The sequence below is a fragment of the Podarcis cretensis genome (genome assembly GCF_951804945.1).
Source record: "Podarcis cretensis genome assembly, chromosome: Z".
Classification (NCBI taxonomy): Eukaryota; Metazoa; Chordata; class Lepidosauria; order Squamata; family Lacertidae; genus Podarcis; species Podarcis cretensis.
The window spans coordinates 29,497,756-29,623,045 of record NC_137184.1 but is presented as its reverse complement, the minus strand read 5'-3'; the positions used below and the strand labels follow the sequence as shown (position 1 = coordinate 29,623,045).

Here is a 125,290-nt window from a genome sequence, read left to right as displayed (position 1 = left end):
AATAATATGTTTAATACAAGAAGAAGATTTAAAGATGTTAATGTTTAATTTAAAGGGTATTAAAATTGGGATTTGGAAAACCGTTATAAGGATATGCAATGAAATTCAACTAAGGGGAAACGAGGAAGTCGTTTTACAAAGTAAATAACTGTTATTTTCAATAAGGTTATGATTTATGTCTGTTATGTTTTGTTTGTTTTATGTTTTTGTTTGTCATTGATATTGTAAAAACTAATAAAATTTTTGCAAAAAAACAACAACTCCTTATTGGATGAATATTTTTTGTAATGGTTTTCATTACAGTGTAGCGCAGTTCTTACTTCCCCTTCCTCACCACAGACTCTCCTAAATGTACCATTAAATTTCACACTGTGTTGAGGATTTGAACGCAAATCTCCCACGTCCATGCTGAGTTGTCATTTAAAAGACTGTAACGGCAAAAAGCCACAAACACCCACTCATTAGGTTCATCTGCACGGCAATTGCTATATAGGATTCAACGATAAGAGGCTTATTTCCCCACCTGTTGAACATTATGCTTTATTATCATTGCCCATTTATTTATTGAATGCTTCCCCAGTATACAGTGCTATTACTATTATCCATCCATCCATCATCTACCCCCACAGCTGCAGGTAATGAAAGGTAGCCAGGCCAGGAGCTGCACTTTACAGCAATACACTAAATGTGAAATTGCTTCTCTTTGCTCTGTAAGCTGGTACAAAAATCCTGGTTAAAGCAGTTTACTTCCAAATGTTTATATATGGGACAACTGATCTCAGTGATCACAGGTAGGAGGAGGAGTTATGCTAAGACCAGACCATGTCATTACCGAGGAGGCAGGTTTAGTCGTTATTTGAGGACTATCTCTGCCTCCAGGTCTGGTCTTGTCTGGATGGATACTGGAATTGGCAAGGGTAGCAATGAGACTAAGGAAGAGCAAGCTGAAAGGCAGTACCACCTTCTGGTCTAGCTCTAAGGAAGGTAGGGCAGTGCCCCATCTGCTCTAGTGATAAGCCTTCATTGGGGAGGCATGACTGCAACGTCCACCCCTGGTTGTGCATTCCTAGATGCTAGCAATCTACTGTCTCTACAAGTGGAGGTCACTATTATTATTATTAGCCACTGGTGCTATCAATTCATCTCTGCTTCACTGCTTTGTGTCTGACACTAGTTCTGGTGGAATGCTTCAAAACAACAATTTTTGAGGTGTTCTTCATACACACATGAAAGGTCATCTTAGATGTCTCTCAGCCTTGAGAAGAGTGTTTTTGTTGGTTCATTAAAATGGACATGGCCAATGCCTTCTCTTCTCAATGCTGGCTATCAGAATGGTGATTATTATACAGATGACAGCAGCATCTATGTGGTTAAATAAGGGTCTTGGATACAAATGTGGCTTGTCATGGGACGTAACCCAATTTCAGATAATGAGGCATTCTGAGTAACAAGCTGCCTAGCCCACAGATTTAATGAGTTATATTTATTGACAAAAAAAGAGATTACAAAAATGTAGCCATCTTTTGATGAGGTGAGGGGCGCCTGCCATGTATAAATAGAAACATTCCCTTACTTGTTTTTCCCATCCCTCAAAAGGGCTGTCCTGTGGTCACAAGAGAGAGAGAAAAGGGCCTGTTTCCTGGATTTTGGAGCACATTTTTAGTGCAGCGCTGTTACAGTTGAGGGCTGAGTCAAAATGTACCCCAAACTTTGTCATCCTGTTTGTTGGGTGCACAAAAGGATTGGGGGGGGGGAGACAAGTTCAGTGATGTTGGGGGAAATGTGTGAACAGAGGTAAAGTATGGGGTAAACTTATTAACAGTAGGCATTGCATACGTGGTTGGTGGTGAGCACAATGATTGTCTCCCACAAGGCTCTAGAGTGAGGTCAGGAAGCAGTAGTTTCCGATGCTTCATTATGAAGCCACAAGTCATCATGAAGCCAAATCCAAGTGAGTACAGTGGTTTTTTTGCAGCATTATTATTATTATTACTATTTCTTAAAGGCTCACTGGAAGGACAGATTGTGAAGCTGAGGCTCCAATACTTTGGCCACCTCATGAGAAGAGAAGACTCCCTGGAAAAGACCCTGATGTTGGGAAAGATGGAGGGCACAAGGAGAAGGGGACGACAGAGGACGAGATGGTTGGACGGTGTTCTCAAAGCTACCAGCATGAGTTTGACCAAACTGCAGGAGGCAGTGGAAGACAGGAGTGCCTGGCGTGCTCTGGTCCATGGGGTCATGAAGAGTCGGACATGACTGAACGACTAAATAACAACAATTTCTTATACATCACTTATCTGACTGGGTTGCCCCAGCCACTCTGGGCGGCTTCCAACAAAATAAAGAGGGGAAAAACAACAACACATCAAACATTATAAGCTTCCAGAAGCAGGAAGTCTTGATGGAAACGGGGGTGGGGGGAATGGCCAACAACAACAACAACAACAGAGAGTGCACTCACTTTCTCCTGGACCACAAAACAGGTAGTGGTATTCAGTGCTTTCCCCCCCTAAAAAAATATGTTTAGGAGTACTCTCATTTTGACTCAACAAAATCACAACTTTATAGTTCAAATTGGGAAAAATAAATACAGTAAATGGACAAAAGATTCACAAAATGTTTAGCGGTATGTGTACCCCTGCATCCCTCCAGGGGGGGAAAGCACTGGTGGTATTGAAAAACGTGAGTGGAGGGGAGGCAGTTTTGTGAAACTTTTGTCCCACTTTCAAGCAAAACAATTTCTGTTAAGATCTTCTGGCTCAGTTGTAGTTGCAATGTGTGTCTTGCTTGGCCTCTACAGTGAAGAAAGGAAGGCACCAATATAGCAAAAAGGAAAGGGGAGGTCACCATGAAGATGCAGAACAGACAAATTGTTAGATCTTGGATGAAGTGCCTTAGAAGATACTTTTATGGGACAATTTCTGCCACTTTCTTTTTCTCCCCCTGCCCCAATTCTCCAGTATTAAAAAAAAAAAAAAAAATTCATAGTGGCTGCCTTCTCCACTCCCCACATCATCCCTGCATCTTGGAATGACACCAGAGCAGTGGCACAACGGAGGAAGCAAAAACGACATCCAGGCTGCCAATACTGTTGCTGTTACAATCGCTTGCAGTGCCAAGGGGGCTGGGGGGTGGAACCTTAGAGGGAAAGTGAGAATCTGTACTACAGCCACTGCTGATAGGGAGAAGACCCCCAAGAAACTGCTAACAGGTTTCTCTGCCCCCCTGTGGATAAATTTAGTGAAATAGCCCGGCTCCCGATTTTTCTGCTCAGAAATAGAGTTGAGAATTTCAATGGGCACTGTTGTGCACATTGGGAAAGGGCTGTAGCTCATTGGCAGAGCATCTGCTATGCCCCAGGGACAATCCCTTGCATCTCCAGTAAGGGCTTGGGATGTCCTCTGTGTGAAATCCTAAACGGCCACTGCCAATCAGTGTAGACAATAATAAGCAGGATGGAACAGTGTCCTGACTCAGAATTAAGGCAGGTTCCTTCGTTTCTAGAATCATAGAATTGTAGAGTTGGAAGGGTTCTGGAAGGGATCATCTAGTGCAGGCATAGGCAAACTCCAGCCTTCCAGATGTTTGGGACTACAATTCCCACCATCCCTAGCTAACAAGACCAGTGGTCAGGGATGATGGGAATTGTAGTTCCAAACATCTGGACGACCAGAGTTTGCCTATGCCTGATCTAGTCCAACTTGCTGCAATGCAGGAATATGCCACTGTCCCATACAGGGATCGAACCTGTGACCTTGGCATTATAAGCAGCACACTCTAGTCAACTGAGTTATTCAGTGTTCTTATGTGTAGTTTATTGCCCAATGTGTTTTGAGCATTTAAACTCAAGGACAAGAAGTCTTGTGTACAAACCATCAACAATTAGTATTGAACCCTAATGTAAAAACTCATATTTATTTCCATGACGCATTTAAGTTTTTAAGATAAAATGTTTTTATTTTTTTTAAAAATGAACTCCATCAGGTATGACTCAGCTTCCTGTGGGCACTCTGTACTTTCTTCAAAAACTGGAGCTTGTACCATTTTTAATTATCCCCCCCCATAGCTTTGAGTCAAAGACAGCTTCAAAGGGAAGAATATTTTCTATCAAACATACATACTTTTTCCTAGATGTGCATAAACATGTAAGACGCAATGATGAGGAACATCAATTTTCAACCGTGGCCGGAAACTCACTGTAAATTTTGCACAGCCAGAATAGAATTGTTAGCTAATTATGCCCTCCTGCCACTTACACATCTCCCTAACTCTAGTTGTTTACTTCTCTTTGAAGGAAGGGGGTGATCCATAAAGCCCTTCGGAGAAGCAAAGAATGTTCTGCAGGAACTGAGATGCTAGGAAAACTGCCCAGCATTGATCCAAATCCCTGGGGGAGGGAGAACATAGTTGAGAACAGGACAGGTATCAGTAATGAGCTGCGCCAGGGCACTGGGTTCTGGAAGCTGCCTGAGAGTGCTCTGTTTGATGCCATGCATGAGCAGCAGATTGTGATACATGCGCTGGAGATTGATCCATTTGGGGAAATGAAGAACTGCCTCACCAACTTCAGTCTGCCCTCAGCTGCTTGCTTGCCTTCTTATTGACAACCAGACAGGGAACGCGCTGTCTGCTTCCTCCTCCTTAGTTTTACCCTTGTGGCAGTGGAGGACCTTGGGGTTTCAAATTTCAGATGTGCCCTATCCTATGTGACGCCAAAATTTGGTGCCCCTAGGGCTCTGCGCCCGCTGCGAGTGAGTCAGTCACCCTCCCTGAAATCCACCTCTGCTTGTGGACCTCAGGGAGGATGATGGGGACGGACAGACTAGAATTAGTCATCTCTGCCTATCACAGGCAGTTGACTTCTCTGTCTTCCACCCTACCAGTTCCAATAGGCACCAGCCACCACTGGGCACACAGCACTGTAGTGCTTGTCTGCATACCTGGAGGCTATGATAAGAACCAACAAACTGAAGCTGAATACTGGTGAGATGGTGGCTTTGTGGGTAGACAGTTCCCGTGTATGGGATTTAGGTAGATTGCCTATTCTGGGTGGGGTACCACTGCCCCTTAAATAACAGGTGGTTAGTCAGGGGGTGCTCCTAGAGTCTAAGGAGGCTTATGTAGCCTCTATGGCTAAGAGTGCCGATGCCCAACTGTGGCTGTTTTGCCAGTTACTGCGGTTGGTTCAGAATGCTGCTGCCCCGATGCTGTTGTGGGGTAATACAATGGGATCATATACACTTATCCTGAATGAGCTGCACTGGCTACCAGTGCCCGAGTTGTCAGTAATAGCACACAAAACTAGAAATGGCTTAGGACGCAAATACTTAAAGATTGGGCACATTATCCAGTCCCAACCAACTCATGTTTTGAGATCTGCAGATGAGATCTGGCTTGTGGTACACTTGGAGAACATAATCTGGGGGCACATGAGACAGGTCCTTCTTGGTGGTGGTGCCTTGGTTATTAAACTCCCTCCCTGTGGAAATCACTGTTCTCTACATTTATATGCTTTTATACCCATTTGATCCAACAAGCCTTTGGAGTATAATAAGACGGACATTACTTTTATTGGTCCTTGTGTGATTCAATGCTGACTTCTCTGCTGCACTTTGAGTTGCATGGCTGGACATTTCCATTGGCTCCCCTCTTGAGAGGAAGGGTGTAGTCAGTAGAGGTTGGCAGGATAGCATTTCCCTGCATTCCTGTGGCTTACTGGGATGGGGGGGGGAGGTTGCAATCTGTAAGATTTGGGTATGTGCCACTTATGCCTTCATCTAGTCAGGTGCCATGATGGGAAGTCCCAGGCAAAGTGATATATGATGCCTTGTGTATAATGAATGTATAAACATCTGCTTGGGTGTGGACAAGCCCTCTCCTTGCTGCGGTGTCCGTCCCACGTTTATAAAATCTGGCAGACCTGCCAAGCTGCTTTGCTGTAAGTCCACACCTTTCTTTAATAAAGCACTTGAACTGATCCCTCTGATGTTTTTGACATCCTTCTTTGATATCCCTGCACCCAACCACTCCCACAAGTCCTCCTTTGGGCCTGTGGATCAGGACATATTAGTCATGATGGGAGGAGGTTAAAGTTCCTTGCACTGCTGCCCACTACTGGTTTGGGTGTAATAAATAAATGCAAACACGAACCCATTCTAAGCAAATGCATGCACCTCTCACTTGGATAATTCACTTCTAGAGATTTGGGGAAGGGAAGGGGGCTGAATTCTGCAGAAGGATGACTTGCTAAATAAGGATATTTGTAGAACACACCCTCCCATTTTTGCAGTCCCAAACTGGCAGCAAAACCAGGCAGTCTTGCAATCTTCTGCTGGTCCAATATAACTGGTGGGTTATGACTAGCTTGGCAGGGTACAGGCTATGCATACTATGTGTAAACTATGGTTTCGAGTGCACAGACCAAAACAGGCTAAAGCCAATCATGAAACCATCTTTATTTCTGCTTTGACTTAAAACATGAATAAGGCTCTGCTTCCCTTTGAAAACTCTTTCCCCTCATTGTCTCACCAGAACAAGGAAGAATGTTCCTTTTAGCCATCTCTGGGTCTCTGCCAGGCATTGCTGTTTATGCCAGATGAAGATGAAAGTCCTGCATGGGGCTGCTTCCTTTGTAGCATCCCCTGCCACTCTCCCCCTCTGTTAATTAGCAGCATCAACAGTGGGGCGAATCAGAAAAGGCTGGATTGAAATCATTAATGAAGTGTGAGGTTTGCAATATTGATGGAGCTATTAGCAGTCCGCAAAAGCACATGAATACAAAAACTGAAATGAGCAGCTTTGTCTGGAGGGAGCAAACCAGATGTTTTCTATAAGAGACAGGGGGTGGGGTAGAGAACCGAGCCATGACAGCATCTTTCAGGTCCATGGGGACATTGGAAATGAGGAGGGTGGGGGGATGGGGGGCAGGTATAGGACCATGCTAGGTGAACAGTGAACCAACGCTTGGCTGGATCTAGATACATCAAATAAGCATTTCAGTTTTTGTTGTTTAGTCGTTTAGTCGTGTCCGACTCTTCATGACCCCATGGACCAGAGCACGCCAGGCACTCCTGTCTTCCACTGCCTCCTGCAGTTTGGTCAAACTCATGCTGGTAGCTTCAAGAACACTATCCAACCATCTCGTCCTCTGTCATCCCCTTCTCCTTGTGCCCTCCATCTTTCCCAACATCAGGGTCTTTTCCAGGGAGTCTTCTCTTCTCATGAGGTGGCCAAAGTATTGGAGCCTCAGCTTCAGGATCTGTCCTTCCAGTGAGCACTCAGGGCTGATTTCCTTCAGAATGGAGAGGTTTGATCTTCTTGCAGTCCATGGGACTCTCAAGAGTCTCCTCCAGCACCATAATTCAAAAGCATCAATTCTTCGGCGATCAGCCTTCTTTATGTTCCAGCTCTCACTTCCATACATCACTACTGGGAAAACCATAGCTTTAACTATACGGATCTTTGTTGGCAAGGTGATGTCTCTGCTTTTTAAGATGCTGTCTAGGTTTGTCATTGCTTTTCTCCCAAGAAGCAGGCGTCTTTAAATTTCGTGACTGCTGCCACCATCTGCAGTGATCATGGAACCCAAGAAAGTAAAATCTCTCACTGCCTCCATTTCTTCCCCTTCTATTTGGCAGGAGGTGATGGGACCAGTGGCCATGATCTTGGTTTTTTGGTGTTGAGCTTCAGACCATATTTTGCACTCTCCTCTTTCACCCTCATTAAAAGATTCTTTAATTCCTCCTCACTTTCTGCCGTCAAGGGTGTGTCATCTGCATATCTGAGGTTGTTGATACTTATTCCGGCAATCTTACAGGGAAAACAGGTAGAGAAAAACGGGACTCCACGTCGCCATCTGATGGCAGAATGTTATACCACATATACCACACATATAAATCTCTTTTTCTTACCAGTCTAGCTGAGTTCCCAGTCTCTCCTGCTGTGGGATTTATGCAGCATCCATCCAGCAGTAAATGGGGTGGTCTGTTAATACTTTGAGAGGTATCCTCTTAATCCTGAGTGCATCACTTAGGCGATTTAATGTGGATGGGTTGCCCCTTTTAACCCATGCTGAACATAGCCATACATAATGTAATCTCTACACCTTCCAAGAGCAGTTTGTCCATGAATGTTATAATTAAACCTGGAGATAAAAGACTGAGGGTGGTACCCAGCAAAGTAGTTTCATTACCTCAAGGACTTCTGGATGTGCAATGGGACTTCCATTCCATCTTCCCTCCTTGCATGTCCCCTAAATCTGGGTTTCCCGCACAACCCTCAGAGCAGATTTGGGGAGGGTGCATGGCAAACAGTGGGAGAGGAGAGGAGAAGGTAAGTCCAATAGCAGAAACATAATTTCTTGCACTGATGGAGCTACATTGTTGAATACCTCTATGTATTTTAAACGTGCGCTGCCATGAATTAAGGATGAAGGTTTTAAAGATCACCATTTTTAAAGAACCACCTTGAATTCAACATCAAATAAGTAAAAAAATGTTCAGATAAGTTCATATTTGTTTGTTTAGGCTGCATACACTGTTAAGAATCCTTGGAACTGTAGCCTACCTCTCACAGTGCTACAGCTCTTTCCAGGATTTCACAGAATCACAAAAGTGTAGAGTTGGAAGGGACACCAAGGGTCATCCAGTCCAACCCCTTGCAATGCAGGGATCTCAACGAAAGCATCCAGGACAGATGGCATCCAACCTCCAAGGAAGGAGAGTCTGTTCCACTGTCAAACAACTATTACCATCAGAAAGTTCTTCCTGATGTTTAATTGGAATCTCCTTTCTTATAACATGATTTCATTGGTTCAGGTCCTGCCCTCTGGAGCAGCAGAAAACAGACTTGCTCCTTCTTCCATGTGGAAGCCCTTTAGATATTTGAAGATTGCTATCTCTGACTCCTCTTTACCAGGCTAAACATACCCAGCTCCTTCAAGCACTCCTCCTAAAGTTTGGTTTCCAGACCCTTGATCATCTTGGTCACTCTCCTCTGAACACATTCCAGCTTGTCAATATCCTTCTTAAAATGTGGCTCCCAAAACTGGATGTGGTACTCCAGGTGTAGTCTGACCAAGGCAGAATAGAGCAGTACAATTATTAAATGTACTCTAAATGTATAATGTATATGCAACCCTAGAATACTTATATCCTGCTTTACAGCCCTTGAGGCTCTCAAGAGTGGCTTACAAAAGATCAACCCAGGCTGTTTGATGATGTCTTTCTTGTAATGAAAAGATGTGGTCTGGCCGTTGTTCATTGTTGATTTTAATAAGTATCTACTTTCCTTTTGATTTTGGTGGTTGTAGTTATTGATAGGCGGGCATGTAAATTTAATAAATCAATCCATTCTCACAATACAGTCCCCACAAATAGTTATGTTAGGAACAGAAACAGCATGATGTCTATATGGCGCCAAGCTGGCTTATTCAGGTAGAATTCCTGCCATCATATTTGGTCTTCCAAGCCCTGTGAGCCTCTCCAGATTGGGGTTTTCTGCAACATGTTATTGATGCAATAATGGCAGTGGAATTAGTGGTGGATTTATATTGGCTGTCCACACATCATTCAGCTTTGTTAGTTTTGAGATGCTTCTCCAGTGTTGTTGCATTATTGCCATATGGAGGGGCACTCCTGCACCATACCACAACAAAAGCAGGACAAAAAATTAAATCAGAATGTTTGCGGTATAAAAACCACTAGGATTTCAGACAGGCACTGCTTCGAAACAAAGCTGCAAGCCTGCCCCATAACTTTAGCAGGTGCAAACCGATGGGTTGCATATAGCTTCCCCAATACCATCATGAGTGCAAATCATCATGTGAGAGTGCACAGTAAATAGAGCACCTGGAGGGGCCATGAGAATCCCTGAAGCTGAGCAGCTGAGCCTATGATGCAGGTACACTTTCCTTTGCTTGGTTTACTTACAATCCCCCCCCCCCAAAAAAAAATATTTTGCAGTTATGTCTCATTCTCTGCAGAACTTGGAATTCTGGGAGTTGATGGGCTGAGTGTGATGGAACAATGTGGGGAAAATGTGGGGCAGGTGTGAAACATGAGTGACTATGAAGGAGCACAAGGGCATAGTATCCAAACTCTGCAGCATCTGTTACACAAATTCTCTGTGTGCATTTTGCAGGCTATCTCTGCTACGAATGTGAGAGGCAACATTTCTTTGTGAAAATTGTTTTCTCAAACCCAAACCATTACAGTGGTACCTTGGGTTACATACACTTCAGGTTACAAATGCTTCAGGTTACAGACTCTGCTAACCCAGAAATAGCACCTCGGGTTAAGAACTTTGCTTCAGGATGAGAACAGAAATCGTGCTCTGGTGGTGCGGCGGCAGCAGGAGGCCCCATTAGCTAAAGTGGTGCTTCAGGTTAAGAACAGTTTCAGGTTAAGTACGGACCTCCAGAACGAATTAAGTACTTAACCCAAGGTATCACTGTATTACTACTACTACTACTACTACTACTACTACTACTTTAGTGGAGCAAAGAAATCTGTTTGCTCTGGTTTTGTTTGTCCAGGAATGAAATTGAGATTTGTCCAATTCTGCCTGCCTTTACAAGAGGGATAGCCAGTGCAATGTTCTCTAGATGTTGGTCAGCTTCATCAGCTCTGGCTACCATGGCCAATAGTCAGGAATGATGAGGGGTTCTACCTGCATTTGGAGGGCACTATGTTAGCTGTTGCTGCTTTACAGGTTCTTATCCAGAACATTGAACTGGAGGTCTCTCTCACTCCTATCTGGAAACGCTGGGGGTTGAACCTGGGTGCAAAACAGACGCTGCCCAGGGTTGAACCTGGGTGCAAAACAGACGCTGGGGCTAAGGATGGAATTGTAGCATAATATGTTCCAACTGCTCTTGACTTGAAGGGGACACAAACTGTGGATTCATTCTCTGTGTAATATGCGCTACTGTACTGACACCCGGTGGTGAGGTTGTGTAAAGAATCAGCTGAACTGAAATGCTTTGTTGAAAATGTCCAATTTTCCTGCGCAGTGGTGGTCAGATTTCACCCTAGTTTTGGATTAGTTGTTTGCTCTGTAAGATACCTTAACACTGGGTTGTTTGGGGGAAATGCAAAGGAGGAGGATATATTGCCACCTTGAGTTGCTTGAGTGGAGAGTGTGGGGGTCAAAATTAAAGAAACAAAAAACAAAGAGGTGACTAAAACCAGGAGGAGACTAGCTGGCACTAACCCAGTATTGAAGATTCAGGTGGCGCTGTGGGTTAAACTACAGAGCCTAGGGCCTGCCGATCAGAAAGTCAGTGGTTTGAATCCCCGCGACGGGGTGAGCTCCGGTTGCTCGGTCCCTGCTCTTGACAACCTAGCAGTTCGAAAGCACGTCAAAGTGCAAGTAGATAAATAGGTACCGCTCCAGTGGGAAGGTAAACGGCATTTCCGTGCACTGCTCTGGTTCGCCAGAAGCAACTTAGTCATGCTGGCCACATGACTCGGAAGCTGTACGCCGGCTCCCTCGGCCAATAAAGCGAGATGAGCGCCACAACCCCAGAGTCGGCAATGATTAGACCTAATGGTCAGGGGTCCCTTTACCTTTACCTTTACAGATGGAAGAAACACAAGGGACACCAATGGGACACAGCAGACATACCCTCCACCACCCTGAGAAAACCCCTTAACCCAATTTTATTTTATCTTATTGTTTGGTAGATTTAAACAAATAAATTTTAGAAATGGGCAAGAATAGACATGGAGGCACAAAACATTTTTTTTAAAAAAAAAATTAAGATACCTTGGGCTCCTGCTTTGATTCCTGCCCAGGGTATCCCTGCCCTCTGCCTTCCCTTCAGAGCCAACACATCACATGGCGCAGGGCCACGGTGGTGGAAGCCCCTCTTCCTCACCCACTTTCCCAACAGCTGCTACGAGCTGCCCAGCAGAGGAGGAGGCCAGCAGCAGTGGCCATGGAGAAGACACAAAGAGGCAAAGGGATGCTCGCTGCCACCATTGTAATTGCTTGGGACAAGCATCCCTTGGGACAAATCATTCTTCTCCCTGAGCTTGACAGCGGTGCAGGTGGGGGAAATAGGGACATTCTGGGACCAAATCAGAAGCTGGGATGAGTTTCGTGATTCCAGGACTGTCCTTGGAAAACTGGGGCACTTGGAGGGAACACCATCTTTAGCTTCTTGGGGGAAGGGTGGGATATAAATATAATGAACAAGTTAAATAAATCAATAGCCTGGGTATTGACCATCTCAGAGAAATCTTGCCCTACATGACCCACCCCAGGATTTGTAAAGACATATGCTGTGCTACTGAGTTGTGGCCCTCTGTCGCCACACACAAAGAATGATGCTTCCAACAATGCATCATTAGCCGCTCTCAAACATTCCTCTTCTCCCCAGGCCTTTGGCTAATTAAACAACCTAAAGCCTTGTTGTTATTGGTTATTGTTTGTTATTATGTTATTTGTTTTTATACTGTATACTGCCCTGTGATCCTCGGATGAAGGGTGGCATATAAGTTAAATAAAAAACATACCGGTATGTAACAGAAAATAGTTCTATGAAAGTGCACTCACTGAAGAGGGGAAATTGCCCTGCAACAAAATATATACTATACTATACTATACTATACTATACTATACTATACTATACTATACTATACTATACGGGATGCGGTGGCACTGTGGGTAAAACCTCAGTGCCTAGGACTTGCTGATCGTAAGGTCGGCGGTTCGAATCCCTGCGATGGGGTGAGCTCCCGCTGTTCGGTCCCAGCTCCTGCCCACCTAGCAGTTCGAAAGCACCCCTAAGTGCAAGTAGATAAATAAGTACCGCTTTATAGCAGGAAGGTAAACGGCGTTTCCGTGTGCTGCGCTGGTGCCGGCTCGCCAGCTGCAGCTTCATCACGCTGGCCACGTGACCCGGAAGTGTCTTCGGACGGCGCTGGCTCCCGGCCTCTTGAGTGAGATGAGCACGCAACCCTAGAGTCGGTCACGATGAGGTGAGCTCCCATTGCTCGGTCCCAGCTCCTGCCAACCTAGCAGTTCAAAAGCACGTCAAAGTGCAAGTAGATAAATAGGTACCGCTCCAGCGGGAAGGTAAATGGTCAGGGGTCCCTTTATCTTTACCCATACTCTACTCTACTCTTCTCTCTCTCTCTCTCTCTCTCTCTCTCTCTCTCTCTTCAGGAAAATATGCACTGAAATGTAGATTAATTTGAGTAAGACTTCTTTTTAAAAAATACGAAGTGATATGGAAATATGGAGAACTGGATAAGAGTGGGAAAATGAGAAACAGAGAGAAACTGAAATTGACTGATTTGCCTATCCCCTTAATCTGAGTCCTCTAGGGTGCTCCCTCTTCTTCTTTCCTTTAATAGTACTGTGTTTTGTTTATTTAAACAATTCCATTACCTTTGGTTTTTAAAACTGCTTCTGTCATACCATTTTTGTCTTAATTTTTTAAATTATCTTGAAAACGTAAGTTGCAAGATGGAATGGAAATAGTCTAAATGAATAAATAAATACTAGGGTAAGATTCTGGGCAAGCTGATAATAGACTAATCCTCTTTATTGTGGCAATACTGCATTTATTCTCACCCATCTTCCTTTCTGTTTAAAAGCAGTTTTTCCTCTCTTCAGTGCACTAGCATAAAATAGCAATTCAGTCTGAATTATTGATGGTAGCCTTTGGAAAATTCCCATTTGATAGTGTGTGGAGTTATTTTTGGTTAAACTTTGGACTGATCCTCTTGACTATCATCAAGAGGCCATTTTCTCTGCATTTGTGGAAAACTTTCCACGCAGGATCCATGTAATTATCCAGATGCGTGCATACCCTTCACAAAGGTGCAATCCTGATTTTAGAGGCATATGATATTCACTGCATGATGGGTGTGAATCTGTTAACAGTAGCTCAATTCATGATAGATCCAGCAAACAGTTTGTTGAAGAAGCTGCATAAATCTGATAAGTTTCATTAATGTGGATAGTAGAGGGTCATCTGTCAGGAGCTGGAGTCAGGGCAGGTCAGCAATAGAACACCCGGTGTCAGTGGTTCAAAGGAACCAAAACAGTGCAGGCCTAGTGATCACAGCAGCTCTCCCCAGTAGGTCTTGCCCCACTGAGACACCTGCAAGGACTGAAGGTCCCCACCTTTCCACAGCTCCCCCCCCCAGGTCTTTCTCAAGCAATCTGAGACTATGCCTATGTGCCTGTCTCTGTTCCTCTTTCATACCTCTTCTGGTCTTCAGAGACCAAGGGAAAGGGGAAATTGGTTTCTTCACCAGACCAACTCATCTCTGCCTCATGGACTCCCTCCTCTTTTGCTTCTGGACTGCTCTCTGCCACTGCCTCTTCCTGCTCACTAAACCCTATTACCTCTTCTGCTTCTGACACTTCCTCCTCCCAATATGCTCCCTCTTCATCCTCTGAACACTTATCATCATCCCACCACCAATCTCTGTGGTCTGAGAGTTCTTCCCTTGTGGATTCCTTTGGGGATTCCCCAACTTGTGCCTTACACCACTCCTCTGCATCCAGCCAGTCCATTACATAATCATATGTTGGATAATTTAAGGTCTACTCCAGATGACCTGGTTATTGAACATTCATCTTGGTATTTTTTGTTCCTCTTTTTGTTTTGCAGAGGGTTTGTTCAGAAGTTATACAAATCAAATCAGTTTATTGTGAGGACCATGCCTGTGCACAAAAATCAACACTAAAATCAGTAGTTAAAAATATTAAAATTCATTACATACTATGCCAACAAAACCTTCTTCCCACAGAGTAGAAAAGGAGGGAAAACGAACAGCGAGTTAAACAGACGATGAAGGGGTCTTTACATTGTCGTTCATAAATCTTTCCCTGGCTTTCATGGCCTTCATCACAAAGACCGCTACCACATGGGTAATGCATGGGTTTGCATCAACTAACAAAAATTTTACTCTATCTTCAGGACTGGTTATAGAGATGGGTATAATTTGCAGCAATGCGTCTCTAAAGCCCGAGTAAATGGGGCAATAGAGAAAATAATGTGTAAGATCCTCTTTAATTTTCATTAGGCAAGGACATAAACGATGTTCAACTGGGGTTTTTGTGTATCTACCGGTCAGATAAGCAGTTGGCAATGTTTGAAACCGTGCCATGGTGAAAGCTCTCCGAAGGGTGGGATCAGTGATCTCCACCAAGTAGTTGGCACAGATTTTGACTGCTTTTACTCGTGGGAACCAGTAGGAAAACCCAGAGTTTTTTATCTTGGTAGAGTCCAAAGAGGTGTCTTTTTCAAAGATCCATTCCCAAACTTTATCAGGGCTCCACAGTTTGAGAGTATTAAACTCTGGTAAGTTGTATCTGGATAAAATGTCTAATAGACTTTTATGCCAAGTGGTATTATGTTGTAATGATACAAAAGCTTGTTTAGCCAATAGGGTGTTCGGGGCATCTATAAGGTTGATGAAAAAACTCAAGAATCAGACTTCCGGTTCAGCGCGACTCCGACTCAGGCGGGGATTTCTTCACTGTGGAGAATCCCGAGCTTTTCAGAGGAAAATAGGGGTTCCACAGGGCGCAGTGGTCCCCTGAAAAGTATCTGGAGGGCGTGCAGATACACTGGTTCCCGCGGAGCCAAATCGCGGACCTCCCGGCCGTCAGGTAACTCCATTTTCAGAGCGAAGAGTACGGCGGGGGGAGAAGCGGGCTGAGGGAAGCCATAGCTGCCTCCAAGAAAGCGAAGCCCCGAGCCTGAGGGAGAAGCGCTGAATTCTCAAAAAAAAGTAAATTCGAGCTCAAATAAGGATGGAATAATGCGGATTTGATTTAAAGACAATTCGAACAAAAAGGAAGTCAAAGAGAGCTCAACTTTCATCTGAAATCACTGAGGACGCAGAGATCTAGGCAAAGCGGTGAAAAACGTGAGTGTCGCTAGCGGTCAAACTTCTCTCCCCTTGGAAACTTTCCGGACTATTTGTATCTAAGTAACTGCTAAAAGAGGAAAGTAGAGGGGAGCAAAAAGATACTATATTGCTATTTTTCTTTGTTTTTTTTTCTTTTTTGATTTCTTCAGCCCCCATTATAACGGTGGGAAAAGAAGGGACGGTAGTTTCACTTTTGAAAGTTCTGCGCAACGGAAGATTCCATTGTGTTAGAGACTCCATTGTTTTTTTTTTTCTTTGCTTTTGTGTGCCTGGAAGAGGAAGGAGGAAAGAGGCTGTTTGTTTTGCACGGCGTTTTTATTTTATTTAAACCCAAATATACTTTAGATATTTAAAGCAACTGTATCACCGGTATCTTTGGGGAACTAAATCTGAAGCTGGGCAATTTTTGTTTTCCTTTTCTTTGGTATTTTCACTTCGCCTTTTTTTTTCCTATTTTTTTTTTACTTCTCTTTGCCGGACTGTGGTCTCCTGGTGGTTGGGAGAGAAATTTCAAGCTGTTTTTTTCTTTTGTTTCTCGGGCCTTGGCTGGACTCTTTGGGCTGACTTGTCGTTATTGAAGTGGGATCTCTGGCTGACAGGAAGGAACTTCAAAGAATCTTAATTTGTTTGAGTGCAGCTCCCGGAATATGCCCTCAGTTTGAGCCTTTATGGGAATTAGCCCAACTGAGGGCAAGAAGATTAAGAAGATCAAGAGTGTTGATGTATGCAATTTGATATGGAATAGCCTAAATGGTGGCAGGAAGATTTAAGATTAAGGTTCGATTGGATTTATATATTGGATCTGAAATTAAAGTACCTTACTTGGTGGATTAGCCTAATTGGTGGCAAGAAGAAGTGAAGACATTGAAAATTGAAACTGAACATTGGACATATATCTAAAAGGCCTGCTATAATCATATTAGGACTAAAAATATTTTGAAAGTGGATGTATGGAATGTTGTTGGATGGAATGCTGATGGAAGGTTGATGGATTATAGAATTTAATGATGCAGTTGTGATTGTGGTTTGGGAAACTAATCTGCTCTCCTTTTTTGGGGGGGATAAATAATTGGAATATCTGGAATAGCGAAAGCAGGCTTGATATTTTAATTAGTGGATTACTAACAAAATTGTGCGAAATGTCGCATGTACAGAAAAAAAGTGGGGAGGGGGGACTCCGGGAGAAAGAAAGGGGTCTAAGCAAGAATCAGATTTTAGATCTGAAATACTAAAAATGTTCGCAGAAATCAGGCAGAGTGAGAAGAACTTAGAAACAAAAATTGAACAGGTGGACTCAAAGATTGGGAAAATGGATAAGAAGATAGACGAAACAGTAAATGAACTGAAAGGACAAATCAAAGAAGTATCTAAAAGAACTCATGTGTTAGAAGAAGGAATGAAAAAGACAAAACTGGAAATGAGGGAACTGAAACGTGAAGAGGACAAAATTAGGGTTGGTCTTCTGGAAACTAATAAATCACAAGAAGAAATGTGGGACGCCATCTCCATGAATGAACTCCGACAACAGGAGGTTAACCTAAGGCTGAGAGGGATACCAGAAACTCAAAGTGAGAATATTAGACAAAAATTAATAACAGAACTGGCACAATGGTTGGAGCTTCAAGAAGGGGAGGGTGCAAATACAGTACAGAATGCTTTCAGAATGAAGGTAAGAACGACTAAAGCAGAGAAATTTCCAGGAGACTGCCTGATAACCTTCAAAGATAGAGATATGAGAAATTTGGTTCTTCAAAAAAATAGGGAAAAAAGACTGACTATAGATGGTTGCTACATAATTATTTTTAAAGACATACCAATCAGGCTGTTGAAGCGGAGAGACCCCTACAAATCACAGGTACAAATCCTCAAGAAGAATAATATAGAATTCAAATGGGAATTCCCGGAAGGGATCTCCTTTACTTATAAAAACAAGAGACATCGACTGACCAGCCCGGGGGAGATAGGCAAGTTCCAGAGAAAGTATAAAGAATTGACAGCAGAAGAAGAAGAAGAAGCCAAAGGAGCAACCGGAGGTGTGGATGTAAAGATGAAAAATGGAAGACAACTGGATGAAGAGGAGGAAGAAGAAGAAGAGGAAGAAGAAGAGGAAGAAAGATTATAATAACTTAGGCAAAAATTTTATATTTATTAATTGGAAACAACATGGCTCTAAAGATATGGAATTGGAATGTGAATGGTCTGAATGAAAAGAAAAAACGAAATAAGGTGGAGGGTTCTTTATACAACAGAATTCGATCAAAAAGAAAAATAGAGAGAAAGAAAAGAAAGAAATTTTAAAACAAATTATGGAAAATGAACAAAAATTAATCAAGAAACCAAATAACGTAAGAATTAAACAAAGTATTAAGGTTCTACAAACTCAATTTGCAATGATAATAAACAAGGAAGTGGAATGGAACATCAAAAAATTGAGACAAAAGAACTTTGAATTCGCAAATAAATCAGGAAAGTGGCTTGCTTGGCAGATCAAGAAAAGAAAGGAGCAAAACACAATAAATAAAATTGAAATGGGAGGAGAAGAGATAACTAATCCTAAAGATATCAGAAAAGGATTTTCTGATATATTTGTATCTGCTGTATTTTACTTTGTGTATTGCTTCAAAAAGTGTGATTAAGTAAGCTCACTTTTAAATGTGAACTTAATTGCATTTATCCCCCATCCCTAATTATAGATATGCATTTTTCAAACAGTAACTAAAATGTAGAGGTTGGGGGGATTTGATCACTTAGTATTCCCCCAGGGACCTCAGGCTGGTGTACCTACTGGGATAATAAACCTGTGTAGCAGGCTAGGCTGAAAAACAGTGATTTACCCAAGGCCACCCATCTGCTCTATTCCCTATTTTAAGATGACTTCCTGCTCATTTGGGGCATTAAGTTGTAGGGCTTTCAGAGCAAAGATGACCTATGATTGTAATATAATCATTTAAGCATGTATTAGGCAACTGCTATATTCAAAAGCTGCCTTTGAAGTCCTTTCCAGAATTGACAATGGACTTTTTTGGGGGTTGTTGTTCTAAAAAGGAGCAAGAGCTCTGCTCAGTGAGTGAATCATACGCACATTCCCATCTGTACTATAAACATGTTGGGATAATTCTGCCAAATATTTCTTATTGAATTGAATCTTCCTTCCTCTGCACACTTCCCTCTCCCCGTTGTTCTAATTCTGCCAAGTTTGATTCAGCAAGTCATCATCTCCCTCTTTCCACAACCTACATATCTCTGTGACCTTAATTTGTTCCACCCCATTTGATCAATCTGTAATATTGTTCCTTCATGGATCATGGACCCCAGTGTTCTGTATTTGGGAGTATCTCGTCCCCTTCTCCCACACACACAAACAACCATGTAAGGTAGGTTGTGTTAAGTATTCTGGGACAATTAAAAAAAATCCCTTGGAAGTCTATGGGCAAAAATTATAGGACATAACTGTGGAAACAATACGTCTTTCTGAGGAAAAGGTTGGCCTTCCCCTAGCAGTTGCTAAAGCTGCTTCCTATTTATTTATGTGGAATCATGCTGCAAGGTAGGTTAGGGAGAGAGAGAGAGAGAGAGAGAGAAGTCGAAGTTGATCCAGTGATCTTCAATAGGATTTGAACAGAGGTTTCACACATACAAATCAAACACAACAGCTCAGGCTTGGGCTAATCTCAGTCTTGAATGGTCTATTTATTTATTTACTTTATTTTTAAAAAAATGGAGATCCCATGGTTTCCTGATGCATATTCATATGCATTTTAAAAGCAAGCTAGCTTAACATAAATTAACAATGTGATGTAGCAGCAAAAAATATATACGCTAATGCTATTCTAAGCTGCACCAACAGAAGTCATGAAGGGAAGTCTTTCTGTTCTGCCTTGGTCAGACCACACCTGGAGTACTGTGACCATTTCTAGGTGCCACAATTTAAGAAGGATATTGTCAGGTTGGAACATGTGCAGAGATGGGAGACCAAGATGTTCAACGGTCTGGAAACCAAGCCTTATGAGGAGCGGTTGAAGGAGCTGGGTATGTTTAGCCTGGGAAAGAAGAGATTGAGAGGAGATAGGATAGCCATATTCAAATATCTAAAGAGCTGTGACATGGAAGATGGGGTAAGCTTGTTTTCTCTTGCTCTGGTGGGCAGGACCTGAATCAATGGATTCAAGTTTCAAGGAAGGAGATTCTGACTAAACATCAGGAAGAGCTATCTGGCAGCAAGAGCTGTTTGACAGTGGAATGGACTCCCTCAGAAGATGGTGGGCTCTCCTTCCTTGGAGGTTTAAAAGCAGAGATTGGATGGCCATCTGTTACAGATGCTTTTGTTGAGATTCCTGCATTGCAGGGGTTGGACTAGATGAGCCACACGGTCCCTTCAATCTCTGCAATTTTATGATTCTGTGATTCTATGCACATTTTATATATTGCAAGGCATAACTACACCGTCTTTACTGCTTTAAGTGCAAACTTTTGCTTGGTACCTTGCGAAGCAAGTCCATCTTGCACTGACTGAACATTCTTTGTTAAGAATCCCAGCAACCGGCAGATACATGATGATTCACCAGAAATGGTCTGCCCTTGGAGCACAGTATACATTATGTCTGCATCTGATATAGTTATGATACTGCACTGGTTATCAGGAGATAGTCTGGCAGCAGAAGGCTGTTTGCCCTGGCATGAGGCCTTTGCCAGCTCCCTCTGTTTCTTTTAGGACCCTTTTGATTACAGATGTTCCAAGTCCCCCTTAGCTTCTTGCGCAGTGGCGTAGCGTGGGGGGTGCAGGGGGGGGCCAGCCGCACCGGGCGCAACATTTGGGGGGGGCGCTCGCACTCGCAGCTCTCTGCACCTACCTGGCTCACTCACTCTCTCTCACTGCAGTGCTGGCTGTGCGAATCCGATCTGAGCTGCCGGGTCGCCGCCCACTGTGGAGGGGGAGGGTGCCAGGCGTGGAGCGGAGAGAGAGCAAGGGAGGGACTATCTGGGGGAGGGACAGTGCAGCGGCCGCCCAGCGCAGCGCTGAGCGCGGGAGAGAACCACACCTGACCAGCCCAGGCAGCGGCAAGAAGCAGCTGGCAGCAGCGGCAGGTTAGTAATAATAATAATAATAATAATTTATTATTTGTACCCCGCCCATCTGGCTGGGTCTCCCCAGCCACTCTGGGCGGCTTCCATAAAAACCAAAAATACACTAAAATATCACAGATTAAAAACTTCCCTGAACAGGGCTGCCTTAAGATGTCTTCTGAATGTCAGGTAGTTATTTATTGCTTTGACATCTGATGGGAGGGCGTTCCACAGGGCAGGCGCCACGACCGAGAAGGCCCTCTGCCTGGTTCCCTGTAGCTTTGCTTCTCGCAATGAGGGAACCGCCAGAAGGCCCTCGGCACTGGACCTCAGCGTCCGGGCAGAACGATGGAGGTGGAGACGCTCCTTCAGGTATACTGGGCCGAGGCCGTTTAGGGCTTTAAAGGTCAACACCAGCACTTTGAATTGTGCTCGGAAACGTACTGGGAGCCAATGTAGGTCTTTCAAGACCGGTGTTATGTGGTCTCGGCGGCCGCCCCCAGTCACCAGTCTAGCTGCCGCATTCTGGATTAGTTGTAGTTTCCGAGTCACCTTCAAAGGTAGCCCCACGTAGAGCGCATTGCAGTAGTCCAAGCGGGAGATAACTAGAGCATGCACCACTCTGGCGAGACAGTCCGCAGGCAGGTAGGGTCTCAGCCTGCGTACCAGGTGGAGTTGGTAGACAGCTGCCCTGGATACAGAATTGACCTGCGCCTCCATGGACAGCTGTGAGTCCAAAATGACTCCCAGGCTGCGCACCTGGTCCTTCAGGGGCACAGTTACCCCATTCAGGACCAGGGAGTCCTCCACACCAGCCCGCCCCCTGTCCCCCAAAAACAGTACTTCTGTCTTGTCAGGATTCAACCTCAATCCATTAGCCGCCATCCATCCTCCAACCGCCTCCAGGCACTCACACAGGACCTTCACCGCCTTCACTGGTTCTGATTTGAAAGAGAGGTAGAGCTGGGTATCATCTGCATATTGATGAACACCCAGTCCAAACCCCCTGATGATCTCTCCCAGCGGCTTCATATAGATGTTAAAAAGCATGGGGGAGAGGACGGAACCTTGAGGCAGGGGCACAAATTACTTGCCTTGCCCCGGGTTAGGGGGCGCAAATTACTTGCCTTGCCCTGGGTTAGGGGGCGCAAATTACTTGCCATGCCCCGGGTGCTGACAACCCACACTACGCCGCTGTTCTTGCGTGAGCACCAGCTCACCCTGTGCTTGTGACCTTTTCCTCTCCAAATAGTACTGCTGTTCTAGCTTTATTTTCCAGACTCTTGAGTCCCCATCCTCTGCTCTCTATATGTCACTAGCCTCCCTTGTTGGCCTGAAACCTCATCCCAAGCTCTGCTTTCCTGGCTGCTGCTTGAGTTTGCCTACTAACCTCAGTGTGCATTATGCTATGTTTCACCAACTGTTGCTATTAACTGCTTTGCCATTAAAGCACACAATTCGTTACCAAGAACAACCATCTCTTCTCTCTCTCCCCACCCCCACCCCCCAGCTTCTGCATATTCAAGCATGGTGTGAATCCATTATACTTCTCAGTTTAAGGCAAGAGTGTGCATTACATACTGAAACCAAAAGCCCAGTCTCTTTGCTCTGAGGCAGGGACAGTCTCACATCAACACCTCCACCCACTTCAACCTTTTCTGCCCTAGGCAGAAAAGCAAATCCTGCTGCAGAAAGACTGACAGTGGAATACATCATTTGCATGCATGACATTCTTGGGTGGAAGGCCCACGCCACATCTTGTTTGAGCTGCGGTGAGTTTTGCTGCAAAAGAAGGCTGTAGAGGATGCCATTTTGCCAACCATCCAGTGCTCAGCATGCTTTGCATTCAGTGAAATGATAATTCAGTCACCCTTGTGCTCAGATGTCTGTGAGAGAGAAGAGCTGGTATCCAAAAGATTGTTGATCTAAGGGGCAGTGGTGATGACACACTGGTAGATCTTTCTGTACATTTGAGGAAGACACCTTTCACCAGTCCCAGTGTTTCGTTCCTGTTGGAGCTGATAAACTGGTCTTACAGGGTACATGAACCTCCTTTGGAATATCAGCTTACCACAGCGGAAGTAAAGAAGTTCATTGCCGAACTCATGCAAGTTCCACTCTGGTCCTGTCATGCTCAGTCTATGGAAAGGTGTGTGCAACAAGTCACAGAGGCAGCAGGGCTACATCAGAGGCCAAGAAGCAAGTTGGCAGCTGATATCCAAGAACAAAGCAAAGCATGACCTGATGAAACTTGTTGTTTAAATTTCTTATAAACTTTCTGATTACTTTCTTATGTTGCTTTATGATTACAAGGTAATGTTTCTCTGCTTTATGCTTTTTAACCAAACATAGATGTACCAAGATAAATGTTCAGACACAAAAATAATAGCTGGTTTGAATTCCTCACAGCCAAAAACATATTTTTAAAATTAAGTATCACCCCCCCGCCGCCCAGTGACATAGGCCCATTCACCCTAATAGACCAACCACCTCTGCAAGCAAGCCAGAACAATTTTTTGCTGAATACTTAAGGTTATCTATACCACAAAGTGTACATCCTCCTATAGGTTCTACACAGTGCATTGAGCAATTGCAGGTGCACACATCATCTGACATTTGATGGACGGTGGACTTCATCTAGGGCTTTTTCCATGTTGTCCCCTTCTGTGGCTGGTTAGGCTAGCCTGCTCAGGACCCTCGTGAGAATGGAAATGATCTTCCATTTTTAAAAAAAGGCTTTAAAAAGAATAAATGTTATGAATAGTTATCGCTGTTGGTCTTCAAATTATTGTCATGGGTTTTTGGGGGTGTGTGTGTTAGGCTGCATATCTAAGACCCTTCTAATCCCTGGATCTAGCAAGTGTTGAAATCTAAGCAAAGATTCAAATGGTTGAAATGGCCATTAAGGTAACAAAGGAAGCAGTTCCATGCCAGATAACAAAAGGGTGGGACCCTCCTTCAAATTTCTGGTTCTTAGAAAGACAAAGACCAGAATTGGGAGGTGTGTGTGTGTGTAGAGAGAAGCTAGAAGCAAGGCTGCAGTCTGGGAAATGAGAGAGACAGAGCAATGTTTGATTTCTGTTTGAATTCAAGGCTGTGGTGATGAGGGAAGCAAGGCCCTCTTGGGGTGTTAATGCTGCAAACCCCTCCACCGTAGGCTCAGGTTGTATATATCCTTGCATATATCCTAAAGACATCACAGTCTTTGTTGTGCCTCATTTCCAAAAGGAAGCATGAACCCTGGCTAAGTGCCTGGAACCCCTGGAATCTCTCACCACTCAAAGATTGGGGTGGCGTGCAACCTTATTTATTATTGGATTATTTCTGTCCTCTGGCCTCCATTGTAGTGTCAGTTTAATTGTATATTATAGAATATTTTAAACTATTACTTAAATGTATTTTTAAAAGAAATGAAAAAAGTCACAGTGACATGATACTGATCAAGTGCTGGTTTTCAATAGAATTACAAGCAGAAACTGAACATGAATAATTTGGGGCTAATCTTCCCTCATACATTTCTTTCTTTTTAAAAAGATATTGTTGTGGTTTCTGTAAATATAGGTGTGTGTGTGTGTGTGTGTGTGTGTGTAACTGTTTAATATATGTTAGCATATTGTAAATCATTTTGTGATTTCTTATGAGAAGCGATTCATAAATGAAATTATACATGTGTCTGTCTAAAATGATGGTAGCCGCTTTGGGAACCATTTCTGGTTCAAGTGTGAAATAAAAATGCAAGGGTGAACAAATATGGGAAGAAGCCAGACCTTGTGCAACACTCTTTCCCAAGTCATGACATGTGAAATTAAATTATTTACTTTATTTATTTCAACCACTTAACCTCATGTCATAGTGTAGTGCATTTGCATGCTATCCAACATCCTATGGCTGTCCATACACTAAAATCTTTAACATCCAAGACGAGCCCCACTTCCCCTCAGGAAGGCTTGCATGGTCCCTGCTTTGGTGCCATTTCAACACCAAATAAAAACCTTTTTTATTTTTGCAGGTTTTAAACAAATTGTTTTAATCCAGTAGCTGTTTCTTCTGCTCTCCCAGAATTGGCTGGTTTTAGTTTGCTGTTTTGATTTCATTATTTTATCTTCTAGCTTTCACAAAGGCGAGATTTTAAAAATGTCCAGGATTGATAATATAAAACATGAACAGTAAAGCCTTGCCTTGGTTGCAGCAGAATTTTCAAGGTCCTCTGATAACAGTTTCTGAATGCCTTCTGTTTGTGAGGTTGATTGTGAAGTTGATCGAGGCAAGGGAGGTGTTTTTTTGTACGTTATCTTGCCCTGTAAGCATGCTGCAGAGATAGATCTTGAACCCTGGCTGTTTATCCCTAATGAAAAATTCAATGTAAGTCTTATTATATGCTCATGTTAACCTTTTTATATTCAGCCTTTGAAATCTCACATAGCTCAGAACAAGCTTCACTGGTGCCAGAAAAAAAATTAGCTGCTTATTGGATGCTTCGGTGAGCTTTTGTCTCAGCTTCTCTTGGAATGCTCTGGGATTAGGTACCTGATGACAGCGCTGGAAGTGACAGTACCCCTCTTTCTCAGCCTGATTGTTGCTGGCTCCTTCAAGGCCTCATGACAGAGTGCATGGTGACATCATCTGACTGTTCACTTCTCCCACGCTGAAGCAATTTGTTGACTCAATGTGGCACTGATCTATACATCTTGAAACGACAAACCTGGCTTTGGTTTTCAAGCTGCTGCATAAGTCAAATCATTCAAAAAACAGTAACCCTTGTCAAGATATTCCATATATTCATGCCTTTGCATCACACACACAAACACACACACACACACACACACACACACACACACACAGAGAGAGATTGTTTGTGCATAAGATGAATGTGTGGCAACGAAAGGTACTGCAATATGCATGGCACATAAAATAGCTATGCTGTTAGTGATTCAGTGAGTAGCTTTTAAGTCTGACTCACATCTGAATCAATGGCTGGCAACAGGTAAGCACACTAGCCTGACATCAAAATAATGCCAATTTCCAATAAAATACCAGGTTGGATCTGAACACAAACAATTTGGGGCTAAGATTCAACTTCACTCACGTACCTCAGAAAGGCGTTTCTTTTAGGCCATCCAAGTCTCATATCTGCTTTGCTAAATAACCTGTAGAACTGGCTCTTTCAGTCATCACTATATGCATTCTACACATTCATCACCACACTGCAGATTTTATCAGGCCTATCCATCGTACCTTACAAAGCATTCAACATCGTGAGTATATCATCTTAAAAAAAAGAAGGAAATCTAAGAGATTTAGTATATGAAACAAGAAATTAGTTCAAATGTTTAGGTTCAAAACATATACATTTTGCAATGGGTTAAATTGCTAAACCACTTCAGAGGAATAAAGCTCTGGGACATTTTCAGAGGAAAGGCAATGACATCTGCCAGAGGGTAACTGACAGACTGTCCTTGCTTTTACAAGTGAATGAGGTAATAATGAGTCTTTCAAGTTTGTGACAAATTAGCATAGAAGAAATCAGGTAATAAGGGACGTAATCTAGTAGAGGCTTGGCGCTTATTTTCTTTGATGGGGTTCTTATTCACACATGAAGTTGTAATGGTAACGGTTTTTATTTCTAATAACATGCAGTCCTGTGCCCATTTATATAGGAGTAAGCCTCATTAAAGGGACGCGGATGGCACTGCGGGTTAAACCACGGAGCCTAGGACTTGCCGATCAGAAGGTCGGCGGTTCGAATCCCCGTGATGGGGTGAGCTCCCATTGCTTGGTCCCTGCTCCTGCCAACCTAGCAGTTTGAAAGCACGTCAAAGTGCAAGTAGATAAATAGGTACCGCTCCTGCGGGAAGGTAAATGGCGTTTCCGTGCGCTGCTCTGGTTCGCCAGAAGCGGCTTAGTCATGCTGGCCACATGACCTGGAAGCTGTACACCGGCTCCCTCAGCCAATAAAGCGAGATGAGTGGTCAGGTGTCCCTATGCCTTTTTAAGCTTCATTAAACTCAATGGGATTGACTTACACATACAGGGTCAGGGTTAATCCTAAAGCTTCAGTTGCACAAAAGACCAAAGGAGCAGTGTGGTTGTAGATAAAATACAATGTGTTCTGCCAACAGAAAAGTCAGCAGATAACAGCTCACCGAAAAAGCCTTTTTTGGGAGTGGGGGGTGTTTCTTCTGCATTTTAGGAACATGGGAAAGATAGTTGGATTTAATTGTAAGATTTAGTTCTCCATTATATAAAATGTCCCACAAGACCACAGAAAGGTCACCTTTGTGAATCAGCAAACAGCCATTCCACAAAAGGTCTTTATTAGTAGTAATTTAAAATGCTATCTAACTGTGTTTCCAGGCTTTTGAGCAGAACAGACAATAGGAGATAGGAATCTTAGACTAGTCAAGACAATTGAAATGACCTACAAAGTTGGAGCTTTTAATTTGAAGCGGGGGGGGGGGGGGTGAATTAAAAGTGTGACGTGTATAGACGTTTATAAATTGTAAACTGTGTGGGTTGGGGAAATGGGGAAGCAGAAATTATTTTGTCCTTTTCTTTCTCTCTCTCACCCAAAAAAACATGATTATGCCACAGGATGTTGTGATAGCCACTAGCCTGAAATGTTTTTTTATATATATAAGGAGCAGGTCACCCTACTCCATTTCTCTGCTTCTGTGTCAGTCCTGTCTCCCTTGCACAAGAATATTGTGCTGTCCCTTGACGTAGGGGCGAGAGAGCAGCATCAGCTTCTGAGCCGTGTTAAATTTTCATCTCTTGGAAAGTTGGCATAAACCTGTGCTGGTCTCAGCTCACTGATCTTCAGAAAGCATGTTAGTCTGACTATTTATCCATCTGCTCACTAGTATCAACTGCTTTCCAAGGTATCTGGCAGATGTCTTTGCCATAACCCACCACCTTATTTTTATACCTGGAGCTGCCAGGGATTCAACCTGGGACATTTCTCATACAATATGTGTGCTTTACTGCCACAGAGCTATGGCTAGGGGAATAGGGGGTTTCTGAGGAGGGCTTTGCCTGACATATAGGGATGAATTTCTTCTAGGTTCCTCCATGCCCAGAAGTGAGTTAGGTGGTGACGGGGGCTTATCTGTGGTGGCATCTACGCTTGGATCTTCCTCTCAGTTTTGAGGACCAGGTTTAGAAAAGCATTCTGTTTGCACAAGCCTCTTAGAGCATGCTAGTTATTTAACTGTTTTTCTTTTGGTGATTGTGGTGTTTGCCTCCTAGGTGGGTCATAATGAAAGGGCTAAAATGAGTGTGATGTGATTGGCCAGTGGGAATGCAAGGGAGGAGTAAAAGTTAGAATGGGAGGTTTTGAAAGTCCATTGAGGTTTGGGAATTGAAGAAGGAAGTGGGAGGATTGGGTGTGGGTTGGTAGAGTTGTATTGTGAGAGAGTGAGAGGAATTGTTAGGTGGAGTCAGATAGATAGTTGGGGATAATCAGTTTGAAGTTGAAAGAAACTAAGATTAAGAAGCTGCCAAGAAAAATTAACTGAAACCATAAGCTTGTCCCTGCCTATAAAATAAACTTGATTATTTGTTAATGTTAACAACTGTCTGGGCTCTGTGTATACCCGAGATAAACGGGTTGGTGGCAGCGAAGAAAGCAATCACAGTGGTGGCACAGGGATCAATAGACCATCAAACGTCCGGGGTCCCTGTGTGATCGCCACAGTGATTTTTATTGTTTACTCCCTTTATTTTTTATATAGAATCATAGAGTTGGAAGAGACCACAAGGGCCATCGAGTCCAACCCCCTGCCAAGCAGGAAACACCATCAGAGCACTCCTGACATATGGTTGTCAAGCCTGTGCTTAAAGACCTCCAAAGAAGGAGACTCCACCACACTCCTTGGCAGCAAATTCCACTGTCGAACAGCTCTTACTGTCAGGAAGTTCTTCCTAATGTTTAGGTGGAATCTTTTTTCTTGTAGTTTGGAACCATTGCTCCGTGTCCGCTTCTCTGGAGCAGCAGAAAACAACCTTTCTCCCTCCTCTATGTGACATCCTTTTATATATTTGAACATGGCTATCATATCACCCCTTAACCTCCTCTTCTCCAGGCTAAACATGCCCAGCTCCCTTAGCCGTTCTTCATAAGGCATCGTTTCCAGGCCTTTGACCATTTTGGTTGCCCTCTTCTGGACACGTTCCAGTTTGTCAGTGCCCTTCTTGAACTGTGGTGCCCAGAACTGGACACAGTACTCCAGGTGAGGTCTGACCAGAGCAGAATACAGTGGCACTATTACTTCCCTTGATCTAGATGCAATACTCCTATTGATGCAGCCCAGAATTGCATTGGCTTTTTTAGCTGCCGCATCACACTGTTGGCTCATGTCAAGTTTGTGGTCAACCAAGACTCCTAGATATGTTGTTTTGAGAGCTTCAGATGAAGTGTGATCATAATCTATCAGTCAGTCATTCGGACACTATCACTACTTCTTGCACTGTTACTTCTTTGAATTGGTCCATAGGACTAGATTTAAGAAGACTGCTGCTATTTATACCCCACCTTTTCCCTGATGGAACTCAAGGCAGCTTACAGATATAAACAAGAACTGCTTAAAACATAGAAAAACCAATCATTAAAATACAATTAAACAGTGATAGAATGAAAACTATAGACATATATAAAATCTGTTTAAAATATACCAATACAGTGGTACCTCGGGTTAAGTACTTAATTCGTTCCGGAGGTCCGTACTTAACCTGAAACTGTTCTTAACCTGAAGCACCACTTTAGCTAATGGGGCTTCCTGCTGCTGCCGCACCGCCGGAGCACGATTTCTGTTCTCATCCTGAAGCAAAGTTCTTAACCTGAAGCACTATTTCTGGGTTAGCAGAGTCTGTAACCTGAAGTGTATGTAACCTGAAGCGTATGTAACCCGAGTACCACTGTAATAACAATAACCAGTGCTATTTTTTCCCCTAGAACTCGCCATGAATGCCTCCCTTGTTCTGTTATAATAGCAATGGTACCCACATGAGAGGTGCCAGAACTGAGTTCCAGCAAGTTCTGGCGGTAAAGAAGTCTTGACAATAACTCCTATTTTAAAGCCATCCAAGTTGGTGGCAATCACCAGATATTGTGGGAACAATTTCCATAGCTAACTATGCACTGTGTGAAGAAGCACTTCCTTTTTCTCTGTCCCAAACATTCAAACATTCACCTTTACTGGATGGCCGTGAGTTCTATGAGAGGAATGAAAACTCACTCCAACTTGCCACTCTTTCAGTGCCATGAAAATCTCTGCTTTTTATTATATTGTGTTTTGATTGTATGATTGTATTTTATTGTTTTTTGCTTTTTAAAAAAATTATTGGCTACCATGAGTGTTGCGTTAGCACCAGAAGAGCAGGATATGAATCTTTGTATAAAATAAAGTAATTCAAAAAGTGACAGAATATCCTGTGTGGGAGTGGAACTCTCCCCGCCCCCCATTCTTTCCCAGGTAGCTGGCCTCAATAATGCAAAACAAAACAAGTAACAAAGCAAAAATAGCACCTCCAAGGTCGCTTCATTCAGCCACACAAAATACAGCTGAAACTGGATATTCAAGAAAAGTCAGGGACATGTAGCAGCCTGCAGGACGGTTGTCTAGCACTTCCTATTAATTAGGAAGGGAGACCCTGAACTGTCAAAGACACATTTTCATGTTCTGTGCCGATCATGAATTCTTTCTCTTTTTTTTAAGTAATAAAAACTACTACAAATAACTAGGGATTGCCTGTTAGCCCTTTGACTTCCCTGGATTGTTATTCTTTCTTCCTTTCCTGGTTAAAAAAGAAGAAGTCACCAGTGGGAGGAAGACAATTACATGAGCTGTGATTCACATTACCATCCTTCTCTGTATCAAAGCTGTAATTTAAAAATACATAGCAAAAGTAATTGCTATTTCGGATGTGTCCTTTAAAAGCAAAACAAGAGGAAAATGAATGACACAGCTTTCATGGACAGTGCTTCAATACAAGACGAAACTATTTAGAACAGTCAGTCTCCACAGTTAATTTCAAAAAGGAGAGGTCCTCGAGCGTCACTCTGTTTTGAAGCTGCAAAGTCCAATTGGTAAGCCAATATGTGTATAAAAGTGACTGTGGTTATGGGTTGGGGTGAGGGAGGAATTCAATTCAGTTTTCATTTATAGGTGACATTACCTATTTCATAATTTATAAAACAATATGTGAACCAAAACATGCTCATCTTTCAAAATTCACATATCTCTGAATTTTGCAATGCAGTTCTTCAGCCAACTAATGTGTACAAAGATGCATGCACTGGTGTTAAAGTGTACATATAAATGCATATACAGTGGTACCTCAGGTTACATATGCTTCAGGTTACATACACTTCAGGCTCCACTAACCCAGAAATAGTACCTTGGGTTAAGAACTTTGCTTCAGATGAGAACAGAAATCTTGCGGTGGTGGCACAATGGCAGCAGGAGGCCCCATTAGCTAAAGTGGTACCTGAGGTTAAGAACAGTTTCAGGTTAAGAACGGACCTCCAGAACGAATTAAGTACATAACCAGAGGTACCACTGTATTGAGGGGGGGGACCATACACAAATGCATTGTACTGGGGAAAATTGCTTTCCAAAATGTGATATTAATACAAAATTGCATACAAAAATGTGCATGTCATGAGAAACTCAAACTAAAATGCTGGTGAATAATTTTTTAAGAAAATAAATGCAAAGAGATGTGGAAATGTGGAAAACTGAACTTAAGATAAGAAAAATGAGAAACTGAGGGAAGCCAAGAGTTGCAAGTTCACCTATCCCAAGTTATAAGAAAGGTGGTCTTCACAGGCTGAGTCTCCCTTCTTCACGACTGGTTCATGTTTCCTAGGGATGAAACCATGGCACTGGCTCTGAAGCTAGCTCCTACTTAATTCTAAGGTGGCCTGAAGCATCACTATTTGTGAGAGGACTTCAGTCACATACTTGAGATTTAGGTTTGTGCAGGGGGGAACATGGACCTTTTGACTTTAGGAAAGTGGCAGAGAAGCGCAGGAAGAAAGGGTGGGATGAACGACTGATTGATGAGAAGACATATAACTGCTGCACAAACAAATCAGGATGAACAATTGTTGTTATATACTGTAACCTCCTTGCAAACAAATCAGAATGAATGTGCAGTGGAGACCAGGTACTGTCTGACCCCTCCACGTAAGCATTGTGCAAGCAAATCAGGACAAGTCCATTGTCTGAGGTTGAACCTGGGACTTTCTACATGCAAAACATCTGCACTATTGCAGAACTATGGCCCTACCTCTAAATGAGGGAGCTTGAGTAGCTGCTGAGTTACGGTAGTGCTGGAGTAGTTTGGATTCTGTGTCAGTGTCAGTCACTACCGTCTACTTAGGACTGAGCATGGAACGTCATGTTTTTGGCTTATTTTCACTTGGACTGATCTGTAGCTTGGAGTGGCGTTCTCCAAGCCTCACTGGCAGCTGACCTCTTGCCATTTAGAGTTGCTTTCTGAAATCAGGACAATGCTAAACCAGCCTGTAGTTTGAATAACATTCTTCCATATTTCCCTCTTGATTAATATTTATTATTATTTTTAAGAAGGTTTATAGACCACTCACATTTTAAAAGTTCACAGTAGTGCACAGAAAACCAAAAGGCAGCATAAAATATTCATGAAAAAAATAAGGCAGTTAAAATAATAGCAAAACACAAGAAGATGATCAGGTGACTTTTTTTTTTTTAAAAAAAAAAAGAATAATAATTCAGACAAATTATTTTTAAAATTGGGTAAATTATTTGGGTAAGGAAAAAAAATGTTTTCAGCATAGAAAAGATTTTGGAGCATGCCTTATCTTAAGTGTTTATGAATTCCACACTAAAGGGGCCACCACACAGAAAGCCCAACTTTAGGTGGACACAAGGCAAAGAGTAGGAGCTGTCCACAGTAACAGGAGGTCTTCTACCATTGAATGTAATGGATAGATAGGGGTGTAAGGAGAGAGGCAGTTTCTCAAGAAGCCTGGTCCCAAGTTGCTTAGGGATTTGTAAACAAGTAGCAATACCGTGAACCTATCCTGGCAGCATATAGGTAGCCAATGCAGCTGATTCAGCAAAGAGCAAAGATGTCATGTGTTGACGATGGTTTGCTTTGGACAGCAACATTGCAGCAGCAGCATTTTGTTCTAACTGCAGTTGCTAGATCATCCACAAGGGCAGCCCAGGGAAGGCTTGTAGCTTACTGATACAGCACCTGCTTTTTATGGAAAACATCCCAGGATCAATCGCTGGCATCTCCAGGTAGAGCTGGGGAAAGATTCCACTCTGGAGAACCACTGCCAGTCAGTGTGGATAATACCACTAGATGGACCAGTGATTTGACTCAGTATAAGGCAGCTTCTTCTCTTCCTTTTGGTAAAGGTAAAGGTACCCCTGACCATTAGGTCCTTTCGTGGCCAACTCTGGGGTTGCGGCGCTCATGTGGTTTTATTGGCCGAGGGAGCCGGAGTACAGCTTCTGGGTCATGTGGCCAGCATGACTAAGCCGCTTCTGGAGAACCAGAGCAGCGCACGGAAACGCCATTTACCGTATTTTTCCTTCTATAACATGCAGATTTTTTCTCCTAAAAAGGAAGGAGAAATGTCTGTGCATGTTATTGAACGAATGTGTGGTCCCTGGAGCCAAATAGTGCAAGGGGAGGCAAAAGAAAGCAGGCAAAATTCAAATCGCGCGTCTCCTAGAAGGGAAACATGAAAAGAGGAAGCGGCTGCTTTCCGGCATTCTGCCTCAGGGTCTTACTGCCCACCCACTTCTGTTTCCTTGCTGTGTTTGCTCAAACGGAACAAAGAGCAGGGAAAGCCCCTCCCCTCCAGGCAAGCAGAGGGGAAAGCTGAAAACATGCAGGAGGGAGAGAGAGAGAGAGAGAGAGAGAGAGAGAGGGAGCTGGCTGGCTTGGGTGGGTAGGTGAGGGAAAACTTTTGCCTTCCTTTCCTCCCTATACCCCTCTCCTGCATTCTTAGCCAGCTGCTTCTCTGCACACCCCTCTCCTGCTCCTTGTCCCTTCTGTGTTTTTCCTTCCCTCCCCACTTAAAATGTGGTTAAAAAGCATGGATCCACATGGATCCTCAGGATCTTTGCATTGGGTCAGCCCAAATTCACCATCAGATCACATAGCATGTCCATGGCTACAGCCTGCCCCCCCAAAATCACGCATCCACTGTTGCCTGGGGCTGCAATGGTGCAAAAATGTGGTTTAAAAGCATGGATCCACATGGATCCTCAGGATCTTTGCATTGGGTCAGCCCAAATTCACCATCAGATCACATAGCATGTCCATGGCTACAGCCTGCCCCCCCAAAATCACGCACCCACTGTTGCCTGGGGCTGCAATGGTGCAAAAACGTGGTTAAAAAGCATGGATCTACATGGATCCTCAGGATCTTTGCATTGGGTCAGCCCAAATTCACCATCAGATCACATAGCATGTCCATGGCTACAGCCTGCCCCCCCAAAACCACGCACCCACTGTTGCCTGGGGCTGCAATGGTGCAAAAACGTGGTTAAAAAGCATGAATCTACATGGATCCTCAGGATCTTTGCATTGGGTCAGCCCAAATTCACCATCAGAGCACATAGCATGTCCATGGCTACAGCCTGCCCCCCAAAAATCACGCACCCACTGTTGCCTGGGGCTGCAATGGTGCAAAAACGTGGTTACAAAGCATGGATCCACAGGGATTCTCAGGATTTTTGCATTGGGTCAGCCCAAATTCACCATCAGATCACATGTCTGTGGCCACAGCATGAAGCACAAAAATGATACATCCACTGTTTCATTCAGAATGTTTTTTCCCTTGTTTTCCTCCTCTAAAAACGATGTGCGTGTTATGGTCAGGTGCGTGTTATAGAGCGAAAAATACGGTACCTTCCCGCTGGAGCGGTACCTATTTATCTACTTGCACTTTGATGTGCTTTCGAACTGCTAGGTTGGCAGGAGCAGGGACCGAGCAACGGGAGCTCACCCCGTCGCGGGGATTCGAACTGCCAACCTTCTGATCAGCAAGTCCTAGGCTCTGTGGTTTAACCCACAGTGCCACCCGCATCCCTTTCCTTTTGGTACATTGCAGTAATCTTTTATGAATCCATGGACCACTGCCCAGGAATAGCTGAAACTGGTAAAAGGCACTCCTAGGTATTGAAGTCCCTTGAGTCCCAAGCGACAGAGATGTATAATGAGTACCCCTAACTGTGAACTCACACCTTTCGACAAATTGTGATTGGAACTCTACATATACTCTTACTAAAGGCTCTTAGGAACAGTATTAGAATAGCTGCATTCAAGGACTTGGTCCTTAAGCAAGCTATACATACGCAGCAATAGAGAGTCTCAAAGCACTGCTGTGAATGTGAGAACATACATGTCACCCTAACCTTCCTGAGAACAATATTTAAAAAGTATGTTCAATGCCATATACATATCTTTTCCTGAAAAGATTGTTCTCATGGCATCTAGTTATTTTTGATATTAAAAGCACTTTTCAGGAAGAGGAAGAAAAGAATGGAAAGGAGCTGAGGTTAGCTTGTTATCAAGGTATGACTAAGATGCAAAGATTGATAGAAATTGCCAGGCTATTGTTCTTGAAATAGAAATCTTGCAAGCAAAAAGAAAAAAGTCAGTCAGATAAAGTTTAAGTATAATCTTGACAACGGTTGCTTGTTCTGGCAACCACTGGTTAGGAGTGAGCGGTGTTCATATCACAGCAGCCATACAAATATGTATCAGGGACTTGTATAGTCAATAATAATAATAATAATAATAATAATATTTTATTTATACCCCACCCTTCCCGGTTTAAAAACCAGGCTCAGGGCGGCTAACAGCAAATATAAAACATTGATTAAAATGTGACTTAAAAACAGCATAAAACAGCATAGAATACAACATAAAATGCAGCATCAATATCAATAAAATTCAAAAATTCAGGGGTCATTTTTTGGGGGGAGGGGAACCCCAGTCAGTAGATATCGAATGATCACCAGGGCTAACTGGCCAAGTTGGTCCTACTAGAGCCAGCAAGGAGGTGTGTGAATAAGAATTTAAACGTGGTGTCCCAGAACGGGTTGCTTCAAAGAAGAGGAAAGGGAAAAGGGAATAGAGGATCAGGCTAATTCAAATTGAAGGCCAGGCGGAATAGCTCTGTCTTACAGGCCCTGCTGAAGGAGATCAAGTCCTGCAGGGCCCTAGGCTTGTGGGACAGAGCATTCTACCAGGTCATAGCCAACACTGAAAAAGCCCTGGCCCTGGTGGAGGATAGTCTGGCTTCCTTAGGGCCTGGGACCTTTAAGCAATTATTATTTGTGGACCTTAGGGTCCTCTGCAGGACATACCGGGAGATACTGTATCTCCAACAGTGAATGATACTTAATACTCAAGGTGAGGTGCTTAACAGGGCAAGGTATCCTGGTGATTCCGATATTCTCATTAAGATTGCAGTTTAGTTTAGGACATGATCCATTAGTTGAGATTCCTGCATTTCAGGGAATTGAACAAGATGACCCTTGGAGTCCCCTCCAACTCTGCAATCCTATGATTCTATGATCTGCCATTGGGAAACCTTTTCTACATTGTCTTTTTCTGAACAACTGCCAAGGAACCTCTCTGTGTTGCAGAAGATTTGGGGGGGGGGTGTTGGTGTACGAACTCCTTACACAGGTCATTGTCCAAGCCTGCTGGGCCTCATCCACATCTCCAAATGGATGGAAACATTGTCTAGAACACACCCAATGCAGCCTCATTTGGCTACACACTATAGGGAAAGTTTAGTAGGCAACCAGGAAGCTTGTCCCTCATTTTCATATCTTGACACTGAGAAACACTAGGGTCCCCCTAGTTGGAAAGCCATAGTTTGGGTCAGGGTTGGGCCTCTCTGTCTGATCCTTGGGACTCTCCCCAGGTAAGACCCTCTCCCTGGTCACACCCTCTTTACCCAGACTGCTTTGCACTGTCTTTGAGTATTTTTGCCAGGTGGAACGTGCCTTTGAACTCTAATACGCCACTTGCTTGACTGGCTGGAGGATGGAGAGGGGACTGTGAGTGTGTGCAGAAACTAGCCTACTATACAAAGGTAAAATTTACATTAATTGCTCCACTGCCTTTTGCCTCTGGCCCTGCCTACCTCTGAAGGGGCTGCAGCCCTCAGGATGAAAAGAGTTCTTCACCCCTAGCTTAGATAAACAACAAGCCTGAAGGTAACTTCATTGGTCATCCTTGCTAATAGTCAGGATCTTTTCTATGCTTTGTTAACTTGATGTTTTACGGCAGGAACTGAGAATTTCAGTAATGAGGCCCTCCAGACCTCTCTGTTCAGGCCTTGGGATTCTCCCCAGATCACACCCCTCACTGGCCCTGCACCTTGTCTTCCTCTTCAAATGCTTCTGCCTGACTGGAATTTGTCAACAACAGGTTCTCCACACCTGTTTTACAGCAAGAATAGCAGTACGAAGTATCTGCTATCAAGATTTTAGTTAAACTGGATTTTTCTTTTCTTTTGATTCTGATTGCAAGATTTCTATTTCAGGAACAATAGTTTGCTGGTATCTACCACCCTTTTTGTCTTAGTCACACGCTGATAACAAAAATCTGCATTACTTTCCCACAGTGCTTAGAGTAAAAAAATTATGAACTACACCTGAAAGTAGAGTGGAATCTACACACATATATAAAAAAACATTCTGAAAATGCTTTTTAAAAAATATGTTGAGTTTTCCATAAGGCTCACCATTGCCATCTAATGCATATTGTATATTGCACTTAAAGCACACTTAAAGGTTTTCTTTGCAGCTGTATAGCTGAGTCCTAGTTCTCATAATTGCCAGATGAACTAAAGATTAATTAAATTCATTTTACAGTAAAACAGTTAACAATTTCTAGTTTGTATTCATGTTCATTCCCTTCACGCCCGCATCATGCAGCAGGAGGCCCAGACTCTTAGCTTTCATTAAATAAATAAAAACAGTTGTGTCAACTGGATGTCCATGAAAACATGGAGGCAAAGCTCTAAGGCTTATTATGCAGCTATGGAGGCAGTGCTGCTCCTAAGATCACTTAGCCATGTAATCACTGTCGCTGAGCAATCAGAAGGAAGAAAGGAATGTGAGGCATTTCCTATCTCTTCCCTGCTGAAAAAATTCATTCTCTTTCAACAGGAGCAGCAAATGGTACCTTGTGCTTTTAACATCTGTGTATAGTGGGAGAAGATTTTATTCATCTGAACAATACTTTGAAGACTCTAACCTCGTACAGTGGTACCAGTTAATGGGGCTAATGGGGCTTCCCGCTGTCACCACACCGCTTTGCGATTTCTGTTCTCATCCTGAAGCAAAGTTCTTAACCAGAGGTGCTATTTCTGGGTTAGCGGAGTCTGTAACCTGAAGTGTCTGTAACCTGAAGTGTCTGTAACCTGAAGTGTCTGTAACCTGAGGTACCACTGTACACACACACACACACTGCTCTTCAGCCAAAAGATGATCCTAGAATGGCTTACTAATTACAGTCACTGCCCTCAGAACACAAAAGGGAAAAGGATGGGAGGGAGAAGGAAACAAACCAATTCAAGTTCAAGTTATTCAGAGGATTTTCCTCAGGATCACAGTAGGGGAAGAAAGGATTAAATTCCTTCTCCATGCCTGCTGTGATACTGTGGATTATCAATTCCTCCAGCTAATTCAATTTCTACTTTAGAAACCTTGCACATTAGATGCAAATATGGCATTTATCGTCTCATGTAGCTTGGCCTTGAAACCCAGAAGAGCTGCCGCTAGTCTGTGACAATACTGAGCTAGATGGACCAAATGGTCAGAGGCCCTTTCATTTTATTGTGAATACACATCATGCTGATGCTTCATTTCTGCCCCGAGCCTGCACTGCCAGGAAATAAACCTTGTTCTGGCCTGCATTGCATATGAATGCAGGATCCTGGTTTGTTTAGAAACAAAACATGAGTCCAGGTTTAAACATAATGCTAAGCACATTGTGGCTTGTTTCCTAGAAGTGCAGCAGCAGCAACAACAGATAAGCAAAGCACATGTGATTTCAGCAGCATGTAGCAGCCTGCAGTAGTAGTCACATTAAACCAGGTTGTTGTTTTTTTTCAGTATAAAGCATGGGTAGGCAAACTAAGGCCCAGGGGCCGGATCCGGCCCAATCGCCTTCTCAATCTGGCCCACGGTCCAGGAATCAGTGTGTTTTTACACGAGTAGAATATGTCCTTTTATTTAAAATGCATCTCTGGGTTATTTGTGGGGGCATAGGAATTTGTTCATTTATTTTTTTCTCCAAAATATAGTCCGGCTCCCCACAAGGTCTGAGGGACAGTGGACCAGCCCCCTGCTGAAATAGTTTGCTGACCCCTGCTATAAAGTGATCATGGATCATAGAACACACATAGCTGATCATAGAAGGGACCACAAGAGTAATCTAGTCCAATCCCCTACAATGCAGGAATCTTTTGCCCAGTGTGGGATTTGAACCCACATCACTGATATTACCGTATTTTTTGCCCCATAGAGCACACTGCCCCATAGGACGCACCTAGGTTTTTTTTTTGGGGGGGGGGAAACAAAGAAAAAAAATTTATTCCCCCCCCCCCAGGCACTGGGCTGGCGCGGGGGAAGCCCGAGCTTCCCCCGACCCCAGCCCCCAGAACAGCCTGCTATCCGCAAGCCTAGGGAGCCGCGCTGGTCTCCTCAGGCTTGCAGAGAGCTTTGCGAAGTACGGGCACGCTCTTCAGTGCACCCCAGGCTTCAGAATGCAGGCAGCTCTGTGCAACCTTTGGGAGCCCGGCGCGGCTTCGCGCCAGGCTCACTAGGGTTGCGCAGAGCTGCGCGAAGCCCAGGAGCGCAGGCAGCTCTGCGCAACCCTTGGGAGCCAGCTGCGCCAGTCTCCCAAGGGTTGCGCAGAGCTGCCTGAAGCCTGCATTTGCCCCATAGAACGCACACACGTTTCCCCTTCATTTTTGGAGGGGGAAAAGTATGTCCTATCCGGCGAAAAATACAGTAAGTGTCCCATGCTCTACCAGCTGAGCTATTCATCCAGCTTAATGTGTGAATCAAGATGATATAAGGCAACACTAATAATAATAATAATAATAATAATAATAATAATAATAATAATATATTTATACCCCACCCATCTGGTTGGGCTTCCCCAGCCACTCTGGGCGGCTTCCAGCAGAATACTAAAATACAATGATATATTAAAATACAATGATCTATGTTTCTGGGTCAGTTTTTCCAAAGTGTGTGGGGTGTCATTTCCTTTACAGGTCGTGTGTGTGTTACATAGAAGACAGGTACTATACATTCTGATATATCTTCATGTCATATTCACTGAGAACCTGTGAGGTGTAGAGGATGTCTTTTCAGTGACGGCATCCTTGATGTGGAATGCCCTCTGCAAGTACTGTATACTAGACTGGTGCTGACTGTTGTATTTTCAGCAGGAGGAGATCCACATGTGAAAACCCACTGCTCTCGAAACCTCTCCTAAACCAACTTGTACTATGTAAACTGCTTTAAGAACTTCTTGTTGTTGATGAAAATCAGCACGTAGAGTATAATAAATAAATAACTCTCTCTTTTTCCTAGTGCCTAACATACCTCAGAGGTTCATTAAAAAGTTCCATGTCATCACTTGTGCATTAAATTTGACTCATCAGATTTATTTATTTATTTATTTGGTCACGCTACAGGTTTTAATTAACTTACCAGTGCCAGGGGATCTGCTGTTTTTTTTGTTTTGCTTTGGTTGTTGTTGTTTTTCCTTCCAGCTGCACTATAGGTGGTAACACAACCATCTCAGCAATGCAAAGTAGAATCACAGAACTGTATAGTTGGAAGGAAACCCAAGGGACATCGAGCCCAAACCCGTGCAATGCAGGAATCTCAATTAAAAAATCCATGACAGATGGACATCCAACTTTTGCTTAAAAACATCAAAGGAAATACACTCCACCACCTCTTGTGGAAGTCTATTCCACAGTTGAACATCTCTTACTGTCAGAAAGTTCTTCCTGATGTTTAGTTGGAATCTCTTGTCACTATAATCCATGCACAAATCTGCTGCTGTAGAAAAGTAAATGTTTGCCTATTTAACATACATGTAAGTAACTCACTGTAATTGCCATTCAGCTCCCACCTTACTATTTTCTCCTTTATATACCTGCTAACTAAGATTCCACTGCATTCAGCTGATGAAGGGAGCCTGAGCCCATGGAGCCTCTGTCACAATAAATGTATTAGTGTTTAAGGCCGTGGCGTAGCATAGATTGTCAGCACCCGGGGCAAGGCAAGTAATTTGCGCCCCCTAACCCGTGGATTTGCGCCCCCTAACCCGTGGATTTGCCCTAACCCCAGATGTTGCGTCCGGTGCGTCCGGCCCCCCCTGCACCCCCCACGCTACACCACTGGTTTAAGGTGCTACTCTTTGTTGTTTCTACCTGAGGGGGGTCATTATGGGGACAAACAGAGTGACCCTATGGATGCAACCCCAATCCCTTTGAAGGAAGGGGAGAAAATCAATGTAATACATGTCTGTTATCTCTCTCCTATTAGAATCTGTTTTGTATGCAAGAGAACCCTGAGATTTTTCTCGCAATAATTTTAAATGATGACTAGGATCTAGGAAAACTCTTGTGAACAAATTTAGCCTTATATGTATCTTTAAGATGCATTCCGTTTCGTATCATGTATAACCACAGGCATAAAAGTGTCCTAAATGCTTTCTTGGAAAAGAATGCATTCCTGAAATGGAGCGTTAATGAGAATTCTGGGTACTGGGTACTATGACAGTAAATCAAGACTAGGAGCTGGAATGTGAAGGAAAGATTAAATGTCCATTAGTGGGTGACATCACCGAGAGTAAAGTTGATGCAGTTAAGCAATGTGGGCCAAAGAATAACAATGAGGATATAACCCACCGGTGAATCTGAAGGCAAGGGAGTGTGATTAAAGCCTTCATTATGAAAAAAGAGAGAAAGCAATTTAGGTAAATTATGCAGATGTATGGAACTTTATGTCATAACAGCAGCTTGCGTGTCGAGGTCCCCAGGGCCACCCCAAATAACTCACACATCACACAGAAATTTTGTTTAAGGTTTTTGGCATATTTTTTGGCCACAACTTTATTAAAATACAAAAATGTGAGTGGTTGCTTAGGCAATGGTTGCGACTATCTGCCCCCCATGGGGGACAGACTGACATTCTGCACGCCTGCGAAAGTCAGAAAAGGGGAATACACTTGGGGGTAGCGACGGAGCAGGGAACCTGCCCTCAGCCCTCCCCAAATGCAACCAGGGGCTCTTGCATGGCCCTAGCCCCTTGACAGGGTTGGACAAAAGCAATAGTGAGCCCCTGTATTCCTTTAACGGAATCCCTTGCAGCAGCAGCATTAGAGGGGCAGGCACAGCTAATCCATGTCCCTCAACCAACCAAACCATAAACCAATGCAGTAGGCAAAAACCAAATGGCCCCAGCCAATCAGCCAGATGGACAAAATTCCTACCAGGCCCCTGCCCCAAGAGCAGACGACCCCATGACAGGCATAGCAAGGTCAATGCGAACAACCCTAATTCTAGGGGGGGGGGGGGGACGGACGGGCAATCTGATGCATGGGGCGAAAAGAGGAAGCTCTACGCCTCCTGCAGGGAGTTTTAGCATTTCTGGCCATCAATCAACAAATGGCAACATTAACTTCATCCCAACAACAAGGGAAGCCCAATCACAACAGTGGCCAACGATCAATTAGCCCACCCCACAACTTTGAAGTGTCCTTTCGGCCCCCACAGCAACACGTGCTCTCCGTGAAAGAGAACACGCTTTGTAAAACCTGTATATTTTCTAGGCACCTGCAATGAAAGCTTCTTCTAGCTAATTCAAAACAATTCCCACCCCACTAATTTTCATTTATACATTGGGCCACCTGGCTGCAAATTTCCCATTTTTAGACCCCCTTGTCTCTAACCTTTCTGAGTACACACACACACACACACACACACGTGTGCGCGCCCCTTTCTTTGGTTGATCTTTCCATTACTCCCATTTGTTTATTTATTTGAAACATCAGTAGACTGCATTTCATTACCTCCAGTTTATTTTTCTTCATTCACAACACTACATCCAGGTGACAGCCCAGGCACTGCACAGCCTCTTCTGATTTAGTTGTTGGGAAGGAACAGAGCTGAGTATCACCAGCATAATGATGGCACCTTACCCCAGACCTTCTAATGACCCCTCCCAACAGCTTCATTTAAATGTTTAATTCCCATAGAGATAAAATAGCAACCCCTGGCATGGCTTTCCCCTGCTGATCTTCTCTCTGGTCCCTAATTAGCCAGCTGCCTAATCTTTTCACTTCCTACTAGGACCCTGTCTTCTCTAGGTCTCAGTCTATTCAGAAAATCTTAAGGTTGGCCCTTGCTCTTAAAAGTGGCACCAGAGGCAGAGTGCTGTGACAAATTATTAACTCTGTGGTGCCTATTATCAGTAAGGACTGCTGAATTTTGTTTCTCATCCCAATCTCCTCTCATTTAGCTTTCCATGCCCTCCTGTCAACCACCAGTAATAGCATGCAATCAGAACTCATTGTTAAGTTACACAAAGAAAGTCAGTAACAAGTCTAACAATTCATAGCAATATCATGACATTGCAAAGAGAACATTTTCTACCATGTTGTTTTGAGAGAGAGAGAGGTTCTCATTTAAAACTCAACAAGCACACTGCTAATAAACCAAGGTTGTTGAGAAACAAAGCAATCAGTCTAAAATGAGTGGTCTCTCTAAAATGATTTTTCTCTCCACTTTCTCTGATAGGAAACCAGTTAACAGAACAATAACATTTGAGCTGGGGAGTAGTATGGATTAGCTGTTATAATGAAGGTGATACAGCAAAAGTGCACTTACAATTATTTCGCCTCATAATGTAGCATCAAGTGAGAGGGCAAATAGCTCTGAAGGCTTGTCTCATAATGGATAATTTAAAAATGGAATGAAAAACGGCACACAAATTGGCTGTTGTTCATGCATTCCAGCCCCTGTCTACGTACAGCCTGGATTTGGAACAAGCAAAGGAAAACCAGGATGCATAACTGCATAGTAAAGTCCCTTCCATACGCTATCCTACTTCTCTTCCCTTTGTAGTTTACTGCTGATTTTAATTATTTTTAAAATATTTTTAATTACTTGATTTTACTGTTTTTATTTATAGTTTCAATATATCCTCCAAACCACTTAGTGGTTTTGTTGCAGTCAAGCAGTTTATAAATTTTGTTAAATGGATAAATAAATCTAAGGTAGGGGCTGATCCCTATATTATTTGTAGATGCTTCATCATACCCTCCAACATTTATCCAATGAAAATAGGGGTGTCCTATTCCATAATGGAATAATATTTATTTATATATACCCAGCCCATCTGACTGGATTGCCCCAGCCACTCTGGGCAGCTTCAAACATGTAGTAAAAGGTAAAGGGACCCCTGACCATTAGGTCCAGTCGTGGCCGACTCTGGGGTTGCGGCGCTCATCTCGCTTTACTGGCCGAGGGAGCCGGCGTACAGTTTCTGGGTCATGCGGCCAGCATGACTAAGCCACTTCTGGCGAACCAGAGCAGCGCATGGAAATGCCGTTTACTTTCCCGCCAGAACGGTACCTATTTATCTATAATAATATAATAATAATAATTTATTATTTGTACCCCGCCCATCTGGCTGGGTTTCCCCAGCCACTCTGGGCGGCTTCCATAAAAACCAAAAATACACTAAAATATCACAGATTAAAAACTTCCCTGAATAGGGCTGCCTTAAGATGTCTTCTGAATGTCAGGTAGTTATTTACAGATAGGTAGCCGTGTTGGTCTGCCATAGTCAAAACAAAATAAGGAAAAAAAATTTAGGTAGTTATTTATCGCTTTGACATCTGATGGGAGGGCGTTCCACAGGGCAGGCGCCACTACCAAGAAGGTCCTCTGCCTGGTTCCCTGTAGCTTTGCTTCTCGCAATGAGGGAACCGCCAGAAGGCCCTCGGCGCTGGACCTCAGCGTCCAGGCAGAACGATGGGGGTGGAGACGCTCTTTCAGGTATACTGGGCTGAGGCCGTTTAGGGCTTTAAAGGTCAACACCAGCACTTTGAATTGTGCTCTGAAACGTACTGGGAGCCAATGTAAGTCTTTCAAGACCGGTGTTATGTGGTCTCGACGGCCGCCCCCAGTCACCAGTCTAGCTGCCGCATTCTGGATTAGTTGTAGTTTCCGAGTCACCTTCAAAGGTAGCCCCACATAGAGCGCATTGCAGTAGTCCAAGCGGGAGATAACTAGAGCATGCACCACTCTGGCGAGAAAGTCCGTGGGCAGGTAGGGTCTCAGCCTGCGTACCAGGTGGAGTTGGTAGACAGCTGCCCTAGATACAGAATTGACCTGCGCCTCCATGGACAGCTGTGAGTCCAAAATGACTCCCAGGCTGCGCACTGGTACTTCAGGGGCACAGTTACCCTATTCAGGACCAGGGAGTCCTCCACACCAGCCCGCCCCCTGCCCCCCAAAACAATACTTCTGTCTTGTCAGGATTCAACCTCAATCCATTAGCCGCCATCCATCCTCCAACCGCCTCCAGGCACTCACACAGGACCATCACCGCCTTCACTGGTTCTGATTTGAAAGAGAGGTAGAGCTGGGTATCATCTGCATATTGATGGACACCCAGTCCAAACCCCCTGATGATCTCTCCCAGCGGCTTCATATAGATGTTAAAGCATGGGGGAGAGGACGGAACCCTGAGGCACCCCACAAGTGAGGGCCCAGGGGTCTGAACACTCATCCCCCCCCCCCCACTTTCTGAACATGGCCCAGGAGGAAGGAGCGAAACCACTGTATAACAGTGCCCCCAGCTCCCAGCCCCTCTAGACAGTCCAGAAGGATGTTATGGTCGATTGTATCAAAGCCCACTGAGAGATCCAGCAGAACTAGGAAACAACTCTCACCTTTGTCCCTAGCTTGCCGGAGATCATCAACCAGCGCGACCAAGGCAGTTTCAGTCCCATGATGAGGCCTGAATCCCAATTGGAAGGGATCCAAATGGTCCGCATCCTCCAGGCGTGCCTGGAGTTGTTCAGCAACCACGCGCTCAATCACCTTGCCCAAGAAAGGAAGATTTGAGACTGGGCAATAGTTGGCCATACTGGCCGGGTCTAAAGATGGTTTTTTAAGAAGCAGTTTAATGACCGCCTCTTTCAGCGGATCTGGGAATGTTCCCTCACAGACTGAAGCATTCACCACCTCGCAGAGCCCATCGCCCAGCCCTTCCCGGCTTGCTTTTATTAGCCAGGATGGGCAAGGATCCAGGAGACAGGTGGTTGGTTTCACGCGTCCAAGCAGCCTGTCCACATCCTCGGGGGTAACGGATTGAAATTGATTCCATGCAACTTGACCAGACAGAGCTCTAGCACTCTCCCGCCCCAGCCCTGCTCCCACGGTGGTGTCTAGCTCCTTCCGAATATGAGTGATTTTATCTGCACTTTGACTTGCACTTTGACGTGCTTTTGAACTGCTAGATTGGCAGGAGCAGGGACCGAGCAACAGGAACTCTCCCCGTCGCAGGGATTCGAACCACTGACCTGATCGGCAAGTCCTAGGCTCTGTGGTTTAAACCACAGCATAATAGAACATTAAACATTAAAATCTTCTCTTCACAGGACTGTCTTCATATGTCTTCTAAAGGTTGTATAGTTACTTATTTCCTTTGCTCGGGAGCGGGGCACATGACTCCATAGCCTCCAACATTTCTCCAATGAAAATAGGGACATCCTTAAAAAAGCAGGACATTCCGGGATCAAATCAGAAACCAAGACAGCTTCTGTAAATCCAGGACTGTCCCTGGAAAATAGGGACACTTCGAGGATATGTTTCATTGTTTGCTTTTATTTCTTTTCATACCACAGCTGTTCTGTGACTGGGTTGGGCCGGGAAGAGGTGGAAAGGGAATTACTGGCAGACAGTCTGAATGGATTGACCCTCTTGATCATATCTCTGGAGACCTTTGATTAGCAATTTGTATGATGGAAGGAGTTAGCTCAATCTATGCCAAGAGTGGGAAGGAGAGGAAGAAAGGACCTTTTGCAGAACTGCCAGTAGATTTAAGGATACCCATGATCTGGACATACTGGACATATTGAAATTTGTCAGCAGGACAAGGCAGGAGAGTCTGATAAAGGACAACATCCAGATGGACAACAATTTAACCTTTAATGTGATTGTAGATGAATTAACAGTGGTGAAAAAATTAGTGGGAAAGTGCTTTGTTTGGCCACAAGAGAGATTAGTTACTTGAATACAGACCAATATATGTGCCAATGGACAGTAATTCATCATGGAAAATATGGGGAAATGTTGTTGCTTTAGGATTAACTGCTTTTGAGGTCTTCCCTGTAACATAAGGGTGGGAAATATTTAGAGAATGAGCAGTGGGGTGTGTGTGTGCGTGCTGCTTATGACTAGTGCCAGGTTCACTTCCTCCCAGGGGTGCCAACTTGAATAAAATATTGTGGGGGCCCAGATAAGCCCCACCCTGCATAACTGATCACATGGCACAGTGCACACACACCATTCGAATGGGAATGCCCATCAACTGTGTGGGGGCCCAGCCTCAAATACTTTATTGTGGGGGCCAAAGCTGGCTCCTATGCTTCTCCCCAGATTCTGACACAGTGAAAGCTAGTGTGGTGTAGTGGTTAGAATGCTAGACCATGACTTGGGAGACCAGGGTTAAAATCCCTACTCAGCCATAAAGCTCATTGGGTGACGTGCCAGTCACTGTCTCTCAGCCTAACAGGGTTGTTGTGAAGCTTAAATGAGGAGAAGGAGAACCATGTATACCCCCTTGAGCTCCTTGGAGAAAAAGGTAGGACAAACAACTCATAGGCTTGCTTACCATTATATCTGAACCAGTGCTTATGGTTTGTTTCTCACCAAACAATGAGCAGAAACCAAGGTTTATTTTGGGCTTGCTGCTCATGGTTTACTTTGCTTGCTGGTTATCTTCACCTGTGATACTTGTGTCCCAAAGTCCCATGACCTACATCCATGATTGTTTTGAATTCTAGGTTGAGTTTTCTTGCAACCTGCCAAATGCTGCTGCAAATTCCCTTTAAAAACAAACAAACAACATTCAGTCCAAATTTCTAAACTTCAGAAGTAGTCACCATATATATTTTGCTAAAAGAACTCATATTGTCATTTGTGATATGACTACATGAAGGCAGATATATCAGCACCCATGAACTGCAATTCTCTTTTAGAATCACATAGCTGTGTTACAGTGTATTATTATGGTTAGTTGAATAAAACATGTAGTTCTTCCCAACATTTTCAGATAAACAACGCTACAACAGCCTGGAGCCTGTACCCAGATTTACAAATGTGAACACTGCCTTTGAACAAGAGAGAGAAAATCTTCTCCTGAACCATGTGGTGGACCAGATTGTTCCATCATTCTTGCCAATGTTACAAAAAAATAGGGAGGGGGGAATGACAGACCCAAGTGCCTTGTTTTCACTTGCTAGCTTTTTCTGTGATGCTCTAAAGTTGCAAGTGATGCCGTATGAAAGCAAAACTATCAAGACACTCAAATGTGCGTTGGAAGAGCCAATCTTAAAGGGCAACATTTCCATGAAATTTTAAGGTCTGTCTGTAAACAGGTGTTGCCAGGTATTGCCCTGCTACCTTGGCTCATACAGTTTCCATTTTGTTTTGCCTGTAAACAAGCATAGCATTTATGCAGAGACTTGACATCAGAGGACAAAATCCAATGGGAGAACACTACCCACCACAATCTCTTCATTGTCATGAACAAGGGAGTGGCTCACCACACCTGCTGTTCAGAAACCTGGGACCTCTGGAATGTGCAGATGTCTTGCCTTCACCTATTTCTATTATATATACAGAGAGAGAGAGAGAGAGAGAGAGAGAGAGAGAGAGAGAGAGTCTTATAGAACATCTTTTGATTGGTTTCCAAAAAACCACACACAGCTGAAAATCCAAGGAAAGCTACTCACCTTCAAACCCCTCCTCTCTTGTTGAAATCAACTAGGTTTCTTGTTTTTGTGCTTGGAAAACCTCCCAGGATCATCTGTGTGTCCCCCCGCTTTATCCTCCAGCACTCATTTGCACCTCTAGTTCCCTTTCCAACTCAGCAGCAGTGATCCTCCTGGCAGCAGCTAGGTAGAATGAGATCCCCAGAAGCTGGTGATGCCTCTCCACTGGAAGTGGGGTACCCAGGTAAGGACAACACAATGGCAGCAAAATATACAGTAAATACAACAGGTAGAGAACATTAAAGACATTTAATCATTTGATTGTATGAACTGTAGTCAATTAAACTTGCATAAGGAAACAAAAGCGAAAGGCTAGGCTGGATGAATCCCAAGCCGGAATTAAGATTGCTGGAAGAAATATCAACAACCTCAGATATGCAGATGACACAACCTTGGTGGCAGAAAGTGAGGAGGAATTAAAGAACCTTTTAATGAGGGTGAAAGAGGAGAGCGCAAAATGTGGTCTGAAGCTCAACATCAAAAAAATGAAGATCATGGCCACTGGTCTCATCATCTCCTGGCAAATAGAAGGTGAAGAAATGGAGGCAACGAGAGATTTTACTTTCTTGGGCTCCATGATCACTGCAGATGGTGACAGCAGCCATGAAATTAAAGGACGCCTGCTTCTTGGGAGAAAAGCAATGGCAAACCTAGACAGCATCTTAAAAAGCAGAGACATCACCTTACCAACAAAGGTCCGTGTAGTTAAAGCTATGGTTTTCCCAGTAGTGATGTATGGAAGTGAAAGCTGTACCATAAAGAAAGCTGATCACCGAAGAATTGATGCTTTTGAATTATGGTGCTGGAGGAGACTCTTGAGAGTCCCATGGACTGCAAGAAGATCAAACCTCTCCATTCTTAAGGAAATCAGCCCTGAGAGCTCACTGGAAGGGCAGATCGTGAAGCTGAGGCTCCAATACTTTGGCCACTTCATTAGAAGAGAAGACTCCCTGGAAAAGACCCTGATGTTGGGAAAGATTGAGGGCACAAGGAGAAGGGGATGACAGAGGATGAGATGGTTGGACAGTGTTCTTGAAGCTACAAGCATGAGTTTGACCAAACTGCGGGAGGCAGTGGAAGATAGGAGTGCCTGGCGTGCTCTGGTCCATGGGGTCATGAAGAGTCGGACACGACTAAACGACTAAGCAACAACAACAAGAAACAAATATATGTATGATGCCAAAAACATGCATTCTTTGTTTTAAAATGATGCATGCGTGAGTTATAGCAGGCATAATCTCAGAAGGCACATTCCTTCCTATATAAGACAAAAGTGAAAGATGATGCTTATTATCTTCAGTTTTCCTAGCTAGCTAGCTTATATCCAATGTTAGTCCTCCTCAGAATTTACCCATTGAAATTAATGAACATGAGTAATTTAGTTCCACTAATTTCAGTGGATCTACTTTGAGTAACATTTAGTTGGCTAAAACTCCCTCCCTCCCTCCCTCCCTCCCTCCCTCTCTCTCTCTCTCTCTCTCTCTCTCTCTCTCTCTCTCTCTCTCTCTCTCTGTGTGTGTGTGTGTGTGTGATGATTTGAAAACCTTGATTCATAATATATTTAATTCTGGATTGTTGGTAATCCTCTGGAATTTCTGTGGTAGTTTATTAGGTTTTCATAACACACACACACACATAAGCGCGCGCGCTGAATCAGGGCAATTTTTACTTGATTAATTGAGGAAAGATGCTTTTAGTCTAACAAATTACAGTAATATACTAAGCGCTGTAGCCCTAAAAATAAAGTGCCTTGATGGGGTTGAAGGGGGATAGGGGAAAATATTATGTGTTAGGTAAAGCACAGAGATGTATCCTTGTTTGTAGCTGGGAAACAGTGGAGAGCAGAAATAAATGTTTTACATATGACTCTCATTATTATTATTAGATTCAAATGCTTACTGGAAATTTAAGCTTGTACAATTAAACTGGATTCAATGCTCTGCATTCCTAATGCAACAAAACCATTTCTTAATATTCTTATTCTTATTTATTAAATTTCTATGCTGCCTTTTCATTCAAAGATTTGTTACAATAAAAAAAACACAAAATACATACCATAATAACAAACAAAAATAACGTCCTCTCATAGTGTAAAAGGTCATAGATTGTTTAATTAGCCAAAGACCTGGGAGGAGAGGAATGTTTTTGCATGGTGCCTAAAGGTGAACCCCCCTGGGGAGAACATTCCACAAACAGGGTGCCATTACAGAAAATGCCCATTCTCTTATTGCCATCCTCTAGATCTCTCTCAGAGGAGGCACATGAAGGAAGGCCTCAGATGATGACTTTTAATGACTTTTGCTATTAGGAAAATAATGTGCAAATACTGAAAAGTGTGGGGAAAACATAATCAATGGGAACATGTGTAAACACCTGCAAGCAATCCAGGATGAATATTCATTGTCGTGTAACTACTACCTACAAAATTAGAATGAATGCTCAATAAAGACTGGACATAGTCTAATCACTGTGTAAGCGAATCAGAATGAATGGTCATCTGGACTGGAGGAGCCCTGTTTGTGTAGTGTGTACCATCACAAATGTGGTACAAACATAGTATTTGTGCAAATCTGCCCAAAACAGTCCCTGCCTTGCATTAGGTATTTCTAGTTAATCACCCAAGCATGAGTTTTTAAGGTCACTGGGCACAGATTGTTTCAAGGAAATGACATGGGCAGGAGGAATAAATATTGCTTCTCCTACACCTTTTAGCTCCTACAAAGAAGCCAAGCCAGATGCCCAAACAAGTGGCTGCAGTGATTGTTTCCTCTGCTATGTCACAGGAAATGGTGGGAGAGAGAATTAATCATAGGAATGGTGCTAAAATTTTTGCTGAAGCCTAGCCATGCCTCAATTGAAAACTGGGGATTTGCATCTTTGGGCCCTTATCATATTACTTTGTGAGGCCATGGTTGGCTGCACACATCTACAGATACAAATGCAAATGTTGGAAGCCTAACAAGAGACCACAATATTCAGAGAAAGGGAATGCACAGTCAGAAGTGTGAAAATCTGCAGAATGCACATCTCTGGAAAACATACACCTCTCTACATTGCTTGCATTTTCACACATCCAAAGGCAAACTTGGGCTTGATTGCAGGGCATCTCAGCTCAGGAAGAGTCATTACAAAGGATTGAGAACAGGCTTTATAAGGTTTATTATAAAGCATCCAGAGTAGTAAACACCAGCCTTTTAAAGATTTCATCTTAATGTTGATAAGAACATAAGAAGAGCCTGCTGGATCAGGCCAATGGCCCATCTGTTTTCACAGTGGCTGATCAGATGCCTGTGGAAAACCCACAAGCAGGATTCAAGCACAAGAGCACTCTCCCTTCCTGCTACTCTTAAAAAAACAAACAGAAATCTAGCACAACAGATGAGACCCACCATAAATCAGACCATGTGTGGGTCCTAATCTACTTGTTGGACCAATACTCTAGAGCCAAATAACGTGGGAAATGATGTAGGCATTGAGTAATTATAGCTAAACAGTTATTTATTAATTATTTAAAATATTTATAGATAGCCACTGCATATAAATCAATGTGGTGCAAAACATAAAGTCAGTAGAACATGAGGCTCATAATCTCAAGGTCGTAGGTTTGAGCCCCATGTTGAGTAGAAGATTCCTGCATTGCAGGGGGTGGACTAGACGATCCATGTGGGCTCTTCGAACTCTACAATTCAATGATTCTCATTTTAATTTATTGGCTCTCAGCCAGTCCTTCACTGCATTCAGGCATTGGTCCAGGGCTCGCACAGCCAGTCCTGATTAAGATGTTATGGAGAAATAGAGCTGTGTGTCATCAGAGTACTGATGACACTGTGCTCCAAAACTCTGAATGACTGCTCCTGACTCAATTATTTAGATGCTAAATAGCATTGGGGACAAAATAGTGCCCTGCAGAACCCCATAGCACAATGACAGCCACCAAGGAGCATTCTGCCAATGCTCTTTGGACTCAGCAACACAGGCAGGAATTGAAGTAATACAGCGATTCTGATAGGCATCCTGAACAACTGGTCCAGGATACAATGGTTAATGGTATCAAACACCACTTAAAGATTGAGTAACACAGGGTTGCTTTTCATAAAGGACATCTATCAGGGAGATCAAGGCTGGTTCAGTCCCAAAACGTGGGCTAAACCCAGATAATTAGTACTGCCTAAGCAGTTGCTCTGCCGCAACCACTGCCTTTCACCCAAAAGCAAATATATTATAAGCAAGGGGTAGAGACAAGCAGGATGAACGCGATGGCAAAAGGTTGGAAGGCTGAAGAAAAGGGAAAAATGCCAGGGAGAGGTGTGTGGGAAGTTGACAGCCTACAAACATCTCAAAGGATTTCAGAACTGTTGTCTGGATTAGGTAAAGGGCTGGATAAGGGCCAAGAAACTGATGCTGAATCCTGACAAGATTAAGGTGCTATGGGTAGGTGGTTCTCAGGTCTGGGAGCTTGCTGTTTTTCCTGTTCTGAATGTTTTGGCACTCCCTCTGAAAGAGCAGGTGCACAGTCTGGGAATACTCCTTGATCCAGCTCTGTTAATGAAACCTGGAGTGGTACTAAGTCCCTTTTACCAACTTAGGTTAATTTGCCAAGTTGTAGCCATTCCTGGTTAGGGATAGCCTAGCTATGGTGAGTCTTCCAGCCCTGTTAGTCTTCCAGTTGTACTGCTGTGGTAAATTATATGTGGGGCTGCCCTTGAAGATGACTTAGAAACTTCAGAATTCTTGAAGCTGAATTCTGCCTGGTGTGGATAGCAGGATGCATATTACTAGATCAATTCATAAAGAATTACATTGTACGCTTATTCAGTTTCAGGCACAATTCAAGGTACTGGTTCTTAACTTTTAAGTTCTAAATAGCTTTGAATCTACTTTACGAAAGAAGAATGAGTTAGTTGTATGCCTGCTGTCACTAAACCTTTCCCACCCCCGACTTCCGGGTTGGCGCCATCGCCGAATGGCGGACTCCCTCCGAGCTCTGGAGGGAGCCTGCTCGGCAGGGGCTGGGTTCTACCGCATCGGCGTCGCGGGGACCCTCAAAAACCATGGGCGCTGAAACCCATGGGCATGGTGACTCGGCGGGCACCGTTTGCGCCCCCCGACTCACGAAGGAGCCTTTTTAAAGGCTGCGGAGTGGGTGCCAGGGGTGTGTGTGGTGCTATGAGTCCTCCGCTTCCCCTGCCGAGCGAAGCTGCATGCCATTTGGCGGAGAGCGCTGACTTCTTCTATTGAAAATTCGGATTAAAAGAACAACCCGTGAGTAATTGGAAACTGGACTTAAAAAGGGAAAAGATTTTAAATTTTAAATTCGGAGCGAGCGGGGGAGGTGCAAAAAGGAAGTCAGCCTCCCCCCTGTCGTAGAGGAGTTAAAGCAAAGGATTTAACAACTAAGATCGAGTGCTACCTAAGTTTGATAAAGTTATTAATTTCACGATGGAAAATTATAAGACTGGGCTGGAGGAGAAAAGTAGAACCTGAGCTAAAATGCAACCCCCCCCCCCCGGGAACCGGGAGCGGACCGTGAGAGTGCCGGGAGAGGAGAAACAGAGGCTTTGACAGCTGTCAAAGGAGCTGTCAAAGCTGAAGAATAAAAAAAAAGAGAACTTTGTTACGAGGACTTTGCCGGTTACATTTGTTACAAATTAGATATAAATTGTTTAAAACAAGGAATAACAAGCTATTTTGACTGTTGGGTGTGATCTGGAAGGAAACTGAGTTATTATAATCCCTCTAGAGGGGCTGTGGGACATTACAAGCATTGCTGGTATGGAATTTGAATTGGACTTTTTATCTCCTGGGAAACTGCAGAAATGGAACACTATTTTGTCTACAGAGGTCTCTACACTAAAGGAGACAATAGACTTATCTATTGAAGAATGGAAGGGACTTGACGTAAAGTTTTGTTCCTGAATAACAAAGCCTCTGTAGGGGATTTAGAAGCTTTTGGAATTGGAACATTTTTGCAGGAGAGCAGGAAAAGAAATTGGAGAAAAGTGAGGAGAGAGAATAATAAGAATAATATGAACAACAAGAATTGGATAAAGCTGGAAGTGGGAACATTTGGGACATCCAGATTTGAAAGGTCTAAAGAAACAAAATTGGAGTTTTTACTCTTAAATATAGAGATCTGGATGGAAGAAATGGTCCTTTTTTGAGATAAAGTCTTTCCAAGATTGGACGTTCGAAACTAAAGATGATCTAAAAGACGGCAAAGACTATTAAAAAGACGGCAAAGTGGACTTGGCAAGGATCTCGGCCTAGATGTGGGATCTCCAGGACGACAACAGGCATTGATGGACATTGGGGAACGCAATCGGAAAAGGGGGGAGGGAAATTTGGAATCCAAAGGGTGTTAAATTATACTTTATTCTTTTTTCTATTTTCTTTTAATTTAATTTGTTCTGCATATTTAAAAGGGGAACTCGTGGAAGGGAGCGAGGTCGATTTTTAGGGGAGGGAAAAACATTTTTAACATTGGGTTAATTGTAATAAGTTTAAAATTTGGGGTAAGAACTTGTTGAATTTATTTGAAGGAATTGGAATACAAGAGGGGGTGGGGAGGGGAAGTCCTGGAAGGATGTTAATGAAAATAAGGATATAAAACTTCTTTCTTTTTTCTTTTTTTTCATTTTTCTGTTATATTTGAAAATGTTCAATAAATATTATTTTAAAAAAATAATAATAAACCTTTCCCACCCCCAATATGGCAAAGATAATAATAGTAACTCACATTGCAGGGATGTTCTAACAATAACTATCAGAATTCATGTGACACTCTTTGAGCATTTGGGGGTAAGTATTATATAAATATTATTCCGCCAACTTTCAGCCAACCAGTGCGTATCTTCAACCAGTGCATACAGAATTTGTCTTGTGATACATCACATTTCCCATCAAGAGCTTATGGAGATAGGGATAATACGGTGTGGCAAAAACTGAACTTTGCATGTGGCACTAAGCCCAGTGTCTTACTGGTTACCCACCTTGCAATCAGCAGTAAAGTACACAGGCCTTAGTGTTGGAGAAAGGCACTCTGAACATTCTTAGAAGCAGGTCCTTGAAACCTGGTGTGGAAGAAAGGTCCCAGTTTGCATATATCTTTTCACCCATCACTTTTTACTTCAGAGAGGTAGTTGTCTTAAGACTACAAAATCGTCAAAGACTCTTGCTGCAACTTAATTTTACAGGATCTGCTTCCTGTGTTCATTGGGACTTGGTAAGCACATTCTCTAGTAAGTGCATTCATTCAATATAATTTAGGCCACTTTTTGGAGCGAGCATCTGAACAGGGAGAAGCCATGCAGTACCTAGACCAGTGCTTGGAGACAGTGATGAGATGGATGAGGAAAAACAAGCTGAACTTGAATCCTGGCAAGACAGAGGCACTGTGGGTGAGTGGTTCCCATGTCTGAGAAATTGGTCAATTGCCTTTTCTGGATAGGGTTGCACTTCCCTTGAAGGAGCAGGTTGACAGTCTGGGGGTTTGCCTGGATTTGTCACTGGAGTTTTGTCACTGGAGACCAAGGCAGCCTCAGAGGCTAGAAGCACCTTGGACTGGGAAAGCTTGGCCACAGTAGTTCATGCATTGCTTACATCCAAGATTGGATTACAACAATGTGCTCCATATGGGGCTTCCTTTGCACTTGATGCAGAAGGCTGTGGCACAACTGCTGGCAGGAGTGAGACCTTGTCAGCATATAATGCCTGTGCTCAGAGACCTATACTGGTTGTTGACTTGCTACTGGGCCAAGTTCAAGTATGTAAAACCTTTAACAACTTGGGAGCAGTTTACGTGTGAGATTGCCTTACGCCATATACCTGACTTGCTTTGATCTGTGGATGCCCAATTTAGTGACCATCTTCCCCTGACAACCAAGTTATGTGTTGACTGGCAGTTGCTCGACCGCTCCCACCCAATCCTGGTGACTGTGGAGTCCTCCAGTAAAATAAAGGGGACTAGATGGTCCCCTGCCCTTGCTCATAGATATATGGATTTTATCAGAGAAAAGTTTCCTGGTGACCAGCCGGATGTAGGAATAGTCCCGTGTGATCCTATTACCTGTATGAATTTTTTTTCTTGTCTGATAGAAGTTTTAACTCGCTTTTTTACTTCTCCAACCCATGGAGTTAAAAACGATTATTTTAAATTTGGCGCCCCTTGGTTCAACTCTGCTTGCAAGCTAGCCAGACTCCATCTACATACAATATATAATGACTATAAACATTCCGGTGCTCCGGCCTTACCTCCATCTTATTCCCTGGCTAAAAAAGCATACAAACAGGCCCAGAAATCGGCCAAACGGGAATGGCATTTAAATCGTTGGCAGACTATAATTTCTGCCTCAAAATCTCATAACTCCCGGAAATTTTGGTCCTTAATAAAGGGAAGAAACACAAAATATCCCTTAACGGTGATCCCGGCCCCTACATGGGAGCAGTTCCTGAGAAAATATTTCTCAGTGGTAGAAGCTCCGGCCACTCATTGGAGACCTTCTAATCCCCTTCCCGTCTGGCCTAATACCGACCCTGCTGAAATCCTAGAATTGATAGCTGAGCTGAAAACTGGTAAGGCCCCTGCGCCAGATTTGGTCCCTGTTGAGGCTATAAAGCTTCATTCGGCATGGTGGGCAGGGATTTTAGCTAAAACGTTCGACGCAATAAATGCCACGGGCTTAATTCCAGGAATGTGGAAGGAGGCCATTATAATTCCTATCTACAAAAAAGGCCCTCCCGGTGACCCAGGGAATTATCGGAACATCAGTCTGCTATCGTCCATTGGGAAAATATATGCCCGTTTTTTGCTGGCAAGGTTGATGAAGTGGTCAGTTGAGGCTGACCTGATTGGACATGAGCAAGCTGGATTTAGATTAAACCGATCCACAACAGACCAGGCAATTATTCTTTATCACCTAGCCCGGAAATACTCAACACCTAGACGGGGCCAACTTTGCGCAGCTTTCATAGATTTGAAAGCTGCGTTTGATAGTATCCCGAGGAAATTACTATGGGATAAACTTGCCAGTTGGGGAATAGATAGAAGGATCCTGTGGCTTATTTCCCAACTTCACGCCGGGTCCGTGGCCAGGGTGAGATTATCTCCTGCTGGAGACCTGACTAACCCAGTGCCAGTAAATAAGGGTGTACGCCAGGGTTGTATTTTAGCGCCGCTTCTTTTTAACTTATTTATCAGTGATATGAGGAACCCATTAGCCGTCTCACATAAATTTATCCACTCCCCTCGTATAGCAGATTACCGTTGTCCTTTACTTCTTTATGCAGATGATGCTGTACTACTCTCTTACTCCAGAGTGGGTTTAAGGAGGGCACTAAAGATTTTTGCGACATATTGCCATTCTAATCATCTGTCTATTAACCACACCAAGTCCAAAGTACTGATATTTTCAAGGAGTCGAAAACTTTATTCATGGAAACTGGAGGGCACGAAAATTGAACAAGTACACAAATTTAAATATTTGGGAATTTATTTTCAATATAATTTAGGGTGGAAAGCACATGTTGAATATCTTCAAAACAAGACAAAAGCCCTTTCACACTCCCTCCTTCATTTTTTCTACTCTGAGGGGGCCTTATTCATCCCTGCGGCCCTAAAAGTGTATAGCATCAAAGTGACGGCCACAATGGCCTATGCTGCACCTTTATGGGCTGCCTTTGCAAACCTCTCACCATTAGAGTCACTTCAAAGCCAATTCTTACGCCGACTTTTAAAATTACCAACATGCGTAAGTAACGCGGCTATTCGTTTAGAAATGAAGATCCCGTCAGTGGAGTTAGTTATATGGAGGAGAGTTTTGATCTATTGGATATCCCTATGGCATAAACTCCCGAACCACTATCTCATTCAATGCATGTGGCGAGATGACTTCACAAATTTGTGGTCAGGAAAAATCCTTGCCAAATTGCAGTACTATGAGATCTCACCCACTGAATTGCTCAAACTGGATCTAAATGTGGCAAAAAGGTGTATAAAGCAAAGGCTGGATGATGCGGAGCTATACCAAAATTTTGTAGCTGGTGGTGGAGCCTGTTCGCCATTAAATTTCGGCATAACCCCTATCTACCGCACTCCGTCCTACTTAACATCGCTTATGGCCGCGTCTCACCGATATGCCTTCATTAGAGCTAGGTTTAATGTCTTTCCAACAAACGTGCTGAGACATAGATTCACTAAGGGCCAAGTCCTTTCAACGTGTGCTTGTGAAATGAAAACATCTGAATCTCTATATCATGTTATGTTTATTTGCCCTTTGTACAGTTCAGCCCGTGCTAGCATACTAAACTCCATAATCCAGCCAATGGCTGACAAACCAGTAGACCTACAGCTTGCCTGGGTTCCTCAAGATGTGGATCCTTATATTACCCTACAGGTTGCTAAATTCCTAACAGCCGTCCTCTCATACAAGAGACGGAATGGAATGTTAGCTGATTATTGATAGTTATAAGAATTTTTTATAACGACATCAGATACTGATTTTAGTGTAGTGCAAAATTTTTTTAATTTTAATTTTAATCTTAAACTTTTCCTATGAATGGCTGATATTTGTCTTTGTGAGTTGTAAACTGTGCTATACTACTTGTGGCTTGTACGAATCCGCTGTTTTATTTGATTTGTTTTGTTGTGTTGTGTTTCATGATGGGCGTAAAGCCGAATAAACATTTTGAATTTGAATTTGATCTGTGGAACTGGCACTGCTACAGGTGCCACATAATACCCATTCTCCACTTGTAAGAAATCCACCTTACGTGTGGCAGCACTTATTGACGTCAGACAGGTGCCTTCACTGTACTCTTTTTGAAGCCTGCGTTTTTAAAACAACAACACAAAACCCAACATTCTTGTTTAGGCAAGCCTGCCCAAATATGTAGCACGTTGGTGTGTTTTAACTTGGTTGGTCCTTAGCTTATAGCTATTTTTTAATCACTCTTTTAATATGTCGCAGCTGTTTTATTGATGTTATTGTTTTATTCTTTTTGTAAACGGCTTTGAGGTTTCTTCTTCTTAGTCAAGAGGTAGGCAAATTCCACGAAATAACTAAATGGAACATTGAAGGGGGTGGGGGTGGGAAGCAAACGTTTGGAGCTGCAGCCCTAACCGGTTTACTGTGCGGCACCAGCCTTTCAGGGTGCTTCAGTTGCAACAGCAGCACGACTGTCTCAACAGCATCTGGATTTATTTATTTATTTATTTATTTTTTTAAAAAGGAAATTAGTTCTTCCACTGCTTGCCTGTCGCCTCCGCCCCCCCCCCCTCCGCTACCCCTTTCACCCAACCCAAAACTCATCTCGAGTATAAAATAGCCTTTATTATTTAAAACAGTAAAATCTCCCTCCTCCTCTGATCCGAGCAGCGTTGCACATTTCGGTGATGGTGCGGTGGTGGTGGTGGGGGGGGGGGGAAGAGAGAGGAAGACGAGATGGGTGGCGGTGGAAAAGCGGCGGGTGCCGACGTCATCGCCACCGACGTCACCTTTCCCCGAGCCCACGCAATCGCTGACGCCACACCTCCCCCTCCCTCCCCAACTCTACCTTCTCACCCCCTCCCACCACCCTACGCGTGATGCTCGCAACTCCCCCCTCCCGCAGGGGGAATTCTCCTCTACCCGGGCCTGACATCACTCCTCCCTCACCCAACAGCCCACCAAAGCAGAGACGCCGGTTTAGCGACGGCCTTCTCCTCCCGCCATGTTAGGAGGAGGAGGGGAGGTCGGCGTAACACGGAGCCGCCCCCGCCTGCCCGGGTAGCAGCAGCAGCAGCAGCAGCTCCTCCTCCTCGACGGGCCACTGCATGGAAAGGCTGGGAGCGATGAGCGAAACCGCAACAGCCTTGGAGGCTTCGGCTGACTAGGGGAAAGGCGAGCGAGCGAGGGAGGGCGAAGCTCCCTCCTTTCTCCCTCCCCCTCCTCCTCCTTCCCGTCCCCTCAGCACGAGGGGAGGGGAAGAGCATGAACGGCTGCCCCGTCCCTGCCCGCCGCGGCGCCGCTTGGGCGAGAACGAGGAGGAGAGGCGGAGGAGGCGGAGGTGGAGGAGGAGCGCGGCGGCCGCCACCAGGACGACGACGACGACAGCCGCCGCCGCCGCCGCCGCCGCCACACAGTCATGGTGCCCTTCGCGCCGCCGGAGGGCGCGGAGGAGCCTCAGCCTGAGCCCGAAGCGGAGCCCTCCTCCTGCCCTCCTCCGCCCCCGCCTCCTGCCGCCGCCGCCGCCGGCCTCATGGAGATCTCCGGCGGCGGAGGAGGAGGCGACGGCAGCAGCAGCAGCCCAGGCGGAGAGGTGAGGGAGTCCCGGGCTGGGTTTTCTGAGGGAACTTGAGGTAAAAGGTTCTGAGGGGGGATCGGGCGGGCGGCAGGCAGAGGCAGCGCCGGCTTAAGAGGAGGGGGCGTGCGTGGCGCTGCCGGTGGTGGGCAGTGAGGGAGGCGGAGGGGAAAGTACCGGCTTGCCGCTGTTCTCCCATCCCTCGGTGCTTCGTCTCCTCCTCTCCCCGCAGGGATGCGGGATGCGGGAACCGGTTCCGGAGGGGTCTGAGGGAGAAGGGGCCGGCGGGGGGCGGCCGGGTCGTGAGAGGAGTTTCGTGACACCGACTCGACACCCCCCATCCCGTTTTCATGCGTTCCCTACGGTATCTTTCATGCGAAACCCCCCCCCCCCCATCTCCCTTGACTCCACCTGGTCCTTCAACCTGTCTTTTGCTTGCTTACCTGCCGCCTCCTTATTTAGTTATTTTTAATACCCTCGTTATTCTGACCTGTCCCTCTCCATCATGCCTCCCTGTCAATCCTCTATAGATTCCTCCATCCATCAACAGCTGAACTTGCGCTGTCATTCTCTTATCTCTTCTTTGCGCGCATCCTCCGCTCGCCGTTTTCCTGCCCTCTTGGCTGGCACCTTCTATCACTAACTCCTGCCTTGCTAATTGCCCTTGCCCCCCTGAGAGGACTAAGAACCTCGACTTACTCAAAAGTCGATTTAGCAGCCCCATCAGAGAACGGGAATTTTAGAGCTAACTCACTTTTTGCACTGGAATGTGAGGGAATCCTGAAACGGAAAGCTGTTCCCTTTTGTTTCTCTTTTCGATCTTCTCTAGCTCCGAATTCCAGGTCTCTGTTCTTTTACTGCACGGGATCCAGTGACACCCAAAAGTCTCTGAAAACTGTCCCCCCCTTTCTACAACCACTTGGTTTTCAAACAAGTATTGCCTTATCATTTTCTTCTTATCCATCTACCTATTGCTGCCTCAGGTTTCACTTTTTTTTCCACTGAAGTACTTTTACCAGATAGATTCCTCTCCAAGGCAGATCCTGTCCACATCTGTTTGTCTTTCATCCTTACCTTGACAAATTAACCTCTGCGTCCTAAAGATGCTTGGTTCTAAACAGTTGCCAGATGCCTCCATTCTACACTTCTATATCCATCTCCATCTATTTTTATTGACAACCACTTCCTACTTTGTTCACCTTAGTTCTCCTGGTAGTTAGTCCCAGACATCAAGGTCTGATGCATCCTTCCTCTATCCTGCTAGCTGTCTCCCCTTCACAACAAGGCACTGACTCTTGAGTTCGTTCTTACTTAACTAATACTTCACTCTCACAAAAATTACCTCTTTTACTTCAGCATTAAAACATATTTGGCACCATGGTGCAGTAGTGAGTTACTCCTCTTTGCTTCAGTGTTTGTTGACTTAAGAAGATGAACTATTTTGAATTTGTTGCTGAAATATCTTGCTATGGTTTGCATCTAATATCCTAATTCTGAAAGGCTCCAAATTGCCCTTTCCATTCCACAAATTTTGTTTGAACTTCTCAAAAGAGGCTGCTCTTTGCCCTTGAGGTGTCTCCTCTAAGTAGCCCTAATGACCTATAGATTCCTGCCATATTTCCTGTATCAGTCCTACTGGAGTGATGCTAACATTCCATTTTAAAAACAAGAGGTGTGGTGACATCTGTCAACTACATAAATTGGGAACAGACATAAGGAATGTTCTGCAAAACTTAGCAATAAAAATAAGGAATTACTAATGACCCTTTCTGGATGCATCTGCTTTGGAAGATGTTATGCTGTTTTTGTCTTAGCTGATTTTGCTTTACTACTTTCAAGCACCTCAAATAAAATTCACTATATTTTTTACTGTGTTAATAGAGCTCTGGGTGTCCCAGATGGCCTCGCAGTGAGGCAGTGCATTAGACTTAGACCTGCATAGCTTCAGCAAGGGTGCTGCATCATGTGTTCTTAAACATTGTCTTGACCCCCCACCCCAAGCTTCACTCAAAACAAGCCCCCACTCCTTAAACATCTCTTTAAGACTGGTTCAGCTTAAAAGTCATTCAATTGTCCCATCTTTCAGATTCTTCTTTATCCTTATAAACCACCTGCACTTTGAGCCTTATTTGTCCTTAGAGGATCTAAGAACCTATGTAGTAACTTTCTAAGCCAAGGAGAAGCTGGTAAACCTTTTATTCTCTCAAGAGCTCATTTATTATGGAAAACAGCTTGTACAGTGCTACCTCGGGTTACAGACGCTTCAGGTTACAGAAGCTTCAGGTTACAGACTCCGCTAACCCAGAAATAGTACCTTGAGTTAAGAACTTTGCTTCAGGATGAGAACAGAAATTGTGGTGCGGTGGCAGTGGGAGGCCCCATTAGCTAAAGTGCTTCAGGTTTCAAGAACAGTTTCAGGTTAAGAACGGACCTCCAGAATGAATTAAGTTCTTAACCGTGGTACCACTGTACAAGGTTAGAGTCTTCAAAGTATTGTTCAGATGAATAAAATCTTCTCTGTAAAGTGGTATGCCCAACTTCTGTATCATATACTACCATTGCCAGGGTGTTATCAAATACTGTTTGATGTCAGGATCTTTTACATTCTACTAGTTGTAACAGCTTTTGTCAGAATGGCTTTTGTTTGGCTTTCAGTGGCTTAATTTTAGCAGTCTGACTGACTTTTCCCTTTGTCCCAGGCACCATCAGAAGTGTCATTAAACAAACATTCTAGATGCATTAAAATTGATAGTTTCAACAATGTCGGAACACTTTTTTTGAAAAAAAAAGATACTCAGCAGTTTCATGGTAAAAAAATAAGCAGCAACTTGGAATCTCCTTAGTCCTAATGTAGCTATTGCTGGAAATTGATTGCATAGTGTGAGTTAAAAAAAATTCACATTGTGCAAGTAATAATATTCTAGTACAGAATACCACTGAATATAGAAACTTTGTGCTAGACCTCATGTTCCTGAGATTGGTAGAAGGGAGTAGAATATATGTGTTTGGGGGGGGTTTAATGTTTTGTTTTTGTTTTAACTATTTATTTTGTTCTTTTATCCTGTATTTTTATCTTGTGAACAGCCCTGAGATCGGATGCAGAGCAATATATAAATTTAATAAATAAAAAATAGGCCTTAAATGCAAATTTATATGCTATGTTAATGAATATTCTTATCTAAATACTGTTTCAAAAACTGGTCGGACTAGTCTCTGGTTGTTCTTCAAGTGTTTTTATTGGTCCACTTCTATTAGAAGAACTCATTCATTGCTCAAGATGATATTTTTTTTTATGTTGTAAATGTATGAGACTATAAATTGAAAGTTTATTACTCTGTGAGGTAGGAAGTTTTAAATAACACCAGATTCTATACATGGAAGTAAGTCATACAGATTATGGGGCTGAACTCTAGAGTAAGTGTGCATAGGATTGAAATCAGTGGGATTTAAGCAGCATGACAGTGCAGGATTGTATCCTTAGTGTTTTATACCTTCACTGTTTATGTGTTCATAGTGCTCTTCCTGAGCACTGAATTACTGTGCAATTCTGTATTATAGCAGTATACACTTTGAAATATTTGTGTGATTGAATCCTTAATCATGGTCTGTAAAAAAAGGTAAAGATCAAGGACCCCAGGATGGTCAAGTCCAGCCAAAGGCAACTATGGGGTTGTGGCACTCATCTCACTTTTTAGGCTGAGGGAGCTGGCATTCGTCCACAGACAGCTTTCCGAGTCATGTGGCCAGCATAACTAAACCTCTTCTCGCACAACAGGACACCATGAAGAGTGCCAGAGCATGCGGAAACACCGTTTACCTTCCAGCCTCAGTGATACCTATTTATCTGCTTGCACTGGTGTGCTTTCGAACTGCTAGGTTAGCAGAAGCTAGGACAAAGCAACAGGAGATCACCCCATCATGCGGATTCAAACCACCGACCTTCCGATCAGCAAGCCCAAGAGGCTCAGTGGTTTAGATCACAGCGCCACCCACTCCCCTCATGGTGTATGTTCCTTAGTAATTTAGGAAAATACTATAATAAAATTTATTATTGAGTATCTAAATAAAAACAAGATTAGTGTTTACACTCAAAATTATTAAAATACAACATAGCAGCATTTGTTTAAAAACAACTTTAGCCTTCTTTTAAAGAACCTGTGTGCAAAGTAGCATATTGTTAGGTGCCAGTGTGGTGTAGTGGTTAAGAGCAGTAGACTCGTAATCTGGTGAACTGGGTTTGCGTCCCTGCTCTTCCACATGCAGCTGCTGGGTGACCTTGGGCTAGTCGCACTTCTCTGAAGTCTCTCAGCCTCACTCACTTCGCAGAGTGTTTGTTGTGGGGGTGGAAGGGAAAGGAGACTGTAGTGATAAAGTGGGAGGCCTCATTAGGGAAAGTGTGCCTCGGTTTAAGAATGGTTTCGGTTTAAGAACGGACTTCCGGAATGGATCAAGTTTGTAATCCGAGGTACCACTGTATTCCCCTACCCAGAAATCTAGTAGAATGTTCATGCATAAACAGGTGCTGTTTCCGCGATACCTCCTGTTCCCCCCCCCCACTCCAACTTCACTATCCTTCTTACTATTTGAAAGGTACCAACTGGTACCTGCTAGAAGATCGCTTATAATGGATCATTTTTCAGTGAAGTACTAGGAGTATGGGGCTACTACTATGTACAAATCTGGGAGTTTTAGATTAAATGTTAAAAAATACTTGTAAATATTCCAAAATTGTTAGTTGCTTTAAAATCAAGGATTTAAATGTAAATCAAATTAATCTTATGGATCTTTAGCTATTGTTGTACAGGTTCTGCATACTATCAAAACAACCAGAAATGTTTTGAAATTAACATTGGTTTAAAGTCGTAACTCTAGAAATAATTTATTAGTCTGATTCCTAATTTTATGTTGAGCAGATACATGTATGATACAAAAAGAAACAGATGACATCTCTGTTGAATCTGTGCTAAAATTGTGAAATGTCTGAAATCAGTTACAGTATATTTGTTAACAGAGCACAGATTAAGATTCACTTGGAACATTTTCAGTATCCATTCTCAGATGCTATCACACAAGTAATGGAGTTTTGCAGGTAGCATCACTGTAGATAGTTATGGAAAATTTGTAAACTTGGTACACATGCAACATTTTCAGTGTCCATTCTCAGACATCACTGTTGGACAATTAATGGAGCTTTACAAGTAGTTGCACATTTGGTATGTGGGTGCTGTTACAGGAACTGCTCCTCCTGTAATATTCTGGAGGTGTATGTGTGTGTGTGTGGGGGGGTTTAGACAGGATTATGCATTTAAAATGTAAAATTGATGTGTGTGTGCATGAGAGAGAGGGAGCGCTTTTTGGTTTAGTTTGGTTTAGTAGATTATTAAGGCAAAACTTAAATTTCAGTTTATTTTATTTTATTCTTTCTAAAAATTAGAATTGTACGTGGGAAATGTTTTCTTCACTCTTTGAAGTTTATGAGGAAGCCAAATGCCAGATTAACATTGTAGCCTGAAATGAAATTATTCGGCCATAACAAAAAGGATGTTTACTTAGGACAATGCTGTTGGATTTGGAACAGCAAATATTGTCATGAATATGAATTGAACCTTGCATTTTCTGTTGCTTTGCCAGCTCAATGCCTCTTTTGTGTGTGTTCTTATTGTTGAATTGGTGAGAAAGAAGAGTGCATCTTTGGATTATCAACTTTGTCCCTATATTCATTATGTGATAGAAATAAATTCTTCTAGTAGCCTTTTTACAATGGTCTTTGCTTAGATTAATTTTATGAAACTGTTCTCATTTATCTTGGTTCACAGTTCACCAAAACAGAACACAGTTATGGTGAACATCCCTGGCAAAGTTGTATGTTCCAAAAAGTACTATGTGTGTGCAAGAGAACTTTTAGGAATTTATATCTCTTACAATCATAGGTAGTGTCAAATGGTGTCAAATGTCTAATAGTAATAACTCTACATTTGGAAATTTACTTAGGTGCTGTAATTTTAGAGTTCATTTGCTCTCTTTTGAAATTAAGGGCTGAATTAAAAATAAGGGCTGAATTAAAGAATTCTGGATAAATGAAGAAATATTTTTAAAGGGAAATAAATATTTTTTCATATTTATTTACCTTCTGCTTTTAAACAGTGACAGTAAGGACACTGGTAAGGTACTGTGCATCTTTTACACTTCTATTATGGTTATAGGCTGATGTCTCACATGTGCATGAACATTTACTTGATAGCTCAAGATGAGGACTTGCAGCTGAATGTGTGAAATAAATCCACTGAAAAGCATAGTGTTTAAAGGGATTTGAAAGGTGGTATTTGATCTTTGAAACCTATCATTTCACGGTTCAGACTTCTATATATCTTATTTACTAGATTTGTAATTTGTTATTTACAGATCGTTTTCCAAAATATTATGACATTTATATTTACAATAAGTTCCAGAGGAAGAAGGGGGGAAAGGGCAGCTACTTCTTCTATTGCCAACTTTTAAATTCATTAAATGCTGAAAAAATTAATTTGACTAAAGTTAGACTAGATTGGAGCATTATAGTGAATATTAGAGCAAGCATTAGTTGCCCCTATACAAGCAGCAAGAGGCAAACTACCTCACTTATTCTCTCTGGCTAGGAGCCACAGTGCTATCCCAGGTATTGGTCTATTAAAGCCAGAGGATGCACCTTTGAAAACCTCAATGATCCAACCAGGGAAGGGGTACAATACTTGCATTACTTATTCTCTTCTCCCCCGGTCCAAAATATTGGTGGACAATATTTGGTGGTTATGCTTTGCCCCTTCCAATAAAATTCTAGAGTGGTGGGAATTTTGTGGAGCTAGGTTAAAAAGTGCAACAACCATAGTTTTCTAAAGCTTTTGAAGAAAGGTTTTCTCAAGCTTTTGAAAAAAACTTTGATGAAGCCATAGTGACACTCAAGCTCACACTGAAGTCCATGTGTTATACCTATTTTCAGGCAGTGTAGTTCTGAGTTTTGGGTCTTGTCTAAATCTTACCTGTTGTTACTTACCCCATTGATTCCCACTTTGTGTTAGCAACAACACAATCCGGTCCAGTGCAGGATTTGTAAAAGAAAGTATACAGAGTGTCAGCAGGCATATAGATATAGGTCATCCTGTTGACATTGTGTACCTAGAACAGGTGTGGGGAAACTTAGTTGCTGAACTACAGCTCCCATCATCCTAGTCCATTGACCATGCTTGCTGGGGCTGTTGGGAGTTGTAGTTCAGCAACATCTGGAGGGTCAAAGATTCTCCATACCTCACTTAAACTTTTAAAAATCTATTATCTTCTTCAGTGGGGTTGTTCTATGATAGATCACAACTCCTTCAAAACATCTGTGCTATTGACTCTCAAACCTTGAGATTGTTGAAATATATACATTAAAAAAATCAATCTGAGTCGTGCAGCAAAAATTGGGTCTACTAGGCCATTTTTTAAAAACAATGTGGACTAAAGTTGTTTCAGGGGCCCTTCTGAGATTAGGGGCCCTGAAGCTTAAGCTTGATTAGTTTCATAGTACGCCCCCCCCCCCGGTACAGGATATGTATTTTAGAGGCCTAGAAGTGAGGGAGTACCCCCAGACTGTGCACCTGCTTCACCAGAGGGAGTTGAACCAATTCAATACAGCAACTGACTATTTCTCAGATCGAGGAGCCACTCACCATGCCTCCGTCATTCCAGAATTCAAACTCAGTTTATGGACCTGCATATGAGGAGGGGGGATGTTCAATTAATGTTGCAGAACTCTCTCTTCCATATGAGTATTTGTTTTCACTAGCCCCTTGTTTGCCTCTGCATTGAAAAACAATTGCCCTAACTTTTCAGTTTGCTGGAAATGTGTCTTTATTGGGGAGCTAATGTATCAATGGATTTAGGGTTTCAAAACAAGAAATGATTTTTTGTTGTGCCAGAAGAAATTTAATGTATATAAAATAGATTATTTAAAACATATTTAGTAAGAATAATCAAAATTTATATAAGCTGCTACTACTTACAGGGTAGATTGGGCTGGCATCTGCAGAAAGGTATTTTATTTTAGGTAAATGCTTAATTGCTTTATGTGTGAACATAAACAGAAGAGGCTTTTGAGACTTGCTGTTTTATTGATAGCAAGCATTTAATTTGTTCTTTGCGGTGATTGAATGGTGCTTTGAATATTAAGCTTTTGTTGAAAATAATAATCAAATAGTGGACTTGGTTTACATGATAACTCTGTTATGTCTGTGTTGATAATGAAGTTAGTTGTTTGAGATTGAAAAGTCATATTCGAGCAACCAAATCCAGATATTAGAATGCAGTGAATGTATTATACTTCTTTCAGTAGAAATTAACTGCTGATGCTTTTGAAGCCGTTCAGATCAGTTGGTGGTGGGCAGACCTCCTAAGGCAGGGGTGAAGAACCTCTGGTCTATGAACCAGTCTTGACCTGAAAGACCATTTCCCTTAACCATGCCCATCCACTGATGTGACTGATGATGTTAGCTGATGGGTGGGAGGTCAGGGTTTAATTTTGCCTTGGCTGCATGCCCTGCTCCCAGCAGGGAACAAGATTGCATGGGCAAGGCAGAAGGATTTACTCCCCACTGATTTGCTGAAGGGTGGGGATTAAAATGCTTTTCAAAAGCACTGTTTGAAGCAGTTCCTACACTTCTCCAGCAGTTGGCTGAGCAGCAGTGGTAACTGTGCTGCTGTCCATGTATGGTCTTGCCGGAGAAGTGCACAAACTGCACTTTTGAGAAGTGTTTTAAGGCAGTCTCTATACTCCTGTTTCATCTGAAGTGGGACTGCAGGAGTTGCCTTAACGTGTTTCTCAAAAGCACTGTTTGAAGTATTCTCCCCTTCTTTAAATTAAGTCAAAGTTTAGGGCCAACTAGATGTTACAAGAAAAACGTTTGGTTCTCAACACAGTCTTTCTGTTTTAATGCTGGAATGCATTTGCAAGGAAGACTTTGCAGGTGCAGGAGAAACTAAGTGCCCTTCTTACTCACCAGTATACTTTGGGAAGTCTATATGATTCCTGTATTTGCTTTTACCTTATTGAAAGTGTGGCATGGCCATGTATTTTCCAAGTTTGCCTTTGGGCACTTTTAAAACTAGATCTAAGATTAACAGTGCTACCTGGGAGACAATGCTCAATGTGTGAACTGAAGAAAGTTATCTTTGCTATAGCATAACACATTCTACACTTTACTAAACTGAAAGTGTGAGAAGGATTCAATGAAGTAAACTTAGAGTCTAAATAGACTTACAGCGTTTTTTGAGAAGGAGGCAGGCAAGATCCTTACAAATCCTGCCGAGGATTTGTGCAACAGATTGCAATCTCCTGTTCCCAGCAACACTCAAACTCAATATCTTAGTACAGAAAGCCACACAGAGCTTCAGATATGGTCTGAGCACAGGCGCCAGGAATGCCTTGTAGTGGGAAATTGTCTGTGTATTATTGCTGCTCAACTGGGAATTCAGCCTGGCCACAGCTTCCACAGAGAGCGGTAGCTGACTGACTCAGCAGTGGGCTTCTGCAGGTGCCCTCTGTGTTGACTGCTGATGCTGGGACTGAATCCAGATTGGCTGAATGAGAAGAGTCTCCCCTTTTTTCTTGCAGTGGAAATAATTTTCCAAGTAATATATATCTTCTCTTTTGTAAGTGTATTAAATTCTATAATTTTCTATTGGAAAAACATTTGACTAAAGAGTTCAAATAGCCATTCAGTCCCATAGGCAAATTGCTATCTGTTATCCTATGCTGCCTCTCAGGGTTGTTATGAGGATAAAATGGGAAAGAACTTCTCAGGAAATTTTGTAGTTTTGTTGTAATGATATATATGTATGCACACCATAGGAGGGTGACTTGTTTGGTAATTAATATAGCAAAATGAATAACTGTCTTTAGCAGGTTTTTCCAGTTTTTAATTATTACTATTCTACATGTCGGAGCAAGTGCATATCCTTGTTTGTATGATTCAGCTGTTTAAACAAATTTAGCAACTCGTATCTTAGCACAGTTACAGCTCTTATTAAATGGAGGCAATTGTAATAAAATTAGATTTAGTAGAGAACTGCTGTAGATCTGCTTTGCGTGCAGAAGATCCCTGGTTCAGCTCCTTGTGTCTCCAGGTGAGGCTGGGAGAAACTCAATCAAAAGCTTTGGAAATCCTCTGCCAGTCAGTGTGGACAATACTGAACTAGATAAACCAATGATCTAACTCTGTATAGGGCAGTTTCCTTCGTAGAGGCAGACCCTCTGAGCCATCTTGCTAATTATCTTGCTTTCAAACAGGCGATTCTGTTACAAAACATGCATACATGATTACTCATTGAAAGCCATATTCTTCCTTAGATGTTGAACTTTTAAAATTTTTTCTAATGCTTCTTAATAAATTTCCTTCTTCTAGTTTGAACCATAGAAGCCATATGGACAGACAGTTATTTCCCCTTTTTATGACCTTTACCTATTTGAAAACTGTCAATTGGGTGATTTGACTTTTAAATCAAGGCAATTTAAGTAATTGATTAAAAAGAAAAACAAAACAAAAAAACAAATCAGGTTCCAACTATAATTCCAGAACAGGAATCCGTACTAATTGGTGTTTTAATTTTAAAAATACCCATTTGACATTATCTATTTATACTACCCAGAGGTATAAATAATCTGAAACTTCTGGTCGTTCAGCTTTATGTCTTTTTCTCTGCAGAAAACATGCATTTTTTAAGAGGAGCGTTAGGCAATTGTACATTATTGAAATTAATGGGGGAAGTTAAGATTTCTGCCCTTCTGAGCAGTGTTCTGGAAAGGTTATTAAATAAGATATTTAATTAGGGATTATGTAATGACCAGTACACTTGTATTGGATATATTATGCAAATCTATTCAAGTTTTCTGTTTAACCACATTTTTCATTTATTTCCGCAGCTGAATGGCATTAGAGTGGTGGATGAACCTATGGAGGAAGGAGAACCATATTCCTATGAAGTAAGTTCATGCATAAGTTCTTAAGGGTGGGAACTGCCATCAAAATATTTTGAGTTTCGTATTTTCTTTTGCATGCTTTATTTAGGAACCAAACTAGGAGAAAACTTGGAGGACAAAATGAGAGGTAAAAGAGAAGTAATAGAAATTTACCCTGCTTCTTCAGTAGAAAAGTTCAGGATTTTTTTCCTATGTGCCCGAGTGTATGACATAGGTGATGCACATAGGTGATGTGTAACCTTGCTTGAAATTGTTTGACTTTCAAGATTTGCAGTATTGATGCAAATCAAGTAGTATTTTTAATGAATTTTTGTTCCATATGTGTTGGATACATATCTGATGCTTGTTTGGGTGAGGAAAGCCGTATACTGGCAGGAGGCAGCCTGAATGACATTTTGTTTCAGAAGGAAGAAGTAACTACAAATTATTATAATTTTTAGCATCTATTTTTATTGTTACTGAAAGCAGTCTTGGAAATAAATGCTTAATACTTAATAGTTCACAGAACTATTTTTTGCCTGCCTGCTTACATGTGCTGGTTAGTCATTTATAGCCTTAACAAATGGAGAGGGCCTGTTATGCAAAGCTCTTCCTGATCACTTGGAATGGAACCATGCTTATTTGCCATAGGCAATTTAGATGGTGCTAGTTACAAGCCTGGTTGAAAGAAAAAAATAATTCTTAAAATGTTTTATCATAAGACACTATGTTTTTAGTGGCGTTTGCTTTTATCTGTAAGCTGCCTTGAGTCCCACCAGGGAAAAAGGTGAGGTATAAATAAATAAATCACCACCATCATCATCACCACCACTTTGGAATGCTACAACATTTTCTGATATTTAAATTACTTTTGAGCAGTACCAGCCAGCCTGAAATAGACTCAAGTGTGTTTATGGCAAATATGTTAATTTTATAGGCATTCTGTCCAGTAAAGGTATACAGACAGTGTTCTGGATTGTATTTAATTTCCTTAGACTTTCTGTGTGGTGTTACTTTGCTCTGATTTTCATTTGACTGATAATCATATAGTAAAGTTCTGATGCCTTAAATAATTTCCAAATTCTTTCTCAGGGGATCCAGTGAAAGTATTTTATTTTAAATACTGTTTTTTGTTTTCTAATGCTTGACCTGTAAGCAAAACTTCTAGGTCTCTAACATTAGTACTGGCATCTGAGTGATGTGCTATTGGGTCTAATTCTTTTTTATTAATTAGCTTCTTCTTTGGTTTATATATTAGTGCTATATATAGTGACTACATAAGCAATCTATGGAATGCATAGCCTAGGTGTTATCTTGGATATTAGGCAATGAGTGCTATCTTGGAAATTAGGCACACATGATTCTGAGTATTGCATACATTAAGAGCAGGATTCCTCAACCTGGTGTCTTTCCATCAGCCTGGCTAGCTTTTTCAATGGTCAGGGATGATGGTAGTTATAGTCCAGCAACATCTGAAGGGGACCAGGTTAGGGAAGACTGTTGTAGGGGATGTTTCATATTCCCAATTCCTCTAATGTCTGGCAGTATACCTTATTTGAACTTGGTGGCGATACACAGATTGGCTCAGATGATGTGATGGCATGAAATATCATTTACAAACATTATTATTGCAGAGGCAACACAGAATCCTTACAGTGCATATTTTGTGAAGGGAAGGGAAGTTGTTAGTTTGGAAGGCATTGAAACATGGACAAAGGCAGAAAAAGATTTCTGTGTCTGACTGGAGATAGAGAATATTTGAGACATGTCCCCAGTCCAGTTTTCAATATTAATAAAATGTAATTAATACGTTAAAAGCCACACAAGCTTAAAATAAGAGCAGCCCAGCCCTGGAGCTGGTCTTTGCCTGCCTTCCCCTATCTCTGGAATCATTCCAACAGGGTATTTGGTGGGTGAGGGGCCATTCCAGTAGGTGCCTAGTGTTGTGAAGTGCTTTATAAATAACTGTCAGTACTTCGTTGCTTCTGGAAGCACTCCCCTTATCCTGGCATATGTTATCCATTAGGTTGGCTAGGGCAGTTTCTGTGCCAAGAACAAGCCTAGAACTAGACTGACATGAAACGAGACAATCAGTTTCATCCTCTTGCTCAAGTAGCTTGCCTAAGAAGGTGATTTGTGGGTATTTTTGACCAGCTGATGATTGGTTAAAATCTTCAAGGTTTGAAGAGAGTTTCTTCATTAGAGGTTTTACAACAGTCTTAATCAAATATGCTGACATCCAGCTCTAAATTTAAGTTACTAAGTTTCCAAATGCTGTTATCTTTGTCCTAAATCAGTGTCCAGAAGCTATGGTCAAGTGGAAGAGGGATAACAGATTGAAGTTGAATTCAGCCAAGTAAGAAGTGATGATAGATCTTCCTATAATTTATGGGGCTGTAATCTCCCCACTGGAACAGCTTTGGAACCTGGGAGTTATTTCTGATTCAGTCCTGCTTTTTGATAAGCAGCTTGCTGTTGTAGCCAAGAGTGCTTTGTTACAAAGTGCAAAAGAGATAGCTAAATTTAGGTGAAAGGTAACTCTGAAGAAGTTTAGAATTGAGGAATAGTTATATGCTGGGGATGGAGAGGAACAGGAGTCAAGAATAGAGTAACTAAAGGAAGTGGAGTCGACTTGGCAGCAGGCTGTATAGGAGCTGATGTAAAGCCTGGGTAATATAAAAGGCTGTATGAACAGGAAAGAAGTGGGAAAGTAAGAGCTTTGAAGGACAGGGCCAGGTGCCAAATAGTCCTAGGATTGTGGACTCTAGATCTGACGGAACTATTGTCTCACCTTTGTTAGAAAGTGGCTTCTGCTAGTTGTGGCTTCTTTTGTTACTGAAGCAGTGTGATAGAGGCAGCAAGCATTTTAGGTGTGTCCAATTGATGCGCGACTGCCAATGCACAGGTCCTTTTGGACCTGGAAGAAGGCAAAATGAGGGCTGAATTGGGGCAGGAGGTGCTTATCCATGTTCTGCTGATACATGTGGGGGCCAGGAATGGAACCTCCGTGCAAAATTGTTGCCGCCTATATTAAGCTGCGGACTCCTGCTTATTAGTAGTGTGCTTCATTTTAAAATGGAAAAAAGTCTTAGTTTAGGCAAGGAGAGTATCTGCATTAAAAACACACACACCATAATATTCATACCTGATACTTTATTTTACAAGCAATAAAATACCACATGCAGTTCTAAATTACATAACAATGTATTCAAGGAAACAATGAGTGAGGTTGGTGTTTATAGATCATAGGGCAGACAGAGCAAGTACTTCAAATCAGGACCTGAAAAGGTTGGATGACTTGTTCATAGGTTGGTTGCTCAACTTTGGCTGTGATGGTGGTTGTGTGATCTGATTTTTTTGGCTTTAAAGTCAGGGTGGGGGAAGAAGAGGAAGTAATAGTACTGTGGGACCAGCTTGATAACCTGCAGCAGAATTGGTACAACATTCTGGACTACCCCCCTGGACCTTCATTTATGTTGTAGATGTTCTGGATTGTGACATCTTAATTAAGGGGCTGGAGTAGAGAAACTAAAGGAAGTTGGCTTTAGCAGATCAAACTTGTAGGTAGATGAAGATAGGACTACAATAGCAGGAAGAAAGTAGAAGACAACAGAGGTTTAAAGAGCTGTAGTCCAAGGAACAAAATGTGCAGAAGGCTAAATCTGAAACAAAAGTAAAGTGATTGAGAGCACTATACTGTTGATAAAACCTGGTTTCTCTCCCTGATACTTATGCTCTGCTTCTTTTGTTGCTGCCCACACTGAACAGCTGTTGAGTGACCAAGTTCTTTTCTTTTGTTACGTTACGTGGTTGCTACTCAATTCTTAGGATACACTGAATGTACTTTTTTCAAATTAATGAATATAACTGAATAGCACATGGGATCTAAAATTACTCAGCCAGGACCTCGGATTTATATTACAGGAGACTATTCCATGGACAATTGTGTGATTGCTTTTTCCTGTTGAATTCTTATTTAATGACTGTTGCCAAGTTCCACAGAAACAAATTGTGATGTCATAGGATAGTAACTTAAGGTGGAAGAATAAAATAGAAACAGATGAATGACTAAAATGGTTTTTCATGCAAATGTTCCAGTTTATTGAAATATGAAAACAGCATTGTTGAATGTCTTGTGTGTGGCATCAGTAGCTATTAAAGATTTTATTATAGCTTATTGATATGACTTCTGTTTTTTCTGTCACTAGGCAACATGAATACTAGCATTTTAATTGTTTTTTCCTTAAGAAAAGGAGGGATGAATTTTTAATATGTGTCAGGACAGTACTTAGATGCCTTCTAATCTTATGTGAGGGAAAGATGGAGGCTCTGATGTCAGCATTTATATACATTTGAAGTTCTTAGTGGTGTTTATATCTTCAGTGCATTGTTGGAAGAAACTGAGTTCTTTAAATACAAAGCAGATTTGTTGTTACACATCTTAAATATTCAGTTTTGAAAATGTAAGCCTTTTATTTTCTATATTTCTCATCACTGTGAGGAACTGGAACAGTTATTCAGATACTGAGGTATCTAAGGTGTTTTATGCATATTGAGGTAATAACTTGCTTTGTTGATTAGTACCATCTTTTGAAATTCAAGCAGTAAATGTCTGAGAACATTGTATATATTCATTATCTACTATATATTGTGGAAAGTGGTTTGTTTATTCTCCATGCAGATGCCTCTTGAACTATTATTTGCTAAACCATGAAGGCTTCTGAGGTGAGGGTGGTGGTTTTTGTTGATGTTGGAACACTGGATGCCATTTTGAATCAAGATGGCAGCTTGAAACATGACTTTGGTGTAACTTCACTGGATTTTCAGTACAGTGGGTGCAAACTGCACCAATTTCATTCTTGGCACAGTTGTTCCTGACGTGGGAGCAGCTATTTTTTTTTATCAACCTTGGAACACTGGATGCACTTTCAAATTAGGATGATAGTCCAAAACGTGACTTGGGCACGACTTTGTCTGATTTTTCGCATGACTGGTACAAACTGCACTGATTCAAACTTGGCATGAAGGTTCCTGAGGTTGGGACAGCAATTTTTGTTAACGTGGAGCTTCTGGCTGTCATTCTGAATCAAGATGCTGGACAGAAACATGACTGGTGTGATTTTGCCCAATTTAGTGTTAAGCATCCATTTGTATGCCTCTGAAGATATTGTTACCCAGTTTACCATGACTTTGCCAAATTTGAACCAATAGTTCCAGCCAGTACTAATTTGGATGGCTCTGAAGATAGCATTGCCAAATTTGGCAGGACAGTTGCAACCTATGCAGTTTTGGATGCCTCTGAAAATATTTTCACTGAACTTGGCATGAGGATTCCCAAGATGGAAAAGGCACACTTCCTATGTTTAGACACCAAGTGCCATGTTGAATCAAGATGGCAGACCAAATAAACCATAACTAAATACTAGCATTCTGCACCAGCTGGAGCTGCTGAATCAGACCCAAGGGCAGCCCCATATAGAACCTATTAAAGTAATCTAGCCTTGAAGTTGCCAATGTGTGGACGACAGTGGTTAAGCTATCCTTGTCCAGGAACAGCTGTAGTTGGCAAACCAGAGGAAAGTGGTGAAAGGCATTCCTAGCCTTCTCCTTCCCCCATGACTATGAGACTGTCATCTCTGTTTTATTCACCTCGTTTCACGCCTAACTTCTAACCACTTAGCCTACTTAAACTGAACATTTTACCCATTTAAGGAACATTTTACCCATAGTCCCAAACTTACACTACCTTGCACAGTGATTTGTAATTTTATGTTGATAAAAAAGCAACATGCTTCATATCCTAAGCATTTATTTTCTGTTTGTAGACAATGAATTAATCTCAAGGTCTGATATTCTCGTTGCTTCCTCACAACCAATATAAGGATCTACTAGAGACTATGTCTCTGAGAGGACTTGGACAATGTTGTAACTATTGCCTGCAGTATCCTCCCCATTCAGTGGCTCCCTAAAAACAGGAGCTTTTCAATAGAAAAAGAAACAGTCTACTATGAAAGGATCATAGAGGCCTGAATTGTCCTTCCCATTATTATTATTATTTAAATATTATTTATCACTGCTCTTCACCAGCAAGTCTCAGGGTGTGTTACAACACTTTGAAATTCAGAATTAAAAACAATTAAAACATTCTACATTCTCCAGAATAGGTGGGTTTCTGTAAACATGAATCTCAGGTGCCAAAGGCCAGGTTAAAGAGGTGTGTCATCAGTATTCCTGAACAGTTGTATAGTGAAGAGGCCAGACATACCTCCATGGGGAGGGATTCTACCACTAAGTGGATGCCACAGGGAATGAATGCCCTCTCCTAGGCCATTGGCAACCAAACTTTTGCAGGAAGTGTAACTACCAAGGGGCCCCCCTCTGCTGATCTTAACAACCAAGCGGGTTTGTAAGGAAGGAAGCGGTCTTTCAGATATTTGGAGCCCATGTTTTGTTGGGCGTAAATACTAAAATGAGCACCTTGAGCCTGGTAATGAACTGGTGGCCCAGGCAGCTATTTTAAAACAAGGGGTTGTATAGATCATATGTGCTCTAAAAGCAACCCCAGCACTGCATTTTGGACTAGTTGAAGTTTACTTCAGCAGCCTCATGTAGAGCACATTGGAATTTCCCAGAGCATGGAGTACAGTGACCAAATAATCTCTGTCCAAAAGAGGCTGTAGCTGGCAAATCAGTTGTAGCTGAAAATAGGCAAACCCAGCCACCAAGGGCCTCAAGTGACAATGCTGGATCTAGGAATAGTCCTAGGCTACGAACATGCTCCTTCCAGGGGAGTGCAACTCATCCAGAACAGGCTGTTTTCTCTCCTTCTCGACTTCAGAAATTTGAACATATAACACTCCTGTCTTTTCAGGATTCAGCTTCAGTTTGTTGGCTAACATCCAGCCCATCACCCATCCTCACTTTTTGGATAATTTGTAGTAGCGCTTCTGATAGGTGGTAGTGGTATATTGTTTATGATTATACATCTGTGGGCAGAGCAGCTTATTTTTAGAGCACTAGCTGTAGATTGTATGAATAATAAATTATAAATAATGTCCCCTTCACAAACAGTAAAGTAGACAGATGGGGGCAGTAAAGATTATTATTTCAGTGGTCGTTATTATTCATTTTTATTTGAATAGGATGAAGGAGTTGTGAAAGAGATACCTATTACTCACCATGTGAAAGAAGGATGTGAAAAAGCAGATCCTGCACAATTTGAATTACTTAAAGTCCTTGGTCAAGGATCATTTGGAAAGGTAAGACAAAACTAGAACTGTTTATTCTAAATAATGCAATTTCATGTCATATTTGATTTCTAGTCCTGTTCATTCATCTAAAGACATACTTGATTTGTATTTAATGACTTTATAGTGAGCTATTCATGTTGGGGAGTTATTATAGTAAATTTACAAAGAACATATACTAATACCTTCTCCACTGCTTTCACAATGCGTTTTACTTTTCGAGAGTATTTTAGTCATTTTTATGATGAAACAGTACATAATTGTTTTTGGTGGAAGATGGAAAAGGCATATATGATTTACTGAGAGTACGGTAAATGATTAGCCAACACAATTGATGTTTACTGTGGTTTTATAATTTGTTGGAAGACGCCCAGAGTGACTGGCCCAGCCCAGTCAGATGGGTGGCATATAACTAATAATTGGAAAGCTATGAAAGTGACCCTTAAACGGATGTGTATTCATCTCCACTACTATTAAAACACTAAAATGTGTGTGTTTGTGGAATGAGTTGCTAGATTCAACACAACTTAAGGTTGAGGTGCCTTGAATGATGGTCAGGGGTGCCGTGGGCAACACTGGCCTCTGTCCCACTTTCCTTCCTTCCCTCTTCTGATGCCCTCTTGCATCTTCCTCCCAAAGGCTTGCACAGCTGTTTGTTGCAGCAGTCCTGACTGCAAGCTCTCCAGGTGAATGGTGCCTCTGGGGTTGGCCAGGGGGTGCTTCCTAGGCCCCTCTGGGGCAGTGTGAGGAGGCACGTCACTTTGGGCCAGGGGGGCAACTCAGAGACCGGGGGGGGGGGGGGACAGCTGTAGCTGCCCAGAGGACTTCCAAGGAGAGGAGAGAAGGAGGCTGAGGGGTGAGGGGCTGCTGGCTCTGTAGGCAAGGGGTGACATAACTGGGCTTTTGAGCCCCACTGTGGTGCTGCAGAAAGAATGTAGTTTGTCAAAAGAGCCATGGACCCAAAAAGTTTGAAAACATCTGCACTAAAGGATTACAAGTTCACATTAGCTTTTCAAAAGCAATCATTGTGCATAATTCAGTAAGCATTTGTAAAATATTTAATCTCTGTTCTCTGGTTAGGTTTTCCTCGTGAGGAAAATTTTTGGTCCTGATGCTGGACAGCTGTATGCAATGAAAGTTCTGAAGAAAGCTTCTTTAAAAGGTTTGCTTGCATTTTTTAAAAAAAATAATACAGTACATTGGCTAGAGCCCCTTCTTCATGTGCCCCTTACACCAGTGGCCCAGAGGGTGGCAACAGGAGAATGGGCCTTCTCTGCTGTGGCTCCCATTTGTGGAATGCTCCCTGTAGGGAGGCTTGTCTGACTCCTTCATTACTTATCTTTAGGTGCCAGGTGAAAACATTTTTCTATAACCATGCCTTGTTTTATAGTTTAATAATCATTCCTATATTAAAGTTAATTACAGGTTCAATTGAAGGTACTTATTAAGTAAATATGTTGTAGGACTGAAGTGTTCGGCTGCAGTCCTCAAGGGCATACATCTGAAATAGTTCAATGGGTTTTGCTTATTGAGTATTTCAAAGTGTGTGGCGTAATGATGGCAGACTTCTGTTTAAACCAGTTGTTTCCTTCATCTTAAATCAATGCTTGATTTCCTGACTAAAAAGTGCCTGGGCTTATCCTGCCTGGCAGTTGCTCATTTTGATGTAAAATATAGTGACAGAATATCCCTGTGAAGTGAAAAGGACTCTGCACATGTTGAGGGACATTTGTTCCAGTATTTATCCTGAACACTGAAAACAAGGTTGAAGACTACACTCTCTTCAAAAGCATTTCTTTATTCCCTAGCTTTAAATGACATATTTTTAGGGCTTGTTTTAATAAAGGTTTAAACAGATATGGCAGTGATTTATGGATTTTAAAATATGGCCTCCCCATATATATCGTGTTATACCTGTAAATCATACTACTGCAGTGAATTTCTCTTGACTTTTTTGTTGCAGTGTGTGTGAATCTGGTTGGTGACCCAGTGCAATCATAAATTGTAGAGTTGGAACGGACCCCAAGGGTTATCTAGTCCAATTCTCCGAAATGCAGGAATCACAGTTAAAGAATCCCTGACAGATGGCCATCCAACCTTCTCCAGTGAAGGAGAGTCATTTTGTAGAATAAACATTAGTGGTTTGTGTACAGAAACTCCTTGGTGAATTCTGCCTGTTGTATATATTTTCCCTCAAATTCTTAGTCAAAATAGCCATTTAACTAAACTGTGGTTGTTTATAAAGTTTTCTGTGGCTGATTTAATTCAGGTAGCTTGCTTAATATAGATAACAGCCATTTCTGTTTGCAGTTCGAGATAGAGTTCGTACAAAGATGGAGAGAGATATATTAGTAGAAGTAAATCATCCGTTTATTGTCAAACTGCACTATGGTGAGTATTTTTGTGTCCATTGAAATGCATATTTAAATGAAAATTCTAATAAGCATTTTCTTACAGATTTTTGGGGGAAATTTGCTGACTGATGGGAAAGCAAAATAGAACTTAATTATGAATGAATGCATGATAAACTGATAGTGAACATGCATGAAACTAACAATGATCAATCCCTAAACTGAATGAGCTCTTCAATGCACTATTTGGTCTGTCCTAAAATTGTTCTTGGCCAATCTGGAAATAGCCATAGTTTTATAAGAAGCTATTTTTAAAAGGACCCTTCACACCACTGATAATGTATGACATCTTGGTAACCTGTGACCACATTGCTAAATATGGAATTTTTGCCTGAACACGACCAAATTGTAGTGCTAATTCTACTCCCTCATGAAGCCTATTTGTTACATGTTTGCTTTCCTGTCTCAATAAAGTTCACTTGAATTTAGATTGAGGTTTCTACTTATGCAAATAAGAATGCAAGCATGTGATGAATTTAACTTTCATGGCTTTTGTCTGCTGTCTTTAAAGGTTTAATTGTAAAATTGGATACAAAATTAGATCTTTGCTGTAGAAAAACTCTTGAGTACTTTTAATTTGTAAATAGTATTAAAATATTTAGAGTTCTAGATAAGCATGTGGGTATTAATTTAGTATTTTGATGAAGTATTCTTATGATTATTCAAATCAGCTTTTCAGACTGAAGGGAAGCTATATTTAATATTGGATTTTCTCAGGGGAGGAGATGTGTTCACAAGATTATCCAAAGAGGTACGTATTTCTATAATTTTGAAAACAAAATTAATATTTACATTAGGCAAAATGGACTATCTTGTAATTTTAAATTTTTACCCTGTCCTTCCACATTTGTGCATTGCATGATATATATTGAATATACATTAGTACATATATCATAAAGACATACTGTAAGTAGCTGGGCCTATTTAATTGAATGAGCAGAGTTTCCAGTAATGGGTGTGTTTTGGGTAAGGCTCCTGAACCCGCGATTGGGAAGAACATTCACCAGGACCAAACAAAATGTCACAGAAGTGTGGCAAGCTTTTGAGTTATCCAGGACTGTTCACCAAGCAAGATGTTGCACAAAGTAGGGAGTGACAAGAGTGAAGAAAAACAAAAGAGTACAAAACTAAGGCTAATGTAGTAACCGTGAGGTCAGCTTCTGGATTCTGTTCCATGATCTTGAATTCTGGAGAACTCAGAACCGTGCCACATCTCTGTGACATCTTGATTTGTGCCAATAAAAGTTTTTTTCCTTCTAAACCTAAATTACTTTGTTTGGTTTTTATGAGCTGAAGGCTATAATCCTATGCACACTCAATCTGTGGGATGTTTCTGAGCAGTACAGGCACCCCACCACTTACATGCATCCCATTAATGCACGGCCACGTTTATGTGGATAGCCAACAAACAAACAAACAAATAGATAGACAGACAGACAGACAGACCTTCCCTTGCTCGAGGCTTCTGCCCTGAAGTCTCTCTGGGCTTTTGCTGAATAAGGGAAGGCAGCCTTCAATTGACGTGGGGTTGGGAGATACCTTCTCCCTGCCACTCGGCTGCGTGTCCGCGTCCCCATTCTTGTGATAGTTCTGCTGGGTGCTCTTATTGGTAGTTGCTCTCTGTGGCCAGCTGCCAGCACTGTTCACACTGGTTCCCCTCGGGCACAAAGACAGACTTGAGAGAGGCTTGGCAGCAGCCTTGGGCAAATTCTGGGGTTAGTCTCTCTCTCTCTCTCCTCCCCACACACCGTCCCTAATAAAGTGGGGCGCTCCTCATTTTACGCAATTTCACTTACGTGTGCGGGGCCCCCAGAACGTAACCCCCGCGTAAGTGGGGGGACGCCTGTATACATAGGATTGTCCTGTAATTTGTTCAGTATACAGTATGGACTGAGAAATATGCCTCCCATTTACAACTGCTCATTCCTAAAATGGGAATGTGTGTTTAAGTATTTACTTTTCCTTGGAACAAGAGAAAATGAAAATCTTGACTCTGCTTTGAATCTCTTCCACCTGTTATAAATATTCTTCTATAAATATTTTTATACTTCATATATACTACTTTGGCATTTACATTTCTACCAACTTCATTCCAAGTTGCAGAATATTTTTATAAAATGGCTGTTTTCTGAAATCAGTTATCAGCATTTTTATACCAAGGAGTATCTGGACTGCATTCAGATCTTTATTTCATGTGGAGGGAGTGGGTGTGCAAGTAGAGCACATGATGATCTGTTAGGGAGTTTAGCATCATTCTACTTCCCTTCTGTACATCCCAGTCATCTTTTAGCAGGGGTGAGGGGAAGAAGGAGGAATGATCTGAATATCTGTTTCGTTGGGAGCTAGCAGGATTTATGCTAGCCCTCTCTAGCTTGTCTTTTCTGATGGCCTATATACAGCCTGAGCTCCCATCATCCTGGATTATGGGGGATACATGCATCACAGCTTTTTAGATCTTACGGGAGTTTATAGTCATCTTAGATATGCAGAAATTTAACAAGATCAGAATGTAAATCTATATAGTTCTTATTAGGTTATGTTTACAGAGGAAGATGTGAAATTCTACCTCGCAGAACTGGCCCTTGCTTTGGATCATCTGCACAGCTTGGGAATTGTGTACAGGGACCTGAAGCCAGAAAAGTAAAGTAAAATGTATTTTATCCGTTACTACAGTACTCTTGTTCGAAGATTTATTTGCCTTTTTTGTAATCAGAATATAGAATCACATGGAAGTTTAGATATTTTATTCTTCTAATATATATTGAAAATAGAGTATTGCATATTTGTTAATATAATACAGGCACCCCCCCACTTACGCGCATTCCACTCACGTGTGACCATGTTTAGACGCATCACCGTGAAATAAATAAATGATTTAAACCAGGAAATGGTGCCAAAACACTGCGAAAAGAGCAAGAGAGACCTGGAGAGTGGGGAAAAACAGCTTGCACGGCCGCTTCGATTGTCTTGCCGCCTCCACTAACGCACCCTCCTTGTCTTTCTTCTTCCTCAGCAGCAGAGCCATTGTGGGGTGGGGGTGCTCCATGCCTCTGCCCACCTGCCCGTCCCTCGCTCACTCGCTTGTGTCAGTTTTGTTTCCTGGACAGGATCTGAGAGTCCCTCTGCCCTCTGATCACCCTCTCCCTTGCCGCCCAACAAATAGGCAGCAACATTATTTCTTGAGGGGTGGGGGAGAAATTAGATAAAAAATAAACGGTCTACAGCAACTTCCAAGACTACTAGAGAGAGTGCTGAGAAGCCCAGCAGCAGTGTTGGGCACCTGCAACCAAACAGCTACCAACCCACAGCTCAACTTTCTGGTCACTGGAGGCAGGCAGGGCATGCATGTCCAAGGGTACATAGCTGCCCAGGGAAAACTGATGGGATGGATGGGATCTGTTGAGAGAGAGCTGTTTTCCAGTGTCTCTCAATCGCGCCCCCCATTTTTCACATATATGTGCGGAGTCTGGGAACATAACCTCCACATAAGGTTGGGGGGGGGAAGTGCCTGTATATAAATAATATTGGTTTAATTATTATTTCATTTGCTAAATTAAATGTATTATAAATTTTCCTGTTATGTGTATTGGTGAATGTGGATTTTAATTTTCAGCATTTTGCTTGATGAAGCAGGACATATCAAGTTAACAGGTAGGTGGAACTTACCAACATAACTTTTAAAAAAATATATAAGTATCTTGAAAAGTTATAGCAGGAGATACTGCATTGAATTTTTCATAGCTGTTGTTATGTGCATTTTTTCTTGTGCTTTTTCAATCATTTTAGACTTAGAGGTTATTGCATGCCAGAATCTTGTGCACATAGCCAGAAATGACTTTCTTCTAGCCAGGTTGTAAGCTGTTGTGACTTCCTCCAGTGTCCTAGCCAGCAAGCTCACATATTCTCATGCACCATCCTGTTGACTGTTAAGCACTTCTTGGAGATTTTTAATTAAATCAGGGAAAAAGAAGAAGATGAAGAAGAATTCCATTCATTCATTCATTCATTTGTTCATTCCTGTACACTGCCCAAGAATATAAAAGAACACAACAAAACATCAAACATTACAAGCTTCCCAATACAGGGCTGCCTTCTGATGTCTACGGAAAGTTATATAATTGTTTATCTCTGGACTCAGCTACACAGCTGCAAATAAAACGTTTTAAATGTGTTGTAAAGTGAAATATACAAATGTGACACTAGATAGTAATACGTAGTGAGCTATGCAAAATTCAATGCCTTTTTCAAAACATTTTTTTAAAAAAAAACATTCTTACAGTGTTTTTATGTGTGTAGATTCCCCCTCTTTAACACCTGATGGGAGGGCTTTGTACAGGGCAGGTGAGAAGGTAATCTACCTGGTTCCCTTCTCACGATGTGGGAACTGCTAGAAGGCCCTCTGAGTGATACATCATTGTTGGGGCTGGATGATGGGGATGGGGATGGTCATTCAGGTATATAGGGCCAAAGCACTTATTCTGCAACAATATGTTTTAATATATTGGCTTAGCTTCTGAATTGAATATAATTGTTCACCACCAATGCCTTGCTTCTGCGAAATCATCTGATTATTGTAAGGAGTCACTGAAACAGAATGGCATTTGAGCTCGGAGGCTGCATCAAGAAGAGGGGTCTCTGAAATTGAGACCTCAGCTGCCCAAAGGAAATGCCTTCTATTTTTGCAATAGTACCCTTGGATCCTAGTTGAAAGGATTTTCAACAGTGAAGTGGAAGCAGTTCTTCTCTGCATTTTTTTGAGTGGGTTAGAACCCCAAAGTATAATTTAATATCCTCATGATTCTTTTAATCTACTTCTGCTTTTCTGCAGAGGATGTCAGCTGTTAGATCCATTTCTTGGTCCAAAATTATGATGGAAGCAGATATTATGTTCCAGTTTGATGGCCCAGTTTGTCAGGCATGGTTTCTACTTGTTGTAGCTCATTTGCTATTGAGATTGCCCTCATATATATTTATTCAGCTTATAAATGTATTAGACACGTTTCTTCACAATGGTTTCATAAAAAGAGACACATAAAGTAAAAATAACAAAAAACCCAAGCAGTTAAACATAGTAACTGTAAAGTTTAGGTGAAATGTATAAATCAGGTGGAAATATTTCAGATAGAAGCTCAGCAGTTTGACCATTTAGTTATTTAAGAACTCATTGGTGGATACCTTCTGACATCTTGCTGAAATTTACAGAATAATCCCCCTTCTTCCTTGAGATATGTGCATTCCTTCATCCAAATAGTTTCTTTTGAAGTTCTTGCAGCTAGTGGCGCGGATCAGGGACGGCGTCCAGCAGCACCGGAATCCCACAGGAGGGCTTTGTGCCTAGTGCCCCCATCCCCACAAATTTGGGGGTGGTATAGGGCACAGCAGGCAAGGCAGTCCCCCCCACCATCCGGGGGGGGGGGTAGGGAGGCTAATTACTCCCATCATAGCCTCCAAATTACCTCGTGTGGGTCGGAGAGACGTTATTGTCAGCCATCTTCCGATGTGCCCCCTAGTGCCCCCTGCTAACAGAAGAGATCTCTGATAAAATAAAATGAGTCGGAGGAACAAGAGAAATCATGAGAAGATACGCCAAGGCTCGGTATGGCAAATGACTGATGGGGGAGGGGAAAAAAACTTTCCTTTCTTTTCTTATATGATTAAACAAGAATCCCCTCCCCTCACGAGTCAGAAATGTCGTTTTAAGGACTTAAGCTGTGGATTTAAGGCTGTGTGGAGATAAACTTTCAAACCAAAGCATGTTTTAAGAAGAGCGTGGAATGTATAAGAGCTTTGGAATGACGCAGTTAAAAATGCCATCACCATATTGGGAAGTTCTGTCGGAGGACTTAAGTCTGAGAGGAGAAATAGAGAAATAGAGCTGTTTTTATATTGTGGGTGAAACTCCTCAGTGGGACTTAAGAGCGACAGTTTTGCGAGATTAATGATGGAAAGAGCGATGTTATCTATGAAGGCGATGATATATGGAAACCATCTCGATTTGAGGATTGGAAGAACGGAAAAATTCACACAGGATTATTATTGGTGTTTATCGGCTTAAGGAGACTAAGAGATCATAAAGAAAAAAGAGAAAATATATGAACAAGATGTGATGTGGAAACAGCAAGATAAGACTGGATAGAGTTATGAACTCTGTTTGGATTGATTTGGACTGATTTGGACATTAACGCAGTAGCAAGAAGATGATCAGAATCCCCCTTCGGATCTTGAAATATGGGTCCCCCCAACAAAATTTAAAATTCGGCTTTGTAATTCGGAATTTATGTGATGTGATTTAATTTGATTTGATTGGCCGGATAATAAAAATTATTTTAAAAAAAGAAATTTACAGAATAATCCACTGCATGTGTACTCAGAAGTAAGACTCTCTTTAGTGGTGTTTTCCCCCAAGTAAGCACACAAAGGATTGTAGCCTCAAAAGTATTAATGTCTTAGTTTTGTATCAGGATCTGTGTGTCACAGTTGTTTGATGAGAGAGATGAAGGATTATGTCAGAATGATAGCAGACACAGAATATTTGCTTCTAGTATCTCCAAAGTATATAAAAGGTCATCAAAGACAAGCAGGAAGAAGACCTAGTACACTTCTCTCATGTAGATGGAATGTTGTATAAGTGCAGAAATGCACCTTGGATTTAAATGTTGTATACGTCTATAGAAGTACTATTTACGCAGATTCAGCTTTACACACTTGTGGGAGGGACTAAAAAAGGGAGCAGGGTTTCAGGAAGAAATACTTTGGCAATCCCACCTGTCATTGAACCCAATGAGTTTTGGCTATACATGCTTTTGGCTTTACATGTGACCCCCAGAACATAACCCCTGCATAAGTAGAGGTAGAGGTATTATCATTGTAGATTGTCTTAAGTACCTTCATACTAAACAATCTGAGTTTAGTCTTTCAGTCATTCCAAAAGAGAGAAAATTCATCTGAGTCCTTCAAAATTTTCATTTTTTACTCTTGATAAAACAGGAAAAATAGTATGCAGGGAGGAGCTGGTTCGCCCCAAATTTAGGATGAGTGAGGATTGGTAAAATCCCTGTTTGGGTTCCATGTGAATGGTTTACATTTACCTTATTTTTGTCACGTTTTGTAGAAAATGGTTTTCTCCCAAAGTGTCTCACCTCAGTTAAAAAGAAAATAAGAAAAAAAAGCAAGAGAATGGCTTTAGGAGAAAAGGGACAAGGGTAGGCGAAAGATCAGTACCTCTGGTCAGCTGAACAAAGTACCGGTCTCTAAGCATGTCTTTACATCCAGTTTGGGCATTGGGCCTGGTTGATCTTCACTTGCTGGCATTCTTTCTTGAATAGCAGTTAGTGGGTCTTGTTCTTTGGATAGGTCTGGAATGTCCCTTTGCCTTGCTTCTGCAGTCGTAGGGGAACTGGAATTTGGAACAGAATGTTCTTTCTGTCATGGAGGGGAATATTGCATTATTTTGCAGGCTGCGATTTTAATAGAAAGAAAAATGCTAAAATATAGTTGAAAATTGCTTGTTATCAAGCACACTTTAAATTCTCTTCAGCTTTATTATAAGGGACAAAAAAGCAAAGTAGGCATTTATGAGTGAATTTTGGCAGTATTTCACATAGCCACAGCAAAAGAAATGAGAAAACATGTTATTTGGTCAAGCTTACTCAGCTTTTGGTGTGGCATTGTTAGCAAAGTCAATGAATCTTTGTAGAAGACAACATTAAGTTGTGAAATGCATTGTTCTAAAGGGGCACAAGGAGCTAAAACAAATTATACAATCATAATATAATGCCCTGCAATCATAATATCAAACATATCATATAATAGTATATAATCATGATATCGTACTATCATAATAGCAAAATCATACAGTCATAATATCATATGGTCACACAACTATACAGTCAATATAACAATATCATACCATCACAATATCACACTATCATATTGTACAATCATTAAATCATATCATATGATCATTAATGAAGGAAATTAACCTATATCCAGCTCCACCAACACATGTTGCTGATGACCAGTGTAAAATGGGAGAGGCTTAATTTCCCTCTCCTTGAAATTCATTTTGCATTGGCCAGCCGGGGTGGGGTATGTGGGCTGGGGAGGTGAGGGCTATGATATTTGGTGATGGCATTGTTATGATATTGTGATTGGGAAATATTATGATTATATGATATTGATCTGATTGTGTGGTTGTATGGTGTTGTGTGTTTATGATTATGTAATTGTGATATTATAATTGTATTGCATTGTATTGTATTGCAATGTTATTATAATTATGAATGATTCTATGATTGAATGAGATGGCTGGTTGATTTAATAATATGATTGTATGATATTATGTTTGAATGTTATTATAATGTGAACTTGTAAACGGGCATTTGCTGCCTCATAGCAGTTGGCAAGAATATGTTTGCTAAGAGTGTCGTGAACCTGATCAGGAGAGCTTTAAACTATATCCTGAGGGGGAGGGAGATAGTATTACAGATGACAGTTAAACATGCATGCACATACTTTTTCTTGGCTGGATTTGCCTTTGTACCATTGGATTAACTTGCAGACTGTGCTTCTGGACACTGGTGGAAGCCATGTAAAGATTAAAAAAATGGTCTGAGAAAGCTTTACAGAAAATTGGACATGATCGATTCTTGTAACCTGTTCTTTCCTTGAAACTTCAAACACAGCAGCTGGAGGCAAACTGATTTTAAACCAAGCAGCAGCTTTGTTAATATGAGCTGCTACTGGCATGTTTCTACATGGCTTTAAAAATACAGCCATAATTCCTTATGTTAGGTAAAAATGAGACTTTCCAGTAATAGTTTTGCCATTGATGAACATTTTCATGTTATATTGTACGGCAAGAATTTGGCAAGAGGTTTGTACATGCAGATCCCACTTACAGTTCCCAGGGAATCATTTGTTGGGTGAGCATTCACACAATGAGCTAATGATTTCCATTTTTTTCGTATGAGAACATTTATAATCCATGATCTTTTTCTGCCGTGTCCCACCGTGGTTTCTTCCTAAAATGGCTGCAACCAACCAGCAAAAGAATTACAAAGGAAAAACTGATTTGTCCAACTTCTCCTGCTCTCTGAGTTGTCTTATCTCACTCTCCCCTCCCTCTGTCCATGATTTCTGCCCCAAAATGGCTGCCGCTGATGAGCAAAGCACAAACAAATAAGTAAATGAGCAAACTCTGGCTGTTGGGATTTCTGAGTCAGCTGTGCACATAACAAGATTTGGGCATAACTCCTTGTGTTCAGATAAGTGAATTTGCGGGTAACAAGTGGGCAGATAGTGGGACCTGCGTGTATATAGAATGGCTTGTTAGGAGGCCAATTTATTTAATAAACTGTGCTGTCCTTGTATTCACTGCTGAGCAGCACTGAAAGCATACCTGAAAATAAATGTTATATTGTATGTACAGATTATGTTCAGTCTTCCAGCATAGTGCTTTTTTTTTAGATCCACTTTAAAAAAAAACCTATTTAATTTTGTTTGAAGTATAATAAGCCAAGGGTGACTTATTAATATTCACATGAGTCATTGAAGCTCATATATTTGTGGAACAGTATGGCAACCACTTTGTTTGTATCTTCCATCATTTTGCCTTTAGGCTAATAATATCATATTAATTAACCCTGAGCACATGAAGCCATTAAAGTACAGGAAATAACACAGTAAAAGAATACCGTGTTATCATGCAGTTTGCAAATGTTTCAGTCATTTTTTCTGTTTAATTTGAGAGTTCCTTGATCAGCTGTTTTGCATCCCATTTTTTCTGTCCTATGGGCTATAGGATAGTATATGTACTCCTAAAAAATACACAGTTCAAGTTTGTAATGTTTTGCAACCCCTATGGCACAAAGTTTCTTTATGTGAACTATTTTATAATACTATTTTAGACTTCGGCCTTAGCAAAGAATCTGTGGATCAAGAAAAGAAAGCCTATTCTTTCTGTGGTACTGTAGAGTACATGGCTCCCGAAGTTGTAAACAGACGAGGCCACAACCAGAGTGCTGACTGGTGGTCATTTGGTGTTCTTATGGTACTGTATATTTCATTACCTAATTTTACATGACAATCAGATGTGCTGCATGTTGTTGCCATTGTCCACATGTTTAAAATCTGAGAAAGTTTTTGTTTTAAAATATACTTAACTTCTGTGTGAGATTTGTAGTTATTTTCTGTGCTGAATAACTGAAGTATGGCAACTGAAAACATTTCACCACACAATATTTTGACAATGAAAACCTTAATACATTTTAGCATAACCATTTGATTGAAGAATCTTATATTCCTTTTTGCTTTTTTATTGTGGCAATGAACTACTACAACAAACTCATGGACTGAATTTTAGCCAAGAGCATTTTGTTTGTTGTTGTCTGTATGTGCTATGGCTGAACAAACTATCAATTGCCAATAGTATTGCTGCATTTTAACTAATGGCCCTCCAAACCTCATGGGGCAATGTATCATAAATTCCACGTCTAGTTATTTTATTATTTTCTTGCTGCTTTCCTATCCCCAGTTCAAAATTCCTCCAAATTAAAATTAGATTTTCTAAAAGTTTGATCTGGGCTTGTTTCTTTCCCAGTTTGAAATGCTTACTGGTACACTACCATTTCAAGGTAAAGATCGAAATGAAACTATGAATATGATACTCAAGTAAGTATTTTTCTGTTCTCTATCTCAAAATATTTCTATTTCTAAGTATTTCCAACTTAGAAAGTATAATACAAATTATATTTGACTAATATCATATAACAATCTTTAACTTGAATGAAAGAATATATAGAGTAAAAATACAGTTTTCTTTATGACCTAAATGATTAGAAAACGTATTCTACAAATGAACAAATTACATTTTGGAGATGGCATTTTCTTTAAATTTTAATGTCTTCTATGCTTTAGAGCAGGGGTTGTCAACCTGGTCCCTACGGCCCACTAGTTGGCGTTTCAGGATTCTAGGTGGGCGGTAGGGGGTTCTACGGCACAAGCTGAATCCACCTTCCATCGAGCACGGGTGGATGGGAAGAAAATTTTACCATCAAGAAAGATGCATTAGTGGGCAGTAGGTATAAAAAGGTTGACTACCACTGCTTTAGAGGGTCTTTGCTTATTAAACTTACAGTCAAACGGTTTAATCTTTAGAATTGGGTTAGTTTGGGGCTTGCCAGCAGCAGAGACACAATGTTGCAAACCCTAGCTTTTGGTTAGTGTTGCAAGAAACTTGCTCTAGCGATGCTGGCAGGTTTTTGTGCAAAGGTTAAGATCACTGTGTTCACCCCCCCCCCTTTTTAAAAAAGCTTCTGTATAGTATCAGATACAGTGGTGCCTCGCAAGACGAAATTAATCCGTTCCGCGAGTCTCTTCGTCTAGCGGTTTCTTCGTCTTGCGAAGCAAGCCCATTGACGGCTTAGCGGATTAGCGCTATTAGCGGCTTAGCGGCTTTTAGCGGCTTTTAGCGGCTTAGCAGATCAGCTGATAAGCGGCTTAGTGGCTTAGAAAAAGGGGGGGGGGGAGAGGAAAAAAACCCCGTAGGTACTCACAAGACATTTTCGTCTTGCGAAGCAAGCCCATAGGGAAATTCATTTTGCGAAGCGCCTCCAAAACAGAAAACCCTTTCGTCTAGCGGGTTTTCCGTCTTGCGAGGCGTTCGTCTTGCGGGGCACCACTGTATATTTCTTGGAAAAGTGATGAACACTTTTACTTGCCAGATTGTATACTAGATTCTTGCCCCTCTCCAGCCACAATGAGTTCTTTTGGGACTTGATTCTACATAAGGAATGAGCATCTGTTCTGGTGACTTGCTCAGTGATTTTGGACTATGGAATGGGGAGAAAAGCTTTGCAAAGAACTCTGATTAAATAGTCAGCTCATGAAAGCATAATGGAGTATTGTATTCCCAGAAAATTGTTTGTTTATCTGGAATAGATGAACAAGAATATGCAATTTTGTGTAAGATGCAATATAGAAAGTGGATGACATGAATAGTTAAACCCCTTTTAAATGTGCTCTTTAGGGTAATTGAATTGAACTGCATACTTCCTTGTTGCATTGAAGTGTATTGCACAGATTATACTCTATGTTTTATTTAATTAGTGAGTTCTCTCTTTTTCTAGAGCAAAACTAGGCATGCCACAGTTTCTTAGTACTGAAGCTCAAAGTCTTCTCCGGATGTTGTTTAAAAGGAATCCTTCAAATAGGTTAGGTAAGTTTGTATCGCCTAGATTAGTGTTGGTGAACCTATGGCATGCATGCCAGAGGGGTCACTCAGAGCCCTCTCTGTGGGCACGCGCGCTGTAGCCCCAGCACAGAGCTGGCAGAAGGAAAGGGTAGCGTGTCGAGTCCTCAGCTCAACTTGTGTCCGAGTAGAAGCGCCTCAGATGGGGCATCGGGGTGTGTGTATGTGCATGCAAAATGTAGCCACAATCTCTGGGGGGCACATTTTCCCTTGGGGAACCTCCGCTGTGGGTGGGGAGGGCACAACACAATGAACATGCTCAAAAGTGTGCTGCTGCGTTGGTGGGTCACCAAGAGTTCCAAGCAGCCACCTTCCTCCTGATGCTGCGAGATTGAGGCTTCGCATACCCTCTGGCCAGGGCCAATGGGAACGGAGTCAGAAGTGGAGTGGAGGCTTCACGCTCCCCAGCTGAGCTGCCCGATCCCACTCCTACTTGCGAGCAAGCAGGAGCAGGATCGGGCAGCTCAGCTGGGGAGCGTGAAGCCTCCACCCGACTCCACTTCTGAGAGATCCCTGCACGCAAATAGAAGTGGGATTGGGCAGCTCAGCTGAGGAGCACCTGGCTGCCTTCAGGTGGTACAGGGGCTCTCAGATGCAGCTTCTGGGCTGCCTCCACCTCCCCCAACCTCAGCAACTATTCAGCCTGGCTGCCTTCATGGGGTTGCAGGGGATCTGATGCGGAGCTGGGGGATCCTTTAAACTTCTCCCTTGAGGGGAGTGCAGCTGCAAACCTCTCAATGGAAAGTGTGATGGAGCCTGCACCTCCCCAGCTGAGCAGCCCCAATCCAGCTCCTGTTCCTGTGCAAGCAGCAATGCTGCCTAGCAGAGCAGTCCGATTGCACTCCTACTTGGCTGCAAGCTGGAGCAGGCTGAGGGGTGTGGGTGGCGATGATATCCCTTGCCTGCTTGCTTGCTGCCCCAGCTCAGCCTTCCCTCCCTCAGCGCCTCCAGAGCTGGAGGAGGGGGTGGTTGCTGTTGTGGCTGTGGCGGCAGAGGGATCCAGCGCTAGAGGGCGGCAGTTGCCTGCTCACTTGCCACCCAACCTGCCTTCCCTCACTCTGAAAATGGAAGTGTGGCACTCAAAATAGAAGTTATACTCAGAACAGAGCACATTCCACTTCCGAAAAGAGTTTGAAAACCAGAACACTTAATTTCCGGGTTTGAAGTGTTTGGGTTCCAAGCAGTTCAAGAACTAAGCTGTTCGAAAACTGAGGTACCACTGTTTTGCTCCATTCTCTCTCCACGTGGATGCACCAACTTCCCCTTCTAAACTAAAACCTCAGTATTCAGGTTAAATTGCCGCGTTGGTACTCTGTGATAAATAAATGGGTTTTGGGTTGCAGTTTGGGCACTCAGTCTCTAAATGATTCGCCATCACTGGCCTATATTGTAAGCAACTAAGGCTTGCTTATTTAGTTACTTATCAAAGATTCATTCTGTTGAATCTTAGCAAAACCACAGAAGGATATGTCTTAAAGATGCTTTCGAACCAAGCATTTCCTTGACTGTTAAATATTAAGTTCCTATTCAGTTGTCTCACTAGCTTTGCATTTATGGTCTGTCCTGGCTTATGCAAAGGTTATACTATTTCCCCTGGAAAATAGATTTGGAAAAAGGAGGAAATAAGAAAATTGGGTTCAAGTTGTTGTAATGAACTGTTTGAGTGGAACACTTCAGTAGCATTGCTGGTCTTTCAGTGGAGTCAATGGTGTGTCCTCTTCATTTCTTCTTGTTCTTTCTTTGCTGCAGCCTGATGTAATGACTGCTACCAGATGACAGGACAGATGGTGGCCTCACATCCCTTCTTTTCTGTCTTCTGATACAGCCTGACTATAATTTCTGCTTGTGTTCAAGTTATAATGAATCATACTCTGCTTCATCAAAATGAGCCGTCATTCAAAATAATGTAGTTTGGGTGGCGAACCTGTGGCCCCGGAGATGTTGCTGAACTAAAACGCCTCATCTTTGACCATTGAACTTGCAGGCTCTGGCTGAAGGGAGTTGGTCTGCAGTAACTTACAGAGGGATAGAGGTTCCTCACCTTGATGTAGTTTATGCAGCTCCTTTGGGGTGTATTCTGTTGTGAACTTGTTGTATAATGCACTAATAAAATACTGTGTTCCCAAAGATAAAATTATAGTAGTCGGCTAATAACTGTGACAGGGGCTTGTTTGTTTTGGGTAGTGATGTATGTGTGGGTACAGTACCTGATATAAACAATCTTGTTTCTTTTTTCATTTTCATGGTACACCTGAAGGTGAAAAAACTGCATGTGGTCAATCCTGGAATTTTTATTTCACTTCAAATGCTATAAGTAGATGTGTTCCATATCCTCAGACTTTCTCTTAAATCTGGTTACTAAATATAGGCTGGAATTCAAAGAGTGCCCAAGGTTTGAGGCATGTCAACTAAGAGACAACAGTCTGTTATTCAAAACTATCACTCAAAACCCTTAGTTTTGAAACGATATTCCAATATATTTTAGGTAAGGTAGAGAGGTGCTATTTGAGAAACTAAAAGTCAAAGCCTCTTTGGATGCCCCACAATATTTTTCTTTACGCTGTTTGATTTAGTACCTTTCATTTCCTGCAATGACAGGAGCTGGTCCTGATGGGGTTGAAGAAATCAAGAGACATCCTTTCTTTTCAACCATTGATTGGAATGTGAGTACATAAAAGAAGGCTGAAATTTAATACTCCATTTTTTGTAATGTTGCCTTTCAAAAAATAAATAAATGTGGGATATATCAAATTGTTCAAGCAGCCAAACATTGTGTACTTCTAGCATCTATTTAGAAAACCTATTTTCTAAAAAGAAAAGAAGAAAAAAAACATTAAGGGAGACTGAGATGAAATCACATATGAACCAACCCAGACCCTACAGTCATCATCTGAGGCCCTTCTTCATGTATCTCCTCCAGGAAAGTGAGTGTTTTCTGTGGGAACTCCCCAGTTGTGGAATGCTTGAGGAGCCTTTCTTCTGTATCTTTAGGCACCAGGCAAAAACACTCCTCTTCTTACAGGCCTTTGGCTAATTAAACAATCTATGGCCTTTTAAACTGGACAGAGACCCATTTAGTCCCTGTTAATGGGATATCCTTAGATCACACCTGATTGAGGTAGAGGTGATGCACCACTTCATCTCAACTCAATGCCTTTTTGCTATGAGGAAGCCAAAACCTCCAATAGGGCCCAATCTATTTGCAGGAAAATTCCTTCCTGGCTCCAGATACAGCAATTATTAAACCATAGTGGTCCTGAACTCAGGTACAACCAGTCTAAATATTCAGGTGTCAGACCAGAGTGAAGACATCCACTCTGGTCACTGCCCAATCCCAGCCTCCAGCATGCCCTTGATTTGGCAATTTGGAGGATGATGTGCTCTCCTGTGGATCCCCAATCAATCAGCCACTATGAGGTGGCGTCTTGTCCCATAGGGAGTAGAGGGGCAGCTGCGACACACCACAACTGCCACCCACCCTGGCACCAGGTAAGCGGCCATTTCCAACCTTCAGTCCTAAATGTCTAAAATTTGTTCATTTTCCCGTTTCATACTCTAATTTTTATCTAATTATTATTAATAATAAAAGACAGCAATGGCTTTTCTTGGATCAAACATATCAACTTTGCCCCCAATAAGTTCAACAATCATGCCTCCATATTTAACAATAACAATAAAAATTCTGTCACTGTCCACATAAGTCTCTCTGCTGTTATATTGAGATATTATCCATAGTTCTTTTTTTGTTATGTAACCATTAATTCATACCCAGTTCAGTGTCTTCATTTCCAATTTCCTGTTGGGTTTGATGTGGTTTTGCATCCTTATCTAAAAAACATTTCCAAGAAAAGGGCCAGAGGTTTGATATCTTTTTCTTCTGAGTTCACTCAAAATTGTACACTGAGAGAGCATTTCTTTCTCAGCTCTGTTGATTACAGATCCCATCTCTCTCCATCCATGACTTCATTCCATTCCTGCAGAATCGAACTCCACCATTTGGCTGTTTCTTTCCTCCAAACACCCTTGTGAAGGACTTTTCTATTTCACTATCTGTTCCCTCCAACTCTACCATTTCACCCTCTGGTTCTGCCAATCCTTTACCCATATGCTTCTCCAAATTCTCTGTATCATCTTTGATTCCACTTTTCATTTCATTTGTCTCTGGCTTGCTTTCATTTACCATTAGATCAACCTTTGATCTAATCAATTTTATTTGCTTACCAAACATGTGCTGATGGATGCCAGCAGTCAGTGGAATGTCCAAAATATACTTGCCGTACTAAATATTTTTGATCTTATTAACAGTTCAGTATCATTACATTTCCTGTCTCCATTTAAGATCTTCATAGCCTTATATCTTATTAGAATAAAACCATTCTCTGTGGAAGTCCTTTTTCCAAATTTACAGGAAGAGAAGAGGAAGTGAGAGTAGAAAACCAATGTTTCACTGGGGCTCACTACAACTCATGCATGTACTGTTAAGCCATGGCTTAGCTTAGCGTTAATGTGCAACTTCAGCCATTATGTGCAAGAAGTGAGTCGGGAGAAAGATATTTTTCTTGTCTTTTCCCCCCACTCAAGCATGAAGAGAATTGTTTTTTGTAGCCTTTTGGAAGTTTTTCAGATTCACTCTAGAGAATCAGGTGAACCCAACTTAAAGAGATGTACTTACTTTACATTTTGATGCTTCAATTTTGCATGTGATGTGTTTGCGTTCATGAGGAAATAATATATTGCAATTCCATTTTCAGAAACTATACAGGAGAGAGATTCTGCCTCCATTTAAACCTGCTTCCGGGAGGCCAGAAGACACATTTTGTTTTGATCCAGAATTCACAGCAAAAACACCAAAAGGTAATACGGTAAAACAAACAAACAAAAAACAATATAAACTCTTTTCTCTACCATGCCCATTTACAGTGTAAATTTCACTTAAAATCCAAGCAGTGTTGGAACGGATCTAATCTGCTTAAAAACAATAAAATAAAATATGCTTTTTGATCTCTTTGGAAATTAAATCATCAAGTTAATTGTTTGAAAAACAAATCTCAGAAAGAAGATGAAGTAGCTCTTTATTCCTTCTGCCTTTGTCAGTTTCTTCCTCTTATAGATCCGTTAAATTCTTATAAATGTAAATGAGCTTACTATTTATACTTGTCATTATTTTTCAAAAAGTGAAATAAAAATCCATAACTGCAGTGGAAAAAATGTATTATGGGCTGTCTAACGTATTGTAAATTTAATCATTAGATTCTCCAGGAGTTCCACCTAGTGCTAATGCACACCAGCTCTTCAAAGGCTTTAGCTTTGTCGCAACTACGGCCATAGAAGACCACAAAATCTCCCCTCTCAACAACATATTGCCAATAGTACAGGTATAAGGTTTCGTTTTCTCACCCTGGGTCGCGTATACACATATAACTATTGAAATAGCTACTTCCAGTGGTGTAGTGATAAGATTTGCAGTAATTGCTTATTAAGCAAATATTGCTTATACAAGATGCATATTTTCTATTTTCTGAATATTAATCCTCCAGCACAGCCGTGGAAGACCTCTGTCTCACAGATCCAATTGGCCCGCGAGGCAGTTTTATCCAAGCCACACCCATCTGTATTGCACCGAACATCATATGTAGCATCGTATGAGATGTCATATGCATAGCTGTCGTTTCCCTTTTTTTAAGGGAAATTCCCTTATTCTGAATAGGATTCCTCGCAAGAAAAGGGAAAAGTTGACAGCTATGGATATGTAACATCAGAAGTGGGGCAGGCAAATACAGGGCTGGAATACATGACTGGAATCAGCTGCACTGGGAACTTGCTAGTAAGCTGGTAGGGCTCTTCTCTGAGCCAATCAGCTAACGTGTGCTGAAATCTAGTGCCTTTTGAAGTTGTGCTGAGTGCAAGCTTTTAAAAGAACTTCTTTTCAATTTTATCAGCCAATGGGTGCTGAAAGGGAACTCCTCTGAGGTCCATTTACAAGCATAGTAGGAATTCAAATTCTGCCTGAAAACAGTGTTTTTGCCTCTGCCAATCTGCAGAGCAAAAACGTCATTTTTTTAATGTGAAGAGCGGCAGAGGAAAAACATCCACCTGCTGGCATGGTTTGAATCCATATCATACTTGCAAACAGACTTTAAAGGTGTTTCCTAATTTAGCACTGAGAGAGAACTCACTTGAAGTCATCATCTGATGTCAGGTGATTGACAAGTGGGCAGCTCCACCCGTCTTCCAAAGTTGGCCCACAGGGAAGGTGGAGGGATTTTAGAATCCAGCCTGCCAACTGGATCTGGTTGCCCACCCTTATTGTAGCAGGTTCACAAATAAACATAGAGGATGAAACTTGTCAGTCTCAAAATTCTAGCTAGTACACACATTTTCCCAGCTGAGGATTGTTTTTTCTGGAGGTTCAGGGGGCGGGGAGCATGTCTTATGTAGGATATCTTATTCACATCTTACATAAGGCAATTAACATTTAGGTGCAGATCATCAGGCTTCCAATGCCCAATCCAATCCAAATATCTTTATTGTACTAGCTACTGGCCATGACAAATCTGAATCAAAAATAAATATAAACAAAAGGGGTGTCACACCACAAATAATGGTCTCTATTTAGATCTCGGCATCTCCCTTACAGTTCATGGCTATATTTTCTTGTCCTTAGGGTCCTACTTGAGGCAGACAAAACTATCAGTAGTTAAGTTAGGCCAATAAATTGTGATCTTGTTTTGCAGCTCTGTGCCCTTATGGTTCTCATTTATGCCCTATTATACCACTCTGGGGCACACTGCAGAAGCATCTAATAAAAGTATATTTGCCATATGTTTGGGAACTGAATCGTTTACTGAAGTTTATGAAATGATTGTTAAGAATTGTGTATAGCTTTAAACAACAGTTTGTTTGCTTTTAGCAACTTCATGGGAACAGTGCACTATTCACAGATGCTTATGAACTTAAGGAGGACATTGGTGTTGGCTCATATTCAGTGTGTAAGCGCTGCATCCACATGGCTTCAAGCATGGAGTTTGCTGTGAAGGTATATATGGAGTTCCTTTCTCCATAGTTGGTACTGGCAAATCTATTAATAGATCTTAGATCTCTTTCCTCTAACCATACTTAACTATTTCTGCTGAATACAAAAATGTACGTTTTTAAAACAAAGACCTTTCACTCTAATGTTTATAAAGCAGCCTGTTATTAAAACATTATTCAACTGTAAGCTTTACAATAAATACTCAGTATTCTTGCTTACATATAGTTACCTTCATGTACCCAAGGGAGTATCCTGCAATTTAGGAATATCTTTGTAATGTCCTGTTGCAGTTGCTTAGGACACTTAAATAGATTTAGTCTCTTTGATGCCACAGTACTCTTTATCTTCTATAAATAAATGGTCTATACAGCCCTTAACGGCTTGTGTCCAGGTTCCTTGGAGGATTGCCTTCCTCCATATGTACTTTCTGGACAGCTTCTGTCTGCAGAACTTGCGCTATTTACAGGTGCTATATAATGTTCCACAGTAGCTATGTGTCAATCTTCTAGTGCGGTCACATCTGTGTTTCGAAACACCTTGCCTATTGATGCTAGGCAAGTGGCCTTACTGTATTGTTTTAGACACCTGCTGAAAATCTTTTTCTTTCAGCATGCCAACCCAGACATATAATTTAGTGTTGTACATTCTGTTTTTATGCTTTGCTGATCTCATCTGTGCTTATTAATACTAAAATAATAATGTACACTGCTTAGATTTTTATGATTAAGCATTCTATACATATTTCAAAATAAAGCAGAAGTCAAATAAAAATATTTTTGAAACTGATAATCAACAGAGCACTTGGGGATAAAGCTGATAATAAACTGAAACAAGTAATTATTTCAGTCATTAGTGGTCCTCCAGTCAGAAGACCTACATTGGCCAAATGGTGATCAGATCCTCACTTCTATTGCTGTCCTTGTTTCTCAGAGCATCATAACATGTAGGCTAAAGAGAAACCTTGAGTGCATGAGTTGTGAACACCAACTGATGTGCAGTGGCACCTCGGGTTGCATAAGCTTCAGGTTACAGGTGCTTCAGGTTACAGACTCTGCTAACCCAGAAATAGTGCTTCAGGTTAAGAACTTTGCTTCAGGATGAGAACAGAAATCGTGCTCTGGCGGGCGGCGGCAGCAAGAGGCCCCATTAGCTAAAGTGGTGCTTCAGGTTAAGTACAGTTTCAGGTTAAGAACTGACCTCCGGAATGAATTAAGTACTTAACCCGAGGTACCACTGTATTCAGTTGATGGTCAATAGTAGATAAGGTGGTAGTGTGCAGTGCTACACGCCTCCTCATGCTTATAATTCCTAAGAGGCTAGAAAGTGAACATATCATCCTCTTCTTTTAAGAAATGACAACACATGAATAATCTCTTCCTATCCTCTTTGATTGAATTTTGGTATACAGTGGTACCTCAGGTTAAAAACTTAATTCATTCTGGAGGTCCGTTCTTATCCTGAAACTGTTCTTAACCTGAGGTACCACTTTAGCAAATGGGGCCTCCCACTGCTGCCGCACCACCACCGCACGATTTCTTTTCTCATCCTGAAGTAAAATTCTTAACCCGAGGTACTATTTCTGGGTTAGCGGAGTTTGTAACCTGAAGCGTCTATAACCCGAGGTATCACTATAAATGGCAGAAGTTGTCACTGTGTCCTTCCCATTTAACACAATTGCTCTGTCAAGAAAAAATAACTTCCTTCAAGGCATTTCAAAGAAAATGCCTTTATAGATTCATATGTTCTTATATTAATAGTAGCCCACTGTCAGAAAAGCAACTAAAAAACCAACTGCAAGGTACCCTGATGGGTTTGTTAATTCTCCAGCAAGTTCATTACTTTTATCTCCAGTTCCTTTATTTTAAAACAGGTGATTCATCCTCTCACATTTTTTGAACATCTTTGAAAGATCTGCTGTCAAAGATTTATGCAATTTTAAAAAATACTACTTATCTTTCCTTCTTGGGATTGAAAGTTGTGTGGGGAAAAGACCTTGCAGAGGAATTAAAAACAAACCAATTGAATAAAATATGGGCATCCAAGCTTTTAATATATGTTTCAGTCGGCATGGTGCAGGGGGGACTCTCAAGCTAGCTCCCAGGTCACCTGTAAAATTGGTTCACAATAAAAATGGGGTGGGGAGATACAGTGTGTGCTGGAGGAATTGTCATGGAAGATTCCCATATTGACACCTCATATGTAACCGCCCAGCAGTGAAAACATTATGTAACATAGTCTTTAAAGAAATAATATTATCACTGAACAAAAAATTGAGAGGAATCATTTTCTCTGTGTTTCTGTGATATTCTGAAACCCTCTAAAATTGGGATTATTTAATGCTGGTTGCAGAGCTCTAAAAACTGGAAAGATTTTACTGATCTTAGTAGCTGTTACATGAGCAGAGAGTAGTACAGAGAATATCCAACCTGGATTCCTTCTCTTTTAGTGTGGCAAGAACTCATTTTGTCATATAAACAAGCCAGTAATTTGTATTCCAACTCAATATCATTTTATTTGAAAAAGCATACTATTTACATGTTCTTAACTGGACTGCACTCCTTGAAATGACCTCTCTTAGAGGTAAAGCACTTGCTCAGATGTATGCCTACAAACACTATGTTTATTGTGGTTTACAGGTTTTTAAAGTTGTTTACATTTTATTGTTACTATAAAACTGTTTTCATTTTAAAAAACTAATGTGTAACTTTTGCATGCTGTTTAATTTTTCCAGATAATTGACAAAAGTAAAAGAGATCCCTCTGAAGAAATCGAGATTCTGATGCGCTATGGACAACATCCTAACATTATTACTTTAAAAGATGTATGTATTCTTCTTGGTTTCTGAAAAAGCATACTGTCTGTAAACATGGATTTAGTAAAACATGTTCTTGCTATTCTTCACTAGAATATAGAAAGTTCAACCTCTTTAATAATTTTCAGGAAAATATTTCACTGTGCCTCATTAAAAGCCCATTACCATAATTGAATGTACAGTGGAACCTAGACTTACATATGCCTTGTCTCACGGACGTTCCAAGTTGCATCTGCGGCAAACCCGGAAGTAAACACTGGGTTTGCCGCAATTCACGCATGTGCGGAAGTGGCTTCTGCCATCTGCTCATGTGCAGAAGCGGCGGCCGCCGCCTGCACACGCATGAAAGTGCACTGCCGCCAAATGCGCACACGCACAAGACGCCTCTTCTAGCATCCCATTTTGACCAGTGGACGGACCTCCCGGATGGATTATGTCTCTAAGTGGAGGTTCTACTGTAATGCTTTTTTTATATATATAAGATATTTATTGAAATTTTCCAGAATAATACATTGTAAAACAACAAAAAAGAAACAAAAAAAATGCAAAAATACAAAAAAAGAAAAGATACAAAAACAACTAAAAACACATAAAATTTCCCTTTACCTATTTTCTTTTAACTTATTTTCCGGACCTCCTCATACCTCCCTTTCTTATATTCCAATTCAAATTGTAAATTCAGCAAATCCTCACCATTAGTTTTTGCTTATTTCAAAACCTTATTTTCCATATCTCTTAAAGCATTACAGCTGGAAGCCACTTAATTTTCTGTCCAACATCATTCTAACATTCATTAATTTTACAATATTTCTGCAAATAGTCTTTAAACTTCTTCCAATCTTCTTCCGCCGACTCATTTCCCTCGGATTCTGCCGGTCATATCTGCCAATCCCATATAGTCTATCATCTTCATCTGCCATTCTTCCAGAGTGGGTAGGTCTTGTGTCTTCCAATATTTTGCGATGAGTATTCTTGCTGCTGTTGTCGCATACATAAAAAAAGTTCTGTCCTTCTTTGGCACCAATTGGCCGACCATGCCTAGGAGAAAGGCCTCTGGTTTCTTCAAAAAGGTATATTTAAATACCTTTTTCATTTCATTATAAATCATTTCCCAGAAAGCCTTAATCCTTGGGCACATCCACCAAAGGTGAAAGAATGTACCTTCAGTCTCTTTACACTTCCAACATTTATTATCGGGCAAATGATAAATTTTTGCAAGCTTGACTGGGGTCATGTACCACCTGTAAATCATTTTCATAATATTCTCTCTTAAGGCATTACATGCCGTAAATTTCATGCCGGTGGTCCATAACTGTTCTCAGTCAGCAAACATAATATTATGTCCAACATCCTGTGCCCATTTAATCATAGCAGACTTCACCATCTCATCCTGAGTGTTCCATTTCAGCAGCAAGTTATACATCTTTGACAAAACCTTAGTTTTGGGTTCTAACAATTCTGTTTTAATTTCGATTTTTCCACCTGGAATCCAATTTTCTTGTCCAGTTTGTAAGCCTCCATTATCTGATAATAATGAAGCCAGTCTCACACTTTGTTTTTTAATTTCTCAAAACTCTGCAATTTCAATTTATCTCCCTCTTGTTCCAAAATTTCCCAATATTTTGGCCATTTGGACTCCATATTAAGTCTTTTAAAAGCTTTCGCTTCCATTGGCGACAACCACCTTGGAGTTTTACTTTCCAATAGATCTTTGTATCTTATCCAAACATTAAACAATGCTTTCCTGACAATATGGTTTTTAAATACTCTATGTACTTCAACCTTGTCGTACCACAAATATGCATGCCACCCAAAAGCATTATTAAATCCTTCTAAGTCCAAAATGTCTGTGTTCTCAAGAAGCAGCCAGTCTTTCAACCAGCAGAATGCTGCTGATTCATAATAAAGTTTGAAGTCTGGCAGGGCAAATCCACCCCTTTCCTTTGCATCAGTTAATACCTTAAATTTTATTCTGGGCTTCTTGCCCTGCCAGACAAATCTAGAAATATCTTTCTGCCACTTCATGAAACAGTCCATCTTGTGGTTCCACTGTAATGCTATGCCATGTGTTCAGTTGTCCATGTGACTATTGCTGTAGGGGAGACTGTGCCTTTTTGCTAAACCCCACAGACATACATAGAGGTCCGCACATATATCTGTGCACCTTCCTGCATAAGAAATGATGTAATCTGTGTGGGAATTGGTAGTATGTTAGCATTGCCTGGAATTCATTTGCACGTGGTTTCATTTGGTTTATGGACTCACACAGATAGTGAAATGAAACACCAATGTGGCCTTAGTAAATGTGCATTTGAATCTGCTAGAACTAGGGATGGATAATATTTTTAGTTCTAGAAGAGAGATTCTTACCAGGCCGCTCAGGGCCTTATTTGACAGGTGAGCACCTGCCAATCACCTGGTTTCTTAGAAAATCTGATTTTCTAGATCCATTTCAGTCGGAATTGTGGCACAGAAATTGCTTGGGTCACCTTGCATGATGACATCTTTCAGGAGAGAGACAGGGGAAATTTGTCCTTGTTAATTCTTCTCAGCCTCTTAGTGGCTTTAGATATCATCGACCATGATACCCTTTTGGAGCTGCTGTCGAAATTACGGCTGGGTAGCTCCACTTTGCAGTGGTTTTGGTCCTACTTGGATGGTCATTTCCAGAGGAGATGCTTGGGGAGTGCTCTTCACTCCTCTGGAGCCTGGAATGTGGGGTTCCTCAGGGTTCAATCCCCCTCAATGCTTTTTAACATCCACATGAAACTGCTGAGTAGGGTCATTCAGAATTTTGGAGTACATTGTCAGCAATATGCTCATTGGGCAAGGCAGTTTGAGCATATAACATCCATCTTGGACCAACTAAACTGGCTACCATTTAGTTTCCAGGCCCAATTCTAAGTGCTGGTTTTGACCTATAAAGCATCAGGACTGCAATAACTCAAAGACCACCTCTCTACATAGGAACCAACCCAGACCCTGCAATCATCATATCAGGCCCTAATTCCTGTGCTGCCTCTGAAAGAGGTCCGGAGGGCAGCAACATGAGAAGGGGGCCTTTTGTGCGGTGGCTTCCTGCTTCTGGAGTGCTCTCCCCAGGAAGGCTTGCCTGGTGCCTTCGTTGCATATCTTTAGGTGCCAGGCAAAAATATTTCTCTGTTCCTATGCCTTTGCCTAATTAAACCACCTATGGCCTTTTAAACAGGGTATGAGGAATTCGTTTGTTATTATGTTATGATTTTTAGTGGTTTTTGTAAACCACGTTCTGATCTTCAGATGATGGGTGGTATATAAATTGGATAAATAATAATAATGAAAGGTGGACAGAAATACCCACCTGTCAAAATCTCTTGTGCAGCTTTGCACGTTGCCTTTCACTTCTCCTTCAAGCCGCTGTTGAAGTTTTAAAAGAAAAATGCACAAAGACTTGCAAAGGTAAACACTCTAGCATTCTATCTTAAAGCTGCAAAGCACCCTTTGAAGTAGTGACCACCTCCTTTAAAGGATGGGGTGGGTGCTCCAAAGTGTGCTTTAAGACAGGATCCACTGTCTATGTGCCTTCCTTTTTCTCTTTCACATCAATAAACTGGGAGGGGAGAAAGAAAGGTGCATTTTGCATGCAAATGCAATGGAGAGGAGTTCTCTTGTACCCTGCCTTTGCTTGCAAAATGCTGCCTGAAAGTTTGGCACACGATTTGGTATTTGGAAGCAGAGGAGCCTTGCAAAAGCCTTTGCAAGTCTCCCCTTTCCCTTTAAAATCATCTAGTCTTGGGCTGATCTTCTATCTCTGCTCATCTGGTGCTGAGTGGAGATTAAATCCTGCTGCCTGGGCTGCATGATCTTGTTTCCTGCCAGGGAAGGGATGCCCTTCCTATACTGGAATTTGACTTTGTAATTCAGATTTTTTTGAGTCATTTTACTCAGAGTAGATACATTGAAATTAATAAGCATGACTCTGTTAGGGATATGAACTTTAGTAGGTCTATGCTGAGTTAAACTTAGTTGAATATATTATATGACTCTGATTCACTTTTCTCAAGTAATCAGGTGCCTGGGAATATTTACATTACTCATATGCATTTAATTTCCGCAGGTGTATGATGATGGTAAATATATCTACCTTGTCACAGAATTAATGAAGGGAGGTGAACTACTGGATCGTATACTCAGACAAAAGTATTTCTCAGAACGGGAAGCAAGTGCTGTATTGTTTACGATCACTAAAACAGTTGACTACCTTCATTGTCAAGGAGTAAGTTATGTCCATTTTGATTATTGTATAGTAATTACATTTGTATACATTCTAATATGTTGTTAATATTTTTTTTTAATAAAATTTTTATTAATTTTCCAATTTTTAACAAACACAACAAAAACAACATATAAACAAACACAAAAATCATGATTTCTTAACCTTATTTCCATAAGCCTCTTTTCTCGGACTTCCCCATACCTTCCCCTTTTTGCATCCTTTTATTCTTAACAATTATTCAACAACCCTTTTAGCCAATTAAATATAAATTCATTCTCTTTTTCAATTTCACCCTGAATCAAACAAAATTTACCGCTGTAATTCTACGTCTTCCTCTCCCTTAGCATTTTAGCACTCCTCAATTTAATATGTTGTTAATATTGTGGAGTAACTTTAAACTAGGCAGTACCCTACATAGTAAACAGGACTGTAGGATATTGTGATCAAGAGTTTGATTAGGTAAGCAATAACGTAAAAGTAAATTTACAGTAGTAATTTATTCTGAAATCTGTAGGCAAAAGAAAAATGTGTAGTTTTTCTTTTTTTCACTAGTGACTAAAATCTGGATCTGCTTTCATGATGGAAAAGCAAGCATCAGTTCTTTAAAAATTAATGAAAGCATGCTTACTCAAAAATAAATTTCATCAATCTCAATAGGGTTTATTCCTTATCCCGTGTTCTTAAGATTGCAGTCTAAATCAGCAGCCTGGTTAAGTTGCATTTATGCTATGTAAAGGTAAAGGTACCCCTGCCCGTACGGGCCAGTCTTGCCAGACTCTGGGGTTGTGCGCCCATCTCACTTAAGAGGCCAGGGGCCAGCGCAGTCCGGAGACACTTCCGGGTCACGTGGCCAGCGCGACATCGCTGCTCTGGCGAGCCAGAGCCGCACACGGAAACGCCGTTTACCTTCCCGCTAGTAAGCGGTCCCTATTTATCTACTTGCACCCGGGGGTGCTTTCGAACTGCTAGGTTGGCAGGCGCTGGGACCAAACGACGGGAGCGCACCCCGCCGCAGGGATTCGAACCACCGACCTTTCGATCAGCAAGCCCTAGGCACTGAGGCTTTTACCCACAGCGCCACCTGCGTCCCTATGCTATGAATAGTATCTAATTAAATTACCCATATTGGACCCACATGCGTGTTGTATTGATTCTGCATCTGAAGTATTTGTCTCTTTCTTTAAAAAAAATTGAAAAAGCTCCAAATGATCATTTCCTGCTTTTTTTCAGTTTTCAGTTTAACATTTGTGTATTTTTAAGGTGGTGCATCGAGACCTTAAACCCAGTAACATTTTATATATGGATGACTCAAATAATGCTGATTCCATCAGGATCTGTGATTTTGGTTTTGCAAAACAACTTCGGGGGGAGAATGGGCTTCTTTTAACCCCCTGTTACACTGCCAACTTTGTAGCGCCAGAGGTATGCTGAATTTCTTGTATATTATTTGCACATGCTCTTGTGACATCTCAAGAAAGTAGTTACATTATATTATCTATTTCCCTTGTATCTTCTAATTGCAAAAGGTTAATTGTTTTGTTACTTTTTTATCAAATTGCTTACTTATTACATTTATAGAGAGCTGTTCTCATAGCTCAAGGCAGTTAACAAAGCTTTGCAAAATAAATAGGTTAAGAATACGTTTTGTTCTTTTAACAGTGTTAAAGCAGATGCATAGAAACCAATTTTCAATATTAACTGTTGTCATCTTTAACCGGAACATTTCTTAAATCATAGCTACTGTAACTAGCATGTTTTTGAGATTTTCTTTTAAGCTGTTACTTGGGACTTTCAAATTATAGTCTTTTCATGACAGAAAAATTGAACTGTTTATTCTTCTCTATTTCATTAGGTTCTCATGAGACAAGGATATGATGCTGCTTGTGATATCTGGAGCTTGGGTGTCCTTCTTTATACAATGTTGGCTGGGTAAGAAATGTTTTTCATTTAATCATTGCACTGAATGTTTTATTATTATTATTATTTTATTACATTTATATCCCACCTTTTCTCCTAGGAGCTCAAGGTGTTGTACTGTCATGGACTGGCTGGATGCAGGAAGAGTGGTGGGAGGCACAAGCTGGGGGTCCCCCAGGGGAAGAAGGCTCAGAGCCATGGGATGGGTGGCAGGACAATGATAAGTAGTAGAAGAGGGAGCAGATTGGGAAGATGAGGTTTCAGAAGCTGAAGAGCTAATAGGGTTTAGTGAGCAGGAAGAGGCTGTGGCAGAGAGCAGTCCAGAAGCAGAAGCGTAGGCTGGTGAGGAAGGGGACCAAGAGGCAGAGTGGAAACAGGCTGCTGAAGAAGCCAATATGTTTCCTCCTACTGCTGTGACCAGCTCCCCTCCTCCCTGGGCTCTCAGAACATGAAGAGGGATGAATAGGGCAGAGCAAAGAGAGACAAAATGAAGGAGCTTCAGGTTCCTGGGGAAGGATCCAAGGGAGGAGGAACCTTTAGAGAGCAGTGGAAGGTGGGGACCTTCAGTCCTCGTAACGGCCTAATTGGGGCAAGACCTACTGGGAAGAGTTGCTATGATCGCTAGGCCTGCCCTGTTTTGTTTCTTTGAATAAAGAGTTAACTTCACAGACACCTTGTAAGTTTTTGCGGACTTGCTCCCAACTCCTACCTTGAAACCTACACACTTCTCCCTCTCTCTGTTTTACCATCACAACAAGCCTGTGAGGTAGGTTAGGTTGAGAGATAGTGACTGGCCAAGATCATGCAGTGAGCTTTATCTCTGAGTGGTCTCCCTGGTCCTAGTCAGCACACTAACCACTATATCACACAGGTTTTTTTAATGTGGCTGTAGCTGTTTCTCTATAGTCTAGCACAGGTGAAGTAAGTGCCATCCTACATGAAATTTGACACCTCATAGTCAATAGGCTTCAGTGATGTCTGTTAAAATTATTGTATTATTCTAATCTTGTTCTTTTGTATTGGAACCCAGGTATACTCCTTTTGCCAATGGTCCCAATGATACTCCTGAGGAAATCCTGTTACGAATAGGCAGTGGGAATTTTTCTTTAAGTGGAGGCAACTGGGACACTGTTTCAGACGCAGCAAAGGTGTAAATGTATTTTATCTTATAATTTATAAAATACAGGTAACTGTGTGAAACATCAGAATAACATTTTTGGCTAGGATCAGTAATTCAAACTATGACATCAACAGCAAACTTATCTTTAAGGCCTTTCTCTGTAAGCATTTGAAAGGTAATTTTGTATTGAAGCAGAACTGAAAGCATCACTTTGGTCTCTGTCACTTTTGGCTCCTAAGGTATTTATCGGAGGTAGAAAAAGCAACCTGTTTTGTTATTTACGAAACTCAGACCCAAGCTGCTGTTGTAGAATTTGTGTTGCATGAGCTTTAATTATTTTAAAACTCATTAAATTTCTATATATATGAATAGATGGTATGTAAATTATGAGCCCATTTATTTTGACATTCAATTATCCTGTTTTCCTATGGCATTTGATGTCTGAGACTTTTACTGTACCTTATCTCTGAAATCAGAAGTTCTTGTTTAGCTTAGATTCATAGGTAAGCAGTGGAATTTTAAAACTGTATGAAAGGTCACATTTAAAAGCATAGGGTGACATTAAACTAAATCAAACTTTGAATAGACCTATTAAAATAAATGGACGTAAGTCAATTGACGTCAGTGGTTCCACTCAGTGTATGACTAACAGTTGATGTCACCCATAGGATAGAATAAATGCAAACAGTATATATATTCATCACATATAGCACCTTTGATCAATAATTATTTAAAAGTCGATAACATGTATAATTTAGTACTTCGGAAACTATTCTACTGAATTTATGAAATGCAATTGAGACTTTTAATAGTTCACATAGAATGTTCTCTGTAAGAGATGGAAATATTACATCTGCAGCATGCCTAAGTGGGTTATGAGTGTTGGCCAAAAGCAGCATAAAGCAACATGAGACTGTTTTATACAAAATTAAAATTTAGAACATGCTCTATTGCTTTTTTGGAATTTACTATATGTTTAAATCTCTGAGGAAAATTCAGAGACTCATGTGGGCTCTGATGCACACATGGTGCTCTTTTTCATTTGGTCTTCTCTCTTTGTATGAGTGTTAACTGCTTCAGAAGAAAGATCACTTGAATGTCATTATATGATTGATAAGACCAAAAGGGTCCAATTTCTCACTGCTTAGATTTGGTTGTAACAGTTGTATCTGTCCAATTTGCTTTAGGATTTGCTATCTCATATGCTGCATGTAGATCCACATCAGCGATATACTGCAGAGCAAGTTCTTAAGCATTCGTGGATAGCATGTAGGGACCAGTTGCCACATTACCAGCTAAACAGGCAAGATGCACCTCATCTAGTAAAGGTAAAACTGGAACTAATTAATCTGTTGTTGCCTGTGGGAGATTGGGGTTTTGGTTTTGTTATTTTTCATGAGGGTATCATGATCTATTTTAATTTCATTATCTTTTAGGGTGCCATGGCTGCCACCTATTCTGCACTGAATAACAAGACATTTCAGCCTGTGTTGGAGCCTGTTGCAGCTTCAAGCTTAGCTCAACGACGGAGCATGAAAAAGCTAACATCAACCGACTTATAGTTCCACCGGGGCACTTAACCAAAGTGGAGCAAGAGAAAAAATTCAATAAGTGGCTCTGTATCTGCCTGGCCTGTGATTTAAAAGGCATATACAAGTTCTTCCTACACTACTTGAATTCTGTTGAAGAAAGAGAAGATATCCACAGGTTCAGTGGGATTCATCACACATTTTGCAGGAAGTGTCAGTGATTCATTGAAACAAAGCATCAGGGTACATCATAATGATCATGAAGAGTTTTCTGTACACGGTCCTTTTCAAAGATCTGTTGCATTATGTTAATACTTTTAAATACTGTATAGTTTTTCCCAGTTTATAAATAAATGGTTTAGGGGACCATCAACACTGCTCAAGTTGTAAATTTAAAATTGAAAGAAAATAGTCAGTGTTTTAGTATTTTTGCTATCTGGCCCTATTGTAAAATAACGAAACAAAATCAAACTTATGTGCTCTAGTTTTGTAAATTGGTCACTTTACCAATGGACTCCATTCACTTAACTCATTGGTACAGCAAGATAAGGATAACTGAAAAGGATGTGCCGGTGCAAAACTCATGTACGCTAAAATGGAAGCCCCAAGTATGCCTGGTAACAGGCAACTGAAGAAAATGTACAAAGGGAATCAGCCATGAACCTGCACTTCATCGTAGTGTGAAAGCCGTCACTAGAACTGTAGGATTGGTCAGCCTGGGAGTGCTTTTGTGTAAGACTGCTGTGAGGTGTTGGTGGTTAGAATGATAAAGCCTACTATATTTTTAACATACATGTGACATCTCCATCCTCGGAGGCTTTGAAGAAAAGGGTGAGTAGGCATTTTGGGTATGCTTTAGGAATAGAATAAGACAATTAGGTATAGAATATCTAGAACTGTGAGGTGATCTAGATGAGCCCCGCTCCAACAATATTATCATTCTGTGATAAGGGATTAGGTGTGTTCCATTGTCAGTACTGTATACATTTGCAAAACATGGGCTGTGCCCTTTCATTTACTGTAGAAGGGCTGATAATTGTTTCTGCACTGGGGTTTTAAATACAAGCCCTCTAGAGCAAGAACCTATAGAATTACCATTATAACTCTTGACAGGCAATTGAAGCTACCTTGATAGTCCACTGTGTTCTCTTCTTGTTTCCTTCCCTTTCCACCGTTAGATGTTATTTCACCATGAATTATAAGATACTGATTTTTTTTAATTAAAAAAACCACATATTCATATTTCATAATGTTTTTAAATTTATTCATACTTTCTGTAGGAAATTAGTACATCGTTTTTTTTCCAGACCCTTTATAAACATTTCAAAGATGAATATCCATTTTAAGCCCTTCGAAGTCCTGGATCAGATCTAAACTTTGAAATGTGTTCTAAATATTTTTTTTTAATCTGTTCTGGAGAATTTGTCTCAATTGAAAAAGTAGAGAAAAGTCTGCAGTTTCTTGCTGTTGTGGCCATAACCAATCTTAAGCATAAGGTCAGCAGCTGAACATGTTAGCCCACATTGGATTTACAAACTGGTGTATGTTACCCCAAAGATGTGAATTTTAAAAGAAGCACATTTCAGTAAGCCTTAGCCTAGACTTTATAATGATCTCACAATATTTGGCCACAGAATATGCTTCTGAGATGTTGCAAGATGAGATCAGATGGAACCTTCCCCCAATAAAAACCCTCATGTTGATAATATATGATCACCTTTTTTATTGTGAGTTCTTGAAATAACCACTAATGCAGTCAGGGAAAAGAAACTCCATTCCATGTGACTAAATATGAAGAACTTAACTAGTTTTAACTATTTACATATTGTTAAATATGCTGGGAGATCATATCATTTTTGTTGATGCTTCTGTTGGGAATAACAGAGCAGCTGGAGCTGAACACCTGAAATAGAATGCAGTTTCTAAATTCAATAAATCATTACAATAATATACCCTAGTTTATGAGCATAAAATTATATGAGTAAAGAAGATTATAGATCCCTCATTTATTTCATCAGTGAAAGTGTGACTTAACATTTTACAGTTTAAAGTCCCACTCTTCCAAAGAATTTTGGATAGTGTGTTTGGTGTGTCCTTCCCTTTCCCCAAATCTATATAACTGCCTTATACCTTGTTAGCAAACATAGCCCAGCATTGTCTATTCTGACTGGATGACTCTCTCCTGGGTCCTGGGCAGGGACCTTTCACAATAGATCCTTTGAACTGGAGTGGAAACATAAAAACCATGTGAGATTAACCAGCTGAGAAGTAGTCCATGGTCCATGGTTGAATGGGGATTTGAGCTCAGAACTTCCTTGTTCTGTGCTAGCTGCTATGAACAAATGCTGGTTTGTTGGTAATACCAAATTAGCTAAATCTGTGGGAGACTGTAAGGTAATAGAAGCATCCAGCTATGTTGAAAGAAGAGGGTGGCAGATGGAATTGTTTGTTAGGACAAAATTATTCACGTTTGTAATTATGCTTACATAGCATAAAGCACAAAATATAATAGAGTAGGAGAAGACAAGAGTGCCTTCTGTGCAATGGAAAACTAGACATGGACAGTGCTGTTTTTCTAGAAAAAGAGATGCCAGAATTCACCATGAATGCCTCCTTTGTTCACTTCTAATGGCAATGGAGCGCACCTGAGAGGTGCCAGAACTGAGTTGCAGTGAGTTCTGGATGAAAAAAAGCCCTGGGTACTGGCATTCTCCCTCTTAAACCTCCCCGCCCCCTCAAAAGTAATGTGGAGCAGATTTGAAAAGTGATGTTACATCTTATTTTATGGACTGTGATCCATGCAAGTTGCCACAATGCGTTTCTTTTTATGGTGCCACCAGACTTTTGTTTGTTTTCCTGCAAGATGGCTAGAACATGGATAATTCTCTCTAGGGAAAGCAGTAATGGAAGTTAGAAACATCGCTGTCAATTAGGATTGGGGATCAGGGCATCCAGCCAAATGTATTGTTGTCCTTCATCCTCACCACCAAAAGGCAGAAGAGTGGATACCAGAGAATGGAGTATAGGATTTAGTGTGCACTTCCTTATAAAACCAGAATAGGGTTCCATGCTAAATGGACCACTTCTGTGATTCAAGCAAAGCTGTTCTGTTTTCATTTTTTGTTTTTATGCCGAAAGAGTGAAGTGCCTTATTCAGAGACTCATGACAGGCAATTTGAAAGATACTAAATTATTTCTGTGTGTGTGCCATCAGCACATACAGAACATCCACAGTGATAGCCCTACACTGAATGATCATACCATAGGTTGCCATATGCTAAAGTGGATTAGCATCCTGACTTTTACCTCTCAGAATGAATTTTACTGCACTAAGAGCTGGTTTGCACTAGGTAGTGGCACCTTTACAAGGACCTCTATGCGGAGATGAAATTTGAATGAACTGCCACCTTTGTGTGGCAAACAAAGTGTGGATGTTTCGACATCCACACTTGCAGCAGCCCCATTTCTAGAGCTGCTGTCATTGTAGAAATTGCAACACAGCCCCCTGTGTGGAGCTGTCTGTTCATATAAATGGCATCTCCTAACCAAAAGCTTGAAAGTGGCCCAGTATATTTGCAAGCATTCATGAGGACCACTGACTAGTGTGAATTGGCTGTTGTGAGGGTAAATGTAACCATTCTATGAGTCAACTAATCCCAGTTGGATGGTCTTGATTATGTGTTCTGAGACTCCATTGTGCCCGTGTGATTAGATTCCCACCCTCCCCATAGAGTTTTCTATCACCAACTGTGTCCTGGTTGTCATCTAAAGTGTTGCTTCTCGTGAAATATTTCTTCTTTAAAAATCTACCTGTGCTTAATTGGAGCTCCCAATGCGAGGACTACTGCATTCAGAGCACCACTGCTGAGTGATTAACATACTGTCTCCTCCAATTTGAATATATAGGTGGAATCTTGAAATATTATTGCACATTGCTAAAATGCAATGCAAATTTGGGAAATTACCTTTGGGGTGCATGTGCATAGGCTGCTTTAATTCAATCACCTGAAGAAATCATAGACATGTGACAAAATTATCATGATATCACAGCCCATCGTTTGGGTTCTGTGAGGCTCTCCATGCCGAAATACCTGTTAGAAAATCAGTGTATTGTTTAATCACATTTGTCTTTCTCCAAGCTGTGGCCCACTTTTCTTGCCTCTTGCTTTGGTAAACTGCATGAAAAAAACAGTGACTGACATCTTTATGGCAAAGCTGCTTGCTTAGGATGATCTTCTTTTAGGGCAGTGGTACCCTGAAAGATTGGGTAATGCTGGTGCAACTTGCAGCACATGGTCTCTTGGATTTTCTACCTTGCCTTTGGGGCAGGGAGGAAGCCCTGAAAAAGTAGGAAGCCAGAAACAGTTTCCTGGCAATTACACAGTAGTGTAGCATGAAAAGTCTACAGGCACAGCTGTGTCAATTGGTCCCAATCTGTGTTAGACAACAAGGGAAGGGTCTTCCAATTACACAGTGGCTAAGTTTATCAACCCGCTAGAAAACTCTACTATGCACACCCTTTGAACTTAATAGCAGTTGTTGTGCAGATGCATTAGAGTCCTTGCAGAGTTGCCTTCATTTTAGCACAACTTAAACAGGGAAAGGTCTCAGTGGTTTTTAGCTCCTTGTCTCCCATGAGGATTGAGGGATGGTAGCTCCCACTCTGCAGTATTGCTAAAGGATAATTATAAAATTAGTTATCTGTGTTAATATAGACTTTCAGTGGAAGTAGAGATGCTGAGTAGCTGAAACTAATAGGTGAATTTTAAAAAACAAATTTAAGTCATAAGCCATCTTTGGGGGGGGAGGGTTCATGTAAGTAAATGCAGTTTTAAATTACAAATGGGCAGTTCTTCCAGATATAGTTCCTGAATACCCTCTTCAGAAAAGTTTTATTGAACTGAAAATTTGTGTTGAGTTAAGTTGCTGAAGAAATGAGCAGAAGCGGTATCCCTTTTCTAGGATGGAAATGTTCATATTAAAAGGGGTGTGGGAAAACTGTGGTTGCAATTGACTTTTACTTATGCTGCATTCTTCCACCGTCCCAAGCACTTTGGCATTCTTGCACTGAATGGTTTGATTCAGACATAACACAACTGTGTATAAAGCCAAGATATGCATGGGCCTTGTCCTCACTGCCCTTTCTTTGCTTCCTTTCTCTTCATACTTGAGTTAGTCATAGTTTCCTCTTACATCTAAAGTGGTAAACTATAGGTCCTAAAATTGGAACAAGGTTTGAAGCTCTTGGTTTGTCCTGAGCTTTGTAACTATAGCTTCCCCCTTTCAGACATAATGGGAACCTATGGTTAATTAACCTAGGTAGTCTTCAATGTTATGTCGGAACCAGACCATTGCCTAGTTTACATTTTTGAACCTGTTTGGGCATGTGCCTGGCTGTGAATTTCAAAACCTTGAAAAAGCATCATGTGACAGCAAATTACGCAGTGTTTAAATACATGCTATTTGAGGGTACAGCATTTTCTTACAGATTTAAAGTCACAAAAAAGTCCTACCTACTTCAACCCTGTTGTTAACGTTATAACATTCATTTCTCAAAACATTGTGGATTTGTATCATATTGTATTTATTTTGTTCAGGTTGTCTTCCTTTTTTTTTAAAAAAAGTTTTCTTTTAAGGCTCTGTATATAGTGACATTAAAGTTTGTGTTGTATTACGTTCTACTTAAGGATGTAGCCGGTATTATATTACATAGTATGTTGTTCTCTGCATCCATGCTGCTAAAGACAGTGTATGCTTTCTCTCTCTGAATCATGACATATGCCAAAGACAGCATAGAAATCTGTGTTTTTGTTATTGCTTCCGTTGAAATTTTGTGAGGAACATCTTTAAATTTAAGGGTCCATGGGTACAAGATATATTTTATAATGCACACACTCACACTCACTCATAAGGTTTGCCAAGTGAAACAATTTTGATCATTTTTAGTTTTGAATCTTCTTAGTTTTTCATCAAAGCTCCTACAGTTACTTGAACTTAAATTCCTCTCAATTGTAAGAGGCTCCACTAAGATTATGCACATGCTGTGGAATAGTGTGTGTGTGTGTGTGTGTGTGTGTGTGTGTGTGTGTTCAGAGGTAAGAGTAAGGTAAAGATTGTGCCAAAGCCTGCATTGCTGACATTTACGTCTTCTCTTCAGCCCTCTTAAATTTTTGTCACACAGGAATAGGTGCCGTATTCTGGGAGCATGTTGCCAGCACCAGTTCTTCCTAACAAAGTTAAATCCAATTCTACACAATCAGAGTTCCACTCAGACAGTACTTCCCTTTCCTCCTCTTCCCATGCCCACCCCCTCTAATGTGCTCCATAAAGTCCCACAACCCTAGAGCAGATTTCAAAGGTCTATTTTTTTCCTGCTATTTTAGATGTGGTAGATGTTTTGTGTTAGGACATGCCTCTACACCAGCCATTTTGCCTTATGCCACACCCCTGTGGCACCATTGAGCAACTGGTGTCACTGCTGTCCAGAGCATGTTCTCAAAATTTCAAATGTGCTCAGTGACGCAAAAATTGTTGGCAATCCCTGCCCTAATTTATTCTTATAGGGCTTAATCATAGCATATACCTGTACTGGTCCTCTTGGGACTGTAAGCCTTTTCATAAGAAGAGTGTCATTCACACTATTGGCTTCATACGTGCTTCTGAGAGGAGAAGGGAGAGAGAGAGAGATGTCATTTAATTGCCCCCCCCCCCATAGTTAGCACCAGTGTTGGAATACAGTTTCAAAGGACTTATAAGTTTTAAAAAAGCAAACCCTTTAAGCTCATCAGTTAGTGGTGGTTCCTCACTAAGGTACAGCAGTATTTGATAAGTTTCCTGTGACAACACATATTTATAATAAAACATACCCTGTCTTTCAAGACACATTCCAACTCAAGATGGTGCCAAAGTATAAAATCAGCAATATAAAATACAAGTAAAAACAGCAGATGAGTATAGTATAGAGATATGGGTACAAACCCTATTAGGACACATTTTGGAAGCCACACTGACAGCCTTCTTGGCTAAAGATCGGGGTATAAATGCTGTAAACAAAATACACACTGGAAAAAGTCCATCCTCTCGTTCCCCACCATCCAATATCACTCTGGCAACTTTGGGAAGGGCCTCAGAGGCTGAGAAAAGTTATGAAGCAGGCTCCTACTTTACGTACCTCAAATCACTATATGTCTGTGTAAAGTGTTTCCTTTCCCCCAGGCACAGAACATTGAGTGCTACAAAAACAGGGTGACTGGAACAAGTGCAACTTCATGTTAACAGGTGTGGATGCTTGACATAAAGAGGAACAAGTCCATGTTTGACCCTCTTCAGAAGAATTCCACATGCATGCTCCCAACACATGAGAGGGGAACTGGGCCAGAATAAGTAGCTCTTCCCCTACATGCCCACTAAATAGTCCCCCCCCCAACTGTTTTCTATACGTATGGTACAAACATCTGCAAGGACAGGGCCTTCATGTATTGTGCAAAGATTAATTCTCTTGATCTGGAGCCCCAGACACTCAAGAGTTCCAGGCCACGTGGAAGCATTTTTGCGTACAAGAACTGGTGTGAAGACCTGCTGCATGTACATGTTCACACCTGCATGTGTCAGCAGTAGGATGGGCTACTTCACCCTGATCCAATTTTTGGAGAACACCTATGACAAACGCAGCAAATGCTGAGTGAGTGATAGATGTGAATCTGGAACATGCCTGTGAGATCTGAGTACTCTGACATCTGCATATGTGCATTGGCTTACTGCTCACTTTCACATAGGGATGTACAATGGTATTTTTTTTGGGAGGGGGGGTTACTCAGTTTATTTTCAGTATTGAATGTTTTATTTGTCTCCTTTTTGTTCTTTTTCATAACTTTGGAACTATTTCATTTTGTTTCCATTAGTGTCGTTTGTATTTGCTATTATTTTCAAAGGGGGGGGGAGGGGGCTAGCCAGTATTCTGCCGCCTGTACCTTTGGTATTGAAGATACATCCAGAGTTTCCCCTATTCCTTGAAAGCATCAAAAAGTCAATACTGCAAATATATTAGAGAAAGATTTCCTGCTTTAGAAGGAGTTTTAAAAGAGGCATATCCTTTATGTTTCTTATTGCTTTCCATAGGAGATCCAATTGTTCTTCTGCTTGTAAGTTCTATGTTTTCCATCCTATTGGATGGCATGCAATGGTTATGCATTTTAATACTATCTCCCAACTCATCAGATTTCAATAATAATAATAATAATAATAATAATAATAATAATAAGGCATAGCAAGGGGTCACCATTTTATAAGTAATCTAAAAATGACACTGTGTTCTTGCTCTCTTCAATCCTCTTGTAACCCTTCTGTGACTTGTATGGGCTGTTCTAGGAGGGCTTCAACTGAAATGAAATAAAACTTTCCATTTAGAACTCATTTGTTTCAATTCCCACTTCTTTCTATAACAATTAAATGGGGCTCCTTTATTTTTTTCATTTATTTTTTAAGGAATGCACTCAGCCTTCTGGCCTTTCCTCCACAGGTGTTGGGGATCATGTGAAGGTCAATGAAATCTTCTGCAGGGTCAGCCCTACTATAAGGAAGAGTGAAGTAGCTGCTTGAGATGGTGGATGCTGGGAAGCAGGGAGCAGCTGCAAGGTGTTGGACAGAAGTGTGCATAGGATTTTCCCCCCTGGGGAAGGAGTGCGGGGACACGAAGTAAAATACTGAAAGTGGGGAGCAGGCTAACCTCACAAAAAATGAGAAGAATACTGTCTACATTTTGTCTCGTATCTTGGGTTCTACAAATGCTAGAAACCTGCTTGAAAAAGAAGGAAGGAAGGAAGGAAGGAAGGAAGGAAGGAAGGAAGGAAGGAAGCTAGTGGTTGCATCTAGTGCAGCTCTAGGTAACTAGTTATGTTAGCATAGTGACATCCCCTTGCACATTAGAACTCCCTCTCCTCCCTCACCCATGTTCCTCTAAATTTGTTATGGGGGTTCCCCCTTCCCTGCAGAACAGATCTTGGGGGAGTGCAGGGCACACGGGGGGGGGGGGAGTTCCATTGCACTAGCATAGGTCCTCATGGAAATGGAATGCGTGTCCTGGATGCCATGCACAGAATCACGTATCCTCAGGTCCCGCTTGTGGGTTTCCCATGGACACCTGGTTGACCACTGTGAGATCAGGATGCTAGGTTAGATGGGCCACTGGCCTGATCCAGCAGGGCTCTTCTTATGTTCTTAAGTTCCATGGTTCATGGGATGGGTGTGGGGGTTCCTGCAGATGTGCATGGTTGGAAGATAATTTATTTGTCGCACAACGTGTTCTGCACACCTTAGTCTGCTGCTCTTGGATATGGCAGAGGAAAGCATATTATTGCCAGTTTTGAAGTTATATTCAATTACTGGCCTTGTGAATTCCTATATAGAAGTGGGGGTGGGTTGTCTTGCCCTCTCAGATAGAAAAATGTCTTGGACCATCTTTGACTTGCAGAATTACGTGCGCATTGGTTTATATCTAGAACACTGCTCTCTTTCTGTGTGTGTGTTTAAAGTCACTTTTGCAACACTTTGCAAAAACCCAATGTGTGGCATTGGAATAAACCTCATCATCTGCATCAAGCTGGAGCAGTTATTTCCTCTCCCATGAGAATCAAATTTGGATGTCCTTGTTCTGGCAGTTCTGAAGCCTATTAATAGTCCCTTTGACATACATAGAAGGGGATGGAGGGAAGGGGGAGAGCAACACCTGAATAAGCAGATAGGGGGAAGCAAAGATACATTGGCAGCAATTGGTATTTTTAAACTAAAATGTGAACCATTGCCCCAAGTGAATGCTCTAGAATGCCCTTGATTTGTTTATTATTCAAGAGCAGTGCCAGTAACAGTTATGCTTCATGGCAAATAATAAGTCAAAATAATATTTCAAAACCATGAAGATTTTCAAAAAAGTAACATCACAACCTCCAGATGTTATTCTGCCACCAACTCACAACATACATTGGTTCTGCTTATAAAAATATATACTAAGCAGCTTTTCACTTTGCACAGGTATTGCCATGCTTTTTTCTTTAAAAAGCATTTTTTAAAATTACATTTATATGCCCCCCTTCCTGCAAGGAACGGTGGCATACATGGTTCTAAAGGTAAAGGTAAAGGGACCCATGACCGTTAGGTCCAGTCGTGGCCGACTCTGGGGTTGCGGCGCTCATCTCACTTTATTGGCCGAGGGAGCCAGCGTACAGCTTCCGGGTCATGTGGCCAGCATGACTAAGCCACTTCTGGCGAACCAGAGCAGTGCACAGAAACGCCATTTACCTTCCCGCCAGAGCGGTACCTATTTATCTACTTGCACTATGTGCTTTCGAACTGCTAGGTTGGCAGGAGCAGGGACCTAGCAATGAGAACTCACCCTGTTGTGGGGATTCGAACTGCCGACCTTCTGATCGCCAAGCCCTAGGCTCTGTGGTTTAACCCACAGTGCCACCCGCTGTGGTTCTACTCACCATTTTATCCTCAAAACACAATGACTGGCCCTAGGTTACCCAGTGAGCTTCATGGCCGAATGGGGATTTGAACCCTGGCCTCTCGGGTCCTAGTGCAACACTCTAACCATGCCATATCTTGATATTAAAGGATTGGAGGTAAAAGAGATTCCAAGCCAATTTTCACAGCTTTGTTAACGAAAAGAAATGAAAGCTATTGTGTACGGTGCACCCATAGCTCATGGGCCCTATCTTGCTTGCCATGCAAAATCAATTCCTTCCAATGGCACTTCTTCCTGGTCTTCCAAAGGGTGCATCTTCTTCATCATCTTAATCATAACTGCAAGCAGATCAGAGCACACCAGAACCAGGAAAATGTGCCACTCCTTGTTTATTAAGCACCTCCAACCTGCTTGCAATGACAGTATGCAAGATGAAAAACAGACACTTTTGCAAGGGCTCTTCTTTCTTTATAAAGTTACTTGTATACTGCAATTTCATTTTTTTAAAAATCAGATAAGTGTAGAACCATTTTAAATATGCAAGAAGTCTCACATAATGTTTTTAAAAAGAGAAAGATCACTAGTTTTCATGTCTAGGGTCACCTAATGAAGCTGATTGTTGGAAGGTTCAGGACAGACAAAAATAAATAGTTCTTCACACAGCATGTAGTTAAACTATGGAATGTTCTACTAATGGGGAAATATTGGGTTTCAGTAGCCAGTACCTTGCAGGTTTGGGCCGGAATGGCCAATAAAATCCAGACTCCAGTGGTTAGCAAAACAAGGTGTTTATTTAGCATTGCAATGGACACCATTTAACCACCTAGAACAGAAAGTGCCACCTCATGTAAAAAGCATAGCAATAGTTAAACTTTAAGCATTCCTACACAACAACTGTTCTGGCCAGCTAAGTCACACAGCATAGCTCAACCGCCTTCTGAAATAGCAATGGCCTTCATCCTTATCTCCTTCCTCTTGCTAACGTGCTGCTTTGTTCTTCTCTCATGGTTCTTTTGCAGAAACAACCTTCACATTCCAACCTTCGCTTGCTAAACCCTTCCAACACACGTTTCAATTTTCATGCTATAATTTCAATAAGTTCTCTGACAATACCATGAGATGTAGCAATGACCCCCAACTTGGAATGCTTTATAAGGGGGTTAGGCAAATGGTGGATTAGGCTGTCAATGGCTGTGCTCTGCCTCCACTGTTGGAGGAAATACGCCTCTGAATGCCAGTTGCTGGGGAAAGCGAGTAGGGAGAATGCTGTTGCTCACAGGTCCTGCTTATGGACTTCTCAAAGGCATCTAGTTGGCTACTGGACTTGGTGGGTCTTTGATCTGATCCAGAAGGGCAGTGTTTATGTTCTCATGGTTTTAGCTGCCTTTACTTACTTTGTTTGCAGGAGGGGCTTCAGAAGGAGCCGTACTCCCCTTATGTTTAGAGCTGGGGGGCATTTTTCTTTTACCACACTACTTCCTGGACAAGAAATACAATCCACAGGGTATGAAACTGCTGGATAGGGTTTTTATTCATGATTTGAACATTCTTCATGGAACCCTCAGATCATCAGTTTACATTCTTTCATATAGGTAAAGGTAAAGGGACCCCTGACCATTAGGTCCAGTCGTGACCGACTCTGGGGTTGCGGCGCTCATCTTGCTTTATTGGCCAAGGGAGCTGGCGTACAGCTTCCGGGTCATGTGGTCAGCATGACTAAGCCGCTTCTGGCAAACCAGAGCAGCGCACGGAAACACCATTTACCTTCCTGCTGGAGCGGTACCTATTTATCTACTTGTACTTTGACGTGCTTTCGAACTGCTAGGTTGGCAGGAGCAGGGACCGAGCAATGGGAGCTCACCCGGTCCCGGGGATTCGAACCGCTGCCCTTCTGATTGGCAAGCTCTAGGCTCTGTGGTTTAAC

At 41.7% G+C, this 125,290-nt stretch overlaps 1 protein-coding gene and 1 long non-coding RNA gene across 8 annotated transcripts; one reads left to right on the top strand and one right to left on the bottom strand.

Moving 5' to 3' along the window:
• The first annotated feature begins 23,053 nt into the window (after window positions 1-23,053).
• Window positions 23,054-121,316, top strand: RPS6KA6 (ribosomal protein S6 kinase A6). Of its 6 annotated transcripts, XR_013834758.1 has the most exons (23): window positions 60,627-61,379; window positions 72,295-72,354; window positions 79,473-79,589; window positions 80,658-80,739; window positions 81,888-81,968; window positions 82,660-82,739; window positions 84,522-84,628; window positions 85,602-85,639; window positions 91,897-92,039; window positions 92,589-92,659; window positions 94,117-94,205; window positions 96,837-96,901; window positions 98,990-99,092; window positions 99,489-99,613; window positions 101,149-101,274; window positions 104,003-104,092; window positions 108,180-108,338; window positions 109,599-109,760; window positions 110,191-110,267; window positions 111,286-111,403; window positions 112,563-112,703; window positions 112,812-116,337; window positions 116,485-121,316. XR_013834758.1 is itself a non-coding variant. In XM_079961656.1 (22 exons), exons 1-22 carry the CDS (start codon window positions 23,069-23,071, stop codon window positions 112,935-112,937), a joined length of 2,289 nt encoding a protein of 762 aa, XP_079817782.1. In that variant the 5' UTR covers window positions 23,054-23,068; the 3' UTR covers window positions 112,938-121,316. The 6 variants fall into 6 exon arrangements, 5 of the variants coding, with proteins under 5 accessions (XP_079817782.1, XP_079817785.1, XP_079817781.1 ...); XM_079961656.1 differs by lacking the exon at window positions 60,627-61,379 and adding an exon at window positions 23,054-23,197 and having other exon boundaries at window positions 112,812-121,316; XM_079961659.1 differs by lacking the exon at window positions 60,627-61,379 and adding an exon at window positions 49,161-49,269 and having other exon boundaries at window positions 112,812-121,316.
• Window positions 46,522-62,675, bottom strand: LOC307207722. Of its 2 annotated transcripts, none has more exons than XR_013834796.1 (4): window positions 61,837-62,675; window positions 56,075-56,155; window positions 49,047-49,250; window positions 46,522-48,137 (listed from the first exon to the last, which is right to left on the bottom strand). It is a non-coding gene; the product is annotated as an uncharacterized lncRNA (long non-coding RNA). The 2 variants fall into 2 exon arrangements; XR_013834797.1 differs by lacking the exon at window positions 61,837-62,675 and adding an exon at window positions 61,539-61,638.
• Window positions 121,317-125,290: the final 3,974 nt, after the last annotated feature.

Excerpts from the sequence above, each read along its gene's own strand:
- RPS6KA6 (XM_079961655.1), top strand. The coding sequence starts at position 61,206 with ATGGTGCCCTTCGCGCCGCCGGAGGGCGCGGAGGAGCCTCAGCCTGAG. Across the intron at positions 101,275-104,002 it reads GCATGGAGTTTGCTGTGAAG|ATAATTGACAAAAGTAAAAG; the intron begins GTATATATGGAG and ends TAATTTTTCCAG. Across the intron at positions 104,093-108,179 it reads ACATTATTACTTTAAAAGAT|GTGTATGATGATGGTAAATA; the intron begins GTATGTATTCTT and ends TAATTTCCGCAG.